The 144,179-nt window shown below is 38.2% G+C and overlaps 7 protein-coding genes, 1 non-coding gene and 2 pseudogenes across 8 annotated transcripts; 5 read left to right on the top strand and 5 right to left on the bottom strand.

The window, feature by feature from the left end:
* Nucleotides 1–38,252: 38,252 nt before the first annotated feature.
* On the bottom strand, nucleotides 38,253–39,262 carry LOC143609216 (putative carboxylesterase 2 pseudogene; annotated as a pseudogene).
* A 15,395-nt stretch (nucleotides 39,263–54,657) lies between these two features.
* On the top strand, nucleotides 54,658–58,465 carry LOC143609250 (polyadenylate-binding protein RBP47-like). Its single transcript, XM_077084055.1, has 6 exons — nucleotides 54,658–55,174; nucleotides 56,280–56,793; nucleotides 56,921–56,988; nucleotides 57,073–57,203; nucleotides 57,283–57,379; nucleotides 58,211–58,465. Exons 1-6 carry the CDS (start codon nucleotides 54,815–54,817, stop codon nucleotides 58,379–58,381), a joined length of 1,341 nt encoding a protein of 446 aa, XP_076940170.1. The 5' UTR covers nucleotides 54,658–54,814; the 3' UTR covers nucleotides 58,382–58,465.
* A 2,386-nt stretch (nucleotides 58,466–60,851) lies between these two features.
* LOC143609229 (uncharacterized) lies at nucleotides 60,852–61,583 on the top strand. The gene has a single exon (XM_077084041.1). It carries the CDS (start codon nucleotides 60,852–60,854, stop codon nucleotides 61,581–61,583), a length of 732 nt encoding a protein of 243 aa, XP_076940156.1.
* Nucleotides 61,584–64,080: 2,497 nt separating this feature from the next.
* On the bottom strand, nucleotides 64,081–68,972 carry LOC143609218 (CDPK-related kinase 5-like). The gene is made up of 11 exons (XM_077084033.1): nucleotides 68,381–68,972; nucleotides 66,754–66,884; nucleotides 66,534–66,575; nucleotides 66,335–66,443; nucleotides 66,140–66,218; nucleotides 65,504–65,800; nucleotides 65,298–65,410; nucleotides 65,078–65,179; nucleotides 64,927–64,989; nucleotides 64,675–64,833; nucleotides 64,081–64,468 (listed from the first exon to the last, which is right to left on the bottom strand). Exons 1-11 carry the CDS (start codon nucleotides 68,831–68,833, stop codon nucleotides 64,328–64,330), a joined length of 1,689 nt encoding a protein of 562 aa, XP_076940148.1. The 5' UTR covers nucleotides 68,834–68,972; the 3' UTR covers nucleotides 64,081–64,327.
* A 16,300-nt stretch (nucleotides 68,973–85,272) lies between these two features.
* LOC143609228 (uncharacterized) lies at nucleotides 85,273–87,815 on the bottom strand. Its single transcript, XM_077084039.1, has 7 exons — nucleotides 87,796–87,815; nucleotides 86,990–87,713; nucleotides 86,569–86,666; nucleotides 86,366–86,471; nucleotides 86,181–86,249; nucleotides 86,048–86,093; nucleotides 85,273–85,968 (listed from the first exon to the last, which is right to left on the bottom strand). Exons 1-7 carry the CDS (start codon nucleotides 87,813–87,815, stop codon nucleotides 85,568–85,570), a joined length of 1,464 nt encoding a protein of 487 aa, XP_076940154.1. The 3' UTR covers nucleotides 85,273–85,567.
* A 3,844-nt stretch (nucleotides 87,816–91,659) lies between these two features.
* On the top strand, nucleotides 91,660–92,019 carry LOC143609227 (uncharacterized). Its single transcript, XM_077084038.1, has one exon. It carries the CDS (start codon nucleotides 91,660–91,662, stop codon nucleotides 92,017–92,019), a length of 360 nt encoding a protein of 119 aa, XP_076940153.1.
* A 3,156-nt stretch (nucleotides 92,020–95,175) lies between these two features.
* LOC143609226 (uncharacterized) lies at nucleotides 95,176–95,619 on the bottom strand. Its single transcript, XM_077084037.1, has one exon. The coding sequence runs from the start codon at nucleotides 95,617–95,619 to the stop codon at nucleotides 95,176–95,178; it is 444 nt and encodes a 147-aa protein (XP_076940152.1).
* A 3,999-nt stretch (nucleotides 95,620–99,618) lies between these two features.
* Nucleotides 99,619–101,007, bottom strand: LOC143609222 (protein JINGUBANG pseudogene; annotated as a pseudogene).
* Nucleotides 101,008–114,508: 13,501 nt separating this feature from the next.
* Nucleotides 114,509–114,582, top strand: TRNAI-AAU (transfer RNA isoleucine (anticodon AAU)). The gene has a single exon. It is a non-coding gene; the product is annotated as a tRNA-Ile (tRNA).
* A 5,060-nt stretch (nucleotides 114,583–119,642) lies between these two features.
* On the top strand, nucleotides 119,643–120,218 carry LOC143609213 (uncharacterized). The gene has a single exon (XM_077084031.1). It carries the CDS (start codon nucleotides 119,643–119,645, stop codon nucleotides 120,216–120,218), a length of 576 nt encoding a protein of 191 aa, XP_076940146.1.
* The last annotated feature ends 23,961 nt before the right edge of the window (nucleotides 120,219–144,179 follow it).

Genomic DNA, 144,179 nt, shown 5'->3' with positions numbered 1-144,179 from the left:
AGGTTTGGTTTATAAAATGAGTTAATTAGATCACATGTTTACCCGCATACGTACCCGTAGACAACCACGATCCGTCCCATCAACAACTAATGGAGCCACATTTTAATATTTACTTTAAATTTATGCAATTATATTTCCTTTAATTTTATGTACTTTATAATTTCTTTTAGTTAGTAAGTAGTGCTATTAGTTGGTTACCGATGTTTAGAAATTAGAATCAATTCCTATTTTATTGGTTTTTCTTCATGTAAGTGTTCGTATTTGATGGTAGGATATTTTGTATATATATTAGTATATTAATTATGTAGGTTTGTTGAGTATATTGTTAGAACTTTGGTACTTTATACATGTTTTTATATTTCAGGTCATTGATCGTTAAAGATGCTAAATTTGAGACTTGTACGAGCATGGAATGATATATCGGGAAGACCGAAGCATGATTTGATGTCTTGGGAAGTGTTACAAGGATTCGGGAAGAGTATGGATGAGAAATCATAAGCCGATACTAAAACTGAACAAGATGGGTTGACAAAATGCGACCTTGAAGTAAAACGAGCATATCCTGAGCTAGAAAATGAGTTACGGGAGCCATAATATATGAATTTTGGGTTTCTCAACGAGAGGAATCTGAAAATGAGGTTTTCTTAGGTTGCGATACGTGATGAGATGGTCATATAGCCATCGCGTATCGCGACGGGCATAAAAGACGGGAAATTTAGGTTTATATGTTATTTTTCATTCTCAAGAACCCTAACTCCGTTTTGACGAACCATTGGCGATTCCAGCAGCTCCAAGAGGCGATTTCAACCATTATAGCTTGTGCCAAGACCTTCCACATGATCCATATCATCCGTATCGAAGATTTGATGATGTCACGGCTCGGCTAATCTCCTAGAATCGCACCCGGGATGTATAGTTTGTAACCTTTACAGTTTTTCTCATTTGATTAAGAACACTTGTGTATTATTATTGATGATTGATATATGATTATTGATGTTTAGTATTTCTGTGTGTTCGGTCGGTTTAGGTTTACGTTGGTCTGAACGATCTGTTACCAGTTGCTAGATAATTAGTCATATAACTGTTTGGTTAGATTGAATACGATAAAACATACAGTTGCCCTTAACTGAGTCACACTGGCAAGGACTGTTTGATAACCAATGCCGTGTGTAAAGTAATTGTTGATGTCTAAGGTTTTGTCTGATTGATCAGTTTTCAGTTAATCGTTAATAATTAATCTGTTAGGTAGCATGATATAACTGTTGGTTGCTTACTTGAATTCCCGGGTGTGATTTGCTTTGTTAACTGCTTACAACTCGTTTATTTGTTTGTTGCTTAGTTCTCTACATTTACTAAAATTGCTTGTGTGATCAGCACTAAAAATCAGTCACTTCATAATTAGAAATCTGTTACACGAATACATTGACCACATACTTCTTGTGATACGATACCCTACTTGCTTTAACTATTTAGAATAATTAGGTTTTTGATTGACTCAAACGACGGTTATCAGTATTCAATGAAGAAAGAGTTGTTGTTTGATTAAAAGAAAAGATTGTGTTTATTTTTCTCTCAATGAATTTTGGGTTAAAATTAATTCTCCAATGCTAGTTCATGTTTGACAACTTAAATGGTGATCTTTGGAATCTTTGTTATGACTTTTTTTTAATTGTTGATGTATTTCTAAACTGGTGAAGTTAATATTTTTCTTTTTAATTTCCTTACAAATTCCAAACATAACCTTGCACATGATTTTTTATTTATGGTTTAATATACATAATTTGCGAAATCGACCCGCCGCAGAGTACGAGTGTTTACCCCAAAAATTAGCTTGTGAGTTGTGACATGTTTTAAAATAAAGTGTTATGTAAGTTTTATAATTTGGACTTTGGAGCATTGGATTCCTCATGAATGTGATTGATGATGACCAGATGAGTTTGGTTTTTGTTTACCTTATTTACGTGTACTCAACTCCCTAACATTAAAGGTATATCGCTACACATCTACTTTATCTACTTTATTTATATGCATTATTCCTATTATTATTACATGAAATATTTGACATAAAAAGTGTATAAAAAAATAATAAATATTAAAGGTTTTTTTTTTAAAAAAAAAACTTCATCCAATTATAAATGTTAAATGGGCATCAATAACCTTTAAATATCTCATTCACGTGTCTATTATATTATCTTCTTTTTCAAATAATTTAATATCAATGAGAGTAATAAGGGAAATATTTACACTTGGATTTGTATGAGGATTAAAAGGTTAATTATGAATTAACACGTTTATTTTTATTAAAGTTAAACTATATTAAACTACACATGAAAACCACCCACTCTCCAAGGAGGAGAGAGGGGGCCACAATTCACACTACATTAAATACAAATTACATCAAGAATTTAAATCACTTACCGAAACCTTGTGACTATTTTTATACCACATAAAACCATACGCCTTAATATTCGTTATAATATCCACAACATTGCATCTCTTGTTATCAAAAGTATTTTCATTTCTTGCTTTTCATATTCGCCAACAACAAATCATAACCACACCTTTAAGAATCTCCTCTTTTACTACCGAAATGCCCTTCGACTTATGAAACTCCACCAAATCTTAAACGCTAAACGCAAAAAAATTAACGAGCCAACACCATCTTAAAACCCTCTCCCACACCCCCGTAGCAAACCCCCAAGCAGTAAAAATGTGATCAACCGTCTCCTCACCATCATCAAAAAAAAAAACACAAACACTATTATCGGTGTTTCTACACGGGGCCACCTTAGTAGGAAGACGATCCAATAAGGCTCTCTACATAAAAATATTACACTTATCCAGAATCCATTTACACCACTCTATAGCCAATTCAATATTATTTAGGCGATTCCCAGCCAGCCACCCTCTAACAGCTGCAGCCGAAAAGGAGCCCCCTGGGTCACCGTCCCAACTCCATGAATCCGCTGACTTCTTTATATCCACCTGCTTTACAACATCAACCAACTCTTTCAAATGCATCAGTTCAGAAAATGAGGTTGGATCTTTCTTCCAATACCACATCAACAATTGCACATAACCCTCCATCTTTAATATATCCTTGACCATGCATCTTTTATTAAGGTCCAAAATAAAGAGATTTGGAAATCCATCCTTTAAACAACCACCCCGAACCCACTGGTCTAACCAAAATCGCACCGATGACTCGTCTCCCACATAACAGTTTATAAGATCATTAAAAGAGAGATTGTTCACCTTCATCTTGTTGCAATCCTTGATTATATTCGACCAACCACTAGGCAGACCATACCTCACATAATAGACCTCCAATTTTCTACTAGAATTATGTATGACCTCTACGGTGCTCTTTCATAGCGAGTAAATTTCTCTCCTATAATGCCAAAGCCATTTAGAAATTATAGCTCTGCTAATATTAAACAAACTCGACAAACCCAAACCGCCATTTTTCTTTGGACGAGCAACGACGTTCCAGGCGACTCAATGGAGCTTTCGAATATCTTCATTACCTCCCATAAAAAATTCTTCATCAACGCTTCCAAACCATGAAGCACTTTCATGGGGGCTTTTTATAATGAGAAATAGTAGTTTGGAAGAGCTTCAAGAACCGATTTAACAAGTACCAATCTCCCTCCTATCGAAGAGTGTTGGCCTTCCATTTACTCAACCGTGCTCAGTGCTCTAACAACATTCAACACCGGCTCCTAATTAGCAATCCGATTCATGTTCGCGCAAACATTAATACCCAAATATGTAAATGGAATGGACCATGCCTTAAAGCCCAAACGGAACGGAATTAACACATTTGTTGTTTTTTTGGAACGACCAACTAACTAACGTCGGGTACTCCGTACGCGGCCCCCATTGGCTAAAGGTAGTCCGAGCCAGCCATTAGTCCGGACGGACGGAGCCCCTAGCGGTCCACCTATTGAGAGATTCCCCGGATAAAACCCGACCCCCACGCCCGCCAAACGGCACGACAGCGAGGAGCCGGTAAAACTGGGTGAGATCAGGACTCGAACCCTGGAAAATCAGGGTCATCCCTCATATCTCTCATATAAATTGGTGATAGTGAGGTTTGAACCCCATACCTTTCACTTGTAAAGTGAGTGCTCTACCATTGAGCCACATCCAATTAGTGATAGTGAGGTTTGAACTCCCCACCTCTCACGTTTGTTGTTGAAAGGGATAAGTAAGTTATGCTAGATTTATATGTGTTTAAAAATTAAAGCCTTCATTTAAAATGTAAGTTTGGAAACTAATTTTTGAAAATAAAAGTTAACCCAATGGGCTGCAATGGCTAAGTCCATCAGCTACTAGCCATCAAACAAACAAGCCACAAGTAAGGCCCAATATACACGTGTTAACTGATAAAAGTAACCAACGACTTATCCATTTTTTTTTCTCTTTGTTATTTTAATCATTTAAAAAGAATCCAATAATAATAGAAAGTCAGGTAAAAGAGTAAGAAGTTATGTAACAACCTACAAATATGATCATATTGAAAACGAAGTTATAATTTTCCGGGTTGATATGTTACTGTGCACGGCTCGTTGATTTTTTTAGAAGTGAGGCTCATTTCAAACATTTGATCATAAGGGGTGTTGGGTATTATTTTTAAAGGGGTTTTTCGGGTTAGTATTGGCGAATAAAAGAGTAATAAGAGAATGAAAAGTTTTATGCCAAAAGAAGAGTTAATTGTCATTGATAGTGACGAATAAGAGTTAAATGTCATTGCTAATGACGTATAAGAGTTAACTGTCATTGGTAGTGACGAATAAGAAAGAGTAAAATTGTCATTGATAGTGACGAATAAGAGTTAAATTGCAATTGCTATTGGAAAATAAATTGTTTACAATTCTGATATCTTGTATATCCCGTAGGTTCCCAGCCGGATCTACACAGGAGTATCTCGTAACACGAGGGTGCGAAATCCCCACGTAATACGATCCGAGCGTAAGATATATAATACGTTGAGACGATACACAAACACACGTTACAATACTAATAAACACGTTGTATTGCAACTCTTCAACACGTGATCTCGAATATCACTTACACGTACTACCCAAAAAAAAAACTTTTTCTAAACAAGCCGAAGTTAGGCATATATAGGCCTCGACAACTTCGCCTAACAGACTAGGCGAAGTTGTCTTAACTTCGCTTGTCCACAAGTTCGCTTACATCAGGCGAACTTGTGTGACACCATATCTAAAACCAAAACAACCAATCTAACACGATTACAGACACATACAAAACACTAGATACTGAACTACTGACATTATGCACCAACAGACTCCCCCTTGGCAGTAGCTTCATATCTCTATCTTCATTCACGTGTCTAGTAATCCCCAAAATCTCGTGTCACCCGTCTTCAAGCATGAATGCTCTGTCTAACACAAACAGAGACCACTCTCTGGTACTTCTTGGCTTCATCTTTCCATGCAGGAATATAGAATATCTTCTTATCGTTTAGCACATGCAAGTCAGCTTGAGACAAGTTTACCAAGTGCATGGGATCATACACTCTCAGAACTTCTTGTTCATCTTCATCTTCCATAACCGCTTCAGCTGTTTGGCTATCAACATACCACCACTTTAGATTCTTTAAAACATCCTTGGGCATTGTCTTCATCGGCACTTCTTCCAAACACCGAACCGGCTTATATTTCATCACCATCCAAGGTTTTCCATCAGCTCGCATTCATCTTTCCTTATCTTCAACTAGCTTCCCTTTCTGCGGCTTTAACAACTCAAACTTTTTCTCTTTCACACTTTCTTTCCACACAATCTTCCCAATAATTCTGGCCATATTATCATCACTTCTATTAATCAACCCCAATTTAGCCAAATCCTTCACCTCACACTCAGGCAAGGTATTGAGAGATCTCAACATCCTCTTAAAGTACTGAATCCCATCAAAGCGTTTCATCACAAATAACCTCAACTTCTCATCATACAGCCAGCAAATAATACCCTTCTTCGACTCAGCATACCCTTTGATATTGTAACTCTTTTTGAACATTGTCGGAATCGCTGGCTTCTTTGTCTTAACAAACCGCTGAGCGTAGCCTTCTTTCCATCTCAGCTGTTCTTCCCACTCAGACTCATCTGACACATCCATATCTTGAATCACATTACTTTTGTCAACGTCTGGAATATCATGTTCCACACTGTCATCCACAATCTTTCCTCTTCAATCTCACTATCAATCACAATCTGTTCTCCTATCTTTTCTATCTCCTCAACAGGTAACACATCATCATCACCCACAACATCATCATCCAACATTTCTTCATCATCCACAACCACAACATCTTCACCACCTGATCCACCTGTTGTACCAATTGACTCCCCCTGAGATGTGGAAGTCCCAAGAGTTTGTTTAGTTCTTGGCAACTCACCACCTGCACCTTTCGATGCATTGGGATCATCGTCTCTATCATGACTCTTCTTTGTTCTCAACTCGTCGCCCTTGCAGCTCGTCCCCCCCCCCCTGAGATGCTAAGAACTGCTTTAGAGCATCAAAAAGTTTACCATGTTCAACAAGGAGGGACGATTGAGTATAAGGCGAAGTTGAGTATAACTTCGCCTAACCCTAACTTCGCCTGAGAACAACCAGACTAATTAATTAATTAATTAATTATGAGCAGGCGAAGTTATGCCTAGGGCGAAGTTGAGAACAACTTCGCCTAAAGCTAACTTCGCCTGAATCTGAAACGGTATAAAACAGAGGTCCGATCATGGTTTCTTTGGTGTTTTTGTGATTGAAAACATGAAAAGATGTTACTATGGAGATCTAGACGATTTACTGAGTTATGAACACATTAGAAACAGATTGGTTTATCAATTGTTTAAAAGTTAGCATAAACAATGTCACACATCGAATTACCACGGCCCTTGATTATCACCATTAGTATGAATTACATGTAATACCGAGCCTACACACCTTTAACACGGATTGGAAACAGATAATACGGATTCAAGGATTAAGTACGCCGAGGGTTAGGAGTGTATATAAGTTCGCCGAGGGTTTGACCAGGTTGACCCTTATATAGGTTTGAAAATGCAAGGGCGAAATTAACCTTAACTTCGCCCCTGTGACAACTTCGCTGGTCAACAGATTATCATTAACTTCGCTCAAGGTCAACCATGGTCAACTTCGCCTCTTTACAAGTTCGCCTAAAGTGTACTCAGAAGCAAAGTGTGCTCGGAAAACAAAGTGTACTCAGAAAATAAAGTGTGCTCGGAAGTAAAGTCTACTCGGAAAACAAAACACTTGTATTTTTCAATTTTTAACTAGCACAAAGTGTACCCGAAAATCAAAACACTTGTGATTTTTCAATTTTCAACTAGCACAAAGTGTGCTCGGAAGTAAAGTCTACTCGGAAAGCAAAACACTTGTATTTTTCAATTTTCAACTAGCACAAAGTGTGCTCAGATGTAAAGTCTACTCGGAAAGCAAAACACTTGTATTTTTCAATTTTTAACTAGCACAAAGTGTACCCGGAAGCACTTTCCTAGCACAAAGTGTACCCGGAAATCAAAACACTTGTGATTTTTCAATTTTCAACTAGCACAAAGTGTGCTCGGAAGTAAAGTGTGCTCGGATTACTTAGTGCTCGAAAACAAAGTGTGCTCGGATTACTTAGTGCTTTTTCATTTTCTTTCACATAACACCAAGCATGGACAACTTCGCCTCTTTACCTTAACACAAGTTCGCCTAACTTAATTTACAAAACAGGACCTTATAAATTTGATCAAAGTGCAACTGTCTTTTAAAATCCTCCGTTAAAGATTTAAACTTTACGATCAAATAACCAAGTGACCAAGTTTTAAACCATAAAACAAAATATGCGTGTGAAAATTGTAGTAAGTAAATAAAAGGGATCAAATTTCAGTCTTGACGAGAACCTGCATGTTTTAGAAAACTCCCGAACAGGAATCATACTAATTAAGTGGCTGTCACATAGATCCATGTTCAGCGGTATTGTGACATAAAGAAACAGGTTGTAAGCAGGTATAAAACTTAGTATGGTTTTCATCGCTTCTGTGATACGGATTAGGTTCAATTAAGCTCAAAATTTAGATGGACATCACATGAGAGATTGTGATGCCTCCTATCTATTCTCAAAGCGTATTTGGCTTTCCCCAAGTCACCCCGAGTTGACCTTGACCCGTAGTGTCTGATTAAACAGTAAGTACATATTGATCTTTAGAGTCTTCTTCCCGTTCTCTTTCTTGTCTCTTGGTTGATATTTGAAATAACATAAGCTTCAAAAAGGCTTAACAACATTTTTTTTCAATACTAAAGATATTAATACAGCTTCAAATAGTAGACGACTGCAAGTCCCGAATCTGGATCACTGCAGGTACTTGACACACCATCTTCTCGGGAATCAGAACACTCACGGGCTCGTGTATGACAGGGTAATCACTTTTCTGCCTATCATTCGGAAAGATGTATATGGAGACATGCACTACTCAGAATGATTCTCCACATTAAATCGAGGAGATTTAGTTTGTATCACTTCTACTTTTACGCACCATATAAAGCTACCATAACTTACAATGGCTGTTCTAGAGTCTTTTAGGCCTAATAACTTCACCAGTTAAGCACACAGAATTAGTTTTTCTATCACTTTCCATAGTTGGATCAATTTTCTTTTAAACATTGTATTGAAACTTCTTACGAAGTTATAGACTTGAAAAATTATATCATCTCCCCTAAAAAAAATTTAAATTCTATTGCCCCGATCAAGTCAAAGTCTTCAGGTAAACGGCTATCCTGAAGATCCAATGGATCAGCTGGACCGACCACATACGAGTACGTGTCCTTCTAACTAAGTATAAACGACTACTTTTCAGCGAAAGAATAAAAACCCATCATAAACCGCCCCGGTCACTTTTAGTCATCTGGTTAATGGCTATCCTCATAATCTACTAGTAGAAGTAAGGACCAAACATATCCGAAGATGTGTCCTTCAAACTGAAGCAACCGACATAATTCTAAGCGATAGTGATGTTTTTTTTAAGAAAAAACGGAAAACAAGGTTACTCGGGATTGATCATCCCATTAAGTTCAACAAGATTTTGAAAACGGGATCGGTCAAACGCTTTAGTAAAAAGATCGGCGAAATTATCCAACGAATCAACCTTTTCTAGCACAATTAATTTCTTCTCAGCACAATCCCGTATAAAATGATGACGAATGTCAATATGTTTAGTTTTGCTGTGTTTGACGGGATTGTTAGTTACTGAGATTGCAGCAGTGTTATCAATGCAAATAGGGGTTTGAGTGAAATTCAGACCGTAATCGCGCAATTGCTGTTGTATCCAAAGAACCTGGGAGCAGCAGTTCGATGCTGCCATGTACTCTGCTTCGCAGGTGGAAATGGCTACTGAGGTCTGCTTTTTGCACTGCCACGACACCAATCTTCCTCCCAGAAACTGACATCCACCGGTTGTTGACTTCTTGTTCTGATTGCAACCTCCATAGTCAGAATCTGTGTAAGATACCAAATCCAGTTCTCCCCCTTTCGTGTACCACAACCCCAACTTAGGCTTGCCTTTGAGATACCGCAATATTCTCTTCACTCCCTTCATGTGAGATTTCTTCGGGCTTGCCTGAAAACGAGCACAAAGACAAACTGCAAACATAATATCAGGTCTAGATGCAGTTAAATACATTAAAGAACCTATGATTGCTCGATATTGGGTGGGATCCACGTCTTCATCACTGTCAGAATCAGCACCCAGTTTGTGGTTGATGCAAACTGGGGTATCAAATGGAGTGCTATTGTCCATCTTGAAGCGTTTGAGCACATCATGGACATATTTTTTTGATGAATAAACATCCCATCTTTCTTCTGATCTACCTGCAATCCCAAAAAGAAAGTTAATTCGCCCATGGCGCTCATTTCAAACCTCTTTTTCATGACTGCTTCAAATTCCTGACATATGGCGACTCTTGATGCAGCAAAAATGATGTCGTCCACATGGACTTGAACGAGTAGAAGATCACCCCCTTTTCTCTTGACAAACAGCGTGCTATCGATCTTTCCTCTTTCGAACCCATTCTCAAGCAAGTAATCAGACAGAGTTGCGTACCAGGCACGAGGAGCCTGATGTAACCCATATAGAGCTTTACTCAGTTTGTACACATGATCAGGAAAATCTGGGTCAGGGAAACCAGGAGGCTGTTCAACGTACACCACCTCATCGACTTTACCATTTAAAAAGGCACTTTCACATCTAATTGGAACACTTTCATCTCTTTGTGTGCAGCAAATGCCAAAAATAGTCGAATTGCTTCCAATATTGCCACAGGAGCAAACACTTCGTTGTAGTCGATTCCTTCTTGCTGATTAAATCATTTTACTACCAGCCCATTCTTGACAATGTAATTCATCTTGCGAAGATGTATATGTATTCTTCGATGCCATAACTCTGACTCAGACTCAGTTGCCTTTGACAGAAGACATGATTCTCCTGTTGTCATCTCAGTTGACCTCATATCCATTACATACGTATTCTTTTCTCTTGGAGCTCTCATTACCACCCATGCCTCTGGTATCTTGAAACCAGGATAAAGGACGATTGCCTCGTTTTTAGTAAAATGCACCGTGTATTCTTTGTCACAAATCTGAGATACACTCAGCAAGTTATGCTTCAATTATTCTTCAAAATTCACCTTCTCTAACTTCATTTTTCCATTCGTCACAGTTCCAATACCACTGATTCTACCTCCACCCTCTCCAGCGAAACTAACCCTACCACCTTGAACAGGTTTCCAATCACATAACAAATTCTTGTTACCAGTCATGTGCCGGGAACAGCCACTATCCACAACCCACAGATTGTTTACAGCCCTGTTCGACTGTTCCTGCACAATTATAGAAAAAGATTAAAATCTGGGGACCCAAGACCTACTGGTCTTGGGTCGATTAAATCTGTTGACTGGCATCCAGCACTTTGGTTGCCCAAAGTCAGTTTGAGAATGATTTCTGTAAGTTCTGAAAGGAAACCTTCTCGAGGATTGACTATGAGGCCATCCAAACCTTAGTGAATTAACTGAGTTATAATTGTTGGTTTGGTAGTTGACTGGGAAAAACTGAGACCGATTTCTTTGAAATCTTGGATTAGTCCAATATCTGAAATTTGATGAGTTCGCAATCTTACCCGTATTATAATTAAAATTCCTTTTATTCTCAGTTTTCGAAGGCCTCATACCTCTAAATATTCTCTGGTTTAGAGGACAATCAGCAATAAGGTGTCCTATTTGATTGCATCTGAAACAACTTCTGTGTTCAACTTTCGTCTCAACAGTTGTTGCAGATGTCGAGGTTGCATTACTACCCGTTTGTCTAACATATGGTGGGACGAACGGGTTTAGGGAAGAATTCTTTTCATCAGGCTTATATTCCTCCCCACGTTTTAGTAACACTACCTCTTCTTTTATCTCACCCGATTCGGATGACTTGTCCGAATTTGATGAGACAGAGCTAGGAACAGAAATCTCAACATTGGAAATTGGCTTACTCGTTTCGCTCTTATTAACTTCATGTTCTTTAGTCGAAAATTTGACTGGAACTCTCTGACTAATCTCAACATCAGCTGATTTCTGATTACTAGGATTATAGGTATAGTTATTGTTATACGGTGGTGGAACTTCAGAAAATCCAATTCCCCCTTTGTTAACTGGGGAACGTTGAACACTTATGATGTGATCAAGCATTGCTGAAGAGTTTCTAAATTGTTCAATTTTTCTGTTTAGTTCCACCACTTTTACCTGGTAATCAGCTATCTGTTTATCTCTTTCAGCAATCAGTTTGGTTTTTTCTTCTAACACTTCATAACTAAGATTAATTACTTGTATTTTATCAGCTAGACTTGCTTTAAGACTTCTGATATCCTTTTCACTAGCTTTTATTTTTACCGAGTAACTGTTTTCTCTAGTTTTAGTGTAGTGATGATCTTCTTTTAACGTTTTAAATTGTGCATCCAAACTAATAAACTGATCAGTTACTGTTTTCAGTTGTTCAGACAGATTTTCACATTGTATACAATGAGGTTCAGAACTTACCTCAGAGAGCTGATCGTTCACTTCTGCCATATATGCTTGATTTTCTCCCGTCTCCTGCTCACTTCCTCCAGTTTCGATGTTTACCAAATTAGCCTGTTCGAACACTTCCTCAACTTGTATATTCCAGTTGTATCCACCATTCTGTCTAGATACCATAGCTCTATTCTCACTACCACCCCCATTCTGTTGTGCAGGCCTGTTCTGACTTCGTTCGACTCTCTCATTTGTACATTCCTTAGCAAAGTGACCATTCTGTTGACAGTTGTAACATCGAACCTTTGATTTATCAAACCCTGGTCTTTCTCCAACGAACTTTCTACCCGTTTTCTTCATGAATCTCTTTACCCTTCTTACTATCATAGCCATCTGCCACTGCAGATCCATCTCCTCCAAATCATCAACATCGATCTGATCATAGTCTTCATCCAAAGTTGCAGGTCGACTATTTTACCTTTGATGTAGTTCTCATAAGATGCAATGAAGGATGCATAAAGAGCAAACTGTCGTTCAGCTGATTTAACACTCATGGGCATCTGTAAGTAGTTGTAGCTCGGAACATTTGACGAGAAATTTCCAGTTGTGGCTTGAGGTTTTGAAGGATTACTACCTCCAGCTACGAAACATACGTCGCCATCCATATTGAGAATCACATGACCATCACGAGTTGAGTTTGAATTTGATTCTCCCTTTGAGTAGTAGGCAGAGGATTCTGACTTTGAACTTGAACTTGAAGTGACTTTCGCACCATACATTCCCGGATCCTGAACCTGATCAGTTGGTGTCTCCTTCCGAACCATGTTAAGTTCAAAATTTCGTAACTTATTGATTGCTGTTTCCAAATCAATATTGGCAAATTCTTTATCCTCTCTCATCAAAACCGTATACATTTCCCATTTCGATGGAAGAGCATCAAGAAGTTTCTCTACTATCTCTTCTTCTTTGTATTCAATGGAGTAATTACTGAGTTCGGTCATCAAGTGATAATATCTGGTGATGATATCGTCAAGTATTCATTTTTCAAGTACTTGAATACAGAGAATTGGGTTTTTAGCAGCTTTGTCTTGGAAGCACGTATCCCCACATTACCTTCATAACGATTTTCTAGTGCTTCCCATAGCTCTCTAGCAGTTTTGTACTTCTTGAAGGTATGAAGAATCTCTTGTGGAAGAGCCATGGTTATTGCTGCATGAGCTTTACTCTCTGCCTCATACATTTTATTTTCCTCCTCTTCCATCTTACTGTACTTCTTAATTTGATCAAGACCTTCAAACAAGGATGTTGGTGGAATGTATCCATCTTGAATGCAAACCCACATCTTAGCGTCTTGATACTTCACGTACTGTTCAAACCGATCTTTCCATGCAACGAATCGGTACCCTTAAGCATTTTTGGAGCTTTAGTTTCTGAACCGGCTTCAACCTCCATTTTTACCAGTTCTGTAATGTTTATCGAAGTCATAGTTGAAAGAAACACGTCTCGAAATACAAAGAAAGTATTTAATTTTTCTTTATTTTGAACAGTGATCAGATGGCGAAGTTGTGCTTAACTTCGCTTGAGCTTAACTTCGCCTGCTTAACTTCGCTGCTTCTTCCTATCTTCGCTTGTCCTTAACTTCGCTTGCACTATAACTTCGCTTAACAACTTAACTTCAATTAACTTCCCAACTTCGCTTTCTCTATAACTTCGCTTAAACCTTATAAGTTCGTTTAAACCTACAAACGATGACGACAACTTCGCCTGATGAACACAAGGTTTTTACAGGTTTTAATTTGACATATTGCGAGGTATGTGAAGGTGTAATGGGTTATATTTGATGGTGGGAGATGGGTAAAACACAAAAACTAGGTATTTCAACGTAAACTCGTTCCGCGAATAGTCAAACGGAAGGATCTTGACACCCGTGTGATAATATCGAACCACACTGTAGGCCCCCCCCCAGGGCGTCGTCGATCGATACGAGATCCGCACGAGGTCTAGGAGTGCGAAATCCTCCTAGACTCGTTAATGGTGTACAAGATGAAGAACACAAACACGTACACGAACAAATACAAGAACGGGATAATCAAATCTGCAGATTCTTTATAATAATAATTAAAACACGTTACATACCGTAACATAAACAGAAACACGTCCGACCCGAGGTGAGCTCTACCTCGGGTCGTCCCTAACGACACTCTCTCTCTGTTTGTTCTCTCTCTACACTCAAACTGTAACACACAGCTCTCTGAATTACTGGATACAAACCTAAACAAGACACATAAATATATAGATAAAAACTTCACAGGCTTGGGCTTGGGCCAGTAGGCGAAGTTGTTCTTAACTTCGCCTAAGGCGAAGTTGTTATAACTTCGCCTCAGGTGAAGTTGTTCCAACTTCACCGTTGGCGAAGTTGTTCTAACTTCGCCTATAGCGTCTCCGCTGGTCAGAATTGCATAGCGACGGTCACAAAATGCACCAACAGACTCCCCTTTGACCGTTGCTCTCAATTCTAACAAACACGAAAGATCATCTGTTACAAAACATGCACCAACAGACTCCCTCTTAACTGATGATCTTCTGTTTGCTCATCAACCAGTCGTGTCTGAAACTGTCCTGTAGCTTCACAAATCTACCAATCACCCAGCGTCTTCCATATCAGATCTCCCCTTCAGTGTAAGCTTCTCCGACTATAATGATTGAGGTCTTTGAAATGCATGCATCCTCGTGCCAATAGATCATCTCAACCAATCACGTGAGTCCATCTGACTTCACCAACACGTGAAGTTTGGCGTCCTCCACAACTTCACCAACTCGTCGGCATACGATAAGGTTTAATCTTCAACTACTCAACATCAAGTGATCAATTTCATCACAAAACCACCTTGACAGAATCTAACACATGACCATTAATTAATCCGAAGCATCTTCAGTCACCAGGGATAACGATCAAGAACATAAACACTTTAGTTCCCGATTAAATCCAACTTGTTCCAGAATTTTCACTCTAATAAATAAGCATCACGTTTCAGGATCCAATTCTCGAACGCCTTGAAAATAACATAAATAATATGCTCTGACCGCAATCCAGTAATGACAAAAACCTTCAGCCCAATTTGACTTTCTTCAGTTGGTCAACCTCGAACAACAACAATTTCATTGCCCACAAATGTGACATCTGCCCCGATCCGACCCGACCCAGGTACCCGTTTCTCTTATCCGATCTCTTTCTTTTGTGATTTAGTATTTATTTATACTTATATTTTACTTTTAATAATAATAATATATTTTCCTTCCCGCCTCTTTCTCTCTCTTTCTTTCCGCCGTCCCGTCCCTCTCCTCTCTTTCCGCCTTCTTTTCCCTCTTGTCGCCGTCCCGCCCTTACGCCTTGTTTCCCTCTTTTTCTTCTAACTCTTTGCTGTCCTTGTTCCTTCCCGCCTAAGGTTGTCTGCGCAGCTCCACGCGCCAGACCCCTTACAAGGAATCCTGCGTGAAGACCACCTGTTTCAGCGTTACGCGAAATGAACTCTTCTCGCAGCGCGCTAAGAATTGTAAATCTTCTCGCAGCGCGCGAAGGACGGTAGTTCTTCCCGCGACGCGCTAAGGATTTGTAGTTCTTCTCGCAGCGCGCTAAGAATCGTAGTTCATCCCTCGACGCGCGAAGAATTATAGTTCTTCCCGCGGCGCGCTAGGAATTTTAGTTCCTCCCGCGGCGCGCTAAGAAATGTGATTCTTCCCGCGGCGCGCTAAGAAATGTGATTCTTCCCGCGACGCGTTAAGGTTGGTTCTGTCTGCCTTCGCGCTCGCGCACTTTTGCCTTCGCGCTCCAGCCTCCTCGCGCTAAACCCTTTGAGTTTTCTTCTGTTTAATCTAGCCGTTTGCTTTTGTGTTGTCTTATCTTTTGTGCTGTTGACCTAATCTGCTTTATGTCTGAAAAGTTACTTTCGGCGCAGCATGCGCACCAACCCCATTGGTTGGCAGATAAAGTGACTGACATTATCTTTTGAGATCTGCTTTTTCCATGCTTGACCTGTACCTTTATCTGAACCGCCCATGCTTTTTTTTACTGTTCCCTGACAGCTTTATCTTGCCTCTGCAGCTGCCATATCTTTCCATATCTTTTGCTTTTGGATTCTTATGCTTTTTGATATCTTTTGCTTGATCCTGTTAAGATCTTTTCCCCTTTTTCTAGGGATTGTGTTCCCTAGGGTTTCTCTATAAATAATAGTATTATTTTTCCTAACACTACACACACAAAACACTTACTCTCTCCTGTTTTCCTTGCTCTCTCTGCCGCCTCCCTCTCTGCCTCCGTCTTCCTCCCTGTTCTGTCCTGCTTTTCCGGTAATATATATAATAATTTACTTATTAATTATGCTAACTTATAATCAAGACTTAAAACCAACCATTAAAACAATAATCTTATTTATAGGTTAACTTGTGCTTGTTTAAAGTTGGTTCTTGCTTTATCTTACACCGCATCGTTTATCAAGTGAGTAATCTCGTACCTAATCCCTTTTTGCTTTTAATGTTTTGGGATGATCATGTGTTCATACAAACTTAGAGTCTTAAACTTGTTTATGAACTTTAGTCGCGCAGTATCCCATGTGTTGAGGACGTAGACTTGGCTGTTTATTTGTATGTGTGGATCATTAACCGTCTTGTCGGTCTATTCCGCAGTTTTCATGGTACCATTAGATGAACACGGGAGAACTATCGTTTATGATTTTCTCTTTTGTTACACTTGCACAGTTAGTCTTGTTTGTGAGCTCAATTGTGAGCACTGGCAGTCTTGTCTCTTAGAGTTGGTCCCGATCTGATTACACCCTTGTTGAAACCCAGACATACACATGTTGCGCGCAGATTTATTGTTATATATGTATTGTATTAAACTTGATTTCTCACCAACACGCAAGTGTTTGACGTTTATTTTAACACATGTTCAGGTTTGCAGTAGCTGTTTTGGAGCTTGTGGACACGTAGGTAGTTTTCTTTATTTTGAACCTAGATTAAAATGTATCAAGACAAGTTATTGCTGTTCGAATATTATGATTTATAATTTATGATGATTTATGTTATCTTATTTATACTTTGCGCGTGCGCGAATGAATGTATTTATTAAATATTGACACCCAATAGTGTCACGAGTAATGAAACAATATGTGGCGCCCCGATGTATAATCCGCCTTTGGTCGGGGTGTTACAACAAACACCCAAATATGTGTCAATATCCAGTTTCAATCAATATCCCATTCACAAACTCAACTCCATATCCAGAGTTGACACGTATTTGTTCACACGTAAGACCAAGAGATAACAAGTTTCACTTGTTGACGGAACAACGTCTTCGGTCTCACAATAATCGTGTACACCTGGCCATACAGACGAAAACTCCAAAACACTCTTTTTTTTTTTTTTAATCTCGTTAACTTCGCCTAAAGTCAACTTCGCCTATTCATAACTTCGCCTGGCTATAACTTCGCCTGTCCATAACTTCGCCAGACCTTATATCTTCGCTGAAACTCTACGAACAGTGACGGCAACTTCGCCTGATGAACAATAACTTCGCCTGCGGCGCTGTTCGGCCAGAAACGCACAGAAACGTGCCAGAAACACCAAAACGCAGATCTCGAACCATAGCATAAGAGCCTAAGGCTCTGATACCACATGTAAGTCCCCCCGGGGGCGTCGCCGATCGATACGAGATCCCACGAGGTCTAGGAGTGCGGAATCCTCCTAGACTCGTTTATTGGTGTAAAGATGAAGAACACAAACACGTACACAAACAAATACACGAACAAATACAAGAACGGGATAAACAAATCTGCAGATTCTTTATAATAATAATTAAACAAACACGTTACATACCGTAACATAAACAGAAACACGTCCGACCCGAGGTGAGCTCTACCTCGGGTCGTCCCTAACGACACTCTCTCTCTGTTTGTTCTCTCTCGAGACTCAAACTGTAACACACAACTCTCTGAATTACTGGATTCTTAAAACTAAACAAGACACACGCATATATATATAAACTTCAGTAGGCGTCAGTAGGCGAAGTTGTTTATAACTTCGCCTATGGCGAAGTTGTGATAACTTCGCCTAAGGTGAAGTTGTCCTAACTTCGCCGTTGGCGAAGTTGTTCTAACTTCACCTATGGCGTCTCCGCTGGTCTGAATTGCATAGCGACGGTCACAAAATGCACCAACACACTTTGTTTATTTTGTCATAATATAAGTATTTAGTAGGATCTTCTTTGTATACCAATAAAGGATTACGTAATAATACAAGTCTCAAATGACTGAAATGAAAATTTTCATAACTAGGGCATAAGCCAACTTACAAGAAATGAAATTACAAATGTTGTGAACTTTTAGTTAGGCGCGCAGGCCAAAAGATAAACATACTAAATGCATCATTTCCTCAGTTGGGCCCCATTCCAAGTTCTAGGGACCTCTGTCCCGTCCAACCTTTCTAGTTTATAGGCACCTTTAGACAGAACTTTCTGGATTCTATAAGGTCCTTCCCATGTAGGGGAAAACTTTCCCGGAGGCTTCGTTACTGCGGAAGACATAATCTCCCGCATCGAATTCACATCTTTGAACCCGCGAGTCATAATACTTTTGCAATTGTCGTTTGTAATTATGCTCGCGGATCGATGCCATTTCCCTCCTTTCTTCGAGGAGGTCGAGGTTCATCCGGAGCTCATGATCGTTATCTTCAATCATAAGGACTCTGGCGGATGGGATACCAATCTCGGCGGGAATCATGGCATCTGTGCCATATGTTAAACTGAAGGGGGTTTCGGAATTGCTGGAATTCCTTTGAGTGCGGAAGGCCCATAGTACATGGGGCAGTTCGTCCACCCATCCCGTTCGTTTTGTTCCCAGCCTCATTTTGATTCCTTCTTTAATCGTCCGATTTGTTCTTTCGACTTGACCATTCGCTTGCGGGTGGGCTACAAAGGTGAAGATTTGAGAAATGTGTAATTCTTTTAACCATTCTTGCAACCCACTATCCACGAATTGTGTCCCGTTGTCACTAACGAGCTCTAAAGGGAGGCCGAAACGACATATGATGAATTCCCACAAGAATTTTTTAACACTCGCTACTGTTATAGAAGCAACTGGTTTGGCCTCCACCCATTTTGTAAAGTAGTCGATGGCTACTATCAGGAACTTGATACGTCCGGGGGCTTCAGGGAAAGGTCCCATTATGTCAACTGTCCATTTCTGGAACGGCCAAGCTGAAGTGACTGGGACTAACTTTTTTTTTGGTCGAAGCATGTTAGGAGCATGGCGTTGACATGAATCACACTTTCTGATTTCATGTACAACATCCATATGCATCCCCGGCCAGTAATACCCGGCATTCATTATCTTTGCTACAACCATCCGCGGACTCGCGTGAAGACCACAAATGCCTTCATGAACCTCTCTGATTAAGTACTTCGCGTCCTCGGCATCCACACATCGAAGTAGTGGTCCGAGGAAAGAACGTCGGTACAAAATACCATTAAGAGTTTGATAGTTCAAGGCTTTGTGCTTTATCTTCCGGGCCGCTGCTTTTCCTTCCGGAAGTGCTCCATATGACAAGTATGCCATAATGGGTGTCATGCAGGATCCTACTCCTGTTTGGATCACTAAAACCTGATGTTGCGGAACAGACGGGCGATCTAATACTTCAATGCGGATGTCCTTGGCGAAATGTTCGAAGTTCGTTGAAACCAATTTACTGAGAGCATCCGCTGATTTGTTTTCACTTCTCTTTATATGAATGACTTTGCAAGAAGAGAACTGAAGCATCAAATCCTTTGCCTGTGACACATATGAAGCCATGATATCGTTTTTTGCTTCGTATGTACCATTGATCTGTCCCGCAATCAACATGGAATCCACCCGGGCTTCTAAATGTTTAACCCCGAGCTTTTTGGCTATCCGCAAGTGTCACACCCTCAAAATCCACTAACGGAGTTTTACTGTCAGAGGGTGTGAACTAACAGGATCGGAATCATTAGTTATAATCAAACATCATAAGTAAAGTTTTCAAACCACGAAACATTTAAGTGTAAATAAGTGCGAAAGCGTAAAATCATAAACCAAGTGTTGCGTCACGCAGGACGACTTAAAACCCAATTAATAACAGTTTAAAAACGAGTTTGCAAAAACGATAGAGTTCAATGTAATGCATGTTCCTATACCGCGCGCCCGCCTCGGCTACCTGAGAATAACATACTAAAAGTGTCAACACAGGGTTGGTGAGTTCACAAGTTTATATAAATAAAGTGTTTGCGTTTGCGTTTACGTTTTGCGTTTGCGTTTGCGTTTGCGTTACCAGATAATGTTATGTCAATTATATATCGATAGGTAGCTAGCCTATACAACAAGTATTACTAAGTGTTCGACACCGAAGCTGACTGTTTATCAATTGCCTTGCCACCATGTCAACCACGACCATGGTAATGTGTTAGCCAAGATTACACCCACTCGACCTCCAGTCGAGTTTAGCGTTGGGTGAGGTTTGTCAAACCCAGTAGTACTACTCAACAATGACTCGCTATTATCCAATATTAAACGGTTCGATGTTATGAAGGGCTTTAGTTGGTTCGCTTGCCACTTAGCCTTACAAGTGATATATAACTAATAACAAAATCTAAAGCGTTTCGGAATATGTTATCTCCCCCAAGTAAAAAGCGTTTAAAAGAGTAAAAGGGGAACGTGAAACTCACTGTTTGCGAAGATAACCAAAAAGATCCGAGAAAAAAGGTGTGCGTCACAGAAAATCCTCACTAGTGTTCTAAAAACAAAAACGAGATTTTCTAAGTATTTAAACTACGAGTGAGTCCCTAGACTTGACACATACAACTTGTGCATGAGATGCGTTTCGTGTTTCGTTTGTGAAATAAGTGCGACTCGACAAACACGTTGGTGATACGTTACATGTGTGAACAACTACTTATGTGTCAAGTATTAATATTGTACATTACTAGCAATTATCCCCCAAAAGGGCAATTTGGTCAAAACATAGCAACATCGATCGGTTATGCACTTTTCATGACAATTTAAATAATACAGCAGCTAAATTATCCATGCAGATTTTCACTCGACAAGATTACTCTTATTAAAATTCTAAAAAGTCAAATAAATCACCAAAAATCATCACAGAAGCATACGTGGGTTAGGTTTCTAAACCTATTTTTATTATATTTTTATCATATATGGTTTTACCACAAAGATCAAAACATCACAGCAAACACACAGCAATCATTATCATGCGCAACAGAATGTTATTTGTTATTCCCGTTAAATTAAAAATACAATTAATGCAAGACCAATTGGGTTAGGTTCCTAACTCAATATATTTTCTTCCAGAAGTGGAACCAACCCATTTGGTCTTGTAGTTTATGAGATATCTTAGTCGCAAAACAGCCTAATAGCAGGTCTCCCAAATCAGCCTTGCACAACAGTTTTGTAAAATAATAAAAACAAACTTTTATACGTCCAAAAATTACAAACTCGGACTTTTCAGAAACTAGACTCGACCTAGTATATTATAGGATCAACAATCGCAACAAAACATAACATTAACATCGAGTTACAGTCGTCCAAACACGAATTCAATAATCTGTCCAGCATCAGTTTTCATTAAAACTCAACAAAGTAATAACCTTTGCACTAATAATCATGCATGTAACCCTAATTCATCAACAAACAACATATATAGCACTTTGGGTTTACAATTACAGGTTTAATCATGCCATTAATTGACGGAATGGATTAGATAAGGTGTTTGTTTTACCTAGTTAGCTTCTTAATCCTTCGATCAAGCTTGAAACCGACTTGTATACGTGTGTGTGTTTGCCTTGTGGCTCGGTCGACGAGAGAGGAGAGCGGAGGGGGCTGCCGTCGGGTGAGGGGAGAGGGAGAGTGGAGGGGATTAGGGTTTATGATATTAACTTGTTTATATATTTACTAGGTTAGCTACCCGTGTATAACACGGGTTTAAAAAATTAATTTTATAACTCCAAAACGTTTGAAATTTAATAACGAAAAGTCATGATAGATAAATTTGCTTATTAAACAAAAAGGTATAAACAAACATTACAATTATTAGATAAATAAAATTCCTGTAACCAATACATTGATCATAAATCAGCAAATCAGTGACGTTTTCCAACGAAATGAGATTTACTGGGTATTCTACACATGCTTGACTTTTAGCACATTTTCAGCAAGTGTATGCCTATTAAGAAAATACTGATTCAAAGTTAGGAAAGTAAGTTTTAAACCCGGCTTGCTTGCGTCTTCATTCCCTGAAAGTTTAATCAAGTTGTGATTGATGAATATAAAAAACTAAAAATGATGTTGAAAATTTTCCTCCCCATCCATTATAATGTCATCACGTTTTGCTATTTATAACACTATAGAATTACCAAGTTGTTAATGCATTAATTTGATATAAAAATGCCATCACGCTTTGCTATTATAACACTATAGAATTAGCAAGCTGTTAATAAATTAATCGTTTGCTTTGAAAACAGAATAATTATTTTGAGTGTTAATAAAATTTCCATAATTTGTATAATAAAACACGAAATTTGTTGTTGATATAAATAAGTTTGTAACTGAATTGAAGGATAGATGTAATTTAGGTTGATATCTAAGTTCGCACAAAAATTAAATAACACAGTCAACTTGCTAAATTAGATAGAGTCATTGTAAAATCGTAAATTGAATCGTTTGAATTTCACACAGCAAAACGTGATTCAAATAGTTTGACAAGTTTTGCTATTTGGAAACGTTTTTAGAGAACTGTAATTAGGGAGCAAAATACGAAAAATACTATAACTAATTAATTATAATTTCTATTCATAAATGATATATTCAATCATAGAAAACTTACCAGTTAGTAAAAATTAGTAGTTATTTCCAAGATTAAAATTATATAATCAAGTCAATTGTTTCTCAAGAACTTAAATGAGTCAAAACGGGTTAGGTCAACCTCGAAACATATTTTTGTACCGTATAAGAAGTGATACCAAGTTATTTATAGTAACCATTACATAAGATATGATTTATTTATTCCAAAATAAGAAGAAAAAAATATTTTATTAAATTTTCGAAAAAGAACATCGAATAGGTATCAATTATGTCATATGAACACAAAATTGTACAAAAATCTTATATAAAATTTGAAAAAGAACATTTTATTTAAAATTACAAAACAAAATTAAATAGTTATGCAAGTATTTTCGCTTAAGTATAACAGAAAATATTTGTAGTGAAAGTGTTTGAGAAGCCTAAAAAAAGATTAGGTCAAAAGAAAAGAAGATTTATTGGCATGCGAACAAAAAAAGTTTGTAAATATAATTATATTTTTGTTACACAGTCAAAATTATGGCGGCGCTATGGTTTTTTCATAACTATTTTTATGACTATAATTTCATATAAAAAAATCCTAGTACATATACATATTTGTAAGAACAGTAATCAAAATTGGCTAAACCTGTATAAGATAGATTAAATTATAATAAATTAAAAATTCAGAAAGATTACGAATTTATTATATATGATACCTTAGACACAAGAAAAATGATGAATGGTAGGTGATGATTCAGATTCAGTTCCTATAATTAAAGATTGGTTTACAGTTTCTCAAAGAAACATTACCAAACTCCAGAAAAATGATTTAGGGTTTCCGATATGATATGAGAGAAATCGAAGAAAGCCATTAGTTCTAGTCGCCAGTGATTTTGAAGATGAAATTAGAAGTTTCTGATTTAGGTTTTCTAGAGATGAAATTCAAAGTATTGCCACCAGTGATTTTGGAATTTGGAATCAGTTTGGCAGATCAATGAGAGGAGAGATTGGAATGTTAAACATTAATAAAGAGACAAGAAATAGGGTTTCTGGAAAATCGCCAATGTGTTTGTTCAGGTTATAAGTAGTTAATTGGGTCAGGTAAGGATATGAACCGCGTTTGTAAAAGGAATGTGGTGGGAGGCGGGAAATTGAAATGAATGATGGGCTAAAAAGAGGACACGTGGCATAAGTAAACATTTATTTATTAATTGGTATAGATTAATTAACCTACATGTTACAACTTGCACCCTCAACTTTTAGTTTAGTTTAATTCTAGCATAACTAGTCAATTACATCCATAATATGATGTTATACATACAAGCACAAACTTACACATATAAACGTAACATAATTATACCAAGTACTTGTTTATAATATTTATCGTTTGTTCACCAACGGTTTGAGTCGACTCGTGTGTGTTTCGGTGAAATTCCGAAAGACTACTTGTGTAGTGATTGCCATGCGTCATTTAAAACCTAATTTAAATGTAATGAGATATGCGTTACAGTTCGTGTGATCTTAAGTTTGAATTAACGGAGTTAACCTGAAATTGACGAGTGTCACAGCAAGCCTGCCAAGAAAGCTTCATATTCTGCCTCGTTGTTGGTACTTTTGAAGTCCAGCTTTATGGCATATGTAAACTCATGGCCTTCGGGATTGACCAGCCTGAGGCCTGCGCCACATCCCTCATTGCTTGAAGCTCCATCCGTGAATAAGGACCAAATTTGTCCTAATTCCGGAGGTGCTTGGGGTTGTTGCTCGATTAAACATTCTTTTTCTTTGTGATGCGGAACTTCTGTCACGAAGTCCGCCAACACCTGCCCTTTGATTGTTGGCCTAGGTTTGTATTCTATTGCATGTTCACCTAGTTCGATGGCCCATTTGGCCAGTCGGCCAGATAATTCGGCCAGATTTGGCTATCACCCACCTCTGCCCGGCAGAGAGGTGATCGACACTTCCGTCCGTACAACGCTTCAAACGGCGCTGCTTTAATGCTTGCGTGGTAGCTTTTATTATACGAAAACTCTACCAGAGGCAAGTGAGGTTCCCAACTTTTTCCGAAATCCAACACGCATGCACGCAACATGTCTTCCAAGGTCTGAATGGTGCGCTCACTTTGCCCATCCGTCTGAGGATGGTATGCTGTGCTCATATCAAGGCGGGTGTCTAGCGCACTCTGTAGTGACTTCCAAAAGTGCGAAGTGAAACGGGAATCTCGATCAGATATGACTGAGACAGGCACTCCGTGTCTAGACACTACTTCTTTCATGTAGGTGCGAGTCAATCCTTCCATTTTTTCTGATTCCTTAATTGCTAAGAAGTGTGCAGACTTAGTCAACCGGTCGACGATCACCCAGATGGTATCGCATCTCGTCGGTGTTTTGGGTAATCCGATGATGAAATCCATGGAAATGTGCTCCCATTTCCACGTTGGAAGTTCCGGTTGCTGTAGCAGACCAGATGGTTTCTGATATTCTATTTGCTCACGTAGTCAAGCATTTGCTCACGTAGGTGGCAATGTCGGCTTTCATGTTTGGCCACCAGTAAAGTGCTTTCAGGTCATGGTACATTTTATCTGGCCAGGGTGGATGGAATATCGGGACTTGTGTGCTTCGTCCATCACTAGAGTTCTCAACTCTCCGTATCGAGGGACCCAAATTCGGTTTTCGAAATATCGGACCCCGTCCGATTTGGTTTCAAGTTGCTTGTTCATGCCCCGCATAAGTTCTGATGGGAGATTATCGTCTTTCAAGGCTTCGAGTTGCGCATCGCGAATCTGATCGAGTAAGTTGGCGTGAATCGTGAGTTGTAATGCTCGCACTCATCTAGGTTTATCGGTTTCTTTTCTGCTGAGAGCATCGGCCACTACATTGGCCTTGCCAGGGTGGTACTTGATGGCACAATCATAATCCTTAAGCAGCTCGACCCAACGACGCTGTCGCATGTTCAGCTTCTTCTGATCGTAGATATGTTGGAGACTCTTGTGGTCGGTGTAAATGGTAAACTTGGTACCGTACAAGTAATGCCTCCATTTCTTAAGAGCAAACACCACAACTCCGAGTTCCAAGTCATGGGTCGTGTAGTTCTTCTCGTGAATCCGTATTTGTCGAGAGGCATAGGCTATAACTTTCTCGAGTTGCATCAACACGCAACCGAGACCTTGTATCGATGCGTCACAATGTACCTCAAAATTTTCTGTTCCCTCGGGAAGGGCTAGGATAGGGGCGCTACAGAGTTTGGTTTTCAACAGTTGGAAAGCGGATTCTTGCGCGTCACCCCAATTGTACTTAGTACCCTTGTGAGTCAAAGCGGTGAGGGGTTGAGCAATCTTCGAAAATCCCTCGATGAAATGTCGGTAGTAGCCAGCCAGTCCTAGGAATTGTCGCACCTCAGTCGGAGTCTTAGGTGCTTCCCAGTTTTTGATGGCCTCTACTTTGCCGGGATCGACATGGATACCATTCTCATTGATCACATGTCCTAAGAAGTGAACCTCGCGAAGCCAAAATTCGCATTTCGAGAGTTTAGCGTACAGCTGTTCCTTCTTTAGCAATTCTAAGATCAATCTCAGGTATTCTTCGTGGTCGGTCTTGTCCTTGGAGTAGACGAGGATATCATCAATAAAAACAATCACAAACTTGTCGAGGTACGCCTTGCATACTCGGTTCATGAGATCCATGAATACGGCTGGTGCGTTGGTTAAGCCAAAAGGCATAACCGAAAACTCGTAGTGACCGTACCGAGTTCTGAAGGCCGTCTTTGAAATGTCTTCTTCGCGCACTCTTAATTGATGGTAACCAGATCTCAGATCGATCTTCGAATAGTAACTCGATCCTTGGAGTTGGTCGAACAGATCATCAATTCGGGGTAAGGGATAACGGTTCTTGATCGTCACCTTGTTCAGCTCTCGGTAGTCGATGCACATGCGGAAAGTCCCGTCCTTCTTTCGGACAAATAAGACAGGGGCTCCCCATGGTGATGAGCTAGGTCGGATAAAACCTTTATCCAACAAATCTTGCAATTGAGTGGACAACTCCTGAAGCTCCGCCGGTGCGAGCCGATACGGGGCTCGTGCTATGGGTGCTGCACCGGGGGTCAATTCGATTTGGAACTCGACTTGTCGAATAGGTGGGAGTTCAGGCAAATCCTTCGGAAAGACTTCCGAAAAATCTCGCACAATCGGTATGTCTTCGATTCGCTTCTCCTCCGCGGGTTTCTCGACAATATGGGCTAAAATTTGTTGGATGACCCTTTCGTAGATATTTTTGCGCCTTCATGAGGGTGATAACGCTGGTGGCATGCCGCTCTTCTCGCCCTGGATCGAAATGATCTCGCCGGAAGGGGTAGTGATGTGGACTATCTTGTCGTGACATATAATCTCCGCTCGGTTCTCGGATAGCCAGTCCATGCCGACAACGACATCGAAAACTACCAAGTGTAAAAGGTATGAGGTCGATATCAAAAGTATGACCCGACAGCTTCAACTTACATCCCGCAAGTACATGAGTTGTTTCTATAGACTTACCGTCAGCTAATTCAACAGGAAACTTAGCATCTAACGGGGTTGGAGTTAAGTCTAAGAGTTTACTAAAGGCTTTCGATACAAAACTCCTATCAGCTCCAATGTCAAACAAAACAGAAGCAAAACAGTCGTTCACAGGAAACTTACTGGTCACCACATTCGGATCGTTGCGGGCCTGGCCCGACCCAATGACGAAAGCTCTACCTTTACCACTACTTCCGCCACTGCTGCTGCCTCCATTGTTCTCATTCTGCTTTAGTTTGGGGAAATCCTTCTTAAATGTCCCTCTTGACCACACTCGAAACACCCTTTAGTCGCCGTAGGTTGTTTAGGAGCACCCTTTGCCGCTAGGTCCCCCCTACATTCTTTGGCCTGATGACCCATTTTTCCGCATCTCAGACATTTGATACGGTCGCATAGCCCAGCATGGTGATAGTTGCATTTATTTCATTTCGGGTACTTCCCAGCATAGCCACTCGAAACCTGTCCGCCACCGTTGTTGTTATTGTTGGAACTCTGATTATTGAAGTTCCGAGTGAATTCGGGCTTACGGTAGTGTTGTTGCTGTAAGGGGTTTGATGATGAGGACCTGGTGTTGTCAAACTTTCTTTTTCCATTCCCAGAGTTGTTGTTACTGTTGTCATTGCTCGAGTTGTCACGGGTTTTAGAGGTGGAACCTCTAGGTGGTAAAGCACCTTGTGCCACTGCTTGGTCCGTCAGTTTGTGGGCTATTCAGATCGCTTGCTGAATTGTAGCCGGTTTGGAAGACGTCACCATACCCTGAATCTGGGGTACTAAACAATCAATATGCATCTCGATTCTCTTACTTGGCGGGATTTCCATCCGCGGGCACATCACTGCCAGTTCATGAGAACGGGGGGGGGGGGGGGGTGTAGGCTTCAATCTCGGAACCCACCATTTTCAGCGACCAAAATTCCGACTCCAACTTCGCGATTTCCTCTCTAGGACAATACTCTTCCCGCATCATGTTCTTGAACTCTTCCTAGTTCATAGCATTTGCCAAATTCCAATCCAAGAATTTGCACATTAGAGTTCCGCCAGGTAAGGACGGAATCTTGTAGTGTTCCAGCAGCAAACTTGACCTTGCTGGCTGGTGGACAGTTACACATCTCAAAAGCTGACTCTGCCTTCTCGGCCCAACGCAGGAAACCTATGGCTCCCTCAGTTCCGTCAAATGAATTAGGCTTGCAGTCTAGGTAGTTCTTGAAAGTACAGACTCCGGCTTGACCTCTGGCTTGATTCTGAACGTGCGCAGCTAGAGCTGCCGCCGCATGGTCATTCAGTAGGGTTTGGAGTTCTGCTGCGGTTAGGTTAATGTTACCCCGACCATGACCAACGTTTCTTCCAGACATCTAGGTGTTATCATCCTGAGATGTCGTCGCCTGAGAACACGTCCGGGTGTGCATCCTCCTCAGTATCTTCCTCGGGTTCTTCCTCAGGTTCTTCTGCATCCGGGGCAATCTGCTCCCCTAGTGTGTCGCAGCGGGCTAGAGCTATCGCTGCAAGGGCTCTTCAACTAAAAATTTGGTCACGCAAATCTATCATCTCTGCTTGCATTTTGTTCATTATCTCCATTTGCTGAACATGAGCATCCTGAACTTCCTTCATGGCTTCGGTCAGGAAGGAAATTCTCTCTCGGACATCGATTCCATTCTCTTTCAATTCTCTCACGTTTGCTCTAGTCGAGTGCATAATGTCAACCTCATGCTCTAAACAAGAAACGAGGGCTGCGAAAGCGCGCTCCATCGGGAGTGTCAGGGGTGGTAGCGTTTTGAAGGATGTAGGACAACCTGGGAGTTTTACCGTCAGAGGGTGTGAACTAACAGGATCGGAATCATTAGTTATAATCAAACATCATAAGTAAAGTTTTTAAACCACGAAACATTTAAGTGTAAATAAGTGCGAAAGCGTAAAATCATAAACCAAGTGTTGCGTCATGCAGGACGACTTAAAACCCAATTAATAACAATTTAAAAAACGAGTTTGCAAAAACGATAGAGTTCAATGTAATGCATGTTCCTATACCGCGCGCCCGCCTCGGCTACCTGAGAATAACATACTAAAAGTGTCAACACAGGGTTGGTGAGTTCACAAGTTTATATAAATAAAGTGTTTGCGTTTGCGTTTACATTTTGCGTTTGCGTTTGCGTTACCAGATAATGTTATGTCAATTATATATCGATAGGTAGCTAGCCTATACAACAAGTATTACTAAGTGTTCGACACCAAAGCTGACTGTTTATCAATTGCCTTGCCACCATGTCAACCACGACCATGGTAATGTGTTAGCCAAGATTACACCCACGACCTCCAGTCGAGTTTAGCGTTGGGTGGGGTTTGTCAAACCCAGTAGTACTACTCAACAATGACTCGCTATTATCCAATATTAAACGGTTCGATGTTATGAAGGACTTTAGTTGGTTCGCTTGCCACTTAGCCTTACAAGTGATATATAACTAATAACAAAATCTAAAGCGTTTCGGAGTATGTTATCTCCCCCAAGTAAAAAGCGTTTAAAAGAGTAAAAGGGGAACGTGAAACTCACTGTTTGCGAAGATAACCAAAAAGATCCGAGAAAAAAGGTGTGCGTCACAGAAAATCCTCACTAGTGTTCTAAAAACAAAAATGAGATTTTCTAAGTATTTAAACTACGAGTGAGTCCCTAGACTCGACACATACAACTTGTGCATGAGATGCGTTTCGTGTTTCGTTTGTGAAATAAGTGCGACTCGACAAACACGTTGGTGATACGTTACATGTGTGAACAACTACTTATGTGTCAAGTATTAATATTGTACATTACTAGCAATTATCCCCCAAAAGGGCAATTTGGTCAAAACATAGCAACATCGATCGGTTATGCACTTTTCATGACAATTTAAATAATACAGCAGCTAAATTATCCATGCAGATTTTCACTCGACAAGATTACTCTTATTAATAAATTCTAAAAAGTCAAATAAATCACCAAAAATCATCACAGAAGCATACGTGGGTTAGGTTTCTAAACCTATTTTTATTATATTTTTATCATATATGGTTTTACCACAAAGATCAAAACATCACAGCAAACACACAGCAATCATTATCATGCGCAACATAATGTTATTTGTTATTCCCGTTAAATGAAAAATACAATTAATGCAAGACCAATTGGGTTAGGTTCCTAACTCAATGTATTTTCTTCCAGAAGTGGAACCAACCCATTTGGTCTTGTAGTTTATCAGATATCTTAGTCGCAAAACAGCCTAACAGCAGGTCTCCCAAATTAGCCTTGCACAACAGTTTTGTAAAATAATAAAAACAAACTTTTATACGTCCAAAAATTACAAACTCGGACTTTTCAGAAACTAGACTCGACCTAGTATATTATAGGATCAACAATCGCAACAAAACATAACATTAACATCGAGTTACAGTCGTCCAAACACGAATTCAATAATCTGTCCAGCATCAGTTTTCATTAAAACTCAACAAAGTAATAACCTTTGCACTAATAATCATGCATGTAACCCTAATTCATCAACAAACAACATATATAGCACTTAGGGTTTACAATTACAGGTTTAATCATGCCATTAAATGATGGAATGGATTAGATAAGGTGTTTGTTTTACCTAGTTAGCTTCTTAATCCTTCGATCAAGCTTGAAACCGACTTGTATACGTGTGTGTGTTTGCCTTGTGGCTCGGTCGATGAGAGAGGAGAGGGGAGGGGGCTGCCGTCGGGTGAGGGGAGAGGGAGAGTGGAGGGGATTAGGGTTTATGATATTAACTTGTTTATATATTTATTAATTAACCTACATGTTACAACTTGCACCCTCAACTTTTAGTTTAGTTTAATTCTAGCATAACTAGTCAATTACATCCATAATATGATGTTATACATACAAGCACAAACTTACACATATAAACGTAACATAATTATACCAAGTACTTGTTTATAATATTTATCGTTTGTTCACCAACGGTTTGAGTCGACTCGTGTGTGTTTCGGTGAAATTCCGAAAGACTACTTGTGTAGTGATTGCCATGCGTCATTTAAAACCTAATTTAAATGTAATGAGATATGCGTTACAGTTCGTGTGATCTTAAGTTTGAATTAACGGAGTTAACCTGAAATTGACGAGTGTCACAGCAAGCCTGCCAAGAAAGCTTCATATTCTGCCTCGTTGTTGGTACTTTTGAAGTCCAGCTTTATGGCATATGTAAACTCATGGCCTTCGGGATTGACCAGCCTGAGGCCTGCGCCACATCCCTCATTGCTTGAAGCTCCATCCGTGAATAAGGACCAAATTTGTCCTAATTCCGGAGGTGCTTGGGGTTGTTGCTCGATTAAACATTCTTTTTCTTTGTGATGCGGAACTTCTGTCACGAAGTCCGCCAACACCTGCCCTTTGATTGTTGGCCTAGGTTTGTATTCTATTGCATGTTCACCTAGTTCGATGGCCCATTTGGCCAGTCGGCCAGATAATTCGGGCTTATTGAGAACATTTTTGAGCTTGTATCCGGTGAAAACATTGATGGGGTGCCCTTGAAAGTATCTGCGGAGGTGTCGGGCAGCATAGACCAGTGCTAAAACAAGTTTTTCAAGCATGGAGTATCTTGTTTCCGGGTCCGATAATGTTCTGCTGACGTAGTAGATCGGTGTTTGAATATTCTTTCGATCTGTCAGGAGGACGGCCCCAATGGCGATGTCTGACGCTGATAGGTATAACGTTAAAGGTTCCCCCGCACAGGGTGCTGTTAACATGGGCAGCTCCATCAAACATTTTTTAACCTCCAAAAAAGCTTGTTCTGCTTCCGCAGTCCAATTGAAATGTGCTTTCTTAAGGCAATTTCTTAGTGTTGAGATAAATGGGTGAGATTTGGCTGCATGGTTTGAGAAGAATCGATTCAAAGCAACCAAACGCCCATTGAGTGTCTGAACTTCCTTGATGGAGGACAGGGAAGGCATGCGGGCTATAGCTTGAACTTTGTTTTGATTAGCTTTGAAGCCCGCATCCGTGACAATCACTCCCAGAAATTTTCCCTCTTCCATTCCGAATGAACACTTGGATGGATTTAGCTTCATGTTAATACCTTTCAATGTTTCGAAAGTCTCTTCATATCTCTCAGCATCTGATCTTCCTCAACACTTTTGATTACAAGATCGTCCATATACACCTCTAAGTTTCGACCAATTTGTCCTTTAAATGTTATGTCCATCAATCGTTGATACGTGGCTCCCGCATTTTTTAGTCCGAAAGGCATCATTTTGTAACAAAAGGTGCCTTGATCGGTACGAAATGCTGTTTTGTCCTCATCACCCGCTGCCATGCGGATCTGATGGTAGCCTTTGTAAGCATCCAAGAAGCACTTGAATTTGAATGGTACCACAGCATCAACTTTGATATCTATTTCGGGTAAAGGATAACAATCCTTGGGACATGCTTTATTTAGGTCCTTGAAATCGATACACATTCTCCATGCCCCATTGCTTTTGGGGACGATAACTGGGTTGGCGACCCAAGTTTGGTAACGAATTTGACGAATGATTCCTGCCTGCGAGAGGTCCTGGACTTGTTCATTCATTGCTTTTGTTTGTTCCGGACACATCTTACGTTGTTTTTGAACAATTGGCGCAAACAACGGGTTTACCCTTAGTTTATGTTCCGCAATGTTCCGCGGGACACCCGTCATGTCCGCAGGTTGCCATGCGAAAACATCGACATTCTTTGATAATAACTGTTTCAAGAAAGTCCGCACTATCTCGGAGATAGCAGGTCCAATTGTTACAGTTTGATCAGGGAAATCTTTGTTCAAGACCCACTTTTCCGGTTCAGTTCTCAAAGATTGTTTTGGAATCTTGCTTGGTTTTGAACTCTCGGTTGCAAAGCAGTGCCTGTTAACATGAACTATTGCGATGCCAGTACAAGTTGGGACTCCTACTGCACCGTGTGCTGTGGACGGATGAGCATTGAAATCACCAATCGCTTCTCGTCCAAGGATAATATCATGTCTTGATGTTGCTGGCAAAACCAGAAATTCGACCTCTTTAGTCCTCGAATGAATTCCATCACTCAGGGTGACTGGGAATGAAATTACACCCCGCGGATGCATTATTTCTCCTCTGAATCCCGACACTGGAGCGTGGATGGTTTTCAATCTTTCTTTATCTTCATTGTCAAGCTGATCAAAGCATTGTTCATACATGATATCTGATATGCTGCCGGTGTCGAAGAAGACGTAATGAGAACGATAGTGTCCGAAGAGAGCAGTGATGATCAGGGGGTTCTTATTGTTCGGGCCTCCTTTAATTCGAGGGAAGATCACTGGTTCATTCTTCCACTCTTCATCATCATTTTTTCTCTTATTCCTTGTATGGAACTCTCCTTGTATCATATGAACATTCAAATCTTTAATTTGTTTCTTACTCGGCCTTGGATGTCCCGAACAGGTGTTTTTCCATTGTCTGGTTTTCCATTTTTTACCAAGTGTTTGAGTTTTCCAGATTTCACAGCCGTCTCAATTTCATTTTTCAATGTTCTACATTCATTCGTATTATGACCAATGTCGTCATGATACGAACAATGCTTAGTAGCATCCAAGAATGATCTTCTTGTTAATGGTTGTGGCTTTCTAAATTTTATATTCTCTGTGGTGAGAATTTCAGCGGGAGTCTTTGAAAAAGGAGTCCAATTGTTAGGACCTCGGTTTACAGGTCCCGCTTTGTTCTTGTTGCCTATGAGGGATCTTGCGTCAAATGGTTTTGACGCTTCCGCACTTGGCTGAAGCCTTGACCAAATAGGGCCTTCCGCCTGTCTATTAGGTCTCGGATTCTGAAACTCAACTTTAAATTTTTGTTTCGTGTTACCATTCCTCAATGTTTTCTTAGTATTAGCATACACCTTTGCCGCAGTCATTAGGTCGTCCCATTCTTTTGGCATTCCATCTCTGCCCGTAAGCGTACGGACTAAATCGTCACATTTGACGTTTTTGCGGAAGGCACCACGAAGCATGTCTTTACTGATTCCACCGATGTTCAAACTTTCGTCATTGAACCTGGTGATAAAATCTTCTATGGACTCGTTATCGCGGCGGACAACATCCAAAATTTCTGATTGGTCTCGCGTATGTTTTTTCTGTTGACTGAAGTGTTGGGAAAAATTTTTCACCAGATCGTCCCAACTAGAAATTTCACCGATGGGTAACTTTTCAAACCATTCTCTTGCTACCCCTGTTAGTGTCAATAAGAACATGTGACACCAATAAGGCAGCGTCCAACCACTAACACCACCTACCGCAATAAAGTTTTGGAGATGATCACTTGGATCAGTCATACCATTATACTTACCCACCGATGTAGGTATCTTAGCATTAACGGGAAAGGGTGTTGTGGCAATACTTTCTATGAACTTTGATTTTTCAGCGAAGGCCGCGGGGCGGTATGGTTTAGTAAAGTCTCGTTTCGCATTGCTATGGTATTCGGTATGGCGGACTATGTCATGCGGACGACTGCTTTTTGCCTGAGAACTCATCCTACTGTCTCCGGTAAATATACTATAGTCTCCCGCATGGTAGGATGAATCGTAACCGTCAAACTCATCTAAATAAGATGGCATCCGCATATTTATGCGAGGACGAGGACGCAGCCTCGGAAGTTCGCCAAACTCTAGTTCCGTCTGTTGACTGTTACGGGTTTGACTTCCTCGCATTGTTGGTGGAGGAGAAGGAGATCCCCTAGGGGATTCCTCATAATCCAACGTGCGGGCGTGAAGTTGCTCGTTACGTTTTCTACACTCGTATTCAGCCACCAAACTTTGTTGCTGCACATGGAGCCACTCTTCAGGAGTCAAGGCTCCTCTGGATCTGGAATTACGTCTATGAGATCTCGCCACGTCAGAGTCACCTGAATCATTTTCTAGATCCAACACTGACCGCTTTCGGCGAGTTTCTTCCGTAATCCGTCTGAGATTACCCAAATTAGAACCTTCCGGTGCCGAGGTCCGTCCCATATCTGGGGGGTGGTACCGGTTGGTGCTGTGACGTTCTCTAAGGTAAAACCCCCAGGTGTTACGTCAATGTTCTGTGACCCTAGAGCTGTGACTCGCTCAAGAGTACGGCCACTTGGAGTCGTGATGCGTGCAAAAACACTAAGACCCGGAGGTGCTTCTGTGTTAGTTACACGTGACTCAGTTGCAGGGGTTCCCGTCGGCCCTTCAGGAAGTTTACTCATATCAAACGAACCAAAAAACCAACGAAAACTATAGCTGTTCTAACACAAACCACGGATGGCGCCAATGAAGAAACACGGATCCACTCCCCGGGTATGGGTCCTGGATCCAGTGAGTCCACAGGGTACAATACGATAATTACTACCACGATATGAGTAAGGCTTCCTAAAGTCCAGTGACCGGAACCTGCAAAACAGACACCGTGAGTCTCGTTACAGGAAGGACAAGAGGGGGGGTCTTCCTGTAACCACCCTCCGGCGTGAGAATCAGTAACGTTCGTAATGAAGAAAGTACTGATGTATAAAGACTAAATGTAGTTAGAATATATGTGAGTGAATGAATCCATACCTCATATCGTTTGACAAGGTATTTATAGCCGAAGGATGATGGAAGATGATTGGGGCAGTTGTCCTCTTCTAGAAGATCTTTGGTAACCGCCTGGACACGTGTCTTCTTGTGATAGGTTGGGTTATACGTCCCATGTGAATGGGTATAACAACCTGGACACGTGTCACCAGCTGATAGGATGGATCGCACCCTGACCATGTGCACGGTTATAACAACCTAGCCACGTGTCTTCTTGTGATAGGTTGGGCTATACGTCCCATGTGCATGGATATAACAACCTGGACACGTGTCACCAGCTGATAGGATGGATCGCACCCTGGCCATGTGCACGGTTATAACAACCTGGCCAGGTGTCCTTTGTTCATTGGTTAGTATGTCACGTATTCCCCAAGTAAGAATCATAAGCCTTTCTTCTAGAAAGTATTTGAATGGTGACAGTTGTCCTACTGGCACTGTCCTCCAGTTATTTGTGCGGACATACGTCCTGTCTTGCGGATGACTTTTGAGGACGCCAGGATGCTTCCGCGTGTGTTATGAGAACGTTCCTCCTTACATGCTGGTGGCCCAAGTGTCCCTCGGGTGGTTTATAAGAGGGTTCTCCATGACCTGCGGGTAGTATTTAAGGGTATTTGGGTCTTTTTGGTACCCTACCTCTACACTTGGCTTAACAACAGGGGCGGATCCAGTGCTCGGCCAGGGGGAGCGTCTGCACCCATCTAAGTCCATAGTTTCCTTTATAAATTAAGTCTAAAGATCCAAGTGACCCATCCAAAAAATTTTAGTGACCCATTCATAGTTTTTTTAGTGCACCAAACTTAAATTTTTAAATATTAAACCAAATTTTAGAGTGCTAATATGTGTAAGAGATGAATGAAGTAATCCTTCTTCTCAAAATCAAGCAATCAAGATGTTAGCCAATTTAAACTCATTGGAATTTGTTTTTTATTTACAACTTATGTTACACATTTTAGGGCTCACATATATATAATCACGAGCTCTGCAAAGAAGAGAACACGATATTTTGAAAGCTATTTCATTGGTGGAAACGACTAAAGAACAGTTGGAAAGAATATAGAGAAAATGAATTTGATCAACTTATTAGAGAAAGTACATTCATTTTTGAAAAACATGGTATTGAAATTTTGAACATGGCAGAAAACTATGTCCATGACACTGGTTATAGACCCAAAAGACAAAGGTACGCAATCATCAATCAACATTATTATAATTTCGATTGTTTCACTAGTGTTGTCGATATGAAAATTCAAGAATTTGGTGATCACTTTAATGAGATTAACACAGATTTACTTTAAAACATGTTGTCTTTCAATTCGTATGATTCATTTTCCAAGTTTGATGCATCAAAGTTAATGAGATTGTATGAGTTTTATCCATATGATTTTGATAATGGAGACAAAATTGTTCTTGCATCTCAACTTGGCTTGTACATTGAGTGTGCAAATAGATGAAAGATTTGTTAATCTGAAGGTATTGCGGATATTGATATGGAAACAAGGAAACATATATCTTTTCATTTGTTTTATCGATTACTAAAGCTAACATTAGTTTTGCCTATTGCAACCGCAACGGTTAAAAGATGTTCATAAAGACAAATTTACGTAAATTTTTTGAACGCTTGTGTAATTTGTAGGTTGAAAAATAAGCACTTTTAAGTGTTACGAATAAAACTGTAATTGACCATTTTCAAAAGATGACATGTAGAGGTCAATTGTAATATGTATTTTGTTTATCTTTATTGAAATTTGTTGTTTACGTTTCTACAGGTAGTTTGTTTAATGTAAATTTTTTACTCGACCCGTTTCGATTTGACCCGACCCATTTTGGTTTGACTTGTTTTAGTTTGAATATACGAGTTCTAGATTGAACTATTTTTTACACCCACTGACTAAATTTTCTGAATCCGTCACTGCTTAACAGTGTAATCATATTTAAATTGCAAGAAATCCAACATTAGAAAAGTCTTGATATTGAGTTTTGATGTATCAACTTCATAGAATATGTAACGCTTGCAATATTTCAAAGCTTATATCATTTATAATGCATGACACGTACTTCACATATTTAACATACTTCACTTAAACTTTTATTGTAGCAACATTACTCTCCACTCCACAATGAAAACTTCATTGATTAAACTTTTATCTATCTCATCATTGCTTATTATAACCAGCCAATACCTAACACAGATTAAGCCCGGTTGTTGATGAAGTTACAAACTCTTGTGCGCAAGGTACAAGCACTCTCAGCATAAGGGTTAAATAGGAAATACACATGGTTCTCCCCTTTATTCTCAATCACCTCAACGTCTCCTGTCCACCCATTTTTACCCAAAATACCCTTGTACTGTACCCCCCTGTCTTTCAAAATATCCAACTCAGCAACATAAACAAGAACCTTGGAGCATTCAAGACCCGACACTTCGGATCCTTATCCGGGTTAATCCACGGGTCATCCGCCCCACTTGTTCCCGGACAGGCAAGCTTCCATAGACCAGGAATCATTTCGCAAAACGGGTTATCCGCTTCCGACCCGACCCGTTCTGCCCCCCAAAAAATACGGGTGGATCAGAGCAGTTCCTTTCAGTTTCACGTTCCCATCCGGGTTTTCCGACCCGACCCGGATTGCCATATGGTGAGCAATAGTGCCACCGGCGGCGAAGTACACGTTTCCGAGATCGGCGTGTTCGTTAATCCACGCCTCCGGTCCATTTCCGGTACTGTGTGCCGCGACCCACTTGATTGCTTCCCATGAATCATCGAAACACGTCGGAACGGGATGCTCCGGCGCCGTACGGTAGTCGACGGAGACAACGACGGCGTTGGATTCCGCCGCGATGAGGTTTAAGAAGGTGTGGTACATCGGAGATTGGGCGGATTCGATGATGAATGCGCCGCCGTGGAAGTAGATTAGAAGAGGGAGTTTTTGGGTGGTGGGAGTTTGGGGTTTGTAGAGGCGGACGGAGAGTGGGGTGTCCGGTTGGATAACGACGTCTTTGGAATGAACGCCGGAGGCTGGGTCGATGCCGGCTGGGACGGTGTCGGTGCCGGAGAGTTTTTCGATACGGCCGTCTTTGTATACTCGGATGAATCTTGGGACTTCCACCACGATTTGATCAGGTGATGAGTCCATGGTTGGAATGGATGGATGGTGTAGGTTTTGGTTGGTTTATATTTGGATATCAATGATATTGATATAGTGATTATTTGTGATGACTGAAGACTTTTGTTCTTTTCTCGTTTTGTTTTTCAAACTTTCATAGGTTTTCCCGGAATGGGATTGTAATAAATTATTTACCAAAATTTGTTATTTCAAAATTATTATCTACTATAATAATAAATAAAAAATCATTGTTGTGCCACATGACACATATTGTTCTATTTTTATGTTAAGTGGTATGATTATTGCTCAACATTGAAAGTCAAAACTATCTAATTTAATCAATTAATAAATATTTTAAGCATTCCATATTAATGATTTATTTATGATCTTAAAGTAGTAAATAAAGTAAAAAAAATAGAATAAAAAATGTATGTAGAACTTTTGAAACTCATTTTAATGTGTGTAAATTCGTGTTTTATGTTTTTAGTTTATTAGTGTCCAATTCAGAATGTGTCACTATTTGTCTTTACTTTGAGCAATATGAAAATGGTTCATCTCACTTGATTACTTTTTTACTTTTAATTCTATATAATAAGCTTTTTTTATGTATGTATAACTTTATGCTAAGTGACATAATTCAACACTTAAGGAAAATAATTGATTAATGATGGTGTATATCAATACTCTTTTTTTTTGTATCTAATAATTATTTGATTTTTTTATGTCACATGTTAACTGATAGTGAACTTCATTGTTCTTATTATACTTCATTTGCATGTCAATATATTATACAAACTTGCATCAACTAGAGTTTCGGGCCAAACGGATATAAAAATATAGTTGTTTTGATCCTCATAATACAGTGGTGCCATAATGAGTTTTTGCTTATATCCATTTATATTCATGAAGAAAAATTAATATGTTATTGGATGATTATCATTGTGTTGTCTATTAATGGAACAACAATAATTCGTTTTGTTTTTTTGTTTTTTTTTTAATTTTAAATCTTGCAAGTTGAGAGCATAAGGTATAATTGACTACTAGAAATGATAGGGAAATGGTTGTAATTATGGGTGTTGCAAACCGATTACATTCAAAATCATTGTAAGATCATGAGCAGGGCGTTAGAAATACTAATTTGTTTCATTTAAGTTGGTTGTTTAATATTATAATTTATTTGTGTTGTATATTTTATACAAGTATCTTGAAATTGTTTGATATAAGGGATGAATGATGGTTTGATTTTCAGTGAGATACTTATTTATTGTGAATAAAACATTTGCAACAGTTTTTTTACTCTGATTTACGTATTGGGTTACAACAAGTTCCGCTTGAACACAGACCCACATTTTGATTTGGAACATTTTGGGCAAGTTCATCTTATATTCGACCCTTTAAGTAAACGGGTCAAATTTTCTACTTGTGTTCGCTTATAGCTGGTAAAATGGATGGTCGTGTCAGTCGACGCAATACATAAGAACCGGTTTGGTCAGTACACATTTTTTACCTTTACACACAAATATAAAACTCACTATAATTATTAAGTTTCTTGTATATTGTTTGAGTTGAGTAAAATGTGCCAAGATCTTCTAAAGTTATAAAGTAAGACGACATGTTTGTAACTGAAAAAAATTGTTATAAAATGCCTATAACTTTATTTGTATTACACTTTCCTTGCCGATATTATCAAATATGCAGTTGCCTTTGCTTATAATTTTATAACATAAGATGTGAATTAGAAAAAAAGACACGAATTAAGTCACACAAGTTTATTTTGTATTAGTTATGGATGATAAATAATTAATATCATTAAACCCCCAATTTGAATACTTTGGTAACTTTTTTACCAATAGAAACTATTGCGGTTGTTAGTTCAGTAGAAAGATATGTTGTGACTAAACGTACCACCCTCTCCTCTACTTGTCATACTTTCTCCCCTAAACTATTCATTCTATTAAAATTTTATTTTACATATTACTCCCCTGTAACATTTTTTTTTACATTTTGTAGTTTTCTTTTAAAATATCAAACCAAAAACTATGAAGTTTTTATTTTTATATATTTTTTTTGTATGTCACTTTTTTTGTGCTTATTTTTCTTGATCATAATAATAATATTTTATTATTATCAGTGTCCATATATATATATATATATATATTGATATATAATAATAATAATTTATTATTATCAGTGTCCATATATATATATATATATATATATTGATATATGTTTGGCCATATTCATGTACATTAAAAAGCTAAATTAAAAAACTTTCAAAATATGAAATTTGTTTTAGAAAAATGCAAACCATCTCTAAAAATTATTAGAAAAACAACTAGCTCGACGTGACATGAATGTGAAGAGTTCAAGAAACAGTTTTATTTTTATAAAGAAATAAAACAATTATAAAAAAACATATTTCAAATAATATAAAATGTTTATTATAAATAAGAAAAAGTGATATTTTGTTATTTAAAAAATCATTTATAATATATATAAAACATTAATAATAAAAAATAACAAAATGACAAAAAAGAAACAAAAAAATTTTGAATTGTATTAATGAAAAACTTGAGGGAGTGGGTATATTTAGTAAAAATGAGGGGGATGATGTACGTTTATTAGCATCCTTATTGCAATATAAAGAACAAAATCATATAATAAGATAATGAATTAGATTAAATTTTTTAAACCCGGTTCAGCCAAGTGTCACCCCTATCTTTTCATCTTGAATTATTTACATTGTATATAAATGATTTTGTTAAAAATGAAAAACTACTTTTTGAAAAGTTGTGTAAAATCATGACCAACGGTTTAGTTTATGATTTTTATAATTATGGGCCACATAAACCAAACCGGACTGTAGGAGGTGGTTGGTCAATTTTAATTTTCTTCATGTTGTTTACGCTTTAAATTCATCGTTAATGCTATTTTATACTTCTTCTAACATTCATATGATTCCTTTTTATAAATGTATTTATTTTGTCTAAATGTATTTATTTTGTCAAATGATAAGGCGATGCCTAAAAGATCAAAAGCTCAACTTATAAATTCGGAGAACGATATTTCTAACAGGAGTTATACAACAAAGTATTATTCGTTTACTTGCTTATGATTAAATTTTATGGGATATGTGTTTATTTTATATTACAACTAACATATAAGATTGTACATATTTGTTTTAATGTTTTAGTTGATGCATCTACAGGTCCGTTGTCATACATTTCAAATGGTATTCCGTTATTATTAAATTTATCTTGAAAATTACAAATAAAAATTTAAATTTACCAAACACATTTGTTTTAATTCCATCTAAATAGTTATATTTCTTACATCGTTTAATCGAACAATGCTTATTCCGGTGCCGCTAGAAAAAGAAACAATAAATACTCATCCTTAATATAATTAACAAAAACATGGTTATGTCACAGTTGCCACTTGACAACCAATTGGACCATCTGTGTGTCACTTTGACACTTTAAGTACTTTAAAGTTTCAAATAAAACTATAGCCCATACCATATTGCTCCAATGAGAAATCAATAAGAAAACCAACATTTATAAAAGACAAGGTAATGCATTCAACTTATTATTATCATTAGGCGGTGCATGAACCATTGGGTACAACTACTTAGTTTTAAAAATAAATAATGTTATCTCGGCTGTTTTTTTTCCCGTTCTTTTTGTGGTCTGAAAGTTGGTTTGCGAACAACCAATCAGTTTTTTTATTATTTCTATTTATTTGTCGGTTGGACTACCAATATGGTCCAGTTTCTAAACACTGCTATTATCTCAAATGAGTTAAGTTATTAAATAAGTTGAATTTTATATGTAACAAAAAACATAAAGAAATATTTGGATATTTATGAATTTCCGACATGTATATATATTTTTCATATTGTTTAATATGTAATTTAATATACCGTATAATACATATTTATATAAACAATTTAACACATTTTTTGTATTTCTTACAATGTCGTCGTTTGAATAAATTTATTTATTCCAACCCGTGTTGTACACGGGTACGTAACCTAGTTATTTTATATATATTTTTTAACGGTAGAGAATATCTTACGTATAAACTTTTCCTTTTAGGTTATATTCAAGGTTAACTTCTCAACTGGCATGAGACTGTACCCTATGATATGTGGGAATCGAAAGGAATTCATATACTGTTGCCCCTTGTCAAGTCTGAACCCGGATTAAAACTTTGATTCGTTTCTTCACCCATATGTATTTCGAACTTGTCTAAACGGAAATCAAACATACATCTCCGAGTTAGAAGAACATACATCTTACCATTTAAACAACTTTTCAAGACCTTTCAAACTTATTTACTAACATTGATTTTCTAATGAAAAAGCTGTATTGTATTTTTCTCAATGTTGTTGGACAATTCAATTCCAAAACGATAACTTTTTTTTTAATAAGATTAAGTTTGCCATTTAAAAGGGGGTGACGGGGCAGCTTATCCCCGTTTATCCACCTTTTTATTGTAATTATATCTTTTTATTTAATATATAAATGCTCTATTTGAATTGAGAAAAAAAAATCCATAATTAAATATTTTTTTTAAAGTTAGGATTGAAATTTGAAAAATATTTATTTTTCTATACAATAATCAAGTAAAGTAATACAATTTTTTCTTCAATTTAATTTTTGTGAGATTTTTAAGCCCTCGAATTCCGTTTTACTTGGCTACACCTTTATTTTAAACAACCAACAAAATATTTTTATTAAAAAACTAACAAGTCACTAGACCTTCAAAACATGTACCAACACGTCCAATAGACGCAACACCAAACCAAAAGACCATGGAACACACCGAACAACCAAATAACCCCCACGCACTAAAGAACATTACAAACAAAAACAACACCAATCCTCCCAATAAAGCCCGTCTTTTCCCCCTTGTTCTTGATCCAGAGAAAACCCAAGACTTTTATCTCTTCCACCAAGCTCGACATTTGAATCGGCGTCCCCGAGTGTACCAACGTGTTTCTCTTTTTCCATAAACACCACATCGTAATCAAACATAAAGCTTGGAGAACCTTTGCTTTCTCTCTAGGCAACTTACACCATTGGGCGATCACACTCCACATAGTCTGAGCTAAACCACACGAGACAAACTACTAAATTGTTTGTATAAATTTCATGTTTGCCTCAAATTTAACTTTTATTTCAAAAATAAAAGATAACAAACTACTAAATTGTTACACTGTATGATAACGATTAGCATAAAGAGTTCATTATTATTTTTGTTGTTGTTATTATAAATGATTCTCACTTCATTTAGCTTTAAGAAAAAAGAAAAAAAAATATGAAAACAAGATACAAGGTTCAAACACGGAAATGACACAATAAGGTGCATTGGTCATTTATATTTATTTGTTTGCTTCTTTTCGTTTAACTAAATCATTCTATTTAGTAATTAATAGGTTAGCTTTTGTCCAATAAGATTAAGAAAGAAAAATATGTTTTTGTAAAAATACCTACTTGTAGTTTGAAATAACTAATTTTAATAAATACTTTTTTCCACCAACCTTGTTTGAAAAAAAAACCCACTACAATTCGTATCACATTCATATATTTCAACCAAAATAAGCCGTTTTTATAAATATTCCATTTTGATTCCTCATAAAAATTAAAGTTAATAAAACCATATATTTTCCTTATAATTTTAGTATATATTGTGCGCTCTTAAACATAAAGGTCAAGAAAGAGATCCCGCCGCCACCACTACGGGGAACCCTAAGGGGATCCGGCCGCCGCCACTCTTCCCTCTCACCGGAAAACCCTCTCCTCCACCACACCTCAGCCACCCGCTACGACGATCCGGCCAACCGACTCTAATCTCCCACCTCAGCCACCACCCTCCACAGTCGCCACCAACCGACCCAGCCGGAAAACCGGCTCTCCTCCACCTCACCTCAGCCACCACCACATCTCACCAGGAAACCCTAATCTCCCACCTTCACTCTTCCCTCTCCTCTACCACACCTCAGCCTCCACTCCTCCACAGTCGCCGCCAACCGACCTAGCCGGAAAACCGGAAAACCCTCCACAGTCGCCGGAAACCCCTCTCCACAGCCGCCACCACTCCACAGTCGCCGGAAAACCCTCTCCTCCACCTTCACTCTTCCCTCTCCACAGTCGCCGCCAACCGACCCAGCCGCCCAGCCTCCCACCCCGCTGCTTTGACCACGATCCACGGCGGCATGGATTCAGAAGAATGGGAACAACCACGTAATCGGAAAGGGAAACGGAATGGTCATCAGGCTCAAGGTAATAACAAGGTTTTATCGAAGTTTTTTGTCTCAAATCTTCCCCCAAAGTGTTCTTCGCAAGACTTAAAAGATGTTATGGGTAGCTTTGGTCGTTACGAAGGTTCCTATATAGCTAGGAAGCTGGATAAATGGGGCAAGAGGTTTGCTTTCGTAACGTTTTCCGAGGTGAAAGATGTCAAACGGTTGGGAGATGAGTTATCAGACGTATGGATCGGTTCGTATAAGTTGTTTATTGCGATTGCTCGGTTTGTGGATGGTGAGAATCTCTATAGACCCGATTCTGGTAATAGGAGGAAGACGGCTTCGGTTCCTGTTAATAGTCATGCAAAACCTAGTGGTCAAACAAACCCTAGTTCCGAAGGATTCGATAGGAATGGGGTTCCCTATGCATCAGTTGGTAATGGACGTTCCTTTGTTGATTCTTTGTTAAATCGGAACAAAGTAGATGAGATTAAGGTGGATGATTCGGTGGAACGGTTTTCTCATTGGAAGGGATGTGCTCTTACGGGGAGGGTGGTGAATCTTCACACGTTAACTTCTCTGAAAAAGTTGGTTCGGAAGCATGGTTGGAGATCATTAGAGATTAAGTATCTGGGAGGGCTTTCAGTGGTGTTGGTATTCTACGTTAGTGGGGATAGGGATGCCTTCCTGAATGACAAAGACAAATGGTCAGACTGGTTTGAGTTTTTAGAACCTTGGTCTGATAGAACTAGAGTGGAGGAGGGTCGGATCGCCTGGCTCCAAGTTCATGGGGTTCCGGCTCAGTTGGTGTTAGACGAGGTATTCGATTTGATTGGAAGCAGATTTGGCAAGGTGGTTCAATCGGCTTCCTTATCAGGTGAAGAGAACAACTTATCGTATACTCTCATCGGTGTGTTGAGTAAAGAGTGCAAACGGATTGTGGATTGGGTGGACATTAATTGGAGGGGAAAAATTTTTAAAGTGTGGGTGGATGAAGATGTTGGGGAATGGATACCAGAATGTGTAGTAGAGTATGAAGAGGATGATGGTTCCTTTTACCGGAGGAGGATAAGTGTGATGATAATATCGTGCAGGATGAGTTCCATAATGTGCATCGTGAAGAGGGCGAATGTTCTCAAGCTAATGAGTTTTCTGTCAGGGAACATGCTGTTAATGGGTTGGATGGTTGTGTGAACGATAATTCTAACGTGATGGTCGGTGAGTTTTCGAACTCTTATGATCATTCTAATGAGGAGGCGGTCGAGAATGGTAACGTTGATAGTACTAATGTTTCTGTGTTGAAAGGCAAGGGACATAAGAAGTTCAGACGGAAGTCTTTATTTTCTAATCGGAGTGGGGGTAGTGGTTCTAGGGAGCGTCCTAAGAAGAGACCAAGGGAGGATAAAGATATGTTTGATCTTGATAGGTTTATCGGTATTATGCACGTGCCTTCGGATGTTACTAGGGGTATCGAGACAGGTGTTGAAGGAGTGTTCTTAACACCGGATCTTAACAAAGGGATGTCTACTAATACGGAGGTGGTTGGAGACATCGAGGGAGAGACTGCGGAGCCCTCGATGATTGGTAGAGGTATTGATCCGGTGCAACACCAAGGTCCGATTGAGGTGGAGTTGGAGAAGACCATTGAGTTGAGTAAGGCGTTAGGTGTTGAGAATTTGCAAGATTTTGTTTCTAATGTTAAAGAGGTTCTTGTTTCCGAAGGCTATCAAGAAGGTGTTCAATGAATGTTTTTTCTCTGAACATTCGTGGGTTAGGGAGTTCTAGCAAAGCCGATTGGATTCGAGGTCTTCGAGTCCATCATGAGGTTAGTTTTATTGTTTTACAAGAGTCGCAATTTGTTTCCTTGGATTCTGCGGATGTGGGACGGTTTTGGGGTTATGGTGAGTATTCTTTTGATTGGGTTCCTTCGTCTGGAAGGTCGGGTGGGTTATTATCGATCTGGGATTCCCAAGTCTTTCGTATGGAAATGGTGGTCAAGAATAATAATTGGCTTCTAGTTTCGGGCACTGTGAAAGGAAAGAGTAGCTTGTTTCATATTCTCAATGTTTATTCTCCTCAAAATCTAGTTGCTAAACGAGCACTTTGGGGGGAAATTCGTGATTTGATCGGGGAGGGTAATGGGAGGTGGATTGTGGCAGGAGATTTTAACTCGGTTCGGTGTGCCGAGGATAGGCAGAATTCTTTGTTTAATGTGGGTGAGGCCAATGAGTTTAACGATTTCATTGATGATTCGAATCTTCACGAGTACTCCTTGAAAGGGAGGCGTTTTACTTTTGTTGCAGGAAATAAATTAAGCCGTATTGACAGAATCTTCGTTAATTGGGATTTCTTTATGGAATGGCCGTGTGCGGAGTATATTGCCCTCGAAAGGAATAAGCCGGATCATAGTCCGTTGGTTTTGAAAATTGGTTCTTCCAAGAACTATGGTCCCAAACCGTTTAGGTTTTTCAATTCATGGCTTGGTAGAGAGGATTTTGGGACGTTGGTTAAGAAGACGCTTGTTGATGGCTTGTTTCATGGTTCTCCGGACGCGAGATTGCTGTATAAATTTAAAGCTTTGCGTGATGCTATCACTAGATGGGCGATCGATTGTAAAGCCAAAGAAAAGGAGGAAAGGGTTTTATTGGAGCAAGAGTTGCGTGATTTGGACCAAACCATGGAGGTCCAGGATTTGTTGGAAGAAGAGACATGGTCTTTAAGCGAAATTAAAAGACGGCTAGGCGAGTTGGATAATCATTATTACCGGGATTTGAAGCAAAAGGCTCGGTGTAATTGGGCGATTCATGGAGACGAAAATTCTCGATTTTTTCACGGTTTTATTAATAAACGTAAAGCTTCAAATTATTTTCCGGGTTTGGAAGTGAATGGGGCGTGGGAAACAAACCCGGTTCTCATTAAAAAGGAAGTTTTGCGCTTCTTTGCTGGTAAGTTTAAAGAATCTATTACACATCGGCCTCGGTTGATTGGATATGGGTTTTCGGTCTTGTCTTCGGTGGAGGCGGATTTTTTGATCAGTGATTTTTCCGTGCATGAGATCAAGAAGGCGGTTTTTGAATGCGGTGGTGACAAAGCTCCTGGGCCGGATGGTTTTAATTTTAGGTTCATTCGGTTTTTTTGGGAGTTGTTCGAGAAGGATTTTGCGGATATTCTTGATCATTTTCATAGGGTTAAAAGTTTTTGCTCGGGGGTTGGTTCGTCTTTTATCACCTTAATTCCTAAGGTAAACAATCCGTCTTCTTTGGGGGATTTTAGACCAATAAGTCTCATTGGTTGTATTTTAAAGACTGTGTCGAAGGTGTTAGTGAATCGACTCAAAACGGTTATGAATAAGATTGTCTCAGAGCATCAGTCGGCTTTCTTATCCGGGAGATATATTCTTGATGGCCCTTTGGTGGCTAATGAGGTTATTGCTTGGGCTAAGAAGAGGGAGAGAAGAATTTTTATGTTCAAGATTGACTTCGATAAAGCCTTTGATAATGTGAATTGGGAGTTCTTGTTGTCGGTTCTTTCTCAGATGGGTTTTCCTTCGGTCTGGTGCGATTGGATTAGTGGTATCTTGTTGGCGAGCAGATCGTCTGTTCTTGTTAATGGATCTCCTACATTCGAATTTGGGTGTCATAAAGGCATTCGTTAAGGTGACCCGCTATCGCCTTTTCTTTTTATTATTCTGATGGAGGCTTTTTCAGGTATGTTGAAACAAGCCTGTGATATAGGTGCGTTTCATGGTATTACTCTTCCTAATGAAGGTCCTACTTTATCCCATCTTTTTTATGCGGATGATGCTATGATTATGGGAGAGTGGTCTTCTTTTAATTTTGATAACTTGAAACGTATTCTTCGCATATTTTACTTGTGTTCGGAGCTAAAGATTAATCTCCATAAATCAGTGTTATTTGGAGTAGGTGTAGAAGATGGTGAGATCGATATCCAAGCTGGTTTCATGGGTTGTAAGCCGGGTAGAATCCCGTTTTCTTATCTAGGGATTATGGTTGGCGCTAACATGAATAGGGTGGTTAATTGGGAACCGGTTGTGTCCAAGTTCAAGAAGAGGCTATCTAAATGGAAAGTTAATTCGTTATCTATTGCCGGTCGGTTAACCCTTATTAAATCGGTGCTGGATAGTCTTCCCACTTATTATTTTTCGCTTTTTAAGGCACCCAAGAAGGTTACCAATGATTTAGAAGCTTTGATGAGAAGGTTATTATGGGGTGGTTCGGATGAAGTGAGGAAGATGTCATGGGTGGCTTGGGAGGTAGTCACCAAACCTATAAAAGAAGGGGGTTTAGGTATCGCTCGTTTAGAGGTTAATAATCAAGCGCTGATTACTAAATGGCTTGGGAGATTTCTAAATGATCATCACGCGATGTGGAGAAGAGTAGTGTTGTCTATTCACGGGTCCTCGCGCTGTTGGGGGCTTGCTCCGGTTAATAATGGGGTTCCCGGGGTTTGGAAGAATTGTGTTATGTTTTGGAACAAATTTAAGGTTGATGGTGTGGGTTTTAATAGAGTGATCCGGGCCACAGTTGGGAATGGTCGCCAAGTTCGGTTTTGGACGGATTTGTGGTTGGGTTCGGCGCCGATTATGGACAAGTATCCGTCCTTATATGCGGTAGAAAAACATAAAAATGTCTTGTTAGCAGATCGGTTGGTGGTCACTGGATCTTCTCGTCGCATTGTGTGGGATTGGCTTAAAGCTCCTTGCTCCCAACAGGAGGTGATCGAGAAGCAAGAGTTGGAAGATCTCCTTCAAGGGGTGGTGATGGTTGACCGTGAAGATTCATGGTCTTGGGCGGTTGGTAGCTGCAAAGAGTTCGAGGTTTCGGCGATTAAAAGATGGATGGTGCGGTCCGTTGTGGATGCTGGGAGTTTCAGTTTCCAATGGAGCGATTGGGTCCCGAAAAAATGTAATATTTTTATGTGGAGGGCCGTTCTGGATAGTCTTCCAACCAAGCAGGCTTTAGCTAGACGTCATTTGCATTGTGATGATCATAGTTGCGCTTTACGTGAGAGTAATGAGGAATCGCTCGAGCACTTGTTAACCGGGTGTTTCATTTCTATGGCCGTTTGAAATGCGATTGGTTCATGGTGCAACATCCCTAGATCTTTTGTTTTTCATGTCAATGATTTGGTGGAAGTGCATAAGGTTTGTGGTGCGACGGGGAACAAGAGATTGATTATTCATGGAATTGTCATCATTACTTGTTGGAGGATTTGGCGGGCTAGGAATGAAAAGATTTTTTCGGGCAAGAACACTAAGGTGGCAGAAATGGTTGCGGATATAAAATCTTTGGGTTTTCTTTGGTACAAAAATAGATCTAAGATAGGGGTAGTGGATTGGAAAAGATGGTGTTTATTTGATGTAACGTGATTGTTGTTTTTGGTTTTTGGATTTCAGCGTCTTTCTCCGTCTTGGTGATAGTCGTTGGTTGTGTTTGTTTTTAATGAAAGTCAATTTTCAAAAAAAAATATATATTGTGCGCTCTTAAATGATTTAAATTGACTAATTAAATTCTTAAATGCACCGTCTTTGTTTATCATGTGTTAATTTTAGGTTAAATAAAATAACAATACATTAAATACTTAGAATAGCACTTTTAAAATTGTTTTTTAATTAAAAAACAAATGGTGGATGACAAACACGTACATATCATTAGGAATCGACTTGTAAATCAATTTAGTCGATAGAACTTTAACTAGGAAGACGCGTCAAAGTTGGAAACTTAGGGGTTTGGGTCGGAATGGGAAACCCGTGTTCGGCCCCAAACTCTTCCAATCCAAAACCGTTCGAACCTAAAACTTGTTCAGGTCCTCGTTTCGACCTAAACCAACTTAACGTTTTCTTTAATCAACTCGTTCCGACTCTAACCCGAACCTACCCGGCATAAACTGATTGTCGGTCCCAAGGAGGGAGGAGAGGAAGAGGAAACTCCAGTTGCTTCCCTTCATCTACAACTTGATTATTCACCATTTTGGACGCTTTGAATTGGCTCCTTTAAGCTCCGAACACCTACACACATAAACCATTCAAAGTAATCGTAGTTGATATACATAAATAACTAAAATACACGACATTTAATACTAAAAACTCATTTTTATACCCACTCATCATTATTCTCAAATATATGTAGTTTGTTTTTGTTCTTTTCTATCTGCTAGTATCCGATTATTTTCGTTTGTGTCTACTAGTGTCCATTAATGCATGCTTACAAAGTTAATGAACGAATACAGACGAACACGAACAATCTTAATTCCTTAATAAACGAACACGCGCACAAAATCTATTTCGTAAAGTGTTGATTTTAGGTACACCATGGAGGCCCATTTCCTCACATGACATTGGTGCAACCTAATGTCTAATCCAAGACAACCCTAAGTCCCTAATGTTTGATCCTTCGTGTTTCTCTTATTCCCCACTTTAATTACATCATCGTTGATTTACTATACATCGAGATGAATTTAAGTACAATGATCACCGTTTCATAGATGGATATAAAGAGTTCTCATCAGTAACAGATCACACCAAGGAGATCTTCCAAATTCAAACCCTCCTCTCTTCTTATAGAATTTATCCATTTCTAGTCTCCTCACTTTCTTTATTTTGTCAAAATCCTTTTTTTTTCTTTATACAAAATGATTGATAGTAGTTTGATACTATCAGGTAAAATAAACTTATTCAAGGTAAGTTCAATATTCTTGTTAAGTTTCACAGCCCCCGACCCCTATACCTTGGGAGGGAAGCCGTGAATATTGATTGGTGGTATCGGTGTTTATTAAATTATTTTGCAGCGGAATGTTTCATCAGAACCGTAGTTAGGAAAAATAATCAGAGGTATAAAAACACCATGATTATTATTATGATAAATCGGGAATTTAATCCCTTTTGATACAAACATAAGTTTTATAGGGTTAAACCCTTATTTACAAAACACGTTTCTTTATTCTGGTGACAAGCCACTTATTTAAACTGGAAGCCCGCAGGCATTATTCCTTTGTCTCTAACAAGTCACCTGAAATATGTTTAAAATATTTGATCAACAAGAAATACTGGTGAGTACATTCATTTGTAAATGACATATTTTATAGTTACAGCATTAAGATGTTTTTACATCTGCCTGCTTAGAAATTACCGAAAGATACTTGTCACTCGACTGTATCTATGACTGTGGTCATATTACTTATTGGCTAACACTTGTCCAATAAGTAACGTGTAATAGCCCAGTAGGCAAGCCTCGTATACAAAACCCCACAATACCAGTAGTAACCATCCCGTAAGTCTACAGAGACTTAATCACTGTAATGTATTTTAAATACTTTGTAAATACTTTTGAAAATATTTAGACAATCTATAATGGGTTTTGTAGGTTTTGAAATCACCATGAGAGTGTCGGAAAAATAGTTGTCTCACACAAATGTGAGTTGTATAAAAACTCGAATGTCTCACCTTGCAAGTTTACAATTAAAGAAAACGCCTCTTGGTATTAAGCACCTAGGATAAACACAATGTAGTATGTCTAGGTTAGTATAAAACCAATAATCATAACGATAATCATGAGAGTAGAAACTTTACACGATGGCACAATGCCATACCTTAACAAGCAGAGCTTTCGGATTCGTGTATATATCTTTCGATCGGATATCGTTACGATACTCGGGTATTATACCGTTATCTTAATATATAAAAGTATATGTGTGTGAATTCAGAGAGAGATTTAGAGTTTTGGTGCGAGATTTGAATGTCCCGTTGCCCATCTATTTATAGCAAGTTTTGGATTCCATCGCGGTATGCGACGGCCATAGGCAAAGGCGTCGCGTATCGCGAAGCATCTTATAGCTTCGCTAAGTCAGACCTAGGCCTGCTACGTGGCACGCCACGTGGCAGGCTATGTGTCATCTGCGTAACCTCCACGTCGAGGTACACGATGGGTAATCTAAACCCGTCGCGTATCGCGATGGAAGGATTTTTATTTTATTTTATTAAAAATCTTAATTCCCAACAAAAATACTAAGGCGGCCCTTAAGCGGCGAAGTGCAAAGTGGGCCATCAAAGCGTCACATTGCGCCCATCGCACTTCGCCCGAGCCCGTGCGGGTGCTTCGCACCCTCTGACAGGACCACTTGGTGTGATATGTCTTATAAGAACATTAACATAGAAATTTTATTTCTTATAAAATGTTCGAAGCACCCTCTGACAGGACCACTTGGTGTGATATGTCTTATAAGAACATTAACATAGAAATTTTATTTCTTATAAAATGTTCACTAGTTTTATAATCTAGCGATGTGGGACAAAGAACTTACAAACCTATTTATACTATGGTGGTTCCTTCTCAATTTCTTTCCTCCACCAATATAGGATAAAATTTCCTTCACTTATCTCTTTATTCTTTATTTTTGGTTTGTTATATTAAGCATTGTTTAGGTGAAAATTTGATCATCTTAGCTCATGTCATATGTGCCATGTCAAATATCAATCCATAATAATATGATATTTTAATGCTAATGGACAACAAATATTTGATTTGTGATATAAATTTTAGTGTATCTTTTCAACATTATACTTTTCAAATACAAGTGTGCTAAATTCCAACAAATGTGACTTTTTTTTTTCTTCAACCTATTTGTGAGTTATTTACTCCCACTAGTTAATTAGGCGTTGGCGTTATTATAAGTTTTCTTAAATGTTTTCATACACCGTTGTTCACAAAGCTAAGCTAAGGCGACCTCAGGCTCGATCTCCAACTTAAACGAGCCAACTTGGACTCTCGTTTATATTAACAAGATGAAAGATCGATATCAACTCGTTAAAAGCTCGAGCACACCCGTCATCATGGCTTATCGAGTACACCATTACATCTAAAGATCTGATGGCATATTATATCTCTTATTATTTTCTTTTATATTTTTGTACGCTATTATAATATATATATAAATTATGGTTCAACATAAATAAGCCAACGATCTGCGTTTCGACCGAGCCAACCCTGGCTCAAGTCCAACTCATTTAAACTTCAAGCCAAACCCAATTGTTTTAATACGAGTCTTTTTCAAGAAAAACCGTTTCTAAACGAACTTCGACTGAGCCACGAGTTGTGAACTTTATAAAACCGTAACCATTAGTTAAAAAATACTCTATGAAAAGAAAAGAAAAAGGAAAATAAATATACGATTTATATAGATATACTTAGCATTTGTAAGTATTTATAAAGATTAAGGGTGTCGAATGTAAATGTACGGACGCTAGTTTAAATCTTAAAAACCCTGATTCATAGGTTTGACTCCTACGCCAGGTCTCATCATCCTCATCATCCCGCCGCCACAACATCTCACAACACACAAAACCCTCACGGCGGCCAGTCAAACCATTCAATCCGATTTCAATATGCAGCAGCCAACCACCACCACCACCACCAACCCCACCAACACCGATTTGACTCCACAACAGCAGCAGCAGCAACAACAGTGGTTAGCTATGCAACAGTACCAGCAACAACAGTGGTTGGCTATGCAGCAGTACCCTGGGGCTGCGATGCATCACCCGGCCATGATGTACCAACAGCCGCCACCGTCGTACATGCCGTATCATTATCATCAACAGCAGCAACAGTATCAGGCGCAACAGCATCACGCCGGTGGTCAGGTTCAGGGTTCGAGTGAAGATAATAAGACCATCTGGATCGGTGATCTGCAACACTGGATGGATGAAACTTATTTACAGTCTTGTTTTTCCCAAACCGGAGAGGTAATTTATTATTATTATTATTATTATTATTATTATTATTATTATTATTATTATTATTATTATTATTATTATTATTATTATTATTATTATTACTGTTATTATTTAGTTGATTTTTTAATTAGGTTTTTAACTTTTTATTATAAGTCATGATTTAATGAATAATTGGAGTGGATATCTAGAATATATTTAGTTTTTAAATACAGATCTCTATTTGTGAATTATGCAATTATGTATATGTCTGGTGTTTATGAACATATAATTAAATGAATTAAATGTTCCGTAAATAATATAGAAGACAATTAATGCTACCTAATGATTTTGAAATAAATCTGGCTTAAATTGCCAAACCGAATCGCTTTATATCCGGTTAAACAGGACTAAACTACATATTCTGTTCTGGTTCGATTTTAAACCGAAACTGAATTGGGATATCGGTTACAAAAATTTGAACTTGGTTCAAACCGATCAACGAATTATGGTTATTTAAAATTTGTCGTTTTGTTCGATTCAGTTACCGTACTAGCTTACTTTTATATAGGACAATTCCATCTGATAACGAATGTTGGTCATGTGGTTTTTTTGCCTTTTTTTCCAGTTTAAGCTGAACAAACATTTACACCGAATAAACCAGACCGAACTGATGAATAACCCTACAGAACGGGCCTAACCAACTAGGGGTGTAAAACGTGTTGGTTTGTTAGGTTGAATCCATTAACCTTAAACCAGCCTATATACTGTTTCGTGTCGGGTTTTGGTCAGTTTGCTTTCTGTTTAATTACTTAGTATCAATTGAAACAATTAATTTCTCCGATTCATATGCAATGTTTTTTGTAATTTGTGTTTAGTTGTTTTTGTGTATTATTTATAATTCCCAGTTAGTTAACTTGGTTTTAAATATTTAACTCGGGGAATAAGCAAATCGGAATAATCATAGAATGGGCAATTAGAACTAATAAAACAAAGTTGTTGGAAGTGAATGAAGAGTAGATAAAAATTTTTCACAATAGAAATTAGAAGTTTATAGTTATATAAAAATTAGAAGTCAGTGTATTTAACTTCAAATTTTAATGTTTTTCATCTCTGAAATCAAAATATTAATTTTCAGGTGCAAAATATAAAGCTCATAAGGAACAAACAAAGTGGCCAATCTGAGCGATACGGGTTCATCGAATTCCTTTCTCGTTCAGCTGCTGAAAATGTCATTCAGACCTACAATGGGGCCACGATGCCCTACACCGATCAAGTTTTCAAATTAAACTGGGCAAGTTTTGGCGGTGGTGATAAACGTGGTGAAATTGGTTCAGAATTATCTATATTTGTGGGCGATTTGGCACCAGATGTTACCGATTCTATTTTACTTGAAACATTTGCTAGCAGATATCCCTCAGTAAAAGGTGCAAAAGTAGTTGTGGATACGAATACTATGTGTTCAAAAGGATACGGGTTTGTTAGGTTTAGTGACGAGGGTGAGAGAGCTAGGGCAATGAATGAGATGAATGGTCAGTATTGTTCTAGCAGACCCATGAGGATCGGTGTTGCCACACCTAAGAAACCATCTGGTCAACATTATGGTCAACAATATGGTCAACAGTATGGTCAACAAGACTTTTCATCACAAGGTATGTTTTTCTGGTCTTCTAATTTTCTTTTTATCTCTTTTGCATTAGAGCATCATCAGTTAATGCAACATTTGAATTTAAATGTTATATATAAAGTTAATTTACTTTATTCTATTCTTTATACTAGCTGTTGTATTAGCGGGTGGAAATGGTTCGTTTGGTGGCATGTCTGATGAAGATTCTTCAAATACAACAGTGAGTTTATTTTTAGCTTAACATAAATAATAAGTTACATTTTTTTTATATTGATAATCTATATTTATTTATATAAATGTATAGATATTTGTGGGTGGACTTGACTCAGAAGTTACTGATGAAGATTTAAGACAAACTTTTAATCGTTGTGGTGAAATTTTGTCAGTTAAAATACCAGTAGGAAAAGGATGTGGTTTTGTTAGATTTGCAAATAGGTATTTATTTTTATTGATATTTGATGGTGTTGATTTTGTAAAATGTTATTAATTTTGTTTTTTTTTTTGGGTTATATAGAGCAAGTGCAGAGGATGCAATTCAGAATATGCATGGGACAGTAATTGGCAAGCAGACGGTTAGGATTTCGTGGGGTAAATCTCCAGGTGGCAGACCGGTAAGCATTCTATGATTTTATATTCTTTGACTTTATTCTTAGGTTTGTATTAATGTCAAATATGCAGTTATTAGTGTATCGCTTAGTTGCTGTATTCGTTGATCTATATTAATATTGAAAATCTGTAGGGCTGTAAGCGAACCAATTATTCAATTAATTGTGTCGACTTAAAGCGCATTTATTTAATAAGCCTACATAAAGGCTTGTTTTTTCAATCGATTAAATGAATGTACATGAACTTGTAAAAGTTTTTTGTTTTTAATTTATATATTTTTTTATTTTTGTTTTTGATTTTTAAAAATAGCTACCCTGGGATTTTTATTTGTCCTTTAGTGTATATGTAAATACCATGTGGTATTTTATTCGTCGTTTAATAACTATAACTAAGTTTAAATTAAAAAAGGTCTTTTGTTAAAACATGCAAATAGTTTTTTTTTTCACATAACCATTTCATACAGCTCGCTTAGGAAATGTTGAAATCGTGTCTGCTCTGATTAATGAACCCAAACACGGTTCCTATAATTGTTCGTTTAAAAGTCATTAAGTCATCAACTTTAAGCCAAACACTTAAAATCGCATAATACGACCCGTGTGGCCCAATTATCTAAACGGGTTGTAATTTGTAACGTGCTAAACGGATGATAAACGGTGAAATAGGTTGGTAACCTTATAAAATATATATATTCACATGTGATGGATTGATATTTAATTTAACAGATCAACCCGAACAAGACATGTTAGTGGGGCATGTTAGAAACAACAACAACGTAAACGTTTTTATTTTGAGATTGGTATTGTTCTTGATCTGTGATTTTTGAATTCTTTTTGCAGCGAATGGATTCAAACAGAAACTATGAGGAAAGGCAAGGATATGGTGGTGGCGGGTACGGATACGGGTACGGGTCTGGGTATGGAGTGGGACAGAATCAGGAATCAGATATGTATGGTGTTGGAGCTGCATCGGGTAACGGGTATGGAAATCATGAGCAGCCCGTAAGCTGATAATGTTATGGTTCTGTTAGTGGAGAGCATGATGAGATATCATAGACTTTTGGCTTATAAATTGTAACTGCAAGTTTTTTTTTATGTTTTTAAAACTTTAAATTTTTGGTGATTTTATTTTAAGTTAAAATTCTAAACAGTGTGACCTGAATAATTTAAATGCTATATATTATATGTAACCAACGTAGTCAGTGAAGACTTCGAAGCACCAAGATGCTACATCGAGACAGGTTGTTGCACCCTCGGTTTGGGCAGATTTACTTAGAGGTGCACAAAACCGGTCCTCTTTTGGTCCGCAAAAGTCATACGAAACTTGCAACCCATTGAAACATAACCAATGCCAAAATCGAAGTTACATTCATCCTCACCCCTATGAGGATCACGTGATATATGTTTCAACCTCTTTGCGGTTGGCAAATCATACGGAACTTTCGACCTTTGCTCTAGTTCAAGATTTTTTCTTTCCATTCAAAGCCATCACCGCAACTAATTCGATATCCATAGGCCCTAAGCAATTTAGCCATGGCCCCTCAGTGATCTTGGTTCTTGATTTTTTGGATGCTTAAGACTGAATGTGATATTGAATATGATACCGAAAGAGGCTCCGAATGTGGTACTGAACATGCTACTGAAATTGTTATATTAATATGATAGGTACTGCTGGTTCAATTCATGTATATGTATTTGTTGTAGCTCAGTCGACATTCCATTCCTTTTGTGTACATTTGGTTACAGGGTGTCGGGGAGACATGGAAGAGTGACACTCCTAACTTTCGCGTTTGTTGACTAAAATTAAATGTCTTAACTTATTTGATCCATGTATTATGTATTTTTATAGTTCACTATTCATAAAGTGATGTAATGTTGGTATTAAGAACTTGAATATATTTTCAATAATTGGTGTCAACGCGTGTCAAACTTCATGTTTAATCGTATTTCTAAATCATTAATAACAAAAAGAAAAAGAACTATTTCTTCCGTTTAATACAGTTTAATTTATTGAAAAGAATAAAACAATCATAACATTCTTCATAAAGTTATCATATTCTCATCTTTTAGGTAAGAAAGTATGTTCAAGAAATTAAAACTAAAAAGCAAAAGACCCTTCTAACAACACAACATCAATAGAGTAGACTGCTTGATGTACATTCATTGCCAACATAAAGTTGGTTGATATTATCTTATTTGTTTCACTTATTATCATTTATGGGTTTTAATATGTATGGTATAATATGCATCACTTTGTGAAAAGATGAGGTTGCGCCATGCCTTTGATTAACTATATATCTTATGGTTTAACCCTTGGTGAAATATCTAGTTATTTAGTAAAATACTCGTTGGTCTAACTAAAATCTAAAACATACAAAATAATATATAATGCATAAAGTTAAGTTAAATCATGGGGAATGATTAATGTGACTAAACCATATTACTTTAAATAGTCATTTGATCAAGGGGGCATTGATATGTACAAACGATTAGAAAATGGCATGCCAGTCTAAAAACATAATGAAATAGTTTTGGGCTTTAGAAACATAAGTGGCGTAGCCTTCTAGCTTAATTGCTTGTGGAGTGACTGAGGAAGGAGACATTAATTTAGATACAAATGAGTCGAGCCTTATTGAACCCATGTGTTGTGGTTAAAGCCATCACCAAGATTCATCATATCATATGGTGTTGACTGGACACCGACTGGACACTTGATAAAACCCATGTTGAATCACTTGACCTTGTTGTGGTGAGTGAGCCAATAGCGCCGGCCAAAGCATTTACTCCAATTCCTCAATTGCCCATTAGTGCCCGTGAGCCGGTTAATGCCTCATGCCCTCATCAATAGTGCCCCCACTGGCATGAACATGTTGTAGTACGCGTGAGTGTCGTGGCAGCGAGCACTGGACTGGCGCCTCCGATAGCCCACCACAACATACAGCTTAAAGTTCATTTAGTTATTTAGTCCAGACCTGAGCCTTATCAATCCCAAACCTCATATAAAGCTCGTTTAGTTATCAAGTCTGGACCCAACTCTTGTATATTATTTAGACTCGTTGAGCTTTAACGACTGTATATTATTTTAAGTTACAACTCTCGTGAACTTCGAAACCCTTTGGTTTTTAAAATTGACATAATGAACATAACTTTACTATTATTATAATTTAATTTTTGAACGGTAGAGAATCTCACGTGTAAATATATTCTTTCGGGGCTATATTCAAAGTTGCCACCTCGACCGTCTTGAGACTATACTCCCTTGATGCGCATGAATTGAATGAAATCCGTGAATCCTCGCCCCTGTCGGGTTCTAACTAACCTAAGTGAGCATCGAATCTACGTCTTCACATTGGAAGGGCATGCCTCTTCCCCCTAACCAACTTTAATATAACTGTATTATTATTATTATTATATCAAAGAAAAAACTGGTATAAAATCAAAAACGTCTCACACATTTCCATCCCTTTACAAGTATCTTGACATGGAGATACAAGTGATGACACCTTCACCGGCGGCAAGCACCAACGCCACCCCTTACACCACCGCACCTTCCTCCCCTCACCGCTTCCCCAACTTCTTCTACAGCGCACCCACCAGCCCCATCCACACACTCGTCAACTTCCACCAACTCGACTCCGACGACACCGACTTCGCATTCAACTTCACACAACCCCCGTCCATCTCCGCCGCCGACGAACTCTTCCACGCCGGCCAAATCAAACCCTTAAAACCCATCTCAAACAACCACCACCCACCTCAAAAAAACACCCAAATTCCAAACTCCTTCTCTGACGCATTTTCACAAACACCTGGTGAGCATACTCAAAACTCCTTCAGAATCTCCGATATATTATCCGATGACGACACCAATCGTCACAAGAACTCGCCAACTTGGTACAGTAAGTTCAACCTGAAGAACCTGATACTGTTTCGGAGTGCTTCAGAAGGTAGTGCTAGAAGGAGTAAAGAGCCGGTGGTTAAGTATTCGAGAATAATGAAGGGTGATGGGTGCAGGACGGTGGTGGGTGGGAGGAAGGTGTCGGCGCATGAGATGCATTACACGGCGAATAGGGCGGTGGCGGAGGAGATGCGGCGGAAGACGTACTTGCCGTACAAGTCAGGGTTGTTTGGGTGCTTGGGGTTTCATAATAATGGGGCTGGTAGTGTTCATCAGATTTCCAGAGGGATTAACTCTGTTATCAAACAACGATGAAGACTGAATTGATGACTTAATGTTATGAATATTTAATATTTATTTCATGTTCTAAAACAATTTCTTGGTAATTTATCTGTTTGTATATTAACTATATATTTTTATATTTTTAAAAATTTCTTCAATGATATGATGAAAGTCTTTTTTTAATTACTCTTTGATTTTAGTAAATAGTTTTGCAATATTATATTCGGTGTAAGTTTAGAAAATTATTATTATTTTTTATATAGTTTAGTATATATATGGATTGTCTTGATCATAAAATTTAGAACATTTACATCAATTTTACTATTTGATAGTTTGATACCAAATAGAAGACTATAACTATATAAATCAATCAAATTTGTATTAGGTGTAGAATTACCTTGATCTAGGTAGGTAGTTTTAAAAGAACTTTTACGGGTTTTAATATCTATATCGTGTTAGAATATAAAAGATGTAATATACTAGGCAGATCTCACGTTTGTTGAGAAGATGAGAGTTGTGAGTTAATATGAAGAATCAAACCTTAAATATCACCAACGTGTTTTTGAAACAATGACAGTTGATGAGTGGGGAATTCTAAATTTAAGTGTGCCCAGGTGAAAGTCGTAAGAAGATGGATGATCTTTTGGAAGTCTCCAAGACCTTTTTTTTAACATGAAACATGATTTAAAAATTACTTCTAGTATAAAACCTAAAATTGCATTTTCTACCCAGATGCATGTTATTGAAACTTTTTGACTGACACAAGACTAATAAACCATTAAAATGTACTACAAAGACATAAAAATTATAGGTGACTCATACATTTTTTCTGAATATTGATAGTGAGCAAGACCTAATGTTACACATGCATAATACAACTTTAGTCTAACAGTTTCGATCTGTGATAATCATTATCCCAATAACATTCTACTTGAAGTCGTATTCTCGGTACTTAATCCTGTAAAGTTCGTTTGAATCACCGCAAAATTCAAAGACTCAATGGCATTAGTCTGTCACGTCTAGTATCAATATGATACAATTCCATATCTGTATTGAAAGACATATACTTACTTACACAGGTCTAGCATCTTGTCACAACTCACAATGCAAATTTAAATGCCCAATTGTCAAGTAATAAACTGTTGTGGCTGTGGAATATGAGAATCACAAGGGTGCAAAGCATTTCTATAGTTAAAAACATAAAATAAGCCTAGTCATAATTAGATTTGTGATAGAGACACCTCACAAGTCACACCATTCATGGCTTTTTGGTTTTCCCTTTATGAGTAAAACGTTGAGAGCTTATTGTTTGCCACCGCAAGGACAGAAACACCATAGAAAATCAAATATAGCTGAGAGATAGTAAGGGGCAAATTTTCCAAAACATTCATTATCATTTCAAATCAAGACTTTTTTATTTGATAAAAACTTATGCCCATTTATATACCATCGGTCTCTCCCTTAAATCTAGACAAACGTCAATTTTATCCTTTAAAAACATGACCGGCAACCAAATTTCGATAAAATAAGTGAATTAAATTAATTTATGGTTTGAATATTATATTAATATATTTAACTTGACTCATTTGTTTTTCTTTCATAACTTTTAAAATGTATGATTTTATAACATAAACCAAGTATTGACTTGGATTGATAAAATGGACATTTTGAAAAATTTCCCATAGTTGGATCATCATATTTGCCTATTTGGTTTGGTATTTTGTCTAGTATGTAAAATACAATTTAATAGTTACATATTGTAAAAACATGTCTAGTCAAATCAGTTATAAAAATTTGAGACATTTAGTTTGTCATACGTCAAGTCACGCAAGTTGAAATACCATAGCCATTAAAATCTAAACAATTTTTGTGTATCTATTTTATTGGTGTGGATGGTTCGGGATAGTGTTCGGGAACACTTTGGTATCAGCGGGAACACCCAGTGACGGACCTAATAATTTTCTTATGAGGAGTGCGACCGACGGGCTTAACCAAAATTTTATAAGGACAGTCGGAAATTTCGAATATAAATTACACTAAAAGTTTTTCGATTTTTAAAGCCTTGATTAATATTAATAATAAATGAGTAAAGCAATGCTAATAAAGGTAAGGCTTGGTGGTGGTTATGATGATCACATACTTGGTGCAACTTGTCTTTCTTTAGGACTCACGCCACATGCCACTTTGTGCTAGAAGGACGCCATTAAAATTCAAAATTATGTACTGAAAATGTCATGCGAAATAAAAATAAAAGTCACTCTTTTCATCCAAGTACAATTTATAAAAAAAAGTTACAAGATAGATATAAATAATTAAAGAATCAATAAATCTATAATACATAATATACCCTTTTAGTTAAAGGCTTCAAGCTCATGTTATCCGAAAAGTTTTCTGCATATGTTATTGGCCATTAGGCCCTACTTGATTGATCTAAAACTTCATTTTAAACCCAAAAGTCCAAAACCAATTATGATCTGGGCCCAATAAATTACTAGTCCATTTAAGATTTATAATGGGCTAACAAATTCCAAATTCCAACCCAAACTAATCATTTAACACTTCTGTTTACATATTACAATAACTTATTTACTGCTTCTACTCATATTTGCACATTTCATAAACTAAACTCACATTCTTGAGCTTATAGGCTAAAAGCTCGAGTGAAACGATGTTGATACCAATCATATATACATGATGAAAGAATCTTGAACCCATGCTTATTTTCGTTTTTTCTAAAAGTGAAATACCCAATTTACCCCTCACCGGAAAACCAAACGTCATCGTAACTTGCGGTTATTTCTAGCGGACACTCCATGCAACAATTTCACAAATCCAAGATAGCTTAGTTTCCCATCCGAATGCCGTATCCATTCGCTCACAACAACATGCAGTGGGACCGAAGGACCAAGCCCGAGTTCCTGAGAAACAAAAAGGTATAACCATCGTTATATAAAAACCTAACATAAATTTTATTAGAAGTTTGTGTTATAACTCAAACTTATTACAAAATTAAAACCACAAAACCCAAACAACGCAAACTTTTAAACTTATTTTAAAGGGTAACTAAAATCAAACCACAAACTACTTATGTAACAAACTCGGATTATTGAAGACATTAACTTACCGATGCAAGTTCTTCGATAATGATGGCCCTATTACCATCATTTTCAAAAATCTCATAAGCCGAACGGGCATGTTCTTCCCATCGATCGAGTACTTCGAGCTGATAAACATTAACCGCAGCCGCACAAAAATCATCAAAGTCCAATTCTAGTGCAGTCAGCTGTAATTAACCATCAAATACAAACAAACTTTAAAATAAAACATGCACCAAAAGACCATTAATTAACCCCTAAATGTTAACACAACCAATTACCCAATTAAGGTAGTCTATGATTCGAGCCTCCTTCATTGCATTCGTCGCACACTTCATCAACGCCTGTCCACACACGATTATAACATGTAAACATAAAGCCATGTGTTGTTAAAAAAGATTAAATAAAAAGAGCAACGAGACGATGTCTAACCGTTTTAATGCTTCCAACTGTTACACGATCTGAGTTCGCTAAGTGTGCAAATTGTTTCTTAAGGTAAAAGTGATCGTCGGTAGTCAAGGTTTTTGACAATGCCTGTCACGTATAGAAAAAAACATGTAAGTCAAATGTAGATACACACAAACAGTATACACTTTATTTATATGTTTACTTGTGTTAATGTTAATATGACATTAGTTTACATAAAGCGTACCCGTAAAGCTGCCTTGCGCAAAGGAGGTGAAGCCGTGTAAGATTTTAACGATCTCAAAACTCTAACGTCAATTGGTACTTCTACCGTGCTATGATCACGAATCCATGGATGGGCTAAATGAAACAAGAAATGGTGTGACAAAAAAGTTATTTATAAAAGCATGTAGAAGAAAGTATAAGACCGAGCAAAACATGATGAACACTTACTTAGAGCTTGGGCAGCGGTTAACCGCTTACGAGGATCTTTATTCAATAGACCCTTCACAAAATCTTTAGACATTGGAGATAATGAAGGCCATGAGCTTTCGGTGAAACTAGGAACCGTTTTGAGGACTGCCCGAAAAATGGCTGACTCGGTTCGGGCCCAAAATGGTCTACTACCACATAGAAGAATATATGATATCACACCCACACTCCAAACATCGGCTTCGGTATCATATGACCTAAGTAGAACCTCGGGTGCTACATAATACGCGCTTCCAACAATGTCGTTTAGTTTTTCATCTGCAAATCGCTACGAGTAATTAACTACTAGTGAATACCGCCTAAAATCTCAAGTAACATAACTGAGTATGTGATTATTTTAAATATAATAATAAGTTATAAAATACAAATGGGATAATGTAAATCTGAATACTTCAATAATACATAATTTGAAGAAATAAGTTTTTAGCTTTTTAAATAATCTGAATCTATTATTTGATTACTACATGCAACTACTTGAAGCACATCTAACATTATTTATTGCAACTAATTATTTGATTGTGATTAGTTGATATTAATCAGTTTCAAAACACAAATTTAAACATATGTTAAATTGTTAATTCGTGTTTTATTACTTACCTGGCTTAACAAACTCAGATAACCCAAAGTCGATGGCTTTCAACAGGGAATTATCTTCCTTCGATTTCAACAGGAAATTCTAATCAAATGAATAAAAAAGAACAATTAGCAAAACATGAATTAATTCGAGATTAAGTTCAAATGTAGAGCGGAAACACAAACATAATAAAAAGAATATAGTTTGTAGTTTTGTACCTCGGGTTTAAGATCGCGATGCGCTACGCCTTGTAGATGGCAAAATGCAACTACATTTAGCATCTGAATTATAACATTTTTTGCCTCATCTTCGGTGAATTTCCCGCCCCTAAAACAAATTATAAATTCAAAACTAAACTTATGAGTTAAAAATAATAATAATAAAAATCTCTAAAATGCTATGCATTTTTTTTAGAACCTTGAAAGTATTAGATCAAGAAGCTCCCCGCCTTCGCATAATCTGAGAAATGCAAAGTTAAATATATATAACAAAAAAGTTGTTTATGCTTGATAATATTATTTGACAAATTTACCCTCGGGTAAAGTTGTCAATATACACTATTTGTTGTAAATGAATTAACTTTTTGTTACTTAGAAATTAGAATCATCTCACGTGCTAAATATGGGTGTATACTTACTCCATGACTATGTAGACATGATCATTGTCTTCAAAAGCCTCATAGAAACGTACGAGGTTAACATGCCTAGACAATTCTTTTAGTATCATCACCTCTCTTCTCACATCCTCGATCGCGATTGCGGTCGTCATCTACCAAAAATAATTACATTTCAGGTCCTTGATCAATAACTAATTAGGTAGTCGGTTTTGAAAGTGATGAGAGGCTGTTTGGTAGCCTCTTAATGACCATTAAGAGGCTACATCTTAATGGTTCATAATCTCATAATGGTTAAGAGGTAACCTTAAGTCTGAATGATTAAGAGGCTACCTCTTAATAGTTTCCTTTTAACCATTCAGACTTAAAATTAACTCTTAACCATTAAGAGGCTACCACATATAATCAACAGTAATAAAATGACTATTGACTGTTTGTGTTGTTTGAGGTTCTAAATTTAAATAAAGGAAGATCAAACAATGAAATAAATTAATAGAATAAATTAGATACTTCAGGGGATCACGGATATACGGATCCAATTTAATATTATGATTGTGATCAATTAAATCAGATATTATTCAATTTTTCACATGCAAATAAAACCTTGGAGCTTACAAATGATCTAAATCAGATATTATTCATTTTTTCACGTGCTAATGAAAACTAGAAATAATAAATTATCACAACGAGTCAATATTCACTGGCATATCCAAATATACGTATCTTGGATGTAATATATAAAATGGTTCATCAAATATTTTCATATTTCTAGTAAGAATAAACGCTACCACAAAAATTGACAAGACTTTATTTTTTGACAAAACAGTCGCAAAGACCGACTTTTCATATTTTCTTACAAAGGTAACCAAATGTCACTAGTTTGCGACTGTCTTCAATGTTATAGAAGACTTTGTGACAATTAATTCACCACTAAACTATTTCTATATTGAAAAAATGAAAGTTTAACAACAATCCTTTAATGCAAAACGGCAATAGAATATTTAATTAGCTTCCAATGCACCGGATGGCCATGATACGAAGTAAAACGTTACATATTATAAAAAATTGAATGCTTTCATAATTCACTTGTAAAATTATGTATACAAAAATTATCACAATTGTTGTTGGTATTTTTTTTAAAGTGTATATAGAGAAATAACAAAGAAAATGGCCCTCCTTAAGAATTTGAGTGCCCAACACATATTAAAAAATGGTTTTATATAAATAATTTTTTAAAAAGATCAACATTAATTGTAATACGAATAAACATAATAACTATTATTGACATACTGTAGCAATAACATATTTAGGTCTTTTTGGTTTCTAGTGCATCAAACTCTCATTATGTAGGTTAACTTTTTTAAACACATAAATTTTTTTATAAAAATATTTGATTCTCTTATCAAAACCATGCCCTACACACCTACCGAGCCTTGTATGAGGTCGAAGACGACCCCGAAAAAGAAACATGTCTGATGGTAAACCAATCAAACATAAACAAGTTTACGTGTTTGGCCGGTATAAGATTCAAACAGTTCGGTTTTAATAGTTTATCAGTCTAACGAAGTTCTATCAGGTTTAATTTTGTTAATCATCCTTCTAGAAAAAAAAAACAATTATGTGAAAAATAATCACTTTCATATTTCAATACCTTATCCTTGGGTATGACTTTCACGGCGACTTTTTCACCGGCGTGCTCACCGGACTTACACGTGGCAGACACCGTATACCCAAAATGCCCTCGTCCCACTTCCTCACCAACCTCGTACAAATCCTTAAACCGTTTCGACAACCCGAACCTCCTATCCAAACCCGTCATCACTTCCTGACCGTCTTCTGTCCGCCGTCCTCCCATCAGCACCGCCATTATATGCTTCGCAGGCGACGGCGGCGGAAACGCTCCAGTTTTCGGCGTGGAGTTGTCGCCGGTTGACGGCCGTGCCGGAGACTTTTGGATGCCTAATAAGGATTGGATAGGGCTGAGGTAAAACGGTGAGGCTTTTCCGGTGACGGAGGAATCGTAGGTATCTTCATGTTCCGGTAAGTCACGTGGTGCGTATGGGTTGCGTTTTGGAGGCTTGGGATTGGATGCACATGTACCCATGATGGTGGTAGTGGTGGTGGTTGGTGTTTTAAAGGTGGACGGAGTATATATATCTCCGTCGTGAGAGAAGGTGGTTTGGAGATGGAATTAATATTACGATTGTCTTCATTTGGTTACGAGTTTCAAGTAAGGAAGAAATGCTGCTGGTCTTTTCATTTATTATTTATTTATTATTAATGATTAATAATATTTTTTTTGGAACAACCAACTAAGTAACGCCGGGTACTCCGTACGCGGTACCCATTGTTTAAAGGTAGCCTGAGCCGGCCACAAGTCACGACGGACGGAGCCCATAGCGGTCCACCTATTGAGGGATTCCCCGGATAAAACCCGACCACCACGCCCGCCAAACAGCACGACGGCGAGGAGCCGGTAAAACCGTGTGAGATCAGGACTCGAACCCTAGCAAGCCATAGTCATCCCTCATATCTCCCGTATAAATTGGTGATAGTGATGTTTGAACCCCTACCTCTTACTAATATAATGAGTGCTCTACCATTGAGCCAAATCCAATTTATAATGATTAATACGATTAATAATAGTTATTTATAATAAAATTTATAATGATTAATAATATTAATATTAATGATAATAATATTAATATTAGCTATTTATAATACAAAGCACATGACAGCGTGTCACGTATCAATCAAAAAGTTCAAACGACGAGGTTTCGTGGAATAGAAGGCTAACTTTACATTTTTGTTTTTCACCTTTCCTCTCTCACAATGAAAGAATAGAATTTTGAGCTAGTACACCACCAAATGGTAACATGTTATCTTTGAAACTTCTAATTCTAGAAACTTTTAGGATATTATCTTTTCATTTTATTTTATGTTCTTAGTTGTATGATCCTCATTATAGGTCACCGATGATAGTCTTTTACTTATGTGTCATCAATGACCTCTTTATGTGCGTATCACTAACGCCTTCTTGATCATAAACAAAATCTTTTTTATCAACAACAGACACATGACTTTTTGTCATAACCCGCCTGCTGGTACAAGCCAATGCAGGTCGGGCGGTCTTATTAACACGCGCGCAAATGCACGAAAAGTTGGTTCACTGACAACAATCAATGAACTTTAGTAGGTAATAGTTGTCCTTTAAACGAACATCAAATACTTAATATATCTTTATAATCACACTTAACTCTTTCTGTTTCACCTCATACCTGACCTAGAACTCTGCTAGCTGCACTTTGACTCTTTGAGGTTACGTCATGGTTTTGTTCGATCTCTAGTTATACATGCAACCCTTGCCTTGTCTGCTACTCATTTAACTAGACTCATAGTTTTCAGATAAGACAATTGCATACATATGATCAATACTTTGTTAATGATTGGTGACTAAGAGAGCACTTCCAACGTATGACCTTCACAAACAGCAATATCAGTTTCACATAAGATTCCAAGCTTAACTGAAAAAACACTAATTTTCTTAAACAACATCAAACACCCGCAAAGCCTATTAAAAATATACAAGGGTGGGATCAAAAGAGAATTAGACAACTAATAAATAACTCATGAAAAACTAAAAAAACCTTTTTTATTTTTTCCCCTTTCATCCTTTTTATATGTTGCTAATTTTTTTTTCAGGAAAAAAACTTTTGATCACGATATTAATATATGTAATACTATGTAATAGTGTTATATTATTTATATGTAATATAACGACATTGATATATTAAGTATACGTAATCTTGTTATATCATATATATGTAATAGTGTTATATTACTTATATGTAATAAATATTGATGTATTACATACACATGTAATATGTTAAATATCGTGATTGATTTTCTTTTATTTTTACTATATGTTGTTACTTTTTTTTAGAAAAGTAACCTTAAAATAAAAGAAATGAGAATATTTATATTACAACAAAATCATGTTTGGATCGAGTTATTACGAGTTCTCTATTAGTTATCTCTTAATCCTTCCTCTATATATGTGTGTGTATGTGTGTGTGTACGCGTGCACGTGTCTGTGTGTGCGCTTGGGGGAGGAGGGCCACAATGCCACATGGTTGGTTTGTGGGAGGCATAAATATCTATACGAACATGGTGGACGAGCAAGGCAGACGAATGCCATAGTGAGGAGGTTTGTTTGAGGCGACGTCTTTGAGGGGCGGACAAATCCACATAGGACCCTAAACATACCTATGTGAAAGCACTGGGAGTTTATGATTTTCTAGTGCTATGACTTCATGGATCACTGATAGTAGCATACGGGAATCTTGAATGGTTTCAAAACCAAACAGTCAACCATCTTCCTGCCTCTAATAGTTTGCTTTCACAAATTGTGGTCATCAAGTCTTTACTCTAGTGTAAGGCTTGACGTCAACATATGCTTTTTGTAATAACCGCACATATCTCTTTTATGATTTTTTGAAACATAGAATTTTATTTAATTTACATAAATATAGACTAACATGACTGTTAACTAGATAGTTACGTTAATGTTTTGATATAAATAATAGAACATGCCTGTATCTTTATTTATTTAAATACAATGGCAATTAAATGACAAAATAGACTAGATATTACGCCCTTGTAGACAGGGCACATACGAAATCATAGAAAGAAGACTTTGACCCGTTATCAAAGACCTCACCCGGTTTTCCATCAAAGTTAGAACCGATAACTTTATCTAAAATAGACCTAAAATATAATAACTTTATAGCACACTTATATTTAAAAAACAGATTATCTTAACTTTTAGTTTTATAAATAATAATTTTATTTTATTTAAAGTAATATATTTACCTGCATATGGAGTGTTTTTATTCTCAATGTGCCGTGATATAATATGTGCCTTTATGGACACTTCCATTCTACTTTTAGGTTTTGTTGTATTTCTTTGACAAATTTCGATAGAAAAATAATATGGTCGAAACCATAGTTGTCTTCCTTTTAATTTATCATGTCTTAATCATTTCTAAAGTATGTTTTCACTTATCGTTGACGATTATTTTGATTTTTTTCGTTCATTTAAAACATATTATTTAACGTATTTAAAATCAGATTCAAGGACGAAAGAGTTGTGTTATTATGTAACACTATCATACTAAGTTCTCAACTACACTCACAAGTTCATGACCGGTTAAACCGGAAAGTGCTAAAATTATTATTGTTGGTTCCATTAAGAGCTAATGACCAGGACACAAATAAACTAGCTAGTTTTAAGCGGCCGTTAGCTAACCACGAAACCTACCTTCTCTACTGACTCCAGTCTGAAGTAGCCGGTTAAACTAGTTGAACGGGTGGACCATCAGCAATCTCGATTTAAGAAGCATTCTGTCTTCAAAACGTTATTCGTGATGCCATAAGAAAATTACAATATGTTTCAATATAACTCTTAACTTTCGGCAGATGATGGTGTGATTAGGTGTAATCACTAAAATTTATTTATCTATTAATCTTTAATATAATGACAATTATTTTAAAGTTTTTTAATTAAAATTTGATGGCTACTATCTATATGACACCATGTGGTTGTTGTCTTGTATATGAATCACCATAATCATAAAGAAATTAAAATAATATTAATAATTTTCATAAACATGTATAAAAGATACTCTATAAACGTGTAAAGGTTATTTGTTACATTTTTTTACTAAAGGAACACAAAGAAATTGTTTGTGATGAGTTGGATTCTACACTTTTAACTACAAGATAACTAAGTATATTTAGTTCCTAAAATTATTTCAAAGAAACTGAATTTGGAAACAAAATTTGTCAAATACTTTGAAAATGAAAGGAATTGGAATACATTAAAGAAATATAAATTATGATCCATTTAAGTGACAAACCAATAATTTGAATCTTTCAACTTGTCGCGATTGTCATCCCTGTCAACGCCTCCCAACCACCCCCGCCTTTGTCGTCACCATCATCGTCACCATCTTTGTGACGGTGGTGGCAAAAACGACAGCGCAAGTGACTAAACTACAAGGTGGTGGGATGCAATGATGACACAATGAACTCGCGCCCAGGCCACTTACGGCTGTGGTGGCGGGCCACAACGGTCAGGCTAAGGCTATTAGTTGTTACTAAGAAGCTGTAATTTTGGGTCATGAAAATGGCTGGATATCTGCCTAGCTGCTACTCATTAAAAGTGGGCTTACTACTGTTGGGCCAAAATTGAAACAGGGCTAAAACGAATTAGGCTTGAAACTTACTAACAAAGACTAGCGGACCGGTTTTGGTTTTGGGAGATTTGATATTTCTGGACTAGACGTGCGAATGGGTCAGTTTGAATTGGTTTTGTGTTAATCGAAACTTGTTTATTCGGTTTTACTGGTCTTAATTGCCTCTACTTGTAAAATGTGCTTAATGTTTTGAATTATGTATACATTAAACAAAATGTGTCTTAATATCACAAACTAGACTAAGATAATGTGAATTAAATATTTAAAATCTTAACTAACAAAATATAAGACAAATAAAATTTAAATACTTTGAATTAAAATGTTGTACTGCATGATCATTTAGAGAGAACTATATAAACAACACAACCCTTAAATTTAAAAAACATATATACCGTGAAGTAAGTGTTAATGTACTCAATTTATCCGTGTAAAATTAGTTTTTTGTCAAACCATCATCAGGGGTTTTCTCACTTAGTGTGTTCTCGAGTTGCATCTAAGGGAGGAAAGGAAAGCAAGGGGGATTGAAAATATGGTTATATTCTCGAGCTTCAGTTAAGAAAGAAAATGAAGGAAACATCAAAAAGGATGTTCTCTAGTTTCACCGTGTTTTCGGGATTATTAAATTAAGAAATGAATTCTTTTCTTTCTTTTTACTAACTTTCTTTCCTTTCAATTTCTTCCAAATTAGAATGAAACACTTTCTCCCCAATTTACTCTTTAAAACCATCACTTTACTTACTTTTACTTCCTTAAATGAAATTAGAAAACACACAATTTTTATCGTTTTCTTCCTTTCTCCACTAAAAAAACTAAGAACACAATTAACCTATTTTTTTTGTTTCTCTCTCTTTCTCTTCATAAGGCTGAGGGGTGTGGGGGGCGCGAGTGGGGGCGCCAGCCAATAATATTATGACGTGTGGCAGAGAGAGAAACTTGATAAGATGGGTGTTGGTAGTGGTGCTCGCGCCCCGGGACATGGTGTGGAGGGGCGCGAGAGGGGGCGCGAGCGGTTTTTTTTTATTTTTTTATAAATGTATTTAGTTAATTCTCTATTTTTATAAATTCTCTATTTTTATAAAATATTTAGTTAATTCTATCAGTCAACCACTTAACTTGAAATCTTCAAAATATTAAGAAAACCCCTCTAAATCTTTTAACTGGATCTCATCTGATCTTACCAAATCTTATCAAATCTTTACAAGATATTCCACGCTCCTTTTCTCTATATATATCTCCTTCTCCCTATGGTTTCTTACCATACAAAACACCCCATCTATACAATCCCATTTCTCATTCCAGACACTTCTGTATGTTCTCTATCCCTTTTCGGCCACCTCTCTCCTCACACACAAACCCTCAAATTAAAGAACACCCACCCATACACATGTTCAAGGCTGAAAATATCCAGAATCAACACATCCAAGTGCCTTCTGAGAAGATTCGACACCTGCAACACCCGCCATCCGATTTTCGTGTGAACCTTTGAAGAACTCCTCAAGACTCTTTAGGACCCAAATGATTTTCGCACGTATTCACTTGCCAGCACTCTTGCACCATGGTCCTATTAAAGCACAACATAAACATCGAGGTGGTCCAATTTTTTTTTTTTAATAAACTTTAAGAGCCAACGGCTCAATTTATAAAGCCCCAACGGTCATGCACGCTTCCCAATGCCCACTTTACGCCCATTTCCAGCCGCGATCACCCTTGCGCCCGCCTCTTTTTTCGTGCTCGCGCCCCTCTCGCGCCTCGGTGGTGTGGTGGTCGCGCCCCGGGGCGCGAGCGGATGGGCTCACGCGCCCCCTCTAGCGCTCCACACCCCTCAGCCTAACTGAAAAGAAAGGAAAGAAAATTACAGTTATTTATTATGTTTTTTCTTTTGATTTCTCATTTTCCTCTTACCTTTTCTTTCCTTCCAAGTTTTTTCCCAAACTCAAAAACACAATCAATTTTTCCTATCCTTTGTTTTCTCTCTTTCTTTCCTTAATTAAAACTCATAAACACAACATATATTTAATAGGGATGGGTGAGTGTTTGACTCGTTAGTGATCCAAATACCAGTTAAAAATAAATAATTTAATTTTAGTAACAACAATAATAATAAATAAATAAAGTTACCATTTGCCCAACAATCAAATTAAAATTCCAACAAAATCATACAATTAAAACCACCATCTCAATTCTCATGTACATTACGTTGTTCTTCAGCCTGTTGACGATTCAACGTTTCTTCCACTTCCGGTTGCATTCCGTCAGCCGGAACTTCCGGCGGATCCACGACGGCAGCTTCACTCAACGACACATTGCTCCGACCACTCTCCACCACCACCACCGGCACCGTATCCCTCCGCGGCGGAGCGACAATCCTACCATCAATGCACGTGGAGCATTTGCTCTCCATCCACCCTTCAAAGTCATATTGCACGTGACCCATCACGCGCCGCCCAGAACAAAGCCTCCCGATCACCACCGCCACCGCACACAGTACCATTATCACCGCAACAACGCCGATCACGGGGCCCACTGACCCGTGACCCGAATGGGGTTTGTACGCGTGTTCTTGGATGATCGGCGGGAATGGCGGTGGTTGTTGTGTCGGATCAACTGCCGGAGTTGTTGACATTTTGATTCAATTTCAAGAAAATAAAGATGGGTTTTTAAAGATTTTGTTAAACCCCAGATTCAAAAACTTTAAACTGGGTGTGTGATTTTAAGAAAAAAGTAGACTTTATGCGAAAAATCAAGAAAATTAAAGTGGGTTTTCAAGAATCTTGCTAAAAACCCAGTAATTTGAGGTGAAATCAAGATTCAAAAACCCTAAATTTTGGGTCTTCAAGAATCTTTTAAAAAACCCAGATGCAAAAAAAGGTGAATCAAGAAACCCAGATTTAAAAACTTCACAATGAGTGTAAAATCTAAGTGGGTTTTGAAGTGTGTGTAAAATCAAGAACAATAATTTTCACATTTGTGTGTGAAAAAAAATTTCAAAAATAAGAGAAGAGAATCAGAATGCTAACTGAATTTGCAAAAATATTTCAAAATTAATGTGTGAGGTTGAGAGGTTGGTCATAGGGGTAGGGGACCCAAGAAAAGTGAAGTTGAGCATCTAAAGGACATTTTATGGTACAATATGAATGGTGGCATTTTGGGGGTGTGCAAAAGTTTATTTCTTGATTCAAGAGTGAAAGACAGCAAATGGTCTAATTTGAGACTTTTGTGTTCTGCTTTTTGTTTATGATCACATGCTGCTTCGATAAAGATACATGAATACTCTTATTGTTTATTTGAACTTTAAAGACCGCAATGAAGCTAGTGGTACAAGAAATCAATTCAAGTAAATGTGTTTTTTGACTTTTTGTTTGTATTCAAGTTTTTATAGCCCTCCTAATGATTTTTATATATGATCTCTCTCTATTACTTTTAAAACATATGTGTTCCTAAACTATTTGAATATTTAAAATGAATACAAAGGTAAGAAAGTGTCCAAGAATTGAAATATATAAGTTATTTTCTAGAATTATAGTAAAATAGTTTTTATACTTACAATACATATTATAAAGCATATTTTAACAATATTTTCTATATTTTTTTAAACAGTATTATCTAAAATTATTAGCAAAATAGTTCTTACACCTACAATACATCTTATAAAACATTTTTTAACCAACATTTTCTAGATTTCTAAGATAAATACATCATAACCCACATCATATTGCACTTGAACAATAAAATTTTTTATTGTATGTTACACTATATAATCACCAGGATATCATATGAAATATCTTTGAAGATAAATACCTTTTAAAAATATGAAAACATCTAAAAGATTATGGATTGAGATACTAAATATTACCATTTTTATTTGTTACCCTCATTTATGTTTTCTTATCATTTCTTTTGGTCATATGTATAAATGATTAAATTCCTGTAAAATTACTTGTATACTGATAATCAACAACAATAAAGATATTACGGCTTTAAAGCCATAAAAATTTGAAGTAAGAAAATATAAATCCTTTACATTTTCATCCAATACAACATTGAAAATGTATATTGCTGAAAAAAAGGGTTTATCTTGACCGATTCATGTATAACCTATGACCGGTAGTTATATGAACACTCAAATGAAAATCGCACTAGAAGAAACATCTGGCCAGTCCTCACTGCTTCAAATGGTAATGCAAGATTAAAACCGACCAAATAATTTCTCTAAGCTTGAATCACAATCTATTGAACGTCAAATTCCAACAAATTGCAATGCACGACCTAATTCATAATGATCTCTCTATTACCATATCTGAAGACACAATATAACACCTATTAGTTTTGCAATCTAGGAGTTTATGCTATTACTATCAGCAACTTTTACATATATACATACATGAAAACTGATTGATAACAATGAAACAATTTGGTGAAGTGATTAGATGTGATGTAAATACTTGAAAAGGTTGAGACCTTAGTTCAAAGATTAATAATAATTAATTTCACTAACAATTATCAAACTTAAACGAAACCAACCAAAATCTCATTGGCTTCCCGCGGTAACGGCATGTGTAATAGCACCTAGTTAAACTTAATTTTTAAAGCCATATAAATTAGGAAAAAAACTATAAAATGTAAACAAAATGACAAATGCCACTTAGGCTTTACTTGCTTCTTTGGCCTAGTGGTAAAGGGGGGTGGGGGTAAAGAGGTTTGTTGTAACAATGATAAATCAAATAGTAGTTTTATTTTATCAAAAATTAAAATTAAATTTATCATACATAATTTGAATTCTTTTCGGGTCGTACTAATCTATCTAAAAAGAAAGAGTGCTATAGTAACGTATCTTTCGGAAGACTGAACACAGGGAATCTAATGCATCCATCATCAGTTGGCGTCCCTGACCACTTATTGCACAAAAGGAACAAATCCATCATCTTTGTTTTCTTCAACTACTCACAACGCAAAATAAAAATAAAAATGAAAAGCAGTTTTTACTTTTTACATCAACAACGGGACTCCTAAGTAAAACTCATCAAAAACCAGTAAAAAGTTAGACAGGACCAAAAAAGAAAAAAAGTTCATCAGAACATCACTAATAATCCTTAACTCCAATATATAGAAAACAACTTTTGGCAATTGAGAATCCATAGGAATCCGTATGTCATCTATAACTTTGTATCGACAAATGGATTTGCCATTAAAAAGCTACTCATTTTTTTAACGACAAATATTACACATACTTTATTCTACACTAATAATATTAGACTGCGCATTTACCCGGGTTTGAATCTGGGAGCTCTTATCTAAGAAGCAAGTGTCTCTATCAAGTAGGTTACCCCCCCTCCCCATCCTATCGCCTCTATTATCGCCGGGGGGGGGGGGGGGGTGTTCCTCTATTTTATCGCCCCCTATCGCCCTCCAATATCGCCCCACTACGCATAACCTTATCATCCTATCTTTACACCATGGGGTGGCGGCGCAGCTTGTTGCCCGCCTACCTGCTATGTTGATGTAATATCTATGTGTGAAATTAAATAAAAACCATGGGTTTAATATAAATTATGCTATATCCCCCTTTAACTTAAAAAATTTGCCGACAAAACTACCTTCTCAACAAACTTTTCATTTCTTGATCCACTATTCACTTTTGTAGTTTTCTTTTGTCAATTTTCAACCAAAGTTAACCTTGTCACCTTCTGCATTGTTTCTTTATACTTTTCAGTCTATTCTTTTCAGGATTCCAATAAAAAGTCAAAAGTCTATAAACTCTCGCAATTTCACAAACACCACTAAAACTAATTTGTATGTTTACTGTATGGTTTAATAACTGTGAAACAAATTATATGTTTTATTTTACGGTCCGTATTTTAAATTTAGTTTAGTTGGTCAGGCTTCAAAGATTTTATGTCTTTGACACCTCACCTTTGCTAGCTTCATGTTTTTGTTTTTAATTATGCTGCCTTCATTCTAAAACAAAGTTGTATGGACGTTCTCTATGATTAGGCCCATTTTGCACCACTGCTACTCTCCTTAGGCCCGTGCCATAAACTACAAACTAGTAAATAATATGTATATACAACTAATAGTTCAAATCATGGATTATTTTGGTTAGCCCTCGGCGCTCCATTCACAACCAAAATCTACTGTGTCTAGAAGTCTTGGCTTAAGAAAGAACATGATGGCAAGGTAATTTTTTGCATGACCATATAAGTAACATGTATCTTCTAGAACACGTTGAACTGGTCTTGGTCAGTCTAAATTGGGTTGACCCGTAAACACTTTTTGTTTAATTCACTATTTAAAACTTCTTTTAATTAACTAATTTGGTCCATAGTGGGGTTCCGGTCCACTTACCTAGATTGGTGGAAGAAATAAAGGTGTTAGGTACATTTTCATTGTGTTAACATTTGATCGCGAAATGTTGGGTTGTTTTAGAAGGATTAGTGTAGATTTCAGGTGGAAAAAATGGGTGTTGGTTCCCTATATTGTTTGGGTCGTGTAGTAGTAGCTTAGTGGTCTTTTGTGTGCTTTTTTGTTGGGTATATGTATTGACGTGTCTAGCTTCTTGCTAGTATCTTTTAATAAAATTTTGTTGGACATTGGTGATGACATAGACGAGGTTCTCGAGAGTCATGCTGACCTGGATCTAATTCGAATACGAACCGAACCACTGTCAACTTGATCAGGTCAATAATATAACGATGTCTATGTAAGTTGGCAACCCAGCTCGTATTCAACTTGAGCCAACTAGTAGCCTGATAAATTAAACTCGTGTTTTTAGTTTTTTTTTACTTTGATTATAATATTTATGTTTTGTTTATCGAAGCCAAATAAAATAACAAAAAGTTCAAATTTACAGTACTGTTTCTGTACAGTTCGAACTGATTCACTCAACTCGGTTGTTTAAATGAACTTGAACTGAATTTAGTTACTTTTGTTGTGCTAATTTCCATGAAGAGCAAATAGAAAACAAAAATTCGGGGCATTACGAGAATTGAACTCAGGACCTCTCGCACCCAAAGCGAGAATCATACCACTGGACCAAATGCCCATTCTGTAGTTACTGACGGTTATAATTTAATTTATAACTAAACGCTGTTTTTTAAGCTAGAAACTGTTATTTTTAATTTCAATAAGAAATTAACTTAAAATAAAAAAATTCTAATCAATATCGTACATGTAATATGAAAAAAAGGTAAAAGAGACCAGATTTGTAGAAATACATATAATCTAATCCCGATTTACTGTAATCAAATGCAAAAAACGCGTTTATGACCACAATGTAAACACCAACACCAAGAGTTGTGCAACAGAATGATATGATCAAAAGCAAGTTATAATAATAAACCGAAGTTATAATAACAGACAATGCAGTAAACGTTTTCCTAATCTATTTGTATCATATCCCAAACGATGAAAGGAATACTCCATCGACATTACAACTTCGTATACAACTTGTATATTGACTTCACAACAAAATTCACAAACAAACAACAAAATATTAACAAATTAAAGTATATGAATGAACAACAAATATGTCAAGGAAGAAGGCCAATGAAGGGGGTTTGAGGAGTGCATGGAATGTTTTGTTGGTTGGTTTGATGAATTGCAAAAGTCTCCCAAGAACACCATCACAAACTCAAACCCTGTCTTCAAAATGTTGATACAAATATCAAATTTCTCAACCATCTCTTTGTTTTCTCTTTATGCTTGTTATATATGTATGCAATATGTATATAGTGTGTTTGTATCAATACATGTGTGTGTGTATATATATAGTGTGTGTTGATGAAAGGGGAAGGAATGAAGTAGGTTTAATATGGCTTTTGGAACCATTGAAGGGTCATATAATATATGTGAGGATTATGTGTCTCAATTATTGGGATTAGACGTGTGATATAGGAAATTGCATGGAAGATGTACGGCTAAACAAGATTGACTCTAAACTATTAACTATGTACATGCCTTATCTTCTGATAATATTAAATAATTATGCGTATTTAAACTATGAACATGGAAAATATGGACATAAAATATAAACTTATTTACGATATTTTTTAAAGAGTTAAGTTGACGACTTATTGCATGTGAATCATGGGAACCCATAAAATAACTTTTTTATATAGGAAAGTAATAACATATAGAACACTATCGATTTGGTGCACATCTGTTAAGCTCCATTTTGTCAATCTTAACACCATGATGAGCTCTAGCACAATTTTCACATATGTTGTAGCTCAAACAAGAAGATCCTATGTAGTAATTAATTAATTATGATCAATAAACTCATATAACTTGCACAACCAATCAAGTGTTGAATTGATTGAGGATTTTCTCCATTCTTAGGTTTTATTTCAATTAGAGGCTATGTATAGTGGTTTTAAATACACGTTGGTATTATGTATAGTGGTTTTAAATACACGTTGGTATTAATATCACGTAGACAATGAGACTTTAACTAAACCACTATTTCATAAGGGTGTACGGGTTTTAACTATAAACAAGTTAAACAACAAAAAAGAGAAATAGAAATAAAATGTTTGATTGGTTGGTTTTAAATTGTCCCCACACCTCAACGATCTTCCTTCGGTTAAAGTTTAGGCCAAATGTGTCTTTCGTGCTCGTCTTTGGCGTCTATGTTCAATAACCGTTAGTTAGGATTAGTAGAGCGGTTATGTTCAATAACCGTTAGTTAGGATTAGTATTTATAACACATTCATTGTTTATTTGAGGATGCCTTTGTTTATGTTATAAAATTGGGGTTTTAATCCTTGTAATTGGAGATCAAGCCTATCTCGAATGTGGCTATTTATCTTAGTTCCAATAATTTAGATTTTCGGTTTCTATCACCTTCTCTCCAGCGCCTAATATGGTGTCTGCTACAAATAGTCTAAGAGGCTATCTGGTAGCCTCTTAACAGTCATTAAGAGGCTACCTCTTAATGACTTAAAGAGGTAGCCTCTTAATGACTGTTAAGATGCTACCAAACACCCCTAAGCAAATTACACAAATGATTGTTGCAGATAAATACAGAAATGCTTGTGTTAAATCTTAATAATGCAAAAGGCTTCCTAAAAACAAAAACTTTATTGTTAATGGTGCAACATTCAATATCATGTGAGCATATCAATACATATTCTTGCTAGTTGAAAGAGGATGTAAAACAACTTGAAATGATGCAAAAGGCTTCCAAAAAGCAAAACTTAAGTGTAAATGGTGCAAGAGTGATTATATTATAACATGTGATCATCTATACAGAGTCTTGCTACCCTTCTCTCTTTGTAAAATTGTTCAGTTAGAATATGATAAAAAATGATTTTGACCCAATTACATAACAATAAAAGAATGAAACAATACTTGTCAATCTAAACATCAAAAATCTTATCAAATTAGTGAGCATGTCTATACCACCTGCTCTTTTTTCTTCTCATGAACATTTAATATGATGCCTTGCAGCTCCGGAAAAACCGCTAGGAGTGCAAGTTCAAGTACACCGTACCCGAGTTGCTTCAAACACACAGCAGACTGCAAATTTTAGAATCAAAAGTCAATATTTCATTTTTTTTCTAAGTTTAATGAAATAAATGGACCCTACTCACTTAACGATGACAATTTCGACCCATTTACTTATAAATGAGTCGATTTGGTTACATTTGATCTCAAACGAGTCAAACTGATGAATAAAATAACACCAAAAACGGGGACAAGTCAGATGGGCCGAACATGTTGAAAGAAACCAAAGTGTACTTTTAAAGAAGAAAATTCATATACAGTTATATCTCTATAAATTAATAATGCTGGGAGCGACAAGAACTATTAATTTGGTGAGTTATTAATTAATTTATAAACTAATACTTACCATTTTAGGGTGTTATTTTAGAAACTCCTCATAAATGAGTAGTTTATGTGTCCTGAATAATTATTATGTGAATTTTTCAGGTAATATTAATTTATAAAAATTGATACTTTCATATATATATATACTTTTACTCAATTATCACATGCTACAAGGAAAATCAATCAATCAATCAATCAATCAATCAATCGTACCCAGTAGAGTCCCAACAATAGCAAAGCTATAAGTAGGGTCTCGGGAGGGTGAGATGTAGGCACACCGTACCTCTATCCAACGGGATAGAGAGGTGGCTTTCAGAAAGACACTCGGCTCTTGACTACATATGTATGCGGCTCATGCTACAAGGAAAACAAACCAAAAATAAATGTAATACAAATCATATTCGAGTATCTAACTTAAACTCGTGTATCTATTAAAAATCTTTTCGTCTCCCCATAGACCATACACAAGAATGAGTCATGTATCCTATTTCATTCGTACATCCTATTTTCCATTGACGTGTATGCAACATTTTAGTTGCACTTTTGAAAATTTGACAGAGGTTTTGAAACTTCTGCACATTTAAGAGCATTCCCAATGGGTTCTCTATCTCCATCTTTAAAATTTAACTAAAAAACATAATTTCTTTAATTTATACATCATTTTCTAATAACATCCCCCAGCCCATTCTCCATTACCATCTCTATATTCCTTTGTCTTATTATAACTTTCAATATAAAATGATTTCTAATATAAATTTATAGAAAGGTAGATGCAAATGGAGTATTGTGAAACACTCTAAATTTGAAGGCTTCTTATATAATTTCACTAAAATTTAGAGATGGAGTTTGGAGATAGAGAATGGATTGGAGTTTTTTTTTGGATGTTTTTTCTAAATTTTAGAAATGAAGATGGATATGAAGAATCCATTGGGAATGCTCTAAGTCGGACATGACTATAGATGTATAAAACATTTATAAAATGACTACTTTCATGATTTTCTCTATTAAACTCCAAACCTCATCATTAAGAAAATCTAATTTGATTGAAAAACCATACTATTTTTGTAATTGACCCACTTAAACGTGTTAACACATTATTGATTTTAGCCCATTTGAAGGTGATAACTTATAGATTTGGTGTAATTGACCCATTTAAACAGTGTTTGCATAATCATATATAACACATCAACTGTTTATATTTTTTTAAATAAATCGGACATAAACTTGTTTATGGGCCATCCCAAAGCCCGTTTCAACAATGTCCGTTTTGACATATTACCCAACCCACCCAATCCATCCATCTTGTTATTCTTGCCACTTGTATTCTTGACGAGTGTGCATTTACCTGAAGAAAATAGTATATGTCTTTCGCACTTCGCTTATACTGCTTGCGTCCAATCAAGCTGACTAATGTAGTCGGTGCTCCTTCTAAAATATATAAAATACAAAGACCATCATGTTTGCTGAAAAAAATAAGTATAACAACAAATAAAATGAAAAACAGTAAATACTTACTAAAAATCAATTTCTTGATGTCACTAGCTCTCCTTGCAGCTTCAAGCTGCTCCTCAAAAGATCCTTGTTTATTATTATTTCTATTTCCAGATGGAGTTCTGCAAGATCCTTCATTTGACTGCGAAGAATCCGTTTGACCCGTGTTTACTTTTAGAAAAAATGTGCCTTCAGGCCACAGGATCTAGCAAAAGTCAACATTTTAAATCAGGTTTTCACATAGAATATTTTAAATGTATGAAGAACTTAGCATAATATTACATCTTTGACCAAATGAATTCCTTGAGCAACAACATTATCTTTCCTGAGCCAATGAATTTGCCTTACAAGCCAGTCATCAATAGCATCTTCCATCATTAGTTGTAATATTTGCTTTGAAAACCAAAATACCTGTCGTCTGCATACATAAATATTAACTGTATCATGTATTATTAATCATCTATATGATGAACCGAATGTTCAGTGAACCATTAGACAGAAAGTTCATTTATGTTGGTTTATTTAGGTTTGTTTATGTCTGTAGGTTTATGTCTTTCTTATATGGTCGTTTATTTATGTCCGTTTAACTTTGCCTTGGCTTTAAAATTATAATGGAAATTATGGAATAGACTTTAATTTAGATGTGTTTGTTAACTTTTGACATTATTGGATACTTTATATATTAGACTTTAATTGGTGTTCTTCGTTTATATATGTTCATTTGTATTTGTTCATATATGTTTGTTTGTATTTGTCCATTTATGTTCGTTTATGGTCTTTTGTGTCCGTTTATGTTCATGAATTGTTCATTTAGAATGTTAACAAACGAATATAAACAAACACGAATATGTTCATTTTCTCAACGAACAGACATGAACAAGAAGAACCATTCGATTAGATGTTCATGTTCGTGTTTGGTTTAAGTTAAATGAAGAAACACAAACATGCCCATGTTCGTCTTCGTTCGGTTCATTTACATGCCGAATCAACTTTAATGATGATTACAAATGAAACATAATCAAAATATCAAATCATATCTCCTAATTTTGGTAAAGATAACTATAGTCAGCTCTAACTAATATTTTCTATCTAATAATTACTATATCTAAATAAACCAAATGATGTAACAAAATAAGTTGATAATAGCATAAACCTTAACCAGCCGCGTTTGTTGAGTTGAAATATCTTGTCCACTAAATTTAGCAAGGGAACACTTACATTTGGTGGACTCCACTGCATAAATAAATAGTAGATTTTAATGAAAATCACACAACACTTATTCCAGTGAACAATAAATTTACCTCTGCAGGCACACCAAGTGGATCTTCTTTAGTAATTGAAGTTATAGTTGCAGCAAGATTGAGTATTTCAGACCGAACCTCCGTATTAATTCTATTTTGTTCATCATTTTTTTCTAAAATCGGCTCGCTAGCCTGTGCAGCAGGTCCCACTTTTTCCTCATGATTAACTAATCTCTCTTTTTCACCTTCCTCAATGTCAGAAAAACTGTTAGCCATATATGAGGTAGTTCTCTTTGTACCAGAATCAGTTTTCAACGACACGTTTCTTCTAACAACTGGAGATGAGCATTCAGATGGCGAATACCGGCCCACAACTTTTCTCTTTAAACCACCTTTAAATTGGTTTACAGCATCATCCACATTGACTGTTGATCAAAAAAGTCATATGTCACTAAATAGTAATAACTGTATTTAATATAAGCACTTTAGGATATAACAATATACCTGCTAAGGGTCTCACATCTGTTGCCGGCCTTCCAAAAGAGTAACTCTACAGAGGAGCATAACCTTAAAACGGTGATATTATTTGAAAGTAGTGATATTTAATATTAGCGTAACTACGTAAGTAAATGCATACCTTTGAAGTCATACTCAAAAAGTCCCATACTTCATTTTGCTCAAAAATATTGGGTATAGACAAAAGATCCTATAAAACATTACAGAAAAATTAATCTTGAATCAAAAGATTAAGATTTTAAAAATTAGTAAAATTTAGGACTGTACTTGAAGATATTTATCAAGTTGTATACAACGTTGATATACAAATGCATCCTCTGTGCTAGATGAGAATATTCTTTTAGGAGGCAAATTTAGCGTATAATTAGGAACGTCTTTTAAATTTCGATGCAGTCTATCAAAATTCCTGTATCTGCTCACCAAGTGAGGATAGAAAAAATGATTATTTGTAACCACAATCGAATAAACCGCAGATGATTTTAAAAAGACCAGAAAGTCATAAACAAGACCTTCTTTCCACAAACCAAGTCTTGTTTTCAGCATTCATAACCGCAATCGAATAAACTGCAAATGATTTTGAGTCATTTTCAAAGTATGCTCCTAGAACCTGTAAAACAAACATAGCCTCAATAACAATACAAATTTATAAACAATAATAATAATTTGAATTCAGAGTTTTGCTTCTTTTAACATATGCGTTAAAAGATAGTCTTCTGTCCCATTTGGGTCATTTTGTAGGTCTAAAACCAGCTTTTAAAAATGACAACTTTTATAAAAAAGTAAACTTGTATACAAAAATGTTGGATTAATTATACATAATTTTGAACTTAAGTGTTACAAAATGAACCAAGGTGATACAGAAGCATATTTGAGTGACTCGGATGTACAAAAAGTATGCATTGAATTTAAAGTTCTTAAAAATAATCTTACCCGACAACTGAGCTTTGGAACAGACCTTTCAGTACGTGTTACTTTATCCGAAACAGTTTTAATCTTCTTTACATCATTATCTCGGCCAACATCCGCACTATAAAACTCTGATATTATTGGTCCACCAACTTGATTTTGAATGTTTAAGTCAGCAACACTATTTGATGTTTCCAATTTAGATTTACTTCCAACAACATTATTAGAATTATTTTCATCGACTAAATCAGAAAGCTCCGACGTCTTGCTTTGATCACTCAAAACTCCATCAACATTTTGCTCTGTTGTTTGAGTTTGATCATTAAAATTTTCATTTTTTCCGGAACCTTCCGTTTTCTTATGACATCTCTTTTTATTATAGTTTCTTCCTCTGGCCCACATATTTTCAAGATTCTCAGGATGAAGAACTTCAGTTCTTCTTTGCGTTGCAGCCTCAAGAACCCAGGCCCACGCAGAGGTCGGTTGGTTCAACGTTTCATCTTGAACCGGACCAGAAACCATGGGCGCGCGTGGGTTTAAAGCCGGTTCCTTTTGGTCTTTAGGTGTATCATTCTTTTGACTACTAGAAGACTCGTTTTTCATAAAAGCCGAATCTTGACTTTTTTCTTGTCTCGGGGTTTGACTTTGACCCGTTACATTAGTTGACTGATTATGATAACCACCTGCATCCTTTCCTTCTTTGGTATTGTTGGCAAGAAAAATAGCCTCAATCAACTCGTTGATACGCCTGTCAAAAGAGTATGCATAAATTACACAAAATCATATCTTATATAATTTTATAATAACTACTTTTGTCTCTTGAAACTCACCCGGGGCATGCAAATCTCATTGCTGGTTCGATTACCAAACACGTTAAGATCTCACGTGCAATGCACCGAACAACAGAACAATGCGCTTCTCGTGGTCTAAGAACTGCACTCAAAAGCGCCCCTATAATCCGTTTAAGATACTACAAAATTAAGCAACATTAGATAACTTCACAAAGTGTTAGTTACAGATATTAGTTATTTTATATAATAAAACTCTCCACTCACACCTTGTACTCACTCTCTGAAGATATTAAAGCTGGATGAAGCTCTTTAGAAGCCATTAGATGGTGTTTTAATCGTTCATCACGTTCTTCAGAAGATAATGTCACCATAACCTCCCTCCCAATTGCAGCTTGGTTCTTTCTAAAAACCTCTAAATGATCCCCTATTAAATCAACTACATCCCTGAAACAATTTGTGATCGACTGATCATGTCACGATTCACTTTCTTGCTCACGTGCCCGCACATTTTCTTATGAGGTGGCTTATCACTAAACTACCAAAATAATCTGTTCTAAAAAATAAATAATTTCATACATATCCATCTAAAAGATCATCATTCTACATTTAACAATGTTAATGTTTCAAAACACAAATCACTAGAAGTTTCACATTTATATGTTCCATATCAAATAAACTTTTGATAAATAGTTATAATTACCGTTAAATAAGTATGTTGTTATGATATTACATTAGCACTTTCTAACAATACTAACCTGGTTAGCAAGTCAACAAGGTTAATGTCTTTAACTCGTGCAGAAAATTCAGCAAGAACATCCATCAGAACCGCATGTAAAAGCTGTGGTGCTTCTTTATCAGGTGTTATACCCGAATACCACGAATCAACCACAAATTCTTGTAAAAGCTTACTAACAAACTCATCCATTGCAGCCTCAACTACTGGAGAATCAATCTTCTTCTTCCAAGTAGGTTTCGGAGGCAATGTAGTAAGACGAGAATCTTTAACAGATAACTGTTTTCTCTCTAGATATGCTAAGTATGATTGTCTGTTAGGTTTCTTAATCTTCCATTGGAATTCAACTTCTCTTATTACAATATGAACACCGGATACTAGTAAAATCGCTACTGGTACATTCATCCACATTGATTGGCTAGTGTCTGTTACAATTAAACAATTAATTGGTTGTTTTCATACAAAGTTCATGCAATAATCACCACTTTGGAATTGGTTCCAAATCACTGGTGACTAGGCCTGTAACTGAATCGAATGTTCATGAACTGTTGGTTCGTTTATTTAATTAAACGAACAAACATGAACAAATTTTGTTCGTTTATTTAGACGAACAAACATGAACACACGTTTTGTTCATGAATTTATATTCGTGAAATGTTCATTCAGTTTGGTTCATTTATTTACGCTTGTTTATGTTTGTTTATTATATGTGAATGTGATGCATTAGACTTGTTCATCTGTTGTTTATGTTAGTTCAATTATGTTCTAAATGTTCGTGAACTGGTCCTTTAGGTTTAAAACGAACATTATTCGGTCAGTTCGTTTACAGGCTAGTTAGTGAGTGACATTAGCGAAAAACATATTGAATTAAATTTGAGATATAAAGCAACAACAAACAAACAGTCAAACACAATGAAAAGATAAATATGAAAGAGTTACGGGATAAGAAGAGAGCCACGATGACAATGCAAACCGCCCACCACGTGGTACGAAGCTTTGCCTCTTCGATCAGATTCTGTAACGTCTCCATACCCTACGTACGTGTTTTTTTTAAATGATAACAACTAACAAGCCCTAGGGAGAAATTTATTTGGTGATCCAAAATTAAGGGATCGTGTTCAAATTATTGCAATGACATTTCTTGTTTTGAAATTTTGAACCATGCAGATTACAAATACTCTAGCTTTGGAATAATAATAATAATAATATCCACGTGGCTTGCTATTTTTGCACCGGTATCATCTAGAGCGATTAATCAAATAACGTAAGGGGGGCGGGTACCCTGTTTGCGTGAATGATACTCGCGAGTGGCAAATCGGGTACCAAAATCCGGGTACTATTACCCGATCAAATGTAACCGTTGGAGCGGTCAAAAATAATCGTTGGGGACTGACTTAAAAAAATTTATATTTTTATAAAGGGGCAATTTCATATAATGGTAATTAAGTTTTTAAAAGTGTTTCAAATCGGTGAGACTTGATTTGATGATTTAGTGATCCGATTTGGGAAAATTTACACGAGTGAGCTAATTAAAACAGTTTTAAAACTTAGTTACTATTCTATGACATTTCCCCCGTATAAATACATATTATCTTATTGTTTGTTTTTCAAACACACACTCTCTATTCATATGTCCTTTGCACATTACAGACTTCGATTAGATCTTGTGGCACATCTTCAAACTTAAAATCTGCCGCAGCTTGATTAAGATGAAGATGGATAGTTTTTTTATTTATGTTATCATATTTTTAATGTTTTTTTATTTGAACTATGTAGTTTTTTTTAAATTAAATAAAGGTCTAGTTATTCTTGTATGTTTTGTCCTCAAATAAGAAAAGAAGAAAATTATTCCAAGGTTTTTTTTCACATAATGCTGCATTTGGAGGTCCCAAAAGGAGGAGGTATTTTAAAGTAAGCCAAGTATTTCCTCCAATATTTTTGAAGATATCAAAGCATTGTCTTATATTTGGATGAGAAATAAGGTTATGGGTTCACTTGATCAAATTGGTAATAATTTTTATATCTTGTTGTAATCTTTTAACATGTGGTGTATGTTTGGGACAACAACTTACTAATCTTTTTAGGGCATCTGCAACAAGCCACATCCCCTAAGGTTAGGGTGATGTGGCAATGAAGCAAACTTGATGCGGTAAGAAAACACCATTGTAATGTCAAGTCTAAGAAAACAAAGTCCATGGTTGCAAACATGCTTCAAACTTGCATAGTGGATCCCTCCCCTCTTATACACACACATACTTTATATGCATATGCATACATATTTAATATTTTTAATAAGGTTTGTGAAAATTTGTTGTTGTGAAAGAAAGTTGAGGTTTTTAAAAAAAGCTTGGAACCTGATGTGTCGGTTTGTATGATTTTGTTGTTGTGGATGCTCTTAATGAGTATGAAAATTACTGTCACATACTTATTACGCTTCTTTTGTTTTCACATGATAAAAAAGTGTCTTTAATATTTAAATTTTATTACTAACTATTTAATATTTAATTAATATTTTCGCCACATACACGTAATATTATAGCATGTGTGAGATTGAGTATGAAAACATATTATTGGATTATTGGCTTTTTTAAGCCAATAAGGTAAAATGTGTTTGACAATTACAAAAATCATTTTTTATTTTAGTTTTTTGATGAGTAAAAAAACAGTTTTTTAAAAGCTCTGAATTCTTTATGTCTTTTCAAAATAGTTTTTTGAAAAAACAAATAAACCAATAAACAATTTTCAAACTTAATCCCAAACATGTTCACTAGTTTGCTTTCAATTATGAAGCATCCTCTTTATGTTCTAAACCCAAGCTTTGGAGGTTTGCCACAAGGTTTAATAACTTAACATATAATTAAATTACACTAATACACTTCTTAATACAAGATTTCCAACATTATCAGGCATTTAGTCAAATCAATTTCCAAAAATAGTACAAATTATTTTATTAGCAAGTGAGTATTTGAAATAGTTGCAAGTAGGCACAAAGTACATGTACAAAACACAAGCTCCCTATTCCCCTCATCTTGTCATCTTGTTTTCTTGTTTACAACCAACCATTCATATCCCCCTTATCCCATCTCTCCCTCTCTCTTTTCTTATTATTATTATTATTTTTCATCATCTCTACTTTCATTTCACCACAAATTTCTTAAACCCAATCACCAATGGCAACCACCCTATCTCCGGTCAACTTCACGGCAGCCGTTCCCACACGGTCTTCCGGCAGACCCACCACCACCAAGGTAACCTACATCAAGGGCCTCAACTCATTCGGTGGACTTAAAGCTCACAACACTGTTGCTTCACTCGGCACCACTGTTTCCACCGAACAACTGTTTGCTAACTTTGTCTGTGAGTTGAAGAAACCGTCGGCTCGCGGCGGTGGTGGTGCACTTACGGCCACGTGTAATGCGGTGGGTGAGATATTCAGGATAGCGGCGATCATGAACGGGATTACGCTTGTTGGGGTTGCTATTGGCTTTGTTCTTCTTCGGATTGAAGCCTCTGTTGAAGAATCAGAGTAAGAAATTGTTTGTGGGAATTGTTTGACTGCAAATTTTTTTTACCTACAAAAATGTATGTTTGTTTTGTTGTTGAATTCATGTAGAATCATCAATCATAAATATTATGTATGAGTGAATTGAACCAGATGTTATATAATATATATAATACCATCATTCATGTTTTCCTATATTTAAAAATTAATGAGTCTTTAGAAAGAATTGATTTGATTGGGGTGTTTGGATGAGCTATTAGAATTTAGAATTGATTAATTAGGGTGGACGTTATACGTAGTGTAAAATTTGGCTGTTTTCAACCGAAATTTTTTATACGTAGTGTAAACTTAGCTGTTTTTGGCCGAAATTTTTTATACGTAGTGTAAATTTAGCCGTTTCTAACCGAACATTTAAGCCTGGCCTCCTTCGCTTGTGAAATTTTGTATACATTTTGAGTCCGATCCCCCGATGTCTTAGTCCAAGCTTCGCCACTACCATCCACTCTTATGTCCCAACAGCTAACTGTAAAGATAGCAAATCAAACCAATCAGGCTGTGTGGGCATGTTGATTTGATGGGTGAACGGTTTATTTTTGACAATTATTATTATTTTTTTTAGTTTTATTTTAAGTAGGCAAATCGGATTTTAATAATCCCAATTTAATGCAGTTGGCCGATAATAATCCCAACTTTGAATATAGCTGTCAATGGTCCCAACTTTCACACTATTTGTTTTCATTGAACCTCCGTTAAAAAAAACTTAACGGACGTTTAGTTTTTTTCAAATTTCAAACTGATATTTTAGGGCTTTTGATCGGAATAAGGATACGAGTCGATTGATGTAAAGCTTACCTCCAATCAATGGTCCAAACGACTAAAGGATGCTTCAGTTCCGGTGTTTAAACTATTAATTAACAAAAATCAAGTTGTTTGAAGCGTCGCTTCGAGTTAAGTTTTACATCAATCTTTTCGTATTCTCATTCCAATCAAAAGCCCTAAAACATCAATTTAAAACTTGGAAAAAACTTAACGTCATTAATTTTTTTTTAACGGTGGTCCAATGAAAACAAATAGCGTGAAAGTTGGGACCAGTGACGGCTATTTTCAAAGTTGGGATTATTATCGGCCAACTGCATTAAGTTGGGATTATTAAAATCCAATTTTCCTTTTAAGTATTAGTTTAGAGTAAAGTGCCATTTTCGTCCTTGTGGTTTGTCAAATAATGCGAATTTAGTCCAAAAAATTTATTTATTGCGTATGGACCCTCTACGTTTCCCAGTTCTTGCCAATTACGTCCAAATCACTAACCCCGTTAAATTTAATCGTTAAGTCAGGGGTAGACATGTCTTTTCACCCTGTCTTTATTATAATATTTATTTTAGTGAACTGCGGTTTTCGTCCTTATGGTTTGTCCAAATCTGCGGTTTTAGTCCAATAGTTTTAAGTTTGCAATTTCATACTTGTAGTTTCATTTGATCACTTGCAATTAAACCCGAGTTTATTAACCTCGTTAATTTTGGTCGTTGGACCATTCGCATACCCCTCACGTGGTGACCAGTTTTGTCGTTTCTCTAACTAATTAAACTTCAGTCTTAATTCGCAAGCCCCCTCACGTGAGGGGCTAGGTTGTATTTGGGGGAAAATGACAAAAAACAAGAAACAAAACTGCCCCTCACGTGAAGGGCACACTAATGGGTTTAACGACCAAAATTAACGATATTAGGAAATTCGGGTTTAATTGCAAGTGAAAGGAAACCATATGGAAGAAAATTGCAAATTTGAAACTACTAGACTAAAACCGCAGATTTTGACAAACTGGAGGGACGAAAACCGCAGTTCACTAAAATAAGTATTATAATAAAGAAAGGGTGAAAAGACATCTCTACCCTTAACTTAACGATTAAATTTAACAGGGTTAGTGATTTGGATGTAATTGGCAAGAACTGGGAAACGTGGAGGGTCCATATGCAAAAAATAAACTTTTTAGACTAAATTCGCATTATTTACCAAACCACAAGAACGAAAATAACACTTTACTCATTAGTTTATATTAAAGTATTACAATAATAACCATTCCTGATTTTAAACATATATGCAAGTAAATGTATCTAAAATATATATAAAATAAATAAATAATAAAAGCTAAACAACTTGTTCAATTTAGATGACCAATATTTCAAAGTTCCAAACCAACTAGTTGACCATAAACCGTCATAACAGATCGAAATTTGAACTATTTGAACCTCAACCTGATTGACTTGCTTTGATTTAAATGATTTGATAGGTTTCGACAGTTTATAGGTTTCAACACCTGGGGTTTGGCTGCCAATATAGAATTTATGCTTTTAGTGTTGAGCTAACGAACCTGGTTTACCTAGTTTATCTTTACATATTGTAATCGTTTATTGAATAAAATGATCCGTTAGTCTTTACCATCTTAGATGGTATACGAGCCTTAAGGTTTTGAACCCTTTTCCTTCCTCCTCAAACAACTATGCAACCCAACATCATTTTACTGCGCCGCATCAAATGCTTGTTTGATTTGCATACCTCCGGCCCAATATGGCCTAGTTAATTTTCAAACTCAAAATCAAGATGGTACGACCCACATATGAACCAACCGAACTGAGCCAGGTCCTACAAGCGTCGACATTGAACTTAACTTCAAAAAATAGGGGCAATTTCATATAATATTAACTAAATTTTAAAAGTGTTCAAATTAGATCAATCAACTTTAAAAAGTGTTTCAATTAAGTCACTTAACTTTCATAGTTTATTAAATTAAAGATTTTAACATATTTTTTTTGTTTCACATAGGAAATCTTTTTATCTTTATTTTTGTTGACGCTAGATGACTACATGGATTTTGTTTTTTACTTTCAAATTTTAATATAATTAACGTTTTTTATAATTTTTTAAAATTTAACTACATATATTGCAAATTCCGACCTCCACTCATATATTATCCTCCATTTTTTATTGACGTAGAACAAAATCGATACGATTTGATTTGAAGATTTAATGACCCGATTTAAAAAAAAATATACATAAGTGACCTTTTTTTTTGAACGGCCAACAAAAGCAAATTTTATTAAAATAAATCGGACTAGCAAGAAACTAGCCCGACACCACAACCGAAATAGACACCAAAAAGGAAAAAAACTCAGTACACTTTAAATCTACCTCAATCCTCCCAAGACAATTGAGACACTCCCGACCTATTTTTAACCCAAAGATAACTAAGCCCTTTAATTTCACTTACTACACTATCCACTGTGATCGCCATACCATTAAATACCATGTCATTTCGCGCCTTCCATAAACACCACAATGAGACTAGGCAAACCGCGTAAAAAGAGTTCGCCTTCCTTTTAGGGAACTTTGAGTATTTATGAAGCTCAAGAATATCCCTAATATTAAAAGTAAAAATAGGCGGTACTTTGCACCAAATAGTAATTGCTTGCCAAACCGCTTGGGCTAACCCACAAGTAATGAAAACGTGTTCTGCCGTCTCCTCCATAACGCCACACGCCGGACAATCCACCGAAACAATCCTAATGTTTCTCTTGGCAAGAGATGTCAAGACGGGGACCCTATCCAACTCCGCTCGCCAAGCTAGGATTCCCATTTTTCGGGGAACCCAATTATTCCACTCAATTTTGTAACCCGGAACAGCTGAACAAGCCTCAATTATTTTTTCTTTTAGGCTAGACGCAGAGAAGCAACCAGAATTATTAAGTGACTTAATTTGAAAGTTTTTAAAACTTGGTTACTTTTATAGATATTCCCTAAAAAAAATATATAAGTTGAGAATTTAAACCAAACCAGGAACTCAAACTAATCTAAAGTTGAAACTGGGCCCGCCGTCAACGGTTTAGTTTGATGGATTTTACCTTGGAAACCGGATCCTTAACTGCCTCATTACCACCAGCACACGGATCCCGGTTTCTCTTAAAACTATTGTCTACAACAAAATTACCAAACGAACCATGTGCGCCGTGCCCGTGGAATCACCACCAAAACAATATATAAGTGCGATAAGATATTCACATCTCAAAACATCAAACACTTGACCACAAAAAGAACACAATTAAATTGAAAGCATGTCTGGATTGATTGATATTTGGACCAGCGAGCTGAAGAAGCTGCAAACCGACAACAAGAGTAAGGCCCATGCCTCGAACCCGTCTGAGCCGGAATCGACTAACCAGGTGAACCAGTACTTGGTCTGGTCACAGGCTTTGGTCAAGCGAGTCAACTCACTGCCGTTGGTGTTCCCTGCTTATTCTGAGGCTACCGTTTCTATGCTCGTCGATTTCTTTAGCGCTTGATCTTGCAACTACGAGCACATGTGTTGTTTATAATTGTACTTTGTTTCAAAGTTGTATAACTTATGAATTTAGCGTTCTGTTTTGAAATAATTAAAAGTCCACGCCATCATTGATCCTCATACACCATTTTTTGTCCTATACGGCTCGTATAGGGCTATACGGTCGTATAGGACCTGAATCGTGTCAGAGGTTGTTTGCCATCGTTTATTGTGTCTCGTATAGGCAAATACGGGTCGTATAGGCCTATACAGCCGTATAGACAATTTAAAAAAAAATGATAACCATATATACAATATATGTGATTTATACGGGTCGTATTTGGCTCGTTTATAGACACTTTTTTTAAAAAAAATGATGACCATATATACAATATATGTGATTTATACGGGTCGTATTTGGTTCATTTATCTTAACGGGTTTAAATGTTAAGCTCATGCTTAGCTCGTCAAAAGCTCAAGACTGTCTAGGCATATTTGTTGCTTACATATAATAAAATTGAGGTTTTTTTAACATCTAGTCAACATACATTAAAATAAAAATGCACCCCAAAATTTGAGGTTTTTTTTAAATCGTTTTCCTGGCAGCGATTAAGGCAGTCTGAATGTTTCTGCAAATGTTTTCTATACGGTCGTATAGCCCTATACGACCGTATAACTTTTATTTTCTATACGGTCGTATAGCCCTATACGACCGTATAGCTTTTATGGTTTTGTCTGAATGCAATACGAGACATTTAATGCCTATACGGGCTGCAAAAAGCTGTTTTTTTTGTCCCCTTGTCAGGCATGTGTACCCTATACAGCCGTATAGGCCTATACGAGCCGTATAGGCATGTGGGGGTGATGTGGGAGGATCACATCCCATCAGATAACACCAACCTCTTGATATCACACTACGTCTAAGGGTGTTCACCGTCAAAACGTGAACCAAACAATTAGTAACGGTTTTTAGTATTGAAATCCAAAAACCAAACACTAAAATTAAAAATCTATACTGGCACTTTGAACTCTACAAGTTGAGTTGATACAAAGAAAACTAAATTGTCGATATTGAATTGCTCATGTGTATAAACACTCACAATTGGTTCACCCAAAAATCAATGTAGAATTGCATTGCTTTTGTATTTTACCACACAAAAAAAGGTACAAAAACTTCAAATAAAACCAGACCATATAAAACTAGTTACACTTCCACTATTAAACTACCTGGCCCACTATTATTGTTTCAATTATTAAGCAAATGTGAAATAATTAGAAACTTCTCAGGGGTGTTTTGGATTCCTTATTTTGTCTCTTTATAACTTTTCAGTAAGTTAATAAGTTACAAAAGTGTAACTTATTAAACTTTTCCTCTCACAATATAAGCAATCTAAACACCTTATTACTTTTAAACAAATTTATAAGTTATAAGTTGATGAAAATAAGCCATCCCAAACACCCCCTCAGATTGAAAAATGGTATGATTACAGAGTGTTCAATAAGCGCCCAGCCAACCACGGACCACCCATATATAACAAACGAATATTTAACAAGGGAAGGAGGCAACTAAAAACTTGTGTCATTAAGGAGTGTTTTCTTGTATCATAGATGAAAGAAAGATGAGTCGAATGATGCAGGTGGAAATTTCTGTGATCACCTATGATCCCCCCTGTTGGGTCAATTGTTGTTTGGCCCAAGTGTAAGGCCCAACACAATAATTAGGTTTTATTATATTTGGTATTGTTTTGGCTAGCAAGTTAGGTTAGTCTATATAAACCGAGTTATTGTTAGACATTAGAGAGAGGTGAGTTTGGTGTAACCGAGTTAGAGTTCATCAAGAGTCAAACCGAGTTAGGATTTGAGGGTTTGTAATCAGTTTTTTGAGTAAGATTTTCGGATTAATATAAACGAGAGTTATTCGTTTAATATTCGTGTGTTGATTATCGATACGGGACTTGACCCCTTTCTCCATGTTCCTTACCTTCCGTCTAAAAAACAATAATTCAATATGTAGACAATAATTCAATATCGGCCACGTCCCACTTATCTTATTTTGGAGACATTGAATAAGAAAGTGATGTCCAAAACACTGATTAAGTAGAGTCAAATAACACATCCACCCGCTTACTAACTGCTAGACGGAAGTGTGGGATAACTTCCCAACCACCAAAAGGTGTTAAGCCTAAGCATATCGGTTCCTAGAGTTTTGTGGCCTCCGCCCTCAACATAAAGCATAAACAAGCCCAAATGTTAACTGTTTTAAACTAAACCCAACAAGACAAATAAACATAATAGCAATAGGCCCATAAACATAATAATAATAATAGGCCCAATTTTGTGGTGGCGTTATTAGAAGCATCAAACTATAAAGGGTAGTTTCTTTTATATTTTATCTAGGCCAGGGAGAAGTATTTTGTGTTTGATGAATTGATGTTTTCCATTGTCCATCTTAACATCAATTACATAACTTAATTAATATAGAAACAAGTAAAGATGTATGAGCTACCCACAATTTAAGTTATGTTAGTTTTAAGTTGCTAACCATTAAATACTACTTAATTTTTCCTTATAATATACAAAGACAAACTCCAACCTGTAACCGCAACAGCCCAATTGCAAACATCTCTTCAAGCTAAGCAGTATTGATGTTTAGCTTGAAATGCTAGAAATTAGAATCTGGTGAGCTCAAACTAGAGATGCAAATCCTAACCGGAACCATTGTAGATAGATAGTATGCCATTGTTATATGTTTATTTTACACAAAGCAAAGATTATTTATTTTTGTTAGATAGAAATTATTATGTGCCCTTTTCTTTGGAAATTGTAAATAAGTTTAATATGCAAAATTAACTATAAAATCCCAACAAATTTTCAATGGGTATTCCGTTAGTCGGCGAAGACTAGACATTAAAGAGCTTTGTTTGTTTCGATTTTTAAATATTATAATTATATACCTTTCGAATTTTATTGGAGACTTCTATAATAACTTGCTGCACACTATTAGATAACATAAGGTCTCGATACATATAAGAAGGGCATGCATGGATCATTCATATCTCGTTACATGTTCAAACAAAGAGAACTTGTATTATTATTATAAATTATATACTCAGTCATGTACAAAACATTTACAAATATATAATTACATTTTTTCAGTAACACTCCAAGATAAATAACGTCCTCAATCTACATTTAAATAAACAAATAAGAAATTATCCTTCTTAAGATTTGATGATCGATCTTCATAACTATAATGTTCATCAAAATCTCAAACTTGGTCGAATACTCGAATCTCATCGTGATGATCTCTACCCTATCGCTCGTGTTCGCAACTCCATATGCTTCCGATGTACAACCTTTCAAGAGTTGCAAATTTGCGGTTGCTCCGACACTCGCCAAAGCTTAACCGAGTTATCCAAACTACCACTATAGACCATCCATTCATCACTCTGATCATCATCTTTAGACCGTTCCTGAACCGCCAAGCACTTAACCGGTCCGGTATGACCATTCAAAACCGACAAACACGTGTGCATCCCATCACCTTCCCTCCGCCACACGCGTATGCTATTATCCGCCAAACCACTCAACAAGTTTCCAGCAGTAGTAACACAAAGCACTGCCAACTTATGTCCCCTCAAAACGCCCCCGTGTGAAAACCCGTGTTTCTCCCAAACCCAAAAGTTAACCAACCCGTCAAAGGATCCAGCATACACGGTGGGGTCAGCAGCACTTACTGCCACTGACGTCACCGCGCTATCCTGATCCAAAAGTGTGGACACAAGAAGGTGTTTAGTCGTCTTCCTGACTAATTCCCTTCGCCACACTTTCACTGTCCCATCAGCTGACCCGGTGAAAACCATGCAGTCAAACCCCACAATGACACTGTTAATAGCGTCATCATGGGCACTTACAGATTCCAAACATTTAGAATCTGTAAGCCTCCAGACTTTAAATGTCTTATCCCATGACCCGGAATACAACAATCCGTGTTCCTCATCCAAACTCAAGCACGCGACCGCATCGTAATGTTTTATCCAAGGAACATTACGATGCCGTCTTACTTCAATATAATTATTCGGGTTCATCGAGCTTTTAATATAATCTTTCGTGGTCGGTAAACTACCGACCCGTTTATAGCCTTTTTTCTTTTTATACTTCCATACCCGAATCTTATACCCGGTCACCAGAAACAACAATCGCTTTTACCAATCCGCTACTCGATTTAAAACCCGAAAACTCCATTAAACTCTTCCACACTCTAATATTCTTCGAATCCGACCCCGTGTATAATAAATCACCAGAAGTGGCTAATGAATATATATGTCCTTCTTCACGTACCAATGAACCGATCAAACCGGTGTTATTATTATTATTATTATTATTATTATTAATATAATCGTTAATATTGATCCATGGTGATTTGGAGTAAGGTGATGGGATGTGGTTGAATGGTGACATGAAGTACACCGGAGATGAAGTTGCCGACATGACTGGGCTAGGAAGTGAGGCGTTGCTACGGCGGTGGTGGGTGTTTTCATCCGGTGGTTGGTGGTGGGTTGTGATGGATATGTTTGGTTCGGAGCTGTGGAGGAGTACGGCGAGTTTTTGTCGCCGGAGTAGTGTGGTTTTGCCGGTTATGTTGTTTGTCATTTTGAGATTGATTGGTTGAATGAATTGATAGAAATAATAAAAGTGAAAGAGAAGGTGAAGAGTCGTATATATAATGTGTGGTTTGAGTGTGTGAAAAGATGTGTTGCGTGTTGTGGGTTGGGTAAAAGTAGGTGTATAACGTGGCGGACATTCGACACGTGCTGTTATCGCTACGTATGTTACGTAACTACTTTTTTTTGAGGAGCCTCTTGGACAAATTGTACCGGAAAGAGCTTTTACTTGTTTTTTTTTCGTCATGTAACGTCACATTAATTTTTGACAAATCAAATTCGTGCTTCAAATATTAGGTACACTTACGGACAGGAGTGAATTCTGAAATTCAATTATTGTAATCTCAAGAATACCGTTTCTTATATTACTAAACTTATAAAAATAATTTTCCTACATCACACATACTTGAAATGAAATTTAAGGGATGAGTTTAAGTGTTCGGGTTAGTTTTAGGTCTAACCATCAAACAAGTTTACCTAAACTTGTTAAAACTAAGTGTTCGGGTTAGTTTTAGGTCTAACCATCAAACAAGTTTACCTAAACTTGTTAAAACCGTGGTGTTCGTGGCAACCCGACAAGTTCGTGGATTAGTCTAACTATTATTTATGCCAATTTTTTAAGATGTGTTTAATGTAATAACCTACATTATTAGACGGGTATTTTTAGGGTAAAAAAATAGAATATAAATATAAAGTAACGTAACACAGCTCAAACATATTTGGTTAAAAAGTATCTAATTTCATATTTTAAAGTATTAACGCAAAAAAAAAAAAAAAAAAAGCAAAACAAGTTTCTAGATTAAACGAAGCATGTTCGTGTAACCTACGAATATAGTGTTTTGCACTCATACTGGCCTACTGGGGTTCATGTGTGTGAAATGGTTTTCGTTTTTATGTCATGTTTTATTCAAATTTGTGAATAAACTGATATAATTATGGATTAAAAGTTTAGCTTAAAAAAATGGTAGATTATCCTTTTTAAAGTATTGAACTTCCGTGCTCCTATCTATTAAAAAGCTAGTTCAATCACTTGATGAATCAAATAGACATAATTGTGCAATACAGACATATTAACAATTGTATAGGATTAACTAGAAACCTATCAAATTAGTCATTTAGAAATTTTCAAAGTTTCTAAAAAGGGGTTGAATTATGCTCTACGACAATTTGTCTAGCCATATATAGCATGCCAATACGTGAATTGCTTAAACTTTCTAGTTCAAAGTACAAATTTCTTGTTTGGGGAAGTTTGGTGTGTCAAACTAGATAGGTTTGGTTTGCCACCTTTAAAAATTTTCAATTTGAACCCGTCAAAGTTCTTCGGTCGAGTTTACGTGTATGACACTTTTGTGTTCATTTTTTCATTCGTAACATTCTTGAGCACATGCACATAGTCACATAGAGGTTTCTAGAACGCGTTCACCCCAAGCAATCCAACAAAAATATGTTCCTTTTATGTAAAGATTGCAACCATAGCTATCAATTGATGGTCCACACCTATTTCAATAATAAAAGTGCAGAATAAATCCTTAGCTTTAAGTTTGGTTATCACCGTCCAACGGAGCTTGAATGGGGGGACCAATATTTATATATGTATATATATATACATATATATATATATTTTAATAAACTGTATATGAAAAGTATAAATTCTCTTTTATAATATTGTTACCGAGTATTAGAACGTGTTCGTCTTTTTTGTTGGGGCACCATAACTTTGACTTTAATCTAACGTCAAACAACATTATCAAAAGTTCAAAACATAGAAAAATAAGCATGTAAATGTATGAGATAACTTAAGACAATCAAACACTAATTAGAAAGGAACAATTGCATGTATCCGATTATCCCCTTCTTTCAAACATGCTTTGGAAAAATATTTAACTATTTCATAGTATACCTATACCTATGTATTTTTTCTTAAAAATGAGTTTTCTAAGTTTGGACGAAAAATTATCTCTGTGTTCATACATTGATATGTATGATTGATTATGTAAATGAATCCCACACCACAAAAAGCCACAAAAGTAAAAATGTGAAGAACATGGTTGAGTCATTGATAGCGTACCGGTATATGCTAAACTATTCATGAAAATTAAATATTTCAAGAGCACTTGGTTATATCTTATTTGTCATGCTGCTTTGTTGTGGAAAGACACCCATGATGTTTTCATGTCACGTAAGCATGTTATCGCCTGAAACATCACCCCGTTCTATGAAAATGAGGTGTTAAATGATGGGTTAGTTAACACATTTACGCCTTGAATGCTGAATCTAGCAAGGCCCAAGCTTTGTTACTGAAGACAAGAACATGTACATAACGAGCAAATGGTGTTGACCTATATAATATTTATGTTGACCAACACATTGCGCTAAATATAAATTTTGTTCGTTATTTTCATTATGATCTTTATTTTATGATAAATTTTCAAATAATTATGGTACATAGTAATATTAACAGTAAAAACATACTTCTTAAATTTACACTCTAATGTCGGTTAACTTCCACGATATATTGTAATTACCTTCCATTGTCGTGTACATCAAGTCCTCAACTAAGGTAGAAACCTTAATTTTATAGTCATAATAAAAGAAAATAAGCTAATCATTTAACTACAATAAACATATTATTTAAATGCATTAAACTACATTAATAGTAATATAAATGGGTTAATGTCTAGTTAAACCTCTTACATAATGACTTGATTTTGGGTTGGCTGGCAATTTAATCATGAATTAATAAGATGTATGATTGATTAAGAGGCAGTAAAAAGAGGCATTATCGATAAGAGGTATATATATATATGAAATTTGCTTTTGAAAAAAACAAAGAAGTTAGTTGTGTTGGAGTAAAATATGTTGGAAAATTTGTTACGTGTGCATTAGTAGGTTGTTAGACACAACAAATGCACACTAATAGACATTGATGAATGAGATATCGATGTGTGATTGTATGTATTTGAAAGAAAATAATATAGTGGTGTATCCCATATCGGTGGGATGGAGAACTTGTGCCTTGTTTTTCCTCTATAAATAGAGAGGTAAACTAAGTTGCAACACACACCAAACCTTACACACAACACAAGCATTGTTGCAAGGTTTTTCCAACTTCTTCTTCTTCTACATTTCTGGATTCTTTTATTCGAACATTTTTCACGTTTACGGTTAACTCCGGCAGTATTACTGCTCCGGCTGTTGTACCCTGGGAAACAACGAGTTCTCTTGGGAGACTCGAAATATTGTTTTAAGGGCCCCGTGTTCAACACGATCCTCAGTCAAACCGTTTACATTTTTTTGTATTGTATTTGGTTTATTTCTTTGATTTTGTATTGTATTTCAGATTCTTGTATTGTATTGTATAAGTAATAAAACTGTTTGTTAATTTTCTGTTTATTTACTCAATTCACGAATTCGGTTCCTACAATTTTAAAACAATATTTTTTAAACCGTTATCGTGAAAACTTTGTTTAAATTTTCAGAAACTATTCTATTTTGATCCAAACCAGTTTTGTTTCAAAATAGTATATGTTTTAAAAACAGTTTTTTCTTTTCTGTTTTGGTCTCAGAATCAAGAATTGGATATTCAAAGTTGAACTTAGACAGATTCGTTATTGGTTTAGCATTCTGAAATCAGAAAAGGCTCCTTTTTGGGCTGTTTTTGGCTATCTCGCATGAGATAGTGTTATCTTGCACGAGATAAAGCTATCTCGCACGGGATAAATTTATCTCGCAAATTTCAGAATTTTCTGAATTTTTTTTCTAAGTTACTAACTTGGTCTGTTTTCTGTGTTTAAGAATGACAGGACCAACCCCAAACACTTCTAATGCTACCCCTGCTGTCCATTTGACCCCAGCCAATGTGGGAGCGACCACAATGGCTAACCATGCTGAAAAACCCGAAAAGTTCACGGGTGTCCACTTTAAGAGGTGGCAGCAGAAAATGTTTTTCTACTTGACAACCTTGAACTTAGCACAGTTCTTGGAGAAAACAGCCCCCATACCCACTGCCCAAGATGATGCCCAAAGTGTGAGCGCTTTGGACGCTTGGAAACATTCTGAATTTCTATGTCGCAATTACGTGCTCAATGGTTTGGCGGATCCATTGTATAACGTCTATTGTGGGATAAAGACTGCCAAAGAACTATGGGAGTCTTTAGACAAGAAGTATAAAACCGAAGATGCGGGAACAAAGAAATTTGTTGTGGCCCGTTTTTTGGACTTTAAAATGGTTGACTCCAAGACTGTGATCACCCAAGTCCAAGAACTACAAGTTATACTTCATGAAATTCATGCCGAGGGTATGACACTTAGTGAAACGTTCCAAGTTGCAGCCATAATTGAAAAGTTGCCTCCTAGTTGGGTTGAGTTTAAAAATTATCTTAAACACAAACGAAAGGAGATGACTATTGATGAATTAATTGTTTGTCTTCGAATTGAGGAAGACAATAAAACGGTTCAAAAATCAGCTCGTGTGGAGCCAATGGCTAAGGCCAACATGGTTGAACTTGGACAATCTTCTAAGGGGGGGCATAAGGGTAAGGGTAAAATGGATAAGGGAAAGGGAAAGGTGAACCTTGGACCGAAAAAGGAGGTTGTGAAAAAGAAACCTCAATCTTCAAACTTCCAAGGTGTTTGTTACAATTGTAATGAGAATGGCCATCGTGCGAACAATGCAAGAAGCCTAAGCGTGAGCGTGCGCATATGGTGGATGAAAATGGTGAACCGTTGGTGGCTGATGTGGTCTAAATTATACATATTATTTTATAAATATATCCTACACTTTTAAACCTTTTGAGCAAGGTTTTTATTAAATATTATTTTTATTTGGTTCATGTGTGAGTTTAATGGTTCTAGAAGATAACGAGTTATAGTGTGTTCAAAATAACATATAATCAAATGATCAAAGTTTACCTTACTGCTTAATGTTTATTAATACAAATAAGAAAGTAAGTTGGTATGTAAAAATGTCACGTAAACTTGCAAGTAAAATAAACTAATTTGATTTTGAAAGTTTATGTAACAGTGAGGATGTGAAGAGTAGTTTCATGTTCTATCTATCAAGTTTAATTTAGTATTACTATTATTACTTTACTCACGTGAAAAGGTGAAAGCCCATGAACATATTAATTGATTGATATTTTTTATAGGGCTCATATGACGTAAGACAAGGAAGTCGGTGGACAACATAAATTAAAAAAAAGAAAAACACACAACAATAAAGAGGGGTCACGGCTTATAACAATAAGAAGAAAAGAACCCTACAGAAATCAGCCGTGGAGTACAGTGAACGCAAGAAAGAGAAAGAAGGCCGTTGTTTCGAGCCGAGATCGGTTGGGTTGAACACCTACTTAACCAAGCATCATCACTATTCGGTTTGAATTTATTATTTTAATTATGAGCTTGGTTGTTGAACTTAATAATTTTAGTTTCTTTGATTTTAAGATGCTAGCCTAAACTTATTAGACTGCCTAGGCTTGTGATGAACCTTTGTTTGGTTTGATTTTGATTGGGATTATTTTCGTTATGGATTTTATGTTTTAAGTAAATTGTTGAGTTTGATAAAATTGATGCGTATGATTACTTGGTTTTATTTATTTAGATTTATTGTTTCGCATTACCCTTGTTGATTGTTTCATAGGATAGGGTTTTGTTAGGTCATTTACTGTGTGTTATTGACTAGTTTATGATTGATATCGATTAAGATCATAGAAACAAGAAAACTAATTAAATAGATAAAAGTGAACCGCCAGCCTAGAAAGTTGTAAGGTGATAGGCTGTTGATAGATCTTTGTTGGTCAGGATTGTTAGATTTAGTTCTTCGTAAGGAGTTCGTCTATGTTTGATTGTCAGCTTAATCTATTAAATTAATCAAGTCTGCTTTGCTATCTTTTGAATTCCCCGCTGTAAGGTAGGTTTTCGTCATAAAAGATACTTAGACATAAGCTGTTAAATAACCGTAAGGAAGTTTAATTAATAAACCGGTGAGTCTTAAAACTTGTTAGAAATCCATAGGCGTCTTCTTGAAGTTCAAGGGTCCTGTTCGGGTTTTCTGTCAAGGGTCTATTTTATGATCCCAGTTCCATAACTTGAGTTTTTCCATTTAAATTAATAACCGCAACTTTGGGGATTCTGGTCTGGGTAGTTATCTTTATCATCTGAATCAATCCAAGTTTTCTTAATTGTTTTCTTTAGTTAAATTAATTAGGTTAAGTTTTTATATTAAATTAATTAATTAAGTGGTAATGATTATGTTTTATTATTATTATTATAATATTTAGTGTTAGGGTTTTATTATTTTATTAATTAGTTTATTATTGGTTTAATTAAAGTAATCATTAGTTAATTATTATTAAATCTTAATTATTAGTATTAAATTCCCCCTCAAATATTATTAATAAATAGTCGTGTCTTGTAATTGAGTCTAATTTGCTAATTTCGTAATTTAAAGAGTCTCGTGGGTTCGATATCCGGACTTACTTAGCTGTACTAGAGTCGATCGGTTCACTTGCCGGTTAGTAGTTTAAGGGTCTAGAGTATTACTTAGTGTCTAGATTAGTATAATTTTAGTTATTTATTATTTGACTACTTTTAGCATATCAGTGGCAATGATCACCGAGCTCTCGGCAATGATTGAAGAAATCAATCTTGTGGGGGACAAACCGCAAGGATGGTTCATTGATACGGGTGCGACCCGTCATGTGTGTGGTGACAATACCCTCTTTTGCACCTTTAAGGAGGCTGCTAGTGATGCTAAGTTGTTTATGGGGAATCAAGCAACGGCCGACATCAAGGGTGAAGGGAATGTGATATTGAAGATGACTTCGGGAAAAGAGCTTACTTTGAGCAACACTTTGTATGTGCCCGAAATTCGTAAGAATTTGGTTTCGGGTAAGTTGCTTAATAAGTTTGGTTTTCGTTTAGTGTTTGAGTCGGACAAGTTTGTCTTGACTAAGCGTGGAATTTATGTTGGTAAGGGCTATGCCCTCAATGGTATGTTTAAACTTGATGTAACCGTGATTGGAAATGAAATGAATAAGGCATCTACTTCTGCTTATATTATTGAGTCTTTAAATTCAAATGTTTGGCATGGTAGATTAGGACATGTAAATTTCAATTCACTTCGTCGTTTAATTAAATTAAAAAGCATACCAACATTCCACATTGATACAAACTAGAAATGCGAAACATGTGTTGAATCCAAACTTACAAGATCATCCTTCAAATCGGTTGAAAGAATAACGAAACACTTGATTTAATTCACACCGATGTGTGCGATTTAAAAATGTGCCCAACAAGAGGGGGAAACAAATATTTCATCACGTTTATTGATGATTGCTCAAAATATTGCTATGTATATTTACTTAAAAAGTAAAGATGAAGCAATAGAAAATTTTATCTTGTTTAAAAATGAAGTTGAGTTACAACTTAACAAGAAAATTAAACGTGTGAGAAGCGATCGAGGAGGTGAATACGTTTCACCATTTGCGGATTTATGGGCACAAAGTGGCATAATACATGAATTAAGCGCTCCTTATTCTCCACAATCAAATGGCATGGCGGAACGAAAGAACCGTACATTGAAAGAGATGATGAATGCCATGTTGGTTAGTTCTGGGGTGAGCCATGACATGTGGAGGGGATGCCATTTTAACGGCAAATTAACTTTTAAATAAGATACCTCTCAAGAATAGGGACGAGAACCTTCGTATAAATACATGAAAGTGTGGGGGTGCCTAGCTAAAGTCACCGTACCACCTCCTAAGGCTCTTAGGATTGGTCCCCAAACTGTTAATTGCATTTTCATTGGATATGCTCACAATAGTAGTGCGCATCGGTTATTGGTACATGAATCCAAAAATCCAAATGTACACGTAAACACTTTCATGGAGGCGAGCCCCAATACTGTCTCGTATTTTGAGCACGTGTTTCCTAAGTTAGGACACACACATGAGGCCTCATCATCACGAGCGAATGATGTAGGTGCAAGCTCGTCAACACAAAATGACGACTTGGTTAATGAAGGAACACATGAACGGCCCGAGACTGAGGATGGTGATTTAAGACGAAGCAAAAGACAAAAGGTTGCAAAATCCTTTGGTCCTGACTTCGTAAGCTTTATGGTTGAAGGTGAACCTAATACCTACCATGAAGAGGTGACCTCACCTGAAGGACCTCAATGGAAAGAAGCAGTCAATAACGAAATTGATTCGATCTTAAAAAATCATACTTGGGAATTGGTAGATCTTCCAATTGGTTTCAAACCACTTGGATATCGTTGGATATTCAAAAAGAAAATGAAAGCCGATGGAAGTATTGATAAATACAAGGCAAGGCTAGTGATCAAAGGTTTTAGACAAAAGGAAGGTCTAGACTATTTTGATACTTACTCACTTGTAACACGTATAACCTCTATAAGGTTGGTGCTTGCAATCGCGTCTTTACGAAGTTTGGAAGTGCACCAAATGGATGTAAAAACGGCTTTTCTAAATTGTGATTTGGAAGAAGAGATATACATGGAGCAACCAGAGGGTTTCTTCGCCCCTGGTCAAAAGGGTAAAGTATGCAAACTCATCAAGTCTTTGTATGGCTTGAAGCAAGCTTCAAAACAATGGCACCAAAAGTTTGACCAAGTCATGATTGGCAATGGTTTCAAAATTAATGAGTGTGATAAATGTGTTTATGTTAAAAACACAAATGGAGGTTATGTTATTTTATGCCTTTATGTGGATGACATGCTTATCATTAGGAGTAATGATAAAATGGTTCAATCTACAAAAGACATGTTAAAGGCACGATTTGACATGAAAGACATGGGTTTAGTTGATACTATTCTTGGAATAAAAATTATTAAAACCAAAGAATGTCTTACTTTGAGTCAAGCACACTATGTCGACAAGATTCTTGAAAAATTCAACAAGGAAGACAAGCGAGTGGCTCGTTCTCCTGTTGACACTACTCTACATCTATGTAAAAATAGAGCTGAGCCGGTTGCTCAATTAGAGTATTCAAGAATCATTGGAAGTCTAATTAGTATCTCATGACATGTACGAGACCCGATTTAGCATACGCGGTGAGTAGTCTAAGTAGATATACTAGCAATCCAAGTGTTCAACATTGGAAAGCTATTATAAGGGTGCTTAGGTACATAAGATACACAAGAGACTATGGTTTGCATTATACCAACCATCCAGCTGTGATCGAATGGTATACTGATGCGAACTGGATTTCGGATATGAAAGATTCCAAATCAACAAGTGGGTACGTGTTCTTACTTGGTGGGACATCAATATCTTGGAAATCATCCAAACAAACTGTAATTGCTAGATCCACAATAGAGTATAAATTCATTGCCTTAGACAAATCTGAGGAAGAGGCAGAATGGTTACGTCAATTCGTGGAAGACATTCCACAATGGCCAAAGCCGTTGTCGGCAATTTGCATACATTGTGACAGTGAGTCTGCAATTGGTAGATCTCAACGTTCAATGTATAATGGCAAATCAAGGCATATGAGACGTAGACATAACACGATACGACAACTACTGTCAACGAGTGTTATCACGATTGACCATGTGAGGTCAGAAGTTAACATTGCAGACCTGTTAACAAAAGGCTTAAGCACGGATAAATTTTATAAGTTATCGAGAGGAATGGGACTAAATCCCGCGATAAAGGAAGTATGAGGGAAACCTAACTTAGCAAACTGGAGATCCCAAGAGCTAAGTTCAATAGGCAAACTTAATCATATGACCAGATGCAGTCACTGTGGGGGAGTACCCCAAAACCAAAGGGAGTCATGAACTTCCTAGTCCTTTCTCCTAGGGGAGTACCCTAAAACCAGTGACATTTGTGAGAGGTTAAGCATATTAAGGTTAAGTGAAATAACCATGATGCTTTTAATGATTCATGGGAATCACCTATGTTAGAGAGAAGTTTGGTCGCTTCGAATGGAATTGTAGAGAGGCGCAATTTCCTAGAGCTCTCGCAGAACCAGGACCGTGATCCATGACCATAACGGACACAAGAATGAGGGGTTGACCAAACCAGGGAGAGTATTGTGTGAAGGCATATTGTCGTCTACACAAATGGGGGTCTGTTCAAAGTTATCGCGACTACAAACCGCTAGGAGGCTAAGTATGTTTCACAACGGAAGGTTCAAAGGGTAACACCTACCTATCCGGTAATACTCAACTGCTGAAACTTACTTCGAAGAATCGATTTCCATTCATGTGGGGGATTGTTGGAAAATTTGTTACGTGTGCATTAGTAGGTTGTTATGACACAACAAATGCACACTAATAGATATTGATGAATGAGATATCGATGTGTGATTGTGTGTATTTAAAAGAAAATAATATAGTGGTGTATACCACATCGGTGGGATGGAGAACTTGTGCCTTGTTTTTCCTCTATAAATAGAGAGGTAAACTAAGTTGCAACACACACCAAACCTTACACACAACACAAGCATTGTTGCAAGGTTTTTCCAACTTCTTCTTCTTCTACATTTCTGGTTTCTTTTATTCGAACCTTTTTCACGTTTACGGTTAACTCCGATAGTACTACTGCTCCGGATGTTGTACCCTGGGAAACAACGAGTTCTCTTGGGAGACTCGAAATATTGTTTTAAGGGCCCCGTGTTTAACACGATCCTCAGCCAAACCGTTTACATTTTTTTTTGTATTGTATTTGGTTTATTTCTTTGATTTTGTATTGTATTTCAGATTCTTGTATTGTATTGTATGAGTAATAAAATTGTTTGTTAATTTTCTGTTTATTTACTCAATTCACGAATTCGGTTCCTACAAAATACACCGTTGGCATGTTTCCATCGTCACACATGTTTTTCTTTTAAACTCGTTGCCATGATGTTTTTTGGCACAAAACTCATTGTCATGTGTAATTTGATGTCGCACGGTAATGCTTCATCAGTTCATTGGACACCGAACTTCATCTCACCCTTAGATTGGGAAAAGTTATTCTTAGAACTGGAGTCTATATGATGAATTGTTTATAGGAATTTTCTTTTAATAAATACCATGACATAAAGATGACGCGTATATAATAGATAAATTAATTGCATATCAACTTGTTTAATTAATGTGAAGAAATACATGACTTTTGGTCCTGCCAAAAATTGGTTAAATACTAAAATCCAAACTAAATAATTCATGAAAGATCTTAGTTTGAAGAAGTAAAACCACTCGCCGAACTATTGACTTTTCGGATCTACGGATAATGTATGATGCCTTGCCACGTACTGTTATCTAAATTTTTTACTTGCCGATAACCCGCTTAAGAAAATTACAAAAGTTAATTATTTTTTATACGTTATATATTTGTCTACCTAAGCTTTGACTTTAATATAAAATATACAAACAGATTTTATATACTTATTTTTATTAATCATCGGAAAAAGTTTATACATATAAAACACAAGTTTTTAAGAATATATATATATATATATCATCATCATCATCATCATCGTACTCAGTATATCCCACCAATAGCAAAGCTATGGTAGGGTCTGAGGAGGGTAAGATGTAGACAGCCTTACCTCTATCCCATAATGATATATATATATATATATATATATATATATATATATATAAGTGAAAAGTAGATATTATAAATATTAGGATGTCAATTGTGTAGGTTGATGGTTTTGGGTTGACAATCTTGAATTATCATGTTGACTTGCTCGTCATATTTTTATTCATGTCAAAAAACATAAACTCTAACTTTCATACTTAAAAACGATATGTTCAATATGTTAATCTAAACTTGCCAAATTAGTTGACGAGTTATGCTGAAACTATTCAAGTTATAAACATGTCAATCAGGTTGATGAATTGTAAACATGACCAAACAAATTATAAACGGATTAGTGGGTCGGTCTGTTAGTTAAATAAGTTGTCGGCATGTTTAATTTAATGGGTTAAATATCTTGTTCAACAATAATATTGTGTCTAAACTTGCTATTAAATGGGGTAGATATTACAATACAAAACTTGATTGTCATGTTCACGTGAGGAAAATAATCATCTGAAAACAAATTAGTTGCCCTACCATTTCAATAATGTAAACATCGATAACTTATACGGAGTATTTAAAAGTAAAAGGTCGTCTTACGTAAATTGTGTAGCGTCACCATAATTAAAAAAATAAAGAGAGTTATTTTTTATATTATTTCTTGTTTCCTCTTTTGCAAACTTGTCTAGTTACTTTCCACATATAAAAAATGATATAAAATGTAACTCTTGGCAGCCGCTTGCATCGATTTGGTCTCATATACATTTATCTATAACGTTGTGACACGTTGTCACACACAAGTTATTTATAGACGTAACTCCTTGGTTTTTTTATATTATTTTAAGTGACTATCATGTCACAGTTCACAAACTTGTTATGAAATAAACGACTAAATCCAAATATTAGACCAATCGTTCGATTTGAGAATCAATCATCTCTCTTCTTTGCATGTTATTATACGTATCAAAATTTGAACTTCTCATTTTTACATTTCTACAATTTGAACCGGCCAATCGAACCATTACTAAAAAAAGAGCTATTATGTATTTGGATAGCTGATCTTATAAATTTCGGTTTATATTATTGATGTTTGATTTGTAACATTAACGTTAACTGTAATAAAGTTATCTTAAAATCTAGTTCCTTCTCTATACTTATGGAGGGGACTCATTATTAATAACCACTAATTTTCATATACTTAAACCAGAAACAATGAGGTTACATATAACAAGAATGACATATTAAAAAGACCAAGAAGTAGAACTGGATGAGGATGTTGTTTTAATAGGCCATTAAACGTGTGGTGTTGGGTGTTGATGTTGGCATCTTGTCATTTGTTTTTTAGGATTATCGGGTTGACTATGAATCAACCATCGATTTCATGGGCTGCTAAGATTCAATATTTGTATCACATCAATCACTATTTAATCATTGAAATCTATGAATCTTGGAAATGTTTCATAATTGATGGCTATGGATCTTGTGATACTTGATATATAAAACATCAAATACTATGATTAGATTGTATTATAGACATGTGTCAATCTTTTTGACGAGGACAAAATTCGCATCTATACCTTATTTTATTTTTTTCAATGATACGTGTCAAAATTTTGTGAGGCCGAGTTATATTTTTCTGCTTCTTTTGATTAATCATTTAGCTCATCGTAATATATAAATTTACAACTTAAATTACTTTCAAAAACCAAAATACCTTGCCACCTTGGTGACCTTACTCAATGATATTTATCATGTGACTTGATAATAACCAATATCGACTCATATGCCCTAAAATCCTAAATAAATCCATTTATGATTCGAATTACTGGTGAATACATTCGATATGTTTGACTGCTATTGTGATTATGTTGTAATCAAACACCAAACTCTTGTTATTAGTAGATATTTTGTGCCTACTTTATTTGATTCATGCCTCTTTGAAACTGAATTAATAAATGTAATCATGTGATTACGGTCTAAAACAAGTTAATTACATGTGAAGTACAACGCATCGGCCTATTAGCTCAGTTGGTTAGAGCGTCGTGCTAATAACGCGAAGGTCGCAGGTTCGAGACCTGCATGGGCCAATTTGAATCATTTTTTTTCCCCTCTGCATTTTCAAAATCATTATTAAAGTTTGAGATATTTTATAGAAAAATTTTCTTCAGATATCATTTCAACTGTTTCTTGTTACAATTTGAAATTGCCGCTGTTGATGATTTCACACTTGGCCCGACAACAAGTTCATTGGGCTCATTATGTTTGTTGGTTTTGAATTTAGTCTTGACTCTTGGCCCGACTGCATTTCCAGCATATGATTTAGGGGCTGCCGCTAATTGTTTTAGATACACGTCTTAAATATTTTGGGCCTGCTGCTAATTCTTTTCTCACATTACACTCATACTACACATCTAGTCGTAGTTAACTAGTTACTGCCTCAACCAAAAGTATTTTATTTTTATCTATCTATCTATCTATCACTCATCCCATTTCAATAGCATCCTAATTTTGTGGCATGTATATTCAGAATCTAAAAGATCGATCATCCATCGTATATTGCCTGGACCACATGAGTATCATTTGCTATAACCGTTTGCATATGCTTCCCATGACTTGTGTTACTGTTGTCTTGGCCATTCGTCTGATAATGCCTTTTTCTGTATCTCATCACTTCATGTTGATACCATATCTCTAGAAACAAATTGCAATGCTTGTAGCACTTGCAAATCGCCTCGATTAAGGGTGCTATTACTATTGGCTGGCTATCTCACGGTCCTCTATAAGCATGTTGTGAATGTCACAACCAATAATATGGTAAAATTAAGGAGAAGCCAAAGAGAAAGGAATGTCCCAATCAAATTGCAAGAGTAACAAGTAATAGAGCCACGTCATTGAATTAGTTTATAAATTATATTATGAGAAATAGGTTGTTATATAGAGAATGATAGGTGTTAATGGTGGATATGAAAAATGATGTCATTAGTTTGTTTTATTCTCTTTTCCATCTTTACTCTTTGTCCTCATCACCATTTCTATCAAAAGAAACAATATCAATTTCCTTTTATCATCACCATTTCTATCAAAAGAAACAATATCAATTTCTCATCTAATTCTTATTGCTACTGTAATTTTATTTTAGTATACTCCAACTGGTGCTTTCATTGTCCATTGGTTATCATGGCCGATGGTACACGTTTCAAGGTTCTCGATGACGCCATTAAAGCCCTTCAATTGGACCACAAGGAAGCACAATCTGAGCAGCAAGCCCTAAGGTCTGATGTTAATCTGATTGCTTCTTCTATGGAGGATCAAAAGAAAGTACTAAACAAAGTTCTCGTTCAACTAAGTTTATTAGCACCAAAATCGAAAACTACCTTTGACGAAGAAGCCTCTGGTTCATACAATCCCAACGATTCTGGCGTCTCTGTTTTAGGGCGTCATAAACCAGCCCCTATTTATTTACCACGCTTTGCCGGATCTCACCCGGAGAGATGGGTTGCACAAGCAAGTCGCTATTTTGATTTCTATACGATTGCAGATCAGGAACGAGTCACCATCGCCTCCTTCTATTTGGACGATGATGCAGCGGACTAGTACGATTGGTTAGCCAAACATCATCGATCCACAGGTTGGTTTCCGTTTACTCAGGCTATGATTCAACGTTTTAAGGCTCGTGACCTAGAGGAACCTGAGGGTATTCTGGTTAAATTGTTCCAAACGTCGACTGTGGCGGAGTACCGTCACCGTTTTGAGCAGGTGTCTAACAGGTGTATGGCATTACCCCTGGAGTTTCTCGTTCAATGTTTTGTGTCGGGTCTGAGAAATGATATTAAACAATCGGTTTTGGTCCACCAACCTACTACCATTGATGAAGCGATGCGCTTAGCCCAATTACATGAAAACCGTATCCAATTAGAACGGGGTATGGGTCGTTTGTCCCTTAACCCAAATTCGAAACCCAATTTACCTACCCCTAAACCAGTGTCATCTCCGGCGTCTTTGTTTACGCCACCAACAACACTGAACCCTAAACCACCTACCGGTTCAATTGGCTTTCGCCGGCTTACTCCTACCGAATTAGCACAGAAACGAGCACAAGGGTTATGTTACAAATGTGACGAGAAATATACATCTGACCATAAATGCAAAACAACACCTCAATTGTTATTCTTCGATGAAGACACTGTGTTAGATCCACCAACGGACTCATCTTCCGATTTACAGGTTGATACGACTATGGCTGAGACCTTACAACTAGATGAGGTGAAGACTCATTCCGCTATCTCGTATAACGCTCTATCAGGGGGGAATTATGTGACTACTCTTCGCTTCACAGGAACGGTCATGGGAAAAACAGTCCAGGTGTTGTTAGACGGTGGAAGCACGCATTGCTTCGTGCAAACACGCATTGCGTCCTTTTTAGAGCTACCCATTGAAACAATTACCCCTTTTTCTGTCCTTGTTGGTAGCGGTGAACGTCTTCCGTGTTCCGGCATTGTGCGACAGGTCGAATTAGTTATCCAACACTCTTCAATTTTTGTAGATTTCTTTGTTTTACCATTGCAAGGATGGGATATGGTCTTGGGTGTGTCTTGTTTGTCTACCCTAGGACCCGTGGTGACCGATTACGCCACTGCTCCTTTTGAATTTAATATGGGGGGTTCTCGTATCTCTTGGAAAGGAGATCAACATCCAAAGGTTCAACATATTCAATTTAATGGATTATGTAAATTGGCTCAAACTGATGCCATTGCTAAGTTCTATCATCTTACCCTGCTATCACCAGAGTTACCGACTGGTATTGAATGCCCTGTTGACATCCAACCATTGTTGTCTGAGTTTGCTCAAGTTTTTAAACCGCCTACCGGGCTAGCACTAGTCAGATCACAAGATCATGATATCGAGTTTACCGAACTCGGCTCCGGTGGCTGTTCGACCCTATCGATATCCACACTTCCAAAAACATGAAATCGACCGCCTGGTACAAGAAATGCTTACTCAAGGTGTCATTCGTCCGAGTACAAGCCCGTTTTCATCACCAGTATTACTCGTCCGTAAGAAAGATGGCACATGGACTTTTTATGTGGATTATCGGGCATTAAATTCAATTACGGTTCAAAATCGTTTTCCAATTCCCACTATTGAAGAACTGTTTGATGAGCTACACGGTGCTCACTTCTTTTCAAAATTGGATTTGCTGGCCGGTTATCACCAAATACGGCTTCAAGAGGGCGCAATTTCTAAAACCTCTTTTCGAACTCATGATGGTCATTACGAATTTCTTGTAATGCCTTTCGATTTAACAAGCGCACCATCAACCTTCCAAGGATTGATGAATGATATATTCCGTCCCTACCTTCGGAAGTTTGTCTTAGTTTTTTTTGATGACATACTAGTTTATAGCGCTACATGGGCGGATCACTTGAGCCACCTTCGGATTATCTTTCGGACATTATTGGATCATTTAGTTGCTAAGCTTTCAAAATGTTTGTTTGGGCAAACTGTAATTGGTTATTTGGGTCATCTAATTTCAGCAAAGGGGGTGGCCGTGGACCCATCTAAAATTGCTAGTATTCAACAGTGGCCACAACCAAAGAATGTGAAAGAGGTTCGCAGCTTTCTTGGGTTAGCGGGTTATTACCGCCGGTTTATCTGCAGTTATGCTTCGATTGCAAGTCCTCTTACAGATTTGCTTTGCAAAGATGCCTTTTGTTGGACCTCTCAGACCGCTTCAGCTTTTGACAATTTGAAAGCGTTATTAAGTTAAGCTCCAGTCCTTCAATTACCCGACTTCTCAAAGCCATTTACCATTGAGACTGATGCTTCGGGGACCGGTGTCGGTGTGATTCTTTCTCAACACCCAATTGCTTTTTACAGCCACAAATTATGTTCACGCATGCAACACTCTTCAGCATATCAGCGGGAAATGTTTGCCATCACTCAAGCTTTATCTAAATGGCGACAATATTTGCTTGGGAGACGGTTTCAAATTATCACAGATCAGCAATCCTTAAGAAATCTGCAAGATCAGGTCATTCAAACCCCTTATCAACAAAAATGGTTGGGCAAATTTTTGGGATATGATTTTGACATCATATATGGACCGGGAAAACTAAACGGTTCAGCGGATGCGTTGTCCCGCGTTAATGCAGCCCAGTTTCTTGGTTTATCGCGTCAAGACTTGTCCTTACTTTCAGAATAACGCGAAGCCACTACTAATAATCCGGAGTTACAGGCTTTGTTGCACACATTGAAGGATGATCCCCTTAAATACCCAGACTACACTTGCCATGATGGGTTGTTATTATTCAAGGGTAGGCTCATGGTACCTACTGGATCCCATCTTTGTCGCCAACTCCTTCAAGAATTTCATGCGTCTATTACCGGGGGCCATTCTGGGATTACCCGTACTCTCCACCGACTGTCTTCCAGTTTTTATTGGAAAAACATGCGCAAGGATGTCCACACATTCGTAAAAAAATGTCAAGTGTCAACAAATGAAATCATCATTTTTACCACCTGGTGGTTTGCTTCAACCTCTTCCAATTCCACAGTTCGTTTTTGAAAATATTTCCATGGACTTTATTACGGGCCTTCCATCTTCTCAAGGAAAAACGGTAATTATGGTGGTGGTGGATCGACTTTCAAAGTATGGTCATTTTGTTGGATTGCCCTCTTCCTTTACAAGTACAACCGTGGCAGGGGCATTTGTGTCTGAGATTGTTCGTTTACATGGTATTCCACTTGATATCGTGTCAGACCGTGACCCTCGCTTTATATCAGATTTTTGGAAAGAACTACACCGTTTACAAGGAACAACACTATCGTTTAGTACCGCCTACCACCCCCAATCAGACGGGCAAACCGAATCATTGAACAAATGCCTCGAAATGTATTTTAGATGTTTTGTGGCCGACAATCCTAAAGAGTGGCTTCGTTTGCTTCCATGGGCTGAATTTTGGTACAACACATCTTACCAAACATCTGCTAAGATGACACCGTTCGAGGTTTTATATGGTCGGAAACCTCCAACTATTGCCCGGTATATTAGAGACGCTAGCGGGAACACTCTAGTCAATTCCCAACTACTTGAACGAGACACAGTTTTGCCTTTTTGAAGCATAATTTGACTCAGGCACAACAGCGTATGAAGCTCTATGCTGATTCACATCGTAGAGATATACAGTTTCAAGTGGGTGATTGGGTGTATGTCAAAGTTCAACCATATCGGCAGAATTCTATTCGTCTGAAACGTCACCATAAACTGGGTCGTCGCTACTTTGGTCCTTTTAAAGTAGTTGCTCGTATTGGACCGGTCGCTTATAAATTGGCCCTTCCGATTGAAGCACAAATTCACAATGTATTTCATGTTTCCATGCTTCGTAAATGCATTGGACAGCCCGACCAACAAATTACACCACTTGATCTAGTTGATACTAATGCCACTTTGGTACTTCAACCGGCTGTTATTCTGGGTCGGTGTATCATTCAGCGAGCTGACCAGTCCATTACTCAATACCAGGTCCAGTGGGAAGGACTATCAACATCTGACTCCACATGGGAAGACAGGGACTCTCTTCTACAGACATTTCCAGATTTACACCTTGAGGACAAGGTGGTTGTTGAAGATGGGGGAAATGTTGTGAATGTCACAACCAATAATGTGGTAAAATTAAGGAGAAGCCAAAGAGAAAGGAAGGTCCAAATCAAATTGCAAGAGTAACAAGTAATAGAACCACGTCATTGAATTAGTTTATAAATTATATTATGAGAAATAGGTTGTTATATAGAGAATGATAGGTGTTAGTGGTGGATATGAAAAATGATGTCATTAGTTTATTTTATTCTCTTTCCCATCTTTCCTCTTTAACTTTTGTCCTCATCACCATTTCTATCAAAAGAAACAATATCAATTTCCTTTTATCTTCATTGTTACCAATTGGTCTTGTATTGAAGTCGAGACAAGCTGCTGCTGCGATCTTCTAAAAATTATGCCACTAATACGTGAGCTACTCTTTGGTGTGACAACACTATTGCTATGTATCTGACGGTCAATCATGTATTTCTAACAGCGTATGGAGTATATCAAGATCGGTCCACATTTTATTCGGATCTAGTCTTGGCATCCGAATCGATCACTTCTTTTCGCTCGAAACATCGCCCTTCTCACTCATTAAAATATGTTTTTTAAATCAGAAGAATATATATTAGGTTCTTAATAGTTTTACCAAAATAAATAGTCAACAAATTCTTCTGATCATACAAAAACTCATTGAAAAAGAATAAATAAAAAAAGATGCAAGCAATAAGATAAAGGAAGCTAGTATGGTGGTGATCTTTAATGGTGATGGACAAAAAAGTTAAATTAGTAATGGCCATCATAAATGCTTAACCCCCACTACATTTAAAAATTTTAATTCATAGTCTGCTGCTTCATCAGGCCAATTGGCGCGCCTTTCATTAATTAAATACATCTTTACACTCAATTCATCCTCACCCTTGGCTCATTCCCATTAATCCTACGTGTCACTCATCAACCGTCTGTTATATCTATCCGGTGACAGCAACGCTTCTGGATCACCACTTCTCAACCGACTCGATGAAAACACACCTTAATTTGTCCTCCGGCGAGACAAGCCATTGAATTCCGTTACCGGCAGAAAACTGATACTCTGTCGGCGGAAGAACGGCGACTTCATACGGCGAGAGTACCGGAACGAGAACACTCTGGTTTTCGTCGGCGACGGTCGCTTGCACCAGAAGCTACCTCCACGGTGGTGTCTCCACGGCATTGATGTTCCTAAATTCCGTTCAAATCCGAACGAGTACGATCGTTTGAGAAGTAAATCTCTTCGATTAAAACGATCGTCAAATTGATTACTCGTCGGAGATACCGATACCGATACTGATACGTCATGTGTGATGTCACTAATTCCGGTAATACTGTGACGTTGACGCGAATGTACAGGTTCCGGTGATGGATCTAGAATGACGTCATCAAAATTAGGTCGAATTCTGATAGACATGACCGGAATAAACGGTGAATCAGACCGGAATACACTGAATCTACAAAGCGGACAGTTAGCGTGACATTTAAGCCAGATATCGATACACTCAACGTGAAACGCGTGAAAACAAACCGGTAATGTACGGACGTAATCGTCATCTTTGAAGAGGTAGTCCCAGCAGAGCCCAGTTGGACCCGCAAGACTCACCTTGAAGAGAGATGTCTGCGCAAGGACCAACTGGTTCCGCAGGACCAACCATGCTCAGAGATGAAGACCTTACGCGCAGTACGCCAGCTGTTCCCGCAGGAAAAGCCTCCCAATGGTGAAGTACCCCGCCTGTTCCCGCAGCTGCGGGTACAAGCCATCAGGGAAGGCTATCCGCACTAACAGCAAGGCTACACGCATAAGGCACTAACTCAATAATTCAGTAGTCACCTGAAGGAATAAGCAAGGCGGGAACACTCCCGCCTAAATGAGCCAGTCCGTACGCTTCTGGAAGGTCTTTTGTACTATACCTGCCAAGGTATGGACAAAATAGACAAGATCTGACCAGAGCGGCCCATGAACCAATCACAGGGTGACAGCTCACCGACAACAGTACGAGGACCACGCTCTAGTACAAAATGTCACTATCAGCCGCTGCCTACTCACCAACCCTTGCGTGGCACGTACATAGCCTGCAGTTGGTGGAAAAGGAACAGTACACAGCCGGCCATGTCATTATCAGCCGCTGCCTACCCACCAACTACCAGCAGGGCACGTGCGTAGCCCACAGTTGGTGGAAAAGGAATATTATACAGCTGGCTGTACCTGCTTGGAAACCTACCTTCGGCTATAAATACTCCAACACCTTGGAACGGTATCATTATCTTGTATCTTATCTTCTCTAGCAATCTCTCTTTATATACACTTATATTCAGAGCAATCTAGTCTGATTCTCACGCCGGAGGGTGGTCACAAGGAGGAACCCCCCCCTTCTCAGTGACGAGCTCACGGTGTCTGTTTTGCAGGTCATCAGAATAACCATCTCTGCCGGACCTAACCCTCGTGGGAAACATTACTTAACCCCCAGATTATCCATAATCTACTCGGGGTCACCTAGTGTTTCTTCATTGGCGCCATCCGTGCATAAAAGCTAGAACTAATTCTCAGTTTTTTCAAAAAACCTCTGAAAAGATGGTTAACGTTACTCCGGTCCCAAGGCCAGTGAGTGACCAAGAAACCCCGGTAACCACAACCCCAGCTACTGGGGGGAACACCGGCGGTTACACAAATTTTACGAACACTACCCCGGTTACCCAAGCCGGGGCAAGTGCAGTAAACAATCTTTCACTAGGACTCACCGATGCCCAGTTGGAGAAACAGACGAGGCTCCCTCGCCAAACACTCGATCAAGTTAAGGCGTGGGCCGAAGCACGTCAGAAGGAATTCCAAGCTGAGTTGGATGAACGCTTGCATTCACTCCAACAGGCTGACGAATTCGGAAGCACTCGACAACAGCTCAACATGAGCAGTGAGTGCGAGTACTCAGACGATGATCGGGAGGAATCCGACACCGACGCAAACCCTCGCCATAGGGTGAAAGGGAAACGTAAGGAAACGGACTTCCAACCAAGAAGGAATTTCGGAGAAACCTTCAAACCAAGGACCGCGGGGGGAAACCCACGTGACTTCTCCAAAACCTTTAGACCAACTGTTGCAAATGCGGGAACGTCCAAGTTTGCAAGGGACATTGCGGAAGCAATCGCCCCGAAAAGTGCCAAAGAAATGTCCAACATAGGCACTTATGATGGTATGTCCGACCCAGACGATCACTTGAACAGATTCATAGCGGGGGCAACCGTCAGCAACTGGACGGAACCCACGTGGTGTTATATGTTCCAGATGACGCTGGTTGGAGCGGCCAGGGCGTGGTTTGATCGTTTACCGGTCCACCACATCTATGATTGGGCGGGCTTTCAACACAAGTTCAGCCAACACTTCAGTCAACAGAGGAAATATACTGAAAAGCAGTGGACGATCCTCAACTGCGTCAGAGAGGAGGATGAATCTTTACTAGACTTCATCACGCGCTTCAACTCCAAAAAGCTGAGTCTGGGCACCATAAGCGAAGATCTTGTTCGCGCCGCTTTCATCCAGGGCGCCGAATACCCAGAGCTTATCCGCACGTTGACGGGTAAGGACGGCATGCCATCCACATGGGATGCCATCATGACGGCGGCCAAGCGCTTTGCCGAAACGGAGAAGCAACTGGGTAAGGATCTTCCCCAGAATACACACCTCTACACGCAGAGGACTAGAGAAAACAACGTTCGACCGCTCGGTAAAACAAAAAGAGGAAGCTAGGTATTTGGCAGTCAAGGGTAAACTTTGACACCTCATCCAGCTCTCGCCCTCTAGTGGGCGGAAGGGATAACACGCACCCATCAAGCCGAAAACACCGATGGACGCCACTCACCAAAAGCGTCACGGAGATATTTGCCACCGAAAAACTCCCATGGCCAAAAGCTCCAATGATCCGGCAGCGACCTAATGCGGATCAGAGCAAATCCTGTGACTTCCACGGGACAAAGGGTCACAGCACTGAGGAGTGTACATCCTTGAAGGATATTGTTGAAACATTCGTCAAGGATGGAAGACTTACACACCTTGTGGCATCAATCAAGAATGGAGGGAGGAATGATAAACGATACAAAGGCAACGGACGAAAGCCCGTTGACATCAGCATCCACATGGTTCATAGTAACATCAGAGGAAGAAAAAGACGAATAACAGAACCATGCGCGTGGAAGGAAGCTGAGGTGCGCTTCTCGCGAGTGCCAGGAGGACCCAGCAAAGAAGGCCCTATCGTCATCAAAAGCCAGCTGGGGCACTACATTACTTCCCGCACTCTTGCTGACAACGGCGCCTCGTCAACGGTGATGTATAGGCAGTTCTTCGACAAGCTAGACGACGAAGACAAGGAACGCCTGGAAACGGTCTGCGCCTCAATGGAAGGGTTCGACGGCAGCACAAACACCCCCCTGGGTATCCTATCTTTTCCCGTCATTCTCACGGACGGGAAACACTCCCGCACAGAAGATGTGGACTTTGTCGTGATGAGGAAGCCACACCACACGTACGACATTCTCTTCGGGAGAGACGGGATGGCAAGATTCAATGCCGTGGTGTCTTCAGTCCACGGCATGATGGGATGGCTGTAGGTTCCCTGGATGGATCTGCACGGGATATCTCGATCTACACAGGTGCGGAATCCCTGCGTAGGTTGTTACGAGCGTAGAACACGAATCAAACAAACACACGATACGAATAAACGAACACACGTTATATTATAACCGAAACACGTGATATAATCACTGAATACAGACTCAATACTCTCTGGTTCTCACGTCTCTCGACTCACACACGTCTGTATACGATTACCTTCAACCACTCTAAACAAGCCGTGACCTAGCGTATAAATACACGACAACTTCGCCTGATATGTTCAGGCGAAGTTGTTGCTAACTTCGCTTGACTAACAAGTTCGCCTGATAAGCGAACTTGTCAGTAACTTCGCTTAAACATAAACAAAACACAATTAACATTACAGACTGGATTACAGACACTAGACTATGAACTACTGACATTATGCACCAACAGACTCCCCCTTGGCAGTAGCTTCATATCTTTATCTTTAAGCACTTGTCTTGTAATCTTCATGCATGCACTCCCTCTCTTACACAGACCATGACTACTCGCTGATATTTCCTCGCTTCGCCTTTCCAAGCAGGAATATAGAATATCTTCTTCTCGTTTAACACCTGCAGATCAGCTTTAGATAAATTAACAAGATGCATCGGATCATACACTCTTAGCACTTCTTGTTCGTCTTCGTCTTCCATCACGGCTTCAGCAGTCTGGCAATCCACATACCACCATTTCAGATCTTTCAGCACATCTTGAGGCATAGTCTTCATTGGAACCTCTTTCAAACACCGAATCGGCTTATATTTCATCACCATCCAAGGTTTGCCATCTTCTCTCATTCCTCTTTCAGTATCTTCAACTAATTTCCCTTTTTGTGGTTTTAACAACTCAAACCTTTTCTCTTTAATACTTTCTTTCCATACTATCTTCCCAATAACTCTGGCCATATTATCACCACTTCTATTAATCAACCCCAGTCTGGCCAAATCCTTTACCTCACACTCAGGTAAGGTATTTAGAGATCTCAACGTCCTCTTAAAGTATTGGATCCCATCATATCTTTTCACCACGAACACTTTTAGCTGTTCATCATATAACTAACAGATAATGCCTTTCTTTGACTCAGCGTACCCTTTAATATTATAACTTTTCTTGAACATTGTAGGTACCACTGGCTTCTTCGTTTTGATAAACCAATGAGCATAGCCTTCCTTCCATCTAGGCTGCTCCTCCCATTCTGTATCATCAACTATTGTATCTTCACATACATTCGACTTCTCAACGGTTGGAAGCTCGTGTTCAACATTCTCCTCTACAATTTCACCTTCTTCAACATCATCTTCTATCACTATCTGTGCACCAATCTTCTCAATTTCTTCTAATGGCAGCACATCATCACACACATCATCAACATCTAACATATCATCATCCAACTCCTTCAAGGCATCGATCACATCATCTCCCATCTCCTCGTCATCTACCATCACCACCTCATCACCACCAGAACCGCCAGCTGCACCTGCAGACTCCCCCTGAGCTGTGGTTGTCCCAAGAGCTTGAGTAGTTCTTGGCAACTCACCACCTGCACCTTTCGATGCATTGGGATCATCGTCTCTGTCATTCTTCTTCTTTGTCCTGAGCTCGTCGCCTTTACAGCTCGTCTCCCCCTGAGATGCCAAGAACTCCTTCATAGCATCTATAATTTTTCCATGTTCAACCAGGAGGGACTACTGTAGTTGATTTTCTGCTACTAGGCGCTGAATAGCCTGGGTCTGGATAAGATATATCCTAGATTGCTCTGCCACGACCCGCTCTAGTGCAGCTATTCTTTCCGAGTCTGATAGGGTTGCATCGAAATCGAACCTCATGTGAGATATGTCTTGAGTATACTGAGGAGGGATTTCGAATGAATCCGGGACATTAGAAGTAGCTGTGGACGTAACCGCAGGTGGTATCGTCATTGATAACCCTGCAGTGGTCACAACAGTCGACTCGATAAAGCGTGCCACGACCTCCGATGGAGTAACGGTCGGAGGCGGCAACGAAACGATCACGGGAGTCGAAAGTTGGAAAGTAGTGGATGGGAGGCCAAATGTAGACGAGGTAGCCACCACGGGAACACCCGTAGCGCTTGGCCTTGTAACCTGTAGTGACGAGGGAACCATTGTCATACCGGATAGTGCTGGTGGAGTGAAACGTACCACCCTAGAGCTCTCACCGGCTCCTGATCCTGCACCTATCCGTTCCCTTCTTGACCTTCTTATCAGTTGTTGTACCTCTTCCTCATAATCAGACTCGTCATCATCATCTGTTCTCTTTCTTTTCCCATGTAGTCTTTCTCGAGTCACCATAATCCTTCTCGCCTCTGCCACTTCATCATCAGAATCTGAGCCAGCCACCGTTGTAGCTGCCCTAGTAACATGCACAGTCGAGGCACGTTCAACAGGGACCTGAACGTTCTCCTCTGGATCCACCCGATCCATATCAAAGAAGCCTTGACCACCAAATTCTGCATCAAGGTTCACTTCCTCCTCCGGTGACACAACAGGAGCAGCAGGTATAGCTTGAGGTGCTCCTGCCTGTTGTGGTGCCGGGTCCCTAAACTCATCCCCACGAGCAGGCACATACTCCGGGTTGATTAAGTACCCAAAGAGTGGAGTATGGCGAGGACGAAGCTCAGGTTTGCTCCTCGCACTGGAGGATCGACACTGGGCGAAGATCCGTTTGTTCACACTCTCTACATATCGGATCGGACGACGCTGAGGAAGTGTTGGAGCAACATGATTCAAGATCATTTGTAGGAATCTTGGATACATGATGAATCGCTCACGCGCCATCGCTCTTCGTTGACGATCAATCTCATAAAAGACCATCTGACTAAAGCTGAATCGCTTGTTGTATGTCAGAGCAGTCATTGCTGACTGCATGGTCGCGCCCATGCCATCAGTGCCCGCCTTTCTCCCTGACATGCATACTATCATAACATGCATGAGAAAGCACCACTGGTCAAGTAGGAATCCCTTCCTTCTCTGCGAATCCCCCAAGGGACCTGAATAACCCATCCTCAAAAATGCTCCATCGCGGAAAGGAGCTACAAACTCTGTCGGGTCATCCCTTGTCTCGTTTCCAAACCGCAGAGCCGCCCGGATATGTTCAGAAAAGAACTGAACCATCTGACCGTTGACTGTTGCGCGCATCACCGGGGGTTCGACTCTACAGTCGTATTCCACGGTCTGCCAGAAATCCTCAATGTTGGGTAAGGATATCGGCAGAGTTGTTGTAATGGCGTGGAATATCCTCGAGCGTAAAAGGAATGTGATGATTTCGCGGAAATCATCAACTCCGCTCACTTCCGGGTCTAAGGTGATATACATGTTGTGACCCGGGAAGAACTGTCTTTGTTGATCACCTCCGTCATCACCGCCTGCACCACCTGCTCCAGCAATAGCAGCCATATCTGCAACAAACAGGTTAAGTTAGATAAACGTCAAAGCGAATCACAAGTTCGCCTGTTACCATGAGCGAAGTTGTGATCAATTCTGTATAGGCGAAGTTAAAAGTGAGGCGAAGTTGGAAAACAACTTCGCTTCAACTTGAACTTCGTCTGAAAATAGTTAAGTAAAATGGTACTTCGTCTGAAAATAGTTAAGTAAAATGGTCCAGGCGAAGTTACGGATAACTTCGCATAATCACAACATCGCCTCATAAACTGTTTCAAAATCAATAATCAGGCGAAGTTAAACCTCAGGCGAAGTTACGGATAACTTCGCCTAAACCGTAACTTCGCCGAATTTGAATCGACAACGGTTAGGATTTTGAACGACGTGTAGATGATGATTTCGGAGATCAAGGACTCCGAAATACATGATTTTATGAAGTTTTATACGCTCAAGTGGTTTACTATCACGTAAAAACAAGTTTGAAAATCGGGTTTTTAGGTTTCAAATAATCGAGGTCACGAAACGGGTCGTATCGACCTGTGATAATCATTAACGACAATGATTATACGAATATGGAACCCTACACACCTTTAATCGACAATGAAATCGAGAAAGAAACACAGAATGGATGATGATGATAAGTTCGCCGAGGTTTCTGTGAGTATAAGTTCGCTGGGTTTTGAAATAAATGAACAGTTTGACCTTTAAAGTCCTTTATATAGGGTCACAGATGTATCGGCGAAGTTGTGGATAACTTCGCCTATCAGGCGAAGTTATGCAGAACTTCGCTGAAATTAAAAATTTTTCAAAACAAACCCCATAATTTGAACAATTTGCAATTAAGTTTTAAAAATTTCCCTTTAAGAATTAAATAACACGATCAAGTCCAAGTAACCAGTTATAAAATCATAAACTACCTAAGTACGAAAAACTTTTAAAAATTAAAGTACAAGGGATCAAATTTCAGTCTCGACAGTGACTACTACGTTTTAGAAAAGATCCGAACAGGAATCATACTAACTTCGTGATTGTCACACAGATCCGTGTTCAGCTGTATTATGACATAAAGAAACAGGTTGTAAGCAGGTAATCTACTTAGAATGGTTTTCATCGTTTCTGTGATACGAGTTAGGTTCAATTAAGCTCAAAAATTAAGTGGGTAACAACTCAGAGATTATGATGCCTCCTATCTATTCTCAAAGCGTATTTGGCTTTCCCCAAGTCACCCCGAATTGACTTCAACCCATAGTGTCTGATTTAGTTTGTAAGTACTCTTCATCTGCTTCCCGTTCTCTTTCTTACTCCATGATTGAGAAGTCTTGACATTGTCGGCTCTAGAATGTTTCAATAACTCATAAGGTTTTTTTTTTTTTTTTTTTTTTTACGATAAACATTTACATAGACTTCAGAGTAGTAAACAACTGCAAGTCCCGAATCTGGATCACTGCAGTTTCTTCACACACTATCTTTACGGGAATCAGAACACTTACGGGCTCGTGTATGACTGGGTAATCGCTTTTCTGCCTATCATTCGGAAAGATATATATGAAGACATGCAAAACTCTTAAGGAGTTTCCACATAAAATCGAGTAGATTTAGTTAGTATCACTTCTACTTTTACGCACCATAAAAGCTACCATGACATACAATGACTGTTCTAAAGTCTTTTAAGCCTAATAACTTCACTAGTTAAGCACACAGAATCAGTAAATCCATCATTTTCCAAGGTTGGATCAATTTTCTGTTAAAACATAGTAACAGAACTTCTTACGAAGTAGTAGACTTGAAAAATAATTTCATCTCCCGAAAAGAAAAATTTAACTTCTATCGCCCCAACCAAATCAAAGTCTTCAGGTTAACGGTTATCCCGAAGATCCAATGGATCAGCTGGACCGACCACATACTAGTATGTGTCCTTCTAACTAAGTATGATCGACTAATTTTCAGCGAAAGAATGAAAACTCATCATAAACCGCCCCGGTCACTTTCAGTCATCTGGTTAATGGCTATCCTCATATTCTACAAGTAGAAATGAGGACCAAACATATCCTAAGACATGTCCTTCAAACTGAGGCAACCGACATAATTCTAAGCGATAGTGACGTATTTTTTTTTAATCAAAAACACAAAGCATGGTTACTCGGGATTGATCATCCCATTCAGCTCAACAAGGTTTTGAAATCTAGTTTTGTCAAACGCTTTCGTGAATAAGTCAGCGAAATTATCTAACGTATCAACCTTTTCGAGCTCAATCAGCTTCTTCTCAGCACAATCCCGTATAAAATGATGACGTATGTCAATATATTTAGTTTTGTGCTTCACGGGATTGTTAGTTACTGAGATAGCAGCTGTGTTATCAATGCAAATAGTAGTGAGTGAGAAATTCAGACCATAGTCGCGCAACTGTTGTTGAATCCAAAGAACCTGGGAGCAGCAGTTGGATGCTGCCATGTATTCTGCTTCACAGGTTGAAATTGCGACTGAAGTCTGCTTCTTGCATTGCCACGACACCAATCTGCCACCAAGAAACTGACATCCACCAGTTGTAGACTTCCGACTCTGATTGCACCCTCCATAATCAGAATCTGTGTAAGCGACTAGCTCCAAGTCTCCTCCTCTCGGGTACCACAACCCCAGCTTCGGCTTGCCCTTGAGATACCGCAGTATCCTCTTCGCACCCTTCAAAGGAGATTCTTTTGGGTTTGCCTGAAAGCGTGCACAAAGACAAACAGCAAACATTATATCAGGCCTAGAAGCAGTTAAGTACATTAAAGAACCTATAATAGCCCGATATTGAGTTGGGTCCACATCTGCGTCATTGTCTGTCTCAGCACCCAATTATGGTTGACGCAGATTGGAGTATCGAATGGAGTGATGTCCTCCATCTTGAAGCGTTTGAGCACATCATGGACATACTTGGTCTGATGAATGAACATCCCATCCTTCTTCTGATCAACCTGCAATCCTAAAAAGAAAGTTAGTTCACCCATAGCACTCATTTCAAACCTTTTCTTCATGACGGCCTCAAACTCCTGACACATGGAGACTTTTGATGCAGCAAAGATAATGTCATCCATGTAGACTTGCACCAGCAGGAAGTCGCTTCCTTCTCTCTTGAAGAACAACGTGCTATCTATCTTCCCTCTTTCAAACCCATTTTCAAGCAAGTAATCTGATAAGGTTGAGTACCAGGCACGAGGTGCCTGATGTAGTCCATACAACGCCTTGCTTAACTTGTACACGTGGTCTGGAAATTCTGGGTCAGGAAAACCCGGAGGTTGCTCAACGTACACAACCTCATCAACTTTCCCATTTAGGAACGCACTTTTCACGTCTAACTGAAATACCTTCATCTTCTTATAAGCAGCAAATGCCAAAAACAATCTAATGGCTTCCAATCTTGCCACAGGAGCGAACACTTCATTATAATCAATCCCTTCTTGTTGATTAAAACCTTTAACGACTAGCCTCGCCTTGTTTCTTATAATAATCCCTTTCTTATCTCTCTTGCACTTAAAAACCCATTTTGTGCCTATCGCATGCACATTCTTTGGTTTTTCAACCAAAGTTCAAACTTCCATTTTCTTGAATTGAGCCAGCTCTTCTTGCATGGCTTCGACCCACGAGCTGTCCTTTAGAGCCATTTGATAATTCTTTGGTTCAATCTGGCTGATAAAGCAGGTGTACAAGCATTCGTTGATTATGCCTATCTCCTTAATGCTTGTGTAAACACATGTGTGCTCATTCAAGCTACGTCTTGTTTGTACACCGGAGGACACATCACCAATCACATTCTCCAAAGGGTGATCTTTATGAATTCTCGTGGTCGGAACCGAACCGACATGCAAATTGTCTTCCAAGTTAGAAGAGAGCTCGTCAATGGTTGTTCCTTGCTGAGAGTGAAACGGATTGAAAAATTCTTCTTCAGGAGAGGCAGCAGGGGTATCGATAGCATTTGATGAGGAAGGTTGACATTTATCAAACAGCTGTCTTTGCACTAGATTTTCTTCCTCATCAAGGATCATCTTCGTAGCAACTCTTTCTTCTACTTCTGCACTATCCAAATAAGGTATGTTAAAAGACTTAAAAAGTTTATCATAGTCGAAAAACTCAGCAGGTCCGTTGCTTGGTTTTGGCGGTTTGTAACTTGTGATATCGGTGTTACACACCACCTCAACCTTGCCGGTCGATGTATTAAAGACACGTCTGTTGGGAGTCCCAACAACATAACCGACTAAGATTCCTTCATCGGCTAATTCACCAAATTTAGAATTTGTCTTTAAAATCGAACAAGGGGACCCGAATGGTTCAAGACCACTCAAGTTGGGCTTCCTCCCATGCATAAGCTCATAACACGTTTTATTAAGTCTTTTAACAGTCAAGACTCTATTCAAGATATAACAGGCTGTAGCAACAGCTTCATCCCAGAACACCACAGGAAGCTTCGAATCAGCCAGCATAGTTCTGGCTCCTTCAATTAACGTTCTATTCTTCCCCTCAGCCACTCCATTCTGTTGCGGAGTATACGGAGCGCTGTACTGGTGCTCAATCCCTTTCTGAAGGCAGAAGATCTCCATTTCATAATTCTTGAACTCCGTTCCATTGTCACTCCTGATGAACTTAACCCTTTTATCCATAACGTTCTCAACTTTGGTAATCAAATTCTTCACCATCTGAGCCGTTTCATCTTTTGATTTCAGGAAATATACCCACGAATATCGTGAGTAATCATCAGTGATCACCAAGCAATAAGAAGTACCTCCTAGACTTTTTGCATTCACGGGACCGAAGAGATCCATGTGAAGCAATTCTAGAGTACTAACAATAGAATTGACCTTCTTGGTGTGATGGGATTTCTTGTGCTGCTTTCCCTTCTTGCACGCTAGACATTTGTCTTCAAAGTTGAAACTTTTCAAGGGAACGCCCAGCACAAGTCCATTCTTGACAATGTGGTTCATCTTCCGAAGATGAATGTGCCCCATTCTCCTATGCCACAATTCGGACTCCGATTCGCTCGCTTTTGTCATAAGGCATGATTCTTCCGTGGCCATTTCAGTCGACCTCATATCCATAATATACGTATTCCTCTCACGTGGAGCCTTCATCACAATCCACTCCTCTGGTATCTGAAAACCAGGATGCAACACAATCGCCTCATTCTTTGTAAAATGTACGGTGTACTCCTTATCACAGATCTGCGACACACTCAGCAGATTGTGCTTCAATTTTTCGACAAAGTTTACTTTCTCTAGAGTCATCTTTCCATTAGACACCGTTCCCATTCCTGTAATCTTGCCTCCACTTTCTCCAGCAAAGCTCACTCTCCCTCCTTGAATAGGTTTCAAATCGTGTAACAAGATTTTGTTACCCGTCATGTGCCGGGAACAGCCGCTATCCACAACCCAAAGATTATTGGCAGCCTTGTTCAACTGTTTCTGCACGATTAAAGCAAAAGATTAGAATCTAGGGACCCAAGACCAATTGGTCTTGGATCTATACATCCCGAACTTTGGCTTTCCAAAGTTAGTCTCTGTATAATTCCTGTAAGTCCTATTAGTATACCTCCTTGTAGATTGATTGTGAGGCCTTCCAAACCTTTGTGAATTGAAAGAATTATAACTTACTGTTTGGTTATCAGCAGTATGAAACTGAGATTGGTTTCTTTGAAAACCTGAATTAGTCTGATTTCTGAATTTTGAATGGTTTTCACTTTTACCAGTATTATAATTACCATTAGGCTTAGTCTCAGTTTTGGTATGCCTCACACCTCTGAATCGCTGCTTCAGAGGGCAACCTGCAACTAGGTGCCCTAATTGATTACACCTAAAACAACACCTATGCTCAACTTTCTTTTCAACAGTTGTTTTGGATGTCGAGGCTGTACTACCGCCCGTTCGTCTCACATATGGTGGGACATAAGGGTTTAGCGGAGAACTCTTTTTAGTTGTTTTATCTTTCTCTCCGCTATTTGGTAATACAACCTCCTCCTTTGTCTTACCCGACTCGAATGACTTATCCGAATCTGATGAGACCGGACTCGGAACAGAAATTTCAACACTTGACACAGGCGGACTTGTTTCGCCTCTACTAACATCTGGTTCTTTACTAGTTACCTTAATCGGAACTGTCTGAACAACCTCAAAGTCAACAGATTTCTGATTACTAGGATTAAAAGTGTAATTGTGATTATAAGGTGGTGAAACCTCATGATAACCAATTCCTCCCCTCTTAACTGAGGAACCTTGATCACTAACAAGGTGATCAAGAATAGCAGAGGAATTTCTGAACTGCTCAAGTTTTCTATTCAGTTCCACCACTTTCACCTGGTGATCAGCAATCTGTTTTTCTCTTTCAGCTATTAGTTTGGTTTTTTCTTCCAAAACTTCATAGCTTAGATCAATCACTTGAATTTTTTCAGCAAGTTTTGCTTTTAGACTTTCAATATCTTTTTCACAAGCTTTTATTTTAACTTTATAGCTATTTTCTCTTGCTTTTGTAAAATGATGATCTTCTTTTAGAGTTTTAAACTCAGCATCCAAACTAACATACTGATCAGTTATAGTTGCTAATTGCTCAGACAAGTTTTCACATTTAGAACAAGTAGGTTTAGAACATACCTCGGAGAGCTGGTCTTTAGCATCAGCCATGAAAGCTTTTTCTTCTCCAGTAGCTTTCTCACTTTCTTCATTTTCCACATTCGCCAAATTTGCCTGTTCAAAGATTTCTTCAGAATGCAGGTTCCAGTTATATTCACCATCTTCTCTGGAAATCATGGCACTATAATCTTTACTACCCCCATTATGCTGTGTAGACTTGCCTTGACCACGTTCTACACGCTCATTTCTGCACTCCTTAGCAAAGTGGCCGTTTTGCTGACAGTTGTAGCATCTTACCTTCGTCTTGTCAAACCCTGGCCTTCCGACAAACTTTCTTCCGGTCTTTTTCATAAACCGTTTCACTCTTCTGACGATCATAGCCATCTGCCATTGCAGATCCATTTCTTCCAGATCATCGGCATCAATTTGGTCATAGTCTTCATCCAACATAGCTGGATCAACAATCTTCCCCTGTATGTAGTTCTCATAGGAAGCAATAAAAGAAGCATAGAGAGCAAACTGCTCTTCAGCAGATTTGACACTCATAGGCATCTTAGAGTAGTTGTTGCTAGGAATACTTGGAGAGCAACTACTCTTGCTTGCTTGCGGTTTAGATGCACTAGATCCACCTGCTACAAAGCAAACATCACCATTCGTGTTGACTGACACATGCCCCTCATGTGATGAGTTGGCGCCCGACTCTCCCTTCGAGTAGTAGGCAGCTGATTCAGTCTTCGAACCTGAACTAGAGTTGACTTTAGCACCATACATACCTGGATCTTGAACCTGATCCGTAGGTGTCTCCTTTCTAACCATGTTAAGCTCAAAGGTTCGGAGCTTGTTAACTGCTGTCTCAAGGTCATAGTTAGCAAAGTCTTTATCTTCTCTCATCAACACAGTATACATCTCCCATTTTGGTGGGAGAGCATCAAGAAGCTTCTCAACAATCTCATCTTCTTTGTATGCAATTGAATAGTTGCTGAGTTCAGTCATCAGATGATAATATCTGGTGATGATATCATCAAGTGATTCGTTTTTCAGATACTTGAAGACCGAGAATTGAGTTTTGAGCAATTTGATCTTCGAAGCACGGATTCCCACATTTCCTTCAAACCGGTTCTCAAGAGCTTCCCAAAGCTCTCTTGCTGTCTTGTACTTTCTAAAAGTATGAAGGATCTCTTGTGGAAGAGCCATAGTGATAGCAGCATGAGCCTTGCTCTCGGCCTCATACATCTTTTTCTCTTCTTCTTCCATTTTGCTGTACTTTTTGATCTGATCACGACCTTCGTACTCCTAGTTGGTGGAATATAACCATCCTGGATGCATACCCACATTTTCGCATCCTGGTACTTGACATATTGTTCGAACCGATCCTTCCAAGCAACGAAGTCGGTTCCTTTAAGCAACTTTGGGGCCTTAGTAGCTGACCCTGCTTCTACTTCCATCTTAACTAACTCTGAGATGTTAATTGACGACATCTTTCTCAAAAGCTAAGAAACCCGAAAAACAAAAAAAAATTCTTCTGAAAAGTACTGTAGGCGAAGTTACGGATAACTTCGCTTAAGTCTTAACTTCGCTGAAGAACTTCGCTGATTCTTAACTTCGCTTGAGGTAAGCGAACTTAGGAGGTAGGCGGAGTTGTAGAGAACTTCGCTTGAGTTAGGCGAACTTGAGAAGGTAGGCGAAGTTGTGGATAACTTCGCTTAACCTTATATCTTCGCCGAAACCCTACGAACAGTGACGGCAACTTCGCCTGATGAACACGAAGTTTCTACAGATCTGATTTCTGGGTTTTTCGAGGTTTTTGACGGTGTAAAGGGTTGAATACGATGGTAGGAGGTAAGAATGACACAAAAACACAGAAAACACGTCCCGCGAATAGTCGAAACGGGACGATTTCTACACCCGCGTGAATATCCCGAACCACACAATTGAGCAATAGCTCTGATACCAATTGTAGGTTCCCTGGATGGATCTGCACGGGATATCTCGATCTACACAGGTGCGGAATCCCTGCGTAGGTTGTTACGAGCGTAGAACACGAATCAAACAAACACACGATACGAATAAACGAACACACGTTATATTATAACCGAAACACGTGATATAATCACTGAATACAGACTCAATACTCTCTGGTTCTCACGTCTCTCGACTCACACACGTCTGTATACGATTACCTTCAACCACTCTAAACAAGCCGTGACGTAGCGTATAAATACACTATAACTTCGCCTGATATGTTCAGGCGAAGTTGTTGCTAACTTCGCTTGACTAACAAGTTCGCCTGATAAGCGAACTTGTCAGTAACTTCGCCTAAACATAAACAAAACAAAATTAACATTACAGACTGGATTACAGACACTAGACTATGAACTACTGACATTATGCACCAACAATGGCCAACAGCTGAGGGTGTAGCGATGATCACCGGCATTCCCCAGGTATGCATCGCATCTGTCTCATCTTAACCCAAACCAAAGATGGCTAAACCAACCATCACCGAACCGGAAGAATGGGCCTTCAATGGCAAATACCCTGACCAGGCCGTTACCATTGGCCCAACAGTCATTGATCCTACGCGCACCTTACTCAAACGCTTACTACTGAAAAACGTTGACATCTTCGCATGGACACTAGCTGACATGACTGGGGTACCTCGAAGTAAGGCAGAGCATAAGCTCAAGTGTGACCCGGCTTTTACGCCAGTCATACAAAAGCACAGAGTAATGGGGGCGGAACAAGCTAACGCGTGTAGAACCCAAGTCAAGGAACTCCTTGACGCGGGCATCGTACGCGTTAGCAGATATCAAACATGGGTTGCAAATCCCGTTATGGTACCGAAGAATAACAAACAATGGCGCATGTGCATAGACTTCAAAGACTTAAATAAAGCATGCCCCAAAGATTGTTATCCGTTACCCGAAATTGATCTTAAGGTAGATTCATTAGCACCGTTTCGCCTTAAATGCTTCCTGGATGCGTATAAGGGGTACCATCAAATCCACATGGCCGTTGATGATCAGGACAAAACCGCTTTTCGGACGCCCGATGGCACATTTTGTTATCAAATGATGCCATTCGGACTTAAGAATGCCGGGTCCACGTACCAACGCCTGATGGACAAAGAGTTTCATGCCCAAATTGGGATAAACTTGGAAGTCTACATGGATGACTTAGTCATCAAAAGCCCTGACGCGGAAGCGATGTTGAAGGACATCGAAGAAACTTTCAACACGCTCAGGAAGATAAACATGAAGCTCAATCCGAGCAAGTGTTCCTTTGGGATGGAAGAAGGGAAGTTCTTAGGAGTCATCGTTACTAAAGATGGCTTCAGAGCGAACCCTGAAAAGGTCGAAGCCATTATCAAAATGGAATCACCGACTACCATCAAGCAAGCTCAGACACTGAATGGACGACTAGTCGCACTTAACCGCTTTTTGGCAAACCATGCGGATAAGTCGTTTCCATTCGTGTCAACATTGAGAAACTGCTTAAAGAAAACGCACTTCCGCTGGACACCAGAAGCGGAAGCAGCTTTTCAGGAGATTCGGTCACGCTTGATCGAACTCCCAACGCTCACAGCACCAGAAGCGGGGGAGGAATTAATCCTATACCTTTCCGCCACATATAGAGCAACCGGAGCAGTCCTGCTAGTAGAACGAAAAGGCATCCAGATGCCAATCTACTATGTTAGCCGTGTCCTAACAGACGTAGAAACCCGGTACTCTACCCTGGAAAAATTAGTCTTAGCACTTGTACAGGCTTCACGCAGGCTAAGACGATATTTCCAAGGTCACCCAATCACCGTTCTCACCAACTTCAAACTTGCAAACGTTCTAGGCAAACCCGAATTGTCGGGACGCCTAGCCAAATGGGCAATAGAATTGGGAGAATACGCGATAAAGTACAAGCCAAGACCAGCCATAAAAGGCCAGGTCTTGGCCGACTTTATTGCAGAAGTCCCCGCTTCGCGGGTGAAAGAGTGCCAGGAGGAGGCTCAACCCTTCCCAGCACAGGACATCCAGGAGGTCTGGCGACTCTACACTGATGGAGCAGCCAGCAACGAGGGTTCAGGCGCAGGGTTGAAACTTACCAACCTAGCAGGTCAAGAATATACTTACGCTATTCGACTGGATTTTCCAAGTACGAATAACGAAGCGGAGTATGAAGCATTCTTGGCCGGGCTGAGAATTGCGCGTAAAATGGGAGTGAAAAACTTGGAAGCCCACGTGGATTCCATGTTAGTAGCCAACCAAATAAACGGGACGTACACGGCCGTGAACGACACAATGGCCCTGTACCTCGCACAAGCAAAGACCCTTATGCGCGATTTTAACGATTGTAAAGTCATACACGTCAAGCATAGCGAAAACAAATCTGCGGATGCGTTAAGCAAGCTTGCATCGTTAGCCTTCACCCACTTGGGAAAGGATATCCGCATTGAACTCGTTGGAGCACCATCAGTCCCGCACAAGGAAATCTGTGTCATCCAAACCGGCACAGAAACATGGATGACACCAATAATAAATTACCTTGCGGCGGGTATACTACCAGAGTCAAAAACACAGGCAAGAAAAATACGTTGTAAAGCACTGAACTATCAACTCATCGATGACGTCCTTTATAGACGTAACTTTCTTGGCCCACTCCTAAGATGCGTGGACAACGAAGATGCTGACTACCTCCTAAGGGAAGTACACGAGGGCATCTGTGGAGTACACGCAGGTCCACGCGCTGTTGTAGCTAAGCTTAACAATGCGGGATACTTTTGGCCGGGGATGCATACGGATGCGCTGGCATACATCAGAAAATGTAGGTCTTGCCAGCTCTACGCACCCAACACGCATCGCCTGAAGAATGAACTTGTTCCAGTCACCTCTTCATGGCCATTCCAGAAGTGGGCCATCGATGTGACAGGCCCATTTCCCACAGCAGCAGGAAACGTTCAATTCCTAGTGGTAGCCATCGACTACTTCACCAAGTGGATAGAAGCAAAACCCTTAGCCCAAACAACCGCAAAACATATCAAAAAATTTATTTGGGAATTTATTATTTGTCGTTTTGGACTTCCACAGACTTTGGTGAGCGACAACGGCACCAACTTTGCTGACAAGAGGCTACAAGAGTGGCTGGAAGAACTTCAAATCACCCACATCTTTACCTCAGTGGCGCACCCGCAGGGTAATGGTGAGGTGAAAAGAGCAAATAAAAGCATCGTCGACGGCATAAAGAAAAGACTCTTGGAACACAGATCGGCTGGGTGGACGAAGTCCCACACGTCCTTTGGCAAACAGAACGCTGAAAAAGGCCAGTACGGGAGAAACCTCGTTCAGCCTCACTTATGGCACTGAAGCCATGGTCCCGGTCGAAATTGGTTTACCCTCACCAAGGGTCTTAATTCAGCCAGAAGACAATGATGCGGAAAGACGGTTAGACCTTATGCTAACCGAAGAACGCAGAGACTTAGCCGCAGTGCGTGAAGAGAACTACAAGCGACAAATGCAAAAGTACTACAACACGCGGGTAAAACTCTGCAACTTCAATCTAGGAGACTACATATTGCGTAACAACGAGGCTTCAAACCAAGAGCGCCCAGGAAAGCTGGCCCCGGTCTGGGAAGGACCATACATTATCAAAGAAGTTTTGGGAAAGGGCGCATACCGGCTTGAAAGGCTCGATGGCACTCCCATCCCAAGAACATGGAATGGAGCTCAATTACGTAAATGTTACGTGTAGATCAATTCCAAACTTGTAAAGAAAAGGCCTAGAGCCACTTCTAATGGAAATGATTCTCCTTTATCACATTGTGTTGATAGCCTTACCTTTATACTTATGAACTTTCCACTCTGATGTGCCGGTATTCACCGCATAAATATGGGAAGAAGTAAGTCGTTGCGTGTGGAAGGCGGCAAAACCCGCATAAACACATAAAACGGTAAAAATTTCTAAGGGAAAGATAAGGAAAACCTTCACGCAGGTCAGTTATAGGTGAAGTTTGGTCATCATACTAAATGCAAGTGACGGTCCTACCCGCACAATCATGATAGAGGAAACTGAACATTAACCAATTAACAACCGCGCGTCGAAAGGTTAACTTATTCAAAACACTTAGAAAATTTCTAAGGAAAAAATGAGGAAAACCTCCACGCAGGTCAGATATAGGTAAAGTTTAGCCATCCCACTAAGTGAAAGTGACGGTCTTACCCGCACAATCACGAAAGAGGAAGCAGAACTTTAACCTATTATCTACCACGTGGAAAGGTTAACTTATCCAAAGTACTTAGGAAATTGCCAAGTTAAACTAGAATATGCATGAGCAAAACATATAAGGTTTACAAGGCAAAGCATTAACAAAAGATTTATATTCCATCAAAATTCAAATATTACAAGAATTGCTGGGCACATACCCGCGTACAAGAATATAAATCTATACAAAAATGAAAATCTACTCTAACGGTAGAAAGGGATCTAAAGGATCAAGCTTCAGGACTACTCCCACTTGGACCCACACCATCAGTAGAGCGTGGCGGTTCAAGGAAAGCCTTGAGAAGAGTTGGCCCATCATCAGAAGCACTAATCTCGTTCACCTTCTCCACCACCGGATGCGGGAAGGCAGCATACTGATTCACTGCTTGGCCATAAGCAGCTTCAGTATCCACATCGTAAAGAGGGAAGTTGGAAGGCGGGATGCCTGTTCAACAAACCCTAGACCAAGCAGGAAGCCAGTCTTTTCCCCATCCTCATGAGAAGCGTTGAGGGCTGCGCTCATCGCATCGTCATATGATGTGTTCGTGAAGACCCGATGCACAACCTATAAAACATAAGTATATCAAAAACTCTTCTAAGTGTAAGGAAAAGCGTAAAGAAATTGTAAAACTGCGCATACCTGTGACAACGCTTCTCGAAGAAGCCATTCCTTGGTAACCAGAGCCTCATGGAGGGCAGCTTGAGCTTCATTACGGGCGCGTTCGGCTTCGTTCTTTGTAAGGTTGGCAAGCAACACATCTTTGGCTGCAGCCTCTTCGACGCCCTTTAGCTTACGCTCAGTGTGGTCAAGCACCCCCCTCTGGTCCAAGATCTCTTGGAGCTTCTTGACATCTTCCATGGCCAAGGCATCATGAGCCTACTGGAGCCTCTCTAATTTGGCTTTAAGTTCCTCATTATCGATGCGTAGAGGCTCAGCAACAGCTTCAGCCTTGGTGGCCCTCTCGGTTGCGTTCCGTGCAATTTCCTTGGCCAGCCGAAGCTGTTCGTTAACAGCTTGGGCAGCCTTGGAACGGGCCTCTAGCCGGGCCTGAACTTCAACCTCGAGGGCCTTGAAGGTCTTCTCCTTTTCCGCAGCAACGGCGGCAAGCTTCGCATTCTCCTCCCAGATGGCCCGAGCCTGAGCCACTTCAAGGCTACGCGCCGTCTTTAACTTGTCGTTTTCACGACAAAGTAGCTCGACGCGCGGCTGCATCCGGGCGAGGAGGATTCGGAGCTCGTTGGACAGCCTACCTTCCTGGTAGCTGGCCATGGCCTCCCCCAGCGCACCGCTTGGGGCGGTGTGACGCGCCCATTCGACGCACTCCTCAGCAGTCCGGAGGGTCGTTCCCCGGCGGATATTCCACCGAGGAGCGTACACCTCGTTGGAATCACAAACTGCAATAAAACAAAAAACAGTTAAGAGAGAGAAATGATGAAAGGGATATAGGCCAAAATAACCCTACGCACCTGTAGGGTCGACAACAGGCCGATAGCCACCAAACCCATCACCTGAACCTAAGGGATATCCATCCAAAAGGTCAAGGAGACGGGAAGGAGGCAAGGATTGGCTAGACGCCCCAACCCCAAACATACCTGAAGGACTGGCCGTAGTCGCAGGCGCCGGAGGACGCATGGTGGAGGCTGCCGTGGTGGAAACCAACGGAGGTGAACTCACCGGAGGTGAACTCACAACCGTGGCCGCGGCTGCGGAAGACCCCGCAAGAGAAATCACCGCCGGCTCAGTGATGGATTCTGTGATAATGGCACTGACAGCCGGCGGGGATAATGTTACTGCTGGAACAGTTGGCTCAACGGGATGAGCAACTGAACCAGTACTGCAAGCAGGCGTAGCCGCCTGGGTCATCGCCTCGGGTAGGTTGAACAAACCTACCTTCATGGGTCCAGAGCTGCTCCCTCCCGCTCCACTCTGGAATGCCGTAGCATCCACGCCTGCACAAAGACAAGATATATAAGTATAATAGCGGAAAGATATGAAGTTAAAGTTATGTACACTTACGGGTCCTTTTGAGCTTGAAGGTGCGAACAGGCGGGGACGAACCCGATGGAGCCGGTCTCTACGTACCGGTCAACGTCGTCGTCCTGGGCTGCTCGGAGGTGACAGCCATTTCAACCTCCGGAGCAGTGGTCTCAACACCACCTGGGTTCCCCGCCGCTTCTTCACTCTCGGTCTCCGACTCAGACCGGTTCCCCTGATCGACAGTGGAGGCAACCTTCGCCTTACCCTTCCCGCCGACAGCCTTCTTCTTCCGCGCAAGGAAAGGACCATCTGCGGATTCCTCATCAGAAGATGACAAGATTAGAGGAATTCCAGCAGAGGTTTGAGCATTGAGAGGGCGAGGGTTAAATAGTCTTTTACCTGGCCGCGTGGCGCTCAGTATCTCGTGGCCTAGCGGGTAGGCCTCCACAAACCGATCCACCGTCTGTTCAAGGATGGGCAACTCGTTCTCGTCAAGAGCACGAGTACCCAGCCGAGCGGGACCATCAGCTTCCCGCGGATGCAAGAGCGACTGCAAGTCATTCCCCTCTGAAATAAAAAGAGTTAGAATAAAACCCTAAATCAACAAAGAAAACGGAGCATACCATAAGGGATAAAGTTCAAACCGTATTCAAGGACGATGGGAATCTGTGGCGCCTCCGCCCCAGCATCCTTCCACACCCGGCTCATACCGAGCATCACCATCCCGGACTCCGCAAAGCGGTAAACCGGAGACTGGATCCGGGAAATCTTGGCAAACCATTCCGCCTCCTGGTAGTTGGAGGCGTGAAGGCTGGGGAGTGCTCTCCCGTTCTTGAATGTCATCGCAATAGGGATGACACGGGCAGAGATGTAAAAGAACTCCCGCTTCCAAGACCGAAGAGTGCGCTCGGTAGCGCAGATCTTCAAACCCTTGATCCGGGTGACCAGGGTGTACCAGCCTTGGATGCACCTCCAAGAGTAGAAGGTCATCAGGCGGTCAACATGGGGCTCCACGCCAAGAATGAGGCACACCCATTCAAAATGGCGGATCTTGGCGATCGCCATTGGGTGTACCTCCGTCAGGTGTACACCGTGTCTTTCCAAGACATGGTATACAAACTTCGTCAATGGGAACCTGAGATTCCCATAGACGAAGAAGGCGGCATATACCCCTATTTTGCCCTTGGGGGCATCATACACGGTCTGGTGAGGCTCAGGAAACTC

Source organism: Bidens hawaiensis, unplaced genomic scaffold (assembly GCF_021521415.1).
Source record: "Bidens hawaiensis isolate Kalapana, Puna unplaced genomic scaffold, B.hawaiensis_p1.1 tig00419516_1, whole genome shotgun sequence".
Taxonomy (NCBI): Eukaryota; Viridiplantae; Streptophyta; class Magnoliopsida; order Asterales; family Asteraceae; genus Bidens; species Bidens hawaiensis.
This window is presented reverse-complemented; position numbering and strand designations above follow the sequence as displayed.

Coding starts and splice junctions, on each gene's coding strand:
- LOC143609228 (XM_077084039.1), bottom strand. CDS start 87,815: ATGAGATTTGCATGCCCCGG. Junction 86,472..86,568: donor ACTTGGTTTGTGGAAAGAAG/GTCTTGTTTATG, acceptor CTTGGTGAGCAG/ATACAGGAATTTTGATAGAC. Junction 86,094..86,180: donor TTTTGAGTATGACTTCAAAG/GTATGCATTTAC, acceptor GCTCCTCTGTAG/AGTTACTCTTTTGGAAGGCC.
- LOC143609229 (XM_077084041.1), top strand. CDS start 60,852: ATGGAGATACAAGTGATGACACCTTCACCGGCGGCAAGCACCAACGCC.
- LOC143609250 (XM_077084055.1), top strand. CDS start 54,815: ATGCAGCAGCCAACCACCACCACCACCACCAACCCCACCAACACCGAT. Junction 57,204..57,282: donor TTTGTTAGATTTGCAAATAG/GTATTTATTTTT, acceptor TGGGTTATATAG/AGCAAGTGCAGAGGATGCAA. Junction 57,380..58,210: donor AATCTCCAGGTGGCAGACCG/GTAAGCATTCTA, acceptor TTCTTTTTGCAG/CGAATGGATTCAAACAGAAA.
- LOC143609226 (XM_077084037.1), bottom strand. CDS start 95,619: ATGGGAATCCTAGCTTGGCGAGCGGAGTTGGATAGGGTCCCCGTCTTG.
- LOC143609213 (XM_077084031.1), top strand. CDS start 119,643: ATGAAGCTCTATGCTGATTCACATCGTAGAGATATACAGTTTCAAGTG.
- LOC143609218 (XM_077084033.1), bottom strand. CDS start 68,833: ATGGGTACATGTGCATCCAATCCCAAGCCTCCAAAACGCAACCCATAC. Junction 66,576..66,753: donor CATGTCTACATAGTCATGGA/GTAAGTATACAC, acceptor TGCATTTCTCAG/ATTATGCGAAGGCGGGGAGC. Junction 66,219..66,334: donor ATCGCGATCTTAAACCCGAG/GTACAAAACTAC, acceptor TCATTTGATTAG/AATTTCCTGTTGAAATCGAA.
- LOC143609227 (XM_077084038.1), top strand. CDS start 91,660: ATGGCAACCACCCTATCTCCGGTCAACTTCACGGCAGCCGTTCCCACA.